Here is a 118,736-nt window from a genome sequence, read left to right as displayed (position 1 = left end):
GTGGGCGGAGTCAGATTGCCACTTGTATTGCTCATTCAGTCTGGTATGTGAAGTTATCATTGCCATTGTTAGTTTATTAATGTGGCTGATCCAAACAACAACTTATCTAAAACTAGCAATATTTTATAAGAGAGCTACTACGGTAATAGCTTATTTTCTATTTGGGAAATTCACTAAAATAAATCTTAAGTGATGTTGTTGATTACTATATATTTGTTTTTGATCGTTTGTTAAGATATTGATATATTGCTCAAAATACCCCCGCTGCAGCAAACCTGCAGACTAAGCGAATTTCCATTTGCCTGATTGGATTTACACTAAAATGGCTCCTTAAAAATATCACATTTATTCCCTATTTAAATAGAATCAGTTTAACACATACTTAGGTTTGCTGCAACAGGGAGGGTAAAAGTGTTTTTTTATGTAAAATGTTAATAGTTAGTAAGAAATAAAAACATTTTCCAAATTTGGGCAAAATATGTTAATAAACAAGCAAACTACAACAGTTTACTTATTCTCCATTAGAATAACACGGGAATTTTAAATTAACAATTTTTTGGAATTTTCTCCGTAACCATTAGGCGCATTATAACTCTTCAATATACTAAATTATTTGTTTTTTTAAGCTCTACAAAATAGTTTGGAAAGAAATTGCAAAATTTTATGTTTTTTGGGTCAAAAATTGGAAAAACCCATTTTTACCCCATAAAAGCCCCCATAAACCCCCGTTCCCATGGTCCGATCATGCTGGTTCGCGAACTCGTTCGAATAAACGTAGGTTTACACGTTTGTACCAAATTTAATCAAAATCGGATCATTTTAGCGTATTTCCCATATAGGGAATAAGCTATTACCGTAGTACTCATGGTAAGACCTGGACGCGGGACCGATTTTTTTGTTTGTTTTGAGGTCCCTAGAGGCCAAAAACACCATCTGTTCAAATTCATATATATATATTTATATATATATATATATATGTGTCCATCAGCACGATAACTCAAGCAAAAATGATCCGATTTTGATGAAATTTGGTACAAACGTGTAAACGTACGTTTATTCGAACGAGTTCGCGATCCAACATGATCGGACCATGGGAACGGGGGTTTACGGGGGGTTTTATGGGGTAAAAATAGGTTTTTCCCATTTTTGACCCAAAAAACATAAAATTTAGCAACTTCTTTCCAAACCATTTTGTAGAGCTTAAAAAAACAAATAATTTAGTATATTGAAGCGTTTTTATGCGCCTAATGGTTATGGAGAAAATTCCAAAAAATTGTAAATTTAAAATTCCCATGTTATTCTTATGGAGAATAAGTAAACTGTTGTAGTTTGCTTGTTTGTGAACATTTTTGATCAAATTTGGAAAATGTTTTGATTTCTTACTAACTATTCACATTTACAAAAAAAAAAAGTTTTACCCTCCCTGATGCAGCAAACCTAAGTACTTGTTAAACTAATTCTATTTAATTCTAGTTATTTTTGTCACTAAAAAAGCTGGTGACAACTTAAGCATGACGATGGAGTATCTAGATCTATCAAAAAGATCCTGGTAGTGGTCTGAAGGGGAAACTCCAAAAAGCACTGCTCCAAAACTCATTTTCGGACCAGTGCCTTTCGGAGTAACGCCTGGGCTCAAACATTGTTCGAGGGAGGAGCAAGGACCGAAGGTGGAGATCCGTTGTAGTGAAAGGAGGGATGTGTCAGTGGTGGGCGGAGTCAGATTGCCACTTGTATTGCTCATTCAGTCTGGTATGTGAAGTTATCATTGCCATTGTTAGTTTATTAATGTGGCTGATCCAAACAACAACTTATCTAAAACTAGCAATATTTTATAAGAGAGCTACTACGGTAATAGCTTATTTTCTATTTGGGAAATTCACTAAAATAAATCTTAAGTGATGTTGTTGATTACTATATATTTGTTTTTGATCGTTTGTTAAGATATTGATATATTGCTCAAAATACCCCTGCCGCAGCAAACCTGCAGACTAAGCGAATTTCCATTTGACTGATTGGATTTACACTGAAACGTCTACTTAAAAATATAACATTTATTCTTGATTTAAATAGAATTAGTTTAACAAGTACTTAGGTTTGCTGCATCAGGGAGGGTAAAACTGTTTTTTTTTTTGTAAATGTGAATAGTTAGTAAGAAATCAAAACATTTTCCAAATTTGATCAAAAATGTTCACAAACAAGCAAACTACAACAGTTTACTTATTCTCCATAAGAATAACATGGGAATTTTAAATTTACAATTTTTTGGAATTTTCTCCATAACTATTAGGCGCATAATAACGCTTCAATATACTAAATTATTTGTTTTTTTAAGCTCTACAAAATGGTTTGGAAAGAAATTGCTAAATTTTATGTGAAAAAAATGGGAAAAACCTATTTTTACCCCATAAAACCCCCGTTCCCATGGTCCGATCATGTTGGATCGCGAACTCGTTCGAATAAACGTACGTTTACACGTTTGTACTAAATTTCATCAAAATCGGATCATTTTTGCTCGAGTTATCGTGCTGACGGACACATATATATATATATAAATATATATATATATATATATATAAATATATATATATATGAATTTGAACGGATGGTGTTTTTGGGCTCTAGGGACCTCAAAACAAACAAAAAAATCGGTCCCGCGTCCAGGTCTTACCATGAGTACTACGGTAATAGCTTATTCCCTATATGGGAAATTCGCTAAAAGAACTTATAGTTACGTAATGGGAAGTAACTTTGCATTTTATTTATTCTCGAGGGAATTAGATTATACAAGACATAGACAATGGTATTTGACAATAAGTCATATTATTTTCACTTTGATGAAGAAGGCGCTGGCTCTCTCTCGCCTTCTTTGCTTTTTTGAAGACCATGGTAGTTCTTTTGAGTCTAGTCTAGACAAGAGTGGAAATCAAGATCTAAGAACCGGAAGTAACCTAACCTCTAGGAGCTAACCTTGCTGCGGCTGCACACCTCAAGCCTCACCACATTCCCTTTAACCGACCCAGAGATACATTAGACTTTTTAATAAATTTAAAACAGTGTGCTTTGCCCTTTTAATAGTATTTTAGAAGAAAATGTGTTGACATTAATTTAGGTAAACTGTACTTCTGATTAGGTTGTTCGAGTTGTATTTAAGCAGCCTATTGTGATCACGTAACTAGATGGTTATCAAAATTATTAATTAAAGAAACTTTGACTAAGTCAATTAAAACTGTGTATAGTTCAGAACAGACATGTATAAAACAAATTTTCTGGCACTTTTGATGAGAAAAATCATCTTGTTGACAAATATCACGTGATCAAATATCTTTTCATCCGATTAAATGCCTATACAATATGCATTTTAAATTGGATAATTTTATAATAAAACAGCAGTTTTGTCGATGTGAAAAGCCTGAAATAGAGATATGCGGCCGATTCGCACACTGATGATAAGTACAGTAGAGAGAGTATAGTCAATGATACCACCTTCCATCGTATACTACACTTACCGTACCTAACCTCCGTGGCCACTGAAATCTTAAGAGGTTTCTGCCCTCTCATTCCCTTCTATCACCTGCCTCTTCTATAATTATTATCACCACAATATAATTACTCATACTAAAACACAATTTCAAATAAGTCTAAATTAAAACGAAGAAAAAAACACTAAAAATAAAACGTTAATATCCACTTAAGTGAAAAGAACCCCATTTAAATAGGAGAAATACCTGAAATAAAAGTCTAGAGGTTTCCACTAAATATCATTGTTTAATTTATCATACTTTCAAAAGTAATTAACAATTGTTTAGAGCAAATAAAAATGAACCACTTTTGTTGGAAAAGCCTAAAAGAATGTCTCTTTGTTTATTTATCCTCTTAGTAACCAAATTAAATCAAATTCATTAAGGGTGTGTTTATGTCGGAGCTGCGACTAGCGATAAGAGCAGCGATGCGAGCAGCGATGCAAGCTGTGATTATTTCTCTGCTCTCATACTGTGTTTATGTTGGAGCTGAGATAGTAGCGTTGTGTCAAGTGGTTGAAGATGAGTGACTCTGAAGAAGAAAATTGAGTTTTTTCTTCTTTTTCCATATAGGCCCTACTTTGTATAGAGGGAGAAAGTAATAGACCTTAGACGTTATTGGCTTTTACAATTCAAGGATTAACCAATCATTTTTGTTATAATTTTTCAAAAACCACATTTTATAATGGGTTTTGAATATTGATATGGTCTTATTTGTTAAGTTCTTTCATCTAATATTTTTTCTTTAGCCTTTTTAGAATTAATTGGAACAGCTGATGATTTTAAAATGATTCATATTGTACAAATAAAACATTCCTTTCTGTTCTTCTTGTAAACATGGTTTACTATTTTTTTCTCTCTAGGTGAAAAAAACGAACCTCTATCACAACGAACCTGTTGTGATGGTTTTTGTCCGATTTCGTAAATATTTCCGCCACTAAACTTTCAATATCCATCTTTGCACGACCAACGACACTAGCTGAGAAAAAGGACTGAAGCATTGTCACAGCTACTATCGCTGGTCGGGACCCAAGAGAGATTTAAAGCGCAGCTCCAAAGTAAACAGACCCATTGAAATACACGCACTAATTGTCTAGGCTCTAATGGCATCGCTGCTCTTATCGCTAGTCGCAGCTCCGACATAAACGCACCCTAACAAACATCTGTCAGCTGATAGATCTGTCAGCTCACTACACCACTATGTTAAAATAAGACATGTAATAGTAGTTTACGCAACGATCGTGTAAAGATAGTGTTAACGACACAAGTAGAAAATTTAAGTTGTGAGCCTTGGCGAGTGCCTTTAAAAGTTCTACGAGTGTCGTTAACACTATTCTATTTACGCGAGTTGCTCAATCTACTTTACCTACGACAGAGTTTTTATTAACTAAAAATCACTACTCATAACTTCTAAGAGGGGTTATGTTTTGATATTGACAGGCTATGTTTCGTTGACAGTGATGCTGATTTTGGGGAAATTTGAAATTCTAAAAAAAGTATTCTTGACATTTTTTCATAGAATTAAAATATTAAAATGGCCACCATTATGTTAATTTTTTATCGGAACAACTTTATTATTTTGTACAAAAAACAAAAATGGCGAATAACTGGGAAAATATGCATTTTCAGACATACCTATATATACACTTTTTTCTTCCTTTTAGTATGAGGATTCATTTCCCAAAGTCCTGAAACGTTTTTTATGGACACCTGTATATATATATATATATATATATATATATATATATATATATATATATGAATTTGAACGGAGGATATTTTTGGTCTCTGGGGACTTCAAAATGAAAAATTAAATCGGTCTCGGGTTTAGGTCTTACCATGAGACATACAGTAATAGCTTATTCCCTATATGGGAAATTCGCTAACAATAACAGATAGGTAGTTTGTTTTGAAACAGCTGTATAGTTAAAATAACATCTTATATTTTAAAAAATTGGATTTTCTTTTTTGAGTTCGTTTGGCTCTTATACCCGACCAATTTTCATGATTGAGGTCTCAAATTGAAGGTATACACGCACAGATTTCACATATATTTATCTACAACCCCACTTGGCTTATACCTAAACGAAGTTTACTACCCATGTATTTCATATGGGAGTTAAATTTGGGTCTTCTTTTCCGAGTTCGTTTGTTTTTTCTACCGGGGCGATTTTCATTATTGTGGTCTTAAATTGAAGGTATGCACGCAAAGATTTTGCATCAATCATTGGTAAATATTTATCTACGGTATTACTTGAACATAAAGCATAAATTTTATATATTTTCAAATTCTTACTTCAACTTAAGACGTATTTCACCAGTTATAATTATATAATCCTATATATTTTGGTCTAAGAACCTTTTCAGTGAAATACCCGCTTTCATTTAAGCTGTTTAAGCTATTTTAGTTATTCAAATCAGACAAGTTTTAAGCAAACACAATGTGAACAACCAACATAAAAATGATTTTTTTAATAAGATTTTTCTATGAATAAAAATCAATAGCTCCAGTATTGTTTATGTTTTTTATATGTTTTAGTAAATTATAGGCATTATTAATTTGAGCTATTTATCATTTCAATCGGTTAAGTTAAAGATACAGTATTCAATCAAAAATCATAAATTTAATTATTTCTCGGATATGATAGTAATTTTAACGCTGCAACGCAGCATGGGTCCTCTAGTTAATTTGAAAAAATAGCTTGTCGCCTGTAGAAGGAATTTAAAAGGTAAACATGCTAGTAAGCTAGTGACGTAATTTGTCTTATGTTTGTTATCTACATAAAAAAAGATTAAATGTAGAAAAAGGCTAAGCTTTGCCCCCATTTTACAGCTAAAAATCGTAATATTTCAGCTATTTCTTATTTGATCTTTTTGTACTTGATATCTTTGATAGGGAATTAAAAATTCAAAATAAAAGTGTAAAAGTGCCATCTTTAAGTAATTCAAGTTAAAAAAATTAAAATGACCGTCATTTTGAAATTTTATGTTTTAGATAAACTTTTAAAAATTTTAATTTTAATCATATTGAAAAAATATTCATCTCGATTCATCAAAAAAATAACTTTAACATACTTACCAAGTTTCATAATGATTGGTTGAAAAACGTTTAAAGATAAAAATGTTCATGAGAAAAAAAAACGAAATGGTGAATATTTTCTCTTTATTATGACCTATAAAACCATTTGCCGGAGTTATAAAACTGATAATTAGATGTAGATTCAAGGTATCACATCTTAAGCGACAATTTATTTACTTATTTACATATTGATTAAACATTGTCATAGATGTGCTATAAGGAGATGCCTCTTTGCTGCAGCTTATTGTTGATCCAGGAGACAAAGTATGGCACATTTACGTAGACCCCAGGAGTGCCAGTGCCACAGTTGATGCCCCATGCCACAATGCCAGCCTGTACATACACCTGGGGGTCACTCTTGCTGGGGCACGCCAGTGGACCACCTCCATCACCCTGCGAAGTGGCAATCGTATTGTAATTCCTTTCAATAAAATGGTTTATTGGGTTCAATTGTTAAACAATATCGTAAACAGACATTTTATAATTTAAACTATTTCCCCTATATCAAGTAATCTTCAGTGTAATCATTGCTCAATAGTTACAACTGGTATTTTTCCCTTTGTACTGTATTTTGTAATTTGTTATTATACTGTGGATGGCTGTTGTAAACACATGTGACTAATCTTTTGTTTACTTTTTCCTTGTTATTTTGTTCAACAAACATGGTTACTTGGCAACCCATAAGGCCAATTTTAAAATTTAAAATTTTCAAATGAGATGTGTAGCAAAATACAAATTTTCCTGTGGTAGTGGCTGTCACCAATCACGTTGTTAGAGCTATAAGCTCTAATTCCAAAATTTAGTCAAAATCCTTCCGTTGGATTTTGAGATATATATTACAGAGAGACAGACAGACAAACAGACATAGCTCGTATTAGATAATAGGATCCATATATAAATCCCAAAGTACCCATGAACTTTTGAGAAAACTACAAGTCACACCCCCATAAACCATATACTTAAAATGTTCATCATGACGAGAAACCTTGCACAAAACTATCCATTATTTCATAAATTGCCCTTTATGGTAATTCCTTTTTAAAGGGAACTTTCCATATACCTAATGTTAAAAATACCTCAGCTGTATTTATTTGTTAGTTATTCTTTGACTTGATACCTTATTAAAATCAGATGTGATAATTTGTTTACCTAACCCGCCATGTTAAACTTCCCTATCCCAAGCGTGATGTCTACAACTTCTTTACTTCTCGAGTGATGTAAAGTTGAAAAAAACTCATTCGGTGAGGTAATGAAACCCATTTAAATAACATTGAGTGCTTAACTTAAAAAAATATACCTCTATGGAGCCAACGACGTTCAACGCTAGAAATCAGCTGTGCTCTTGAATTTTATTGTTATGTTTTGAAGAATTTTCCTAACCTAGCTTTTGTTTGTAAATGAACGTTACTGTTAGAAGATGAGTGAAATGGATAATGAAAAATATTGTTCGTAGCCTCCTGTATATTGTCGGGTCAGGTAAAATCTTGTACGTTACACGTTACGCAAGAGCGTGTTTACATCACTTAGGTAAATTATGCAACTCGCTTCCGCTCGTTGCACAACATTCACCTGCGTGATGTAAAAACGCTCTTACTACACTTGTAAGGTAAATAGCTATTACCTAACCCGCCATGTTAAACTTCCCTATCCCAAGCGTGATGTATATAACTTCTTTATTTCTCGAGTGATGTAAAGTTGAAAAAACTCACTCGGTGAGGTAATGAAACCCATTTAAATAACATTGAGTGCTTAACTAAATAAATATACCTCTATGGAGCCAACGACGTTCAACTGGTTCAACGCTATAAATCAGCTGTGCGCTTGAATGTTATTGTTACGCTTTAAAGTATTTTCCTAACCTAGCTTTTGTTTGTAGAAGAACATAACTGTTAGAAGATGAGTGAAATGGATAATGAAAAATATTGTACGTAACCCCCTGTATATTGTCGGGTCAGGTAAAATCTTGTACGTTACACGTTACGCAAGAGCTTGTTTACATCACTTAGGTGAATTATGCAACTCGCTTCCGCTCGTTGCACAACATTCAGCTGCGTGATGTAAAAACGCTCTTACTACACTTGTAATGTAAATAGCTACTGTATTCTGGTTTGTTTATTTCAGCTTAACTTAACCAATCAATAGTTTTATTAATACGTATGAAGTCAAACGGGGTGAAGCCTGTGGGTAACAGCTAGTTAATTAATCAAATAAATTCAATAAAACAACACAACATGTTGACTTGATGACTTGATTTTTGACAACAAAAGAGCTCAGATTTTTAATAGTGACAAAGAAGTAATCGCCACAACTTTAAAGGTCAACAACTTGTTTAACCCTTTTACCGCCACGGGCCGATCAGATCGGCTCTGCGATATGTTGTAAAGACCGCCAAGAGCCGATCTCATCGGCCTCCAGCCATTATGTAAAGTCCGCCACGGGCCGATGTAATCGGCAGTTCAGATACGGCTGAAAAACGCCTCGCACCGATCTAATCGGCTTTGCGTAATTTCTTGATTGTGCTGTTGTTATAACGTATATAATCGTAAACTACATATTTATATCAAGGTTGAGAACCATTGTAAATGGTTTTAACGAACAAAGTTACACTTTAACTACAAAACAAACATTGATCAAGTAATCAAATCAAATCAAATCAAATCAAATATGCTTTATTCATAAAGTACAGTGTTGTACATTGAATGGTGTCAACTAAATCTATCTTAAATTAATAATTTACAGATTTGCATATCTTGGATCATTATCTAAATAAAAAACCAAGAATCAGGAAATGGAAATAATCAAAACTGAATCAATTATGTACTAACGCTAAGAGGGGAGGTGGAAAAATACTCTTCCAGGGATTAGAATGCTTTCTCTACTAAATATAGTTTTAGCTTTCTCATGAAATTCTTCCTGCTTTGTTCATTTCTGATTTCATTAGGAAGATGCTTAAAAAATTTTAATCCTATATAGGATGGTTTTTTTTCATAGAATTTTAATTTATGTTTACTTGAAATAAGGAATTTTTTATGCCGAGTGTTGTATGGGTGATAATTTGTCTCAGAGGTGCTCAAGCAGTTTTTTACTAGAATAATTGTGTCGTAAATATATTGGCCATATACCGTTAAAATTTTCAGTTCTTTGAATTTGTTTTTGGTTGTTTCATTGTGTTCTAATTTCAAAATTATTCTTATTGCTATTTTTTGAAGTTTAAGTATTCTATCCAAATTTGCTATTGTAGTTGAACCATAAAGGCACAAACCATAGGATAAATGCGAATGGACATTAGCATAATATATGTTTTTTAATGTTTTATGGTTACAAAAATAAGACATTCTAGAGAGTGAATATAGTCCTGAACATAATTTTGAAAGGAGTTTATCAACATGTTCATCCCAGTTTAAATTTTGGTCCACAGTTAGACCTAGAAACTGTGTACTGTGTTTATGTTCAATTTCTTCTGCATTATACATGATATTTGGTTTAATTAACTTTTTATTTTGATTTGTTTTAAAAGTTAAAAAATTAGTTTTTTTAGGATTAAGCTTCAATTTATTTTGCTCTAGAAAGTTTCCAATGTTTGCCAATTCAACAAAACTTAAAATTTCAACTTGTTGCACTGACTCAGCCGATACTTTGAGATTTGTATCGTCTGCATAAAAACAAAGATTGTTCTGAGGTAAACATGAGAGTGCACCACCAGCATCATTTATATAACATAAAAACAACAGGGGGCCAAGGATTGACCCCTGGGGTACACCACATTTAACCCTTTCAGTTTCAGAAGAAAATGCTGTAATTCTGTTATCATGATTATGTGTGATTTCTACAAACTGACAACGATTATTTAGGTATGACTGAAACCATTTTATTGATTTTTTTGTAACCCCTAAAATGAGTAATTTATCTATCAGTTGGGTGTGGTTGACACTATCAAATGCCTTAGTTAGGTCCATGAAAATTCCAATTGTGAACTCCCCTTTATCAACCGATTCAATTATAGATTCTATGAATGACACTGCTGCTGTAATTACAGATTTTCCAGGCCTAAATCCATGCTGAGTATTGTTTAATAGTTTAAATTCTTCTAAATAATTTAATAACTGACAATTAACAATTTTTTCATAAATTTTTGATATTACTGGTAGGAGAGAAATATGACGGTAATTTGACACAGTTTCTAGGTCGTCTTTCTTATAAATTGGTATTATTTTAGATTTTTTTAATTGATTTAAGTAAGCCGTGGCAAGGTTCGCCGCCACGCTGTCTGGACGCGCCAACGATTGGCGCCAAGCTGTCTGTGTTGCAACATTCGTTGTTTACATTCGTAATTCGTTGTGAATTCGCTTGGACTTGTTAAAATAGTGGTGAAAAGTGTAAGTTGTTTTTACTTTGTGCGATGGTTAAAAATTAGTAAGAGAAAGTGTCAATCACCTCTAAGCGAAAATACTCTTGTAAATGAAATAATTGCAAGTGGTTATGAAGTGATTCATAATGATGACGTCGATGCCGACGACGAAAATTCTCTTCAGGATGATTTGTCCTCTTCTTCGTCTTCTGAAGACTTTGTCGATGACACGGATGAAGATCCCACCTATGACCCCGATCCACAACCGCATATTCGATTTCGGTTTCTCTCAGGACTAAATCAAAGGTTAGTATTTGACAGAGATGTTCCTGGTCCCTCAAACGCCATAGATGATCCACAATATGACAGTGACAATGAGGACTATCCCGACAATACCCCCACTCCCCCTAATGTGCCCATTGATGAGGACGGCCCTAATCGGCCACAAACACAAAGACTCACTGAAATGCCTGGTTCTGATGATCGTGTTGAAATGGAGCCTATTCGAGAAGGAGGTCGTGGTTGCGGAAGAAGAGGATGAGGTTGTGGTCGTGGGAGAGGAGGTATGCAGGGTAGGAGCAATAATACCAGAGAAGAGTCTGACAGCAGTGAATGGGATGAAGTAGACGACGAAAATGACCCTGGATTCCCTGCACATTTTCTTTTTTTAGAGATTTCTGGTCCAAAACATTGTCCCCCTAGGAATTCCAGTCCTATTTATTTATTTATTGAGTTACATGTCAGTACATAATATTCAGGGGTGCCCACAAGTCATTGAAATTCTTGGGGGGGGGGGTTTCAAAATTTCAAATGGGGGGGGTGGCTAAAGTTAATTGCAACAGAGTTCAACGTGATGACAGTCAAAAATATATTACGAAGTCACCAGATAGAAACTCGATTAATTATAATGACAATAGTTTTATTATTGAATTAAATTAGTTAAAATAGGATTTTAGGATTCATGTAGGAAGTTATTATTCAACATTAGCAAGACGTGAGATCTAGAGGGAGGGCACGGAATGGCTCAACTGCTGTGATAGATAAAGATAACGCGTGGTACAGACACGTCCAGCTACACCGCGACTTAGCACAGAACGCTTTGTTGACATAAAACTCGTTATGATACAAACAAGTAGCATAGGCTACAATACTTTACACTATTGCTTAGATACTCGATTACCTGGGTTAATAGGGGGGGTAATGAAAAATACGGTTAATCGAATATAGTATAAAAACAGATGACAAACCCATTAAAACGCAGTAAACAGCCATTATCGTCACGATTTGCATTTTTATCAACGAAATTCAATATTTCACAATCATTATTATTGTGCAATAATATGACATTTCAAATAATTTATTTTGGTTCAGTTGTACAAACGGCAAGGTTTAAAATTATAGCTAACTCAAACTCAACTAAAATAACTAGCCAAACACTGCATTGCTATAAATAACGTAAATATTAAACCTTAGAAAGTGGTATAAGCTATAAGCTACTGCTCATGATAGACAGATAGGCTACTCGTAGGTGCTGTATCACAACATAGGAATTGATAGTAAGTCATAAAAAAGTGTAAAATTATATTTAGAGATAATAAAAACACTCTTAAAAAAGAATGTAACGAGAACAATCTTGCTATTCTTTTTCTTTGTTCTTCTGTCCTTTATTAGGTTTCTCTTCAATTCATACACTTAATTCAACAAGTCGCCATATTTAGGCCTACTCATTGCCCAATCACAGCCTTAATAAAGTTACCATGGTTACTAATCACTCAATCACAGTTTTTATCGTCATCATTCCCCAGCTGTTGGATCTGAAATCTGTTGCAGTATATAGCGCACAGCAGACAGAAGTGTAAAACGGAGCAGATGATAGTTGGCGCAAGCGTTGAAGTTTTTTTTCCATTTCATTTTCATCAAAGGAGCTGTGATGTTTCCAAAACGATTATGTGGGAGGGAGAGGGGGTCGTTATATCAAGATAAAGACGCTGACAAATGGTTAAGTAGAGGCTACAAACGCTATGTAGATATTCTGGCAATAAAAAAAAATTCTTGAATTGAGGTGACTTATAAAACTCTAATTTTATATACTGTATAGAAAGATAAGTTTTCCAGTCCTGTATAAACACTGATACACACAGAATCTCCGGTTCCCGATCTGGATGATGGCTAGTTATTTAATTTAATTTACAGTTACATATTAGTACCCGTGATAAATCAAACCCGTTATGTAAGCCACACGGTTATTAATCTCTCTTGGTTTGGATTTGCTTACAAACGTGATCAGAAATGGTTAGAGCCTACACAGTATTAGTAAACAACATTTATGTAAACATGTCAGTGACAGCTAGAAAAGGGAATCTTTATCAACACAGCTGTTCATAATTTCATATATGACGTGTTCTCTTAACAGATTTAGATTATTAGTATTTAATAAATGACTAATAGTAAACATGGAGAAAAAAACTTGAAAAAATCACACAAAATATGGTTTTTGATCGTCTGTTAGTTTTATTTCCAAAATAGTGAGGCCATATTTTAATGACTAAGGACACCCTCGCCAATCCTGTGAATACAATTAAACCATTAGAATCATAATCGGTACTTTCGTTTCCTTTAGAGTGAACTGCGTAAAATGCCTTCTGGGCCGTGACACACGGACATAAATTAAGATAAGACATGTTTCTACTTCTTTAATGTATAAAGCTTAAAAATAACCCAAAATGTGTATAATTCTGAGCAACGTACAGACAAAACTATAACTTTATTTATATAGATTAACTGGGTTTGAATTTTCAATACCTAAAAAATTTATAAAACTTCTTTAGTTTTACAAATAATGCTGGGCGGGGGAATAATGTTTCTCATTTATGGTGGGGGGGGGGGGCTGGTGCTCAATTGGGGAGGGGGGGGGTGCGTCATGAGTCTAGGGGGGGGATGGGCACCCCTGTAGGACATATTTTGTCAATGGTTAAATAAAGACTTAAAACTAATAGATAAAACTAATACATCTGTATTTACACAAAATCAACTGAATCTCCCCAAAATACGAGGGTTGTTTTTTTTCAACCTCTGATAGGCTATGAACAAAAGACAAGTTCATATAAAACATTAAATTTATTACCAAAAGTTTGGTCCATTTATGGTTACTTTTTGACATAATCACCAAAGAGATTGAGACATTTGCTATATCTGTGCACCAGCTTTTTAATACCCTCTTCAAGAAAAGTGGCCGCCAGTACATTCAAAAACAAAAAATTCAAAAAAAAAAATGTCAAAAAAATAAAAAAATCAATAAAAAATAAAAAAAGGACTTTAAAATTTCTAGAAATTCAGTAAACAAAGCAATAATGGTGAATCTGTGGTTTATTTAACCATCCTGTCAAACTGTTGAACCAAGTCATCTGAAACGACAGTAATGAGCTGGTTCAACAAGTTGGCAGAATGGTTAAATAAACCACAGATTCACCATTATTGATTTGTTTACTTAATTTCTAGACTTTTCAAAGTCCTTTTTTTATTTTTTCTTGATTTTTTAAATTTTTTTGACATTTTTTTGTTTTTTGAATTTTTTTTTTTTTTTGGAATGTACTGGCGGCCACTTTTCTTGAAGAGGGTATTAAAAAGCTGGTGCACAGATATAGCAAATGTCTCAATCTCTTTGGTGATTATGTCAAAAAGTAACCATAAATGGACCAAACTTTTGGTAATAAATTTAATGTTTTATATGAACTTGTCTTTTTTTCATAGCCTATCGGAGGTTGAAAAAAAAAAACAACCCTCGTACAACATTGTTACATGACAAAAAATTGAACTAGAAGGAGTGGGAAGGTTTATTTATACCTAATTCCAGCAGTCCTTAAAAATAATCTGCCAATGAAAAAAAAGATGTAGTCTTGAGCCATTCTTTTAAAGAAAGTCTAAACTTGTAGGGATTTTCTAGAGTAATTAAACTTGTTGGTAAGTTAATTCAGATTTTTGGACCAATGTATTGTGGTGATGACTCGAATATTTGTAAATTATGAGCTACAGGTTTGATAATATTCTTTTTTCTTGTATTGTAATTATGTTGAGTTTGGGTCTCCATAACAGTGGAGAGGTTTCTATGGATCCAGCATGCTATTTCCAAAATATAGTGATCATAAAAAGTAAGAACTTTAAACTTTTGAAACAGTTTTTTACTAGGGGTTCTAGGGGGAACTTTGCCAATAATTCGTATTACTTTTATTTGTAATTTAAAAATATTTTTGAATAAGGAGAGTTACCCCAGATCAAGATACCATATGTCATTAATGATGAGAAATATGCATGATATATTATTAGCTGGGTTTCTGGATTCGTTACTTGTGAGATTGATTATAAATTAAAAGTCATAGTTTGGTATTAACTATCTTTATAAAACCAAAAGTAAATATTTACAAAAACAACATAAACAAATGAATACTAAACATATGTTATTTGTCATCTTCCCCTTGAGCTTGGAGTCCTAATCTTTTTTTTATAAATCTATTATTTCTTCTCCTTATACCCTTGTCTTTAATAGAAACTAAATAAGATCTGGGTTGTTGAAGTTTCTTCTCTATTACTCCTTCATCCCATGTTTTATTGAATACATCTTAAACCCATACTTCCTGCCCTTCAGTAAAGCTATCTTCACGGTTTAAAGACTTTCTATCATAATGTGACTTTTGTGCTTTCTGAGTTTCTATCATTTTTTCATAGATGCTGTCCTCAACAAGTTTGGGTTTTAATAGTTCTTCTCTCATTGGAATTTTACTTCTTAAGTGTCTGCTGTTAAGAAGCTGAGCTGGAGAAACTTCAAGGTTAGATATTGGGCTGTTTCTGTAGTTTAATAAGTATAACTGCAGATCTTGTTTTGTTTCTTGACATTTTTTTAACATTTCTTTCACTATTCCGACAGATTTTTCCACTAATCCATTTGATGGGGGATAGTATGGACTTGTTGTTATGATTGTTACATTCCATTCCTGAGAAAACTGCTTAAACTCGATACTGTTGAAAGGCATATTATCAGCAATCAGTGTTCTAGGTATCCCAAATCTAGAAAATACTTCTTTAAGCTTAGAAATAATAACTGAACTACTTTTTGAACTTATCTTCAGAGCCTCAATCCACCGAGATTAATAGTCCACAATTACTAGATAATAACTTCGTTGAAATTCTGCAATATCAACTGCAATTTTGCTGAATGGAATGTTTGGAATATCATGATTCATCATTGGACTTCTGGTTTTTGATTTCCCAAATTTTTGACAAATTTTACATGTTGACACTACATTTATTACATCAGAAGTCATACCTGGCCAGTAAAACAATTGTTTCATTTTTTCAATTTACTAGGCAAGTTTAGATTTCTTAAATAGCGAAATGGCAATACATTGACATCTGCCCCACTGTCAAGTTTGAATTTTATTTCTTTGCCTTCTACCAGAAGAGTCTTATACCAAGCGTTTTTATTTTTTATGCTATCAACCACACAAAGGCTATTAATGTCTGATTCATGATTGTCTTCAACTGACATGCTGTTATCACAAACATTTTGCAAATTATTACATTGTTTTGAACCAAGGAATTTATTATTATTTCGGCAAACACTAGCAAAGTGGTTTGGCTTACCACATTTTTTACAGATTCTTCCTATTGCAGGACACATTCCATGATGGATACCACCACATCTATAACAATTATTAGTTTTGCCTACCTGTCTGTTGTAACCTCCTTGTGACGTGTTATACCCCTGCTGCTGCTGCTGATTAAAACGTCGTATTGCACTCATGCCCTGTCCATCTGTAAATTTAGAATTCACGACCGTGTCAACTTCAAAATTGTTTTGATCTGTTTTACCTTTATTATTGACAAGTCGCACATTTTTCTCTGCAAGTTCAGATGCTTTACAGAAGTTGATTACTCTATCAAAACTTGTATCTTCTCTTAGTAGTTTTTCCTGCAACTCTTTATTATTCACTCCTAGAATTATAAGTGCTCTCAATATTTTTTCTTCCTGTTCTTCAAACTTGCAACATCTTATTAGATTTCTGAGGTCTGCGTAAAACGAGTCAAAATTTTCATGAGGTAGTTGTTTCCTTGAAAATAAAAGATGAATGCTCATGGTCATATTTTGTTTTGGTACACAGTGTTTTTCCAATGTCTTTATCACGTTTTCAACAGTTTCAACCACAGACTCATCTTTTATTGAGTTGTACAATTTCAAACCATCTGTCCCCAGTAGATTTTTCAGTCTGGCTAATTGAATTTCCTTACATTCTTTCGTTGTTTTTGTTGCAATAAAGTAAATGTCGATTTCTTCCTTAAACTGTTTAAATTTGTCTGAAATGTTTCCCTCCGATAGGTTTAGTGGATCTGGTTTGTTGAACTCCATAATATTTAAACTTTACTTTGTCTTCTTCTATTTAAACTTTACGACTGCGCCATGATTATAAATTAAAAGTCATAGTTTGGTATTAACTATCTTTATAAAACCAAAAGTAAATATTTACAAAAACAACATAAACAAATGAATACTAAACATATGTTATTTGTCAGAGATTATTCTTATTGAGAAAATGAAAGGGTCTAATTTTTTACTTAAATTTTCAATTTGAGATGCCCAGTTAAGATTTTTATTCAAAATTAATCCGAGGAATTTTACATTTTGTTGTGGAGATAATTGATTATTTGAAAGGATAATGTGATTTGAATCATCTTCCCTGTAGTTAGCTGAAAAGTTTATAATTTGTGTTTTTTCCACATTTAGGGCCAGACCATTTGCCCGGAACCAGTTACCCAGAGCAGAGAATTCTTTGTCTATGCTAGTCTGCATGACGTCAATAGTGGGTCCTCTACACAAAAGCATTGTGTCATCTGCATATTGAAAAAGTTTCATCTTTGTTATATTTGGCAGATCATTTACATAGATTAAAAACAAAGAGGGACCCATATATTGACCCCTGTGGCACACCACATTGCACTTTATCCCAAGATGAATTTACTTGTTGACCATTTTTGCTGATTTTAGTTCTCTGATATCTATTAGTTAAATAGGAAGAAAACCACAGTTGCTCTTTTCCTATAACTCCAATTTTGCCTAGCTTTTCAATTATTGCCTATTTACATCTATTTTTCACAACAACTTTACTGAATACATTTGTAACTGAAACAAATAAATATGCCAGGAAATACTTAGGTTCCCTTGAAGGCAATTTGTCTCCTAAAAGCCGTCTACGCGATCCTGGACGAATACAAGCGTCGATGAGATGGAAGGTTTCTTAACAGTCATTTTAAATATGGGAATAAACAAAAAGCCTAGCATAGAAAGCTATTGGTCGTCTGCATCATCACAAAATCAACCCTGGTTCAGCAAAGTTTTCAGTCGAAACAGATTTGAACTATTACTCAAATTCTTTCATATAGTAGATTCGGACACACTTCCTAAACAAAATCAGCCTAATTATGACCCATGTGGTCGTTTTCAACCACTAATCGGCCACTGTAATAGATTATTTCGACAGTATTTTACTCCATCAGAGAAACTTTCAGTGGTTAGTCAGTACAAAGAAAAGAGTTGCACTAACACAATATCTACCCAAAAAGAAACACCATTGTTTGGGAATTAAGTTGTGGGTATTGTGCGATGCAGAAACAAAGTACTGCTCTCAGTTTTATTGCTAGAAAGGATTAAAATATGAAACCGACCGTGACAGAATTGACAAATATGGTTTGGGCCCTACAGTGGTAGTGAAACTCCTGGGGATGGCAAACCTCTTGAACAAGGGGTATCACATTTTTCTCGACAATTTCTTTCTCACTAAGAAGTTGGCCAGGTATTTGCTCTCAAAAGCAGCTTACCTAACTGGAACAGTTAGATTGGGACAGAAAGGTATTCCACGGCAGTTGAAAGGAAACTATGAGGTGGGGAAAAAGGTGTATGTAAGGAAGGGGGCCATTTTACGAATGGCATTTAGAGAAAAAGCCACTAACCGAACCCAATCTATCATGATGTCAACCAAGGCAAAAACTGGCAATGTAAGATACACTATAAGGAGAAGTGGGAGGATTGTGATAAAAAAACAAACCTAAAATTGTAGACCAATACAATCGTGGAATGGGTGGAATTGATGGAACTGACCAGATGTTATACACATATCTAGACGAAAGACGATGCATGAAACATTGGAAGAAGGTCATCTTCAACATCTTTGGCCGAATGGTCCTCAATTCCTATGTTAATTATAAGTTGAACACCGATAAACCTATTTCCCGACTCGATTTTCAGGTTTCAGCTATAGAGGCATTGGCAAATGAATGGCTGGCAGTGATAAATGCTGCAGATGGGGTTGGTAATGGTGGTGGTGATGGCCCTGTTAGAAAAAAAAAATGGAGTTGAGAAGCTGGAAGGAAATAAAGAAAAGAATTGTGCCATCTGCAGTGGGAAGAATGACCCGGAAGGTAAAAGGAGGCGAAGTAGAACCGTGTGTGTTTCCTGCAAGGTCGGGTGTCACTTGGACTGCCTCCCGCGTCACAAGTGCAAGTAATTAAACCCAGCAAATGAATATTTGTAAATATATGTAAATAAGTGTAAATATGACTCAAAACTGTGCTGTTAATTTTTTTAAGTTATAACATTACTTTCTCGAATCGCTCGAAACTGTCAGCCTGTGCTTCACAATTCACTGGACTAACAAAAACAAAGGTATGTCGTAACTAACATTTTATATCTATATATATAAAATCCAATGTATGTTTGTTTGTATGTATGTATGTTTGTTTGTTTGTCCTTTATGGACTCCGAAACCGCTCGACAGATTGTAATGAATCTTTCAGGCATTATTAAGCATTATTTAAGGATGGTTTGTGTGAAGTTTGGTGCAGATCCGTCAAAAGGGCTCCGCCCCAGTGGCTCTGAAGTTTCCCATGTTAACCTTATGAGTACTCATATTTAAATGTAATTTAAGAATCTTAACAGCTGGTTCAACTAATCAATTTGATTCTGTGATGTTCAATAGTATTAAAAAGTTAATAGGTTTACCAACAGGGTGCAGCACTATTATTTTTTTATATTTATGACAACAGCTAATTTGCAACCAAAAGGTGAGTAAGCGTAGCGAACAAACTTCAACCTGGAGGCGAGTTAGTGAGCGAACGAGCTAAGCTGTAGGCAAGTGAGCACAGCGAACGAGCTCCAACCTAGGTGAGTGAGCGTTACGAACGAACTTCAACCAGGACGTGATTGACCCATGCGAATGAGCTCATCTTGAAAATGAACGAGCTTTTGACATAAAACCACATTAGGACAGGACGACGTCTGTCGGGCCAGCTAGTATTATATATATATACCAGCTAGTATTATATATATATATATATATCCATGGTTACAATTTCTATTGTTTTTTTATTTTTTTTAGAAACAGTATTTTAAAGTCTAAGAAGTATTAGCCTATAATTACATAAAAATTATGTTATTAATGCAACTGTAATAAATTAGGTACAGTAGAGAGTTGAAAATCCGAACGTCAAAAATCTGAAACGTCAAAATTCCGAACCGTTCCTTAGGGTTTTAAAATATTGAATTAGCACAGAGACAACAGATGTTTTACAATTTCGCGGGCCAAACAGTTGGCGCCTTGCAGGGAAATGAGTGAACTCGCCGAGCCAGTCTGTGTTTTGTTAGTTTCCAATGTAACTAATCTACATATTTTTTCAAGAAACGAATACAGTATAATGTAACAAAAATACCTAAGTACAAAAACTTTGTTTTCATTTCATTCAATGTATCCTAGAATTGTATTTTTAATACTGTAGGCATAATTATGTGTCTATTAGGCATTACTTGGCTATGTTTGAAAATCCTAACAAATCGGTAATCTGAACTATCTACGGTCCCAATTGGTTCGGATTTTTGACTCCCTACAAAGTATTTTGCAAAAATAGATTTTTTGTAAAAATTACACATTTTAGAATTTTTCACTCTCATGAAATTATTTATAGATATTTTGACCTAAAATTATTACTACATGCTCATAAGATAATAGGGATTACGGAAATATATAGTTTATCCATTACAATAATTTACAAAAATACATTTTAGAACATTAAAATACAAAACTTTTAAAAATATTTCATAAATTTGTATTTTTTTCAATAGTAATAATATTTAAAAACTAGTACAACTTTTTTAATTATACTTTACGTTGTAGATAAACTAAAGACGTACAAAACAAAACAAAAAGTAAAGATCTAGCTATAACCTAAGCCGAGTTATGATCGTTTGAACATAAGACACCAAATTAGTGGATTTTGTTGTGGCGCTTCTCAAACAATGAACCAGCCGGCGGGTCAGCGACCTTCAGTCAGTCAGCTGACTAGGTGCTCAGTGGACACCACGTGCCATCTCGCATGCGTCAGTGGCCGTAAAAGGGTTAAATTAGATGTTCAATTCTCTTCAGCACAGTCATGGCTGCAAAATGCAATGATCAAGTACTCTGGCATAAACGTATGGCTCATTTCAACTATGACGATTTAACAAAATTGTCAAATGGCTTGTTGCATGGAATCAATCTTTCTGATAAAAAGCCTGATATTCCTTGTAAATCATGTACGTACTTGGCAAAAGTCACCGACTACCTTTCCAACCAAGTAGTAGTAATAGTTGCTAGAATAGGTACACTCTGAATTGGTTGGACCGATGGATGTAAATTCTCTTGCTGGTTCTAAGTATGTTCTTACGTTCCTATTATTGACTTTTTGTACACCCATTGAAAAGTTAGGATCACACCAACAAAGAAATATTTGGATGAACAATTTTCACCCTAAATTCATAATGTGTGGTTTAATATGTTTTATTTATTGCTATTCATTCCACAGCTAAGAAATCATACATTAATGAACAGAACATAATGTCAGCTTATAGTGTGATTGTTGACGGAAAGCGGCTGGCTGAAGGGTCGACCCTACTCACACACACGCAGGCCTCACACACACAGGCGCAAGGGATTAGGACGGACGTGGGACGGACCATTGACCTGTCGCGCGAGTCATCGCTGGCTCCTGGAAATTGAACTATCAATTTTTTTAATTTTACGTTTGCTATAAAATCTGGTAACGCTTTTGACTTCAGCTCAAAATTCTTAGTGAAATGATACCAAACAATATATATTTTGCTTAAAAGGGGAAAAGCTACGAATACTTTAACACGTTTTTATTAGCTAGCTACTTGTCATAATCATTTCGCGTTTGGACTCATTTTTCATTGAATTAAACAACAAATGTATTAACACTAACCATTTTACTGTATATCTAACATCAAATGAATTGCAATTTTGAGGTATCATACAACAGATGTTATATTTCTTTAGTGAATAGGGGATCGGGGCTTTCAGGCAATTAGGACGGTGGTGAGTGTGCGTGCGTGAGTCGGGTCCCTCGCAGGTAGGGCTGAGCTCCAGCCGCACTCCGGTAAAAATCAGACTATAGTAACCTTACTATGTCAGAATGTAACCTTACTTATCATCTCTTATTTCATACAACCAAAAACCTTTTGTTGTATTTATTCTAATGATCGCTTCATAAAAGAAATTTATTTAACAACAGTGTTACACTATTGAAACCTTACCTTGCATGTGTCCTCTCCAGGTTTGCCACCAGCACAGATGAAGCTTTCATCCAGTTTAAAGTGTTTACCTAGTCTGGTCTGACGTAAAGCTTCTAAGCAAGCACTTCTTGGAACAATTGGAAGTTCCACGCTCTTCAAGATTACTTGGTAGTTTCCCTCCTTACCTAAAAAATAATTCAACATTTAATAAAGTGGAAGAATTTGTTAAATGTTAATGAATTTTATTGAATGGTAAATGCTTTATAGCGTATTTATACACCTTTACTGATTTTGAGTACGCATGAAACATATCAGGTTTTAAAAAGTGGTAAGAATGCTACAACAACACATTCCATGACCAGCGAACCCTATTGTGTGAATTTTAGACTGTTACAGAGTTTTGATTCTCTGATTTTCGGTTAAACGACCCTGTGCCTTGTCCAACCCTCCCTGCAGACGATCAAATACCACAAAATCACACGCTATTTTCATCTACAATAGCCATTAACTACACTCAACAAGTTTACTCATCTATGGTATGACTGTACACCACAGCAGGTTTATTGAGACAACTTCTTTGCTACCCTGTCTGTAGTCAGCAGATACACCCTAAGCTTCAGCCACCTGCACTTAACGGTACTTTCTAATTTTCAGTATTTTTAGCGAATTTTCCATTTAGGGAATAAGGCTTAATAACCATATTTATAAATATATAAATATTTAATAACCATAGGAAAACAATTTCAAAGGTAGTCAAACTCAGTTATATAAAACAGTCAAATATTTATAAGAAATTGTGTGTTACAAAGAAAAGGTGTTATTATGATAAATTTATATTTGATTTAAGTCATAAAATATGACAGTAAATCATTTTGGCGGTCCATAAACACATTACAAACATTGCCACAAATGAATTGAGAACCTCCTCCTTTTGTTGGTAGTGGGGAAGTCGGTTAAAGAAGAAAGGTAGTAATGTGGGAGAAATATCTCCTGAAAATGGATAACACATTTTGAATCCCCCCATCAAGGCAGGTGCGATTAGCTATGCGGAACCGCTCATAGATAACTGTGTTGTTATTCATATGTGTTTGAGAACATATGGTATTAGAATATTACTAGTTAACCACCCGTGCTCCGCCACGGGAATATTGTCAGCAATAAAAGAAATAATAATTAACAAATACTGTTTATCTTTGTATTTTATTTAGGGGTTGTTTAATTTTTTACATGAAATAGAACTGATAGTTTGCCTGTATAAACTATTTTATGTTAATCAAACCGATATATTATTTTAACCAAATGAATGTTTTATATTAATTCGAGTTTCATTTGAAAAATAAATAGTATACGAACTGGGCAATGCTGATAACCTAATAAGCAGCTATTTATGCTATTTAGATAATTTGCTCAAGTATATTCCTATATTCGTCGTTTTTTTCATTACATTTGTTGTATGGAATAAAGATAGTCACTTAGCCTACATGTAAATCAGCATCAGCAGTTGGTCGCATTTCACGAATCTTTGACCCATACTGTGAGTAAAAACTGTGTTTACGTCGTATATATAAAGTTGGGCATACTTTGTTCAATGTTAGAGGCTATTAACGGTCCAATTTGATGGAAAAGGAGTCGTGGATTTTAAAACTATGTAGACTACCACTACCAGAAAGATGTTGATTCAAGTGAGACTTAGAACTGGCCATTTCAAATGCAGATTTGTATTATATTTTGCTCAAATAGTTTTGTTGTCTCTTTTGACCCTTAATACTTTTTTATAGTGGCTGTGTTGATAAGATTTTCCATAAACTCAAAATGTTGATAATGAGTTCATTTTACCTTCCCCTTGTGACAACATAAGGAAAAAATATTTGTGCCTCAGTTAGTCTGTTCTGACTAAAAATTCATAGATTTGCAGTACTGACAAATCCAATCTAACGACCCCAATTTAAAAAAATGGTATTTTTTAGAAGGGGCTTCCAGAGCACATTTAACACCATCACTGCTCTTTACCTTTTTAGTTCAATGGTTCCCTACATGTTTTTTTTTTTTCGTTCTGTATGTCTCTTTACGTCCGGTTAATGATTACCTTTTCTTTTTCTTTTTGTACTTTTCACATCCTGGGGTAATGATAAAGTTTTATAACGCTATAATGACCCGAGTCAACATTGCCATCAAACATCAAGTCAGATACCGGTACTTCTTCGCCAGAACCGAAATCGTAAGTCACAGTTTCTCAAGCAACTTCCCTGTGTAGGCCTACTCGAAAAAATATAGTTAGGGTATAGTTCACTGATAAATTGTAGTTCCAAATATCCCAGCGTACTCGCCATCTCGAGAAGGTAAAATTTGGACGTCGAACACTGATCTTGAGTAAGATTAATCACTTACGATAAAATGTTTGTATGTTTACCAATCATTAGCAATTATCTGTACAACTTGCAAGGATTACCCTATGATTGTTCTGGTGGCTATAGAGAATAAATTGAATAAATTATATTGATCAAAACGATAAGTTTCCGTCCCCTACTATGGGTATTATTTCACATTACATACTCAAACTTAAACTCAATTACCACTTTCCTTCAGATCACTTTGCAGGAAAACAAAAACATTTTTGTGTCCCAGTTAGTCTGTTCTGACTCGAAATTCATAGATTTGAAGTAGTGACAAATCCAATCTAACGACCTCAATTCAAAAGAGTTGGTATTTTTTTGTAGGGACTTCAAAAAGCTCTTAATCTCAGACTATTATTCCAGGTTTATGGAGATTGCTAGACTAAATGACTTAAAAATGGGCACTATTGTGACATATACAAAGTCCATCTTCGCACGTCATGGTGTACCTGAGACAGTGAGAGCAGACTGTGGTTCTCAATTTGACTGCTGTCAATTCAAACAACTTGGTCGTGATTATGGATTTAAATTGATTACATCAAGCCCAAAATTTCCACAAAGCAACGGCTTCATCGAAGCGCAAGTAAAAAACTTTAAGTACCACTTAGAAAAAAGTGATGATCCCTACAAAATGCTACTTATGTTAAGAGCAACCCCTCTAGAAAATGGGAAAAGTCCAGCGGAATTACTTTTCAGGAGGAGGATCCGCACTTATGTTCCAATAATGTCTGATCAACTAAGACCCTATCTGGTAGACGCTGAAAAATTAAGGGAAAAGTAAGAAGCAAGAATTGATCGTCAAAAGATTTATTTTGACAAAAGACATAGAGCCACAGAATTGCCTACTCTACCTGTTGGAGCTCAAGTCCATATAAAGGACAGGAATCAAGAAGGAACTATATTAAACAAACATCCTGCACCTCGATCCTATATCATTCAAACGCAAGATGGTTGTTTGCGGAGGAACAGAAGATCACTGCAAAGATTTAGCACTACTATGCCTCTGATCACTCTCAACCAGCACTGCAGACATGTCCTTCCGAAAACCTCAGAAGATCAGAACCTTTCGATCATCCTGCATTGGCATCACAGCCAAATCCTTTAGCAAATCTAAGAAGATCAACAAGACAATTCAAACCTACCCGGAGGTTCGATCTTTGAAGGGGAGATGTGTTGTTATTCATATGTGTTTGAGAACATATGGTATTAGAATATTATTTGTTTAGTTTTTGTTGGTAAACATTCTGAATCTTGATTTATTGTAAAAGCTACCTAATAAAGTATTTGTCTTATTAAAACTATATTTTAATTTAACTTACGATAACACTACAATAACTGCTGATTAGATAGTGACTTCACTCTTGCTGAGCTGAAGAATGCTTTGAAAACATTTAAGTGTGATGAGGCCCCGGGGCCAGATAGAATTCCTTGTGAATTTTTCAAAAAATCACCCGAAAGTTGTTTGTGTATTTTAATAATAATTTAGGCCTACAACAAAATTTTAAACAGTGAAACTGTTCCAAAAACTTTCAAAACCTCAATTATTTTCCCTCTACACAAAAAAGGAGACCTCAATTTAGTTGAAAACTACCGTGGATTATCTTTTATTGATAGCGTGGCCACAATTTTTACAAGTCTCATAAACAATAGAATACAAACGTGGATTCAAGAAAATGAAATAGTAACGGAATTTCAAGCGGGTTTTAGGAAAGGTTACTCCACTATTAATAAATTTTTTTAATCTGGCTTGTATGGTTAAGTTACGTCTATCACAAAAAGGAGGAAAGTTATGCGTTTTTTGTTGACTTTAGCGCGGCTTTTTACAATTGATCGAAAATCAATGTTTTTTAAACTCTCAAGTTTGGGATTATCGACGTGAGTGCTGAATGTATTAAAAAACTACTACAACAGCACCAGTTCGAGTGTGTGGTGTGAAGGAGGTGTATCTGACAGTTTCGAAACTAACACAGGTCTGAGGCAATATTGAATAATATTTAAAAGAGAGAGGCAAGGCTGCAAATTGAAGGCAAGCGACAAATGGTGGTATATGGGTAAAATGATCGAGGTGGTAAATGAGTACAAATATTTAGGAATCACTTTTATAAGTTCCCTTTTTTGGAGTAATCATTTTAAAGAAAAAGCCAGAAATGGTAAATTTGATGTTGATTCAGTCTGGAGTGCTTAATGTAAAAACCCAAAAGTACCGCTAAGTTCCAAAATATGTTGTTTCGAAGCGGTAGTGCGAGCTACAATCTGTTACGGAGCTCAGGTGTGGGGATGTATAGAAAGCGAAAAATAGAATCTGTTCAAAAAATATTTCTAAAAAAATTATTTACTTTACCTTTTAACACACCAAATTATGCATTATATTTGGAAACATGTTGTGAAAAGTTATATTTTTATACTTTGAATGTAAATCTAAATTATTTATGGAAATGTTTAATGTTGCCAGCGGGGAGATTGCACAAAATTTTAGCTAAACAAATTATTTCAAGGAATGTATTTTGGAGTAAATAATGGGAGCTTCTGGGACAACAATTAAATATAAATATTAATTTTCAAAATGATGATTTAGCAGAGCTTAGCGAGCAGTTGAGTTCGGTAGCGGAAGGGCTACGTTGTAGGTGGAGGGGGGAGTGTGTTGGCCGTGAGCGCACCTCCGTGCACCACAGCCATTTACTGACGCTCGACCTTAAACTTGGAGATAAGAGTCCCCTTTCCATTTCGTGGATTTTTAAAGCAAGATTATAGCTTATCAACCTGAATTACAAGCCTTTTGGCTTGATCAAAATTACAGATGTTCCTTATGTAACCTGAATGAAATGAAACAGTCTATCATTTTATTGCAATTTGTCCAATTTTAAAACACATAAGACATTTCTGGCTGGGAAAACATTTTTTAAATTAAATAGAATATCACCAATTAAATGGTAGGAATTGGCGGGCTTTAGCGAGCTATCTGGAAAACGCTTGGAAGTATAGATGGAAGATAGTGACTGAATTTAACTTTTGAACATAAATTAACTGCTATATGAAACTCGTCTATAGATAAGCTAGGACCAGTTTGTTTTTGATTTTTCACTTATTTAATTTTATTCTGTAATAAAGCACTCTCTCTCTTATATTTATTGATCTATACTTTAGTATACCGTCCGACCGTAAGCCCGATTACAACAAAGGTTTTTGTTGTAAGAAATACTTAGTAAACCAAAAGTATGGCTTTTATTCATTCAAAATTACAACCATGTTTTAGTTAAGAACAAATACAATATTTACAAACAAATCAAACAATAAATATGATCAGGTGATAATGTTCACATCACCACATTCTCCCCCACTATTTTTCAAGGTAGGTATAGCATATGTAATCCTTTAGATATGACGGAGGCTTGACATTCCTCTTTGGACGTAGTTCCCCCACAGCCGTCTCTGAAGTTGGGGTCTCAGATACAGTTTGTTGAGTTTCATTAGAGGTTTTAAATCCAATATAAATTACGAATCAGTAATAAAAATAGGTGAATCACAACCAAAACAATAGTCAACTCGTGATAAGGAAGGAGGAGGGGGAGGAAACACTTCGATATAATGCATCAGTCTAGACGTGCCCTCAGTGCGTACCGTGTGTAATTAAATGTGTGACATCAATGAATTTTAATCTCAACGACTTCCTCTGGAACAAAATTTGATGTCCTTGACAGCCTGATGAAGTTCCCATCGGGAACGAAACTGCAGTAGCCTATATAGACTGCAAAGGATCACTTTGACAGTATAAGGTATTTAAACCATTATTTATTATAATATATATCATGTGTTGTGTCCTCGGGACCACATAAGTTTGCAGTTGGTGGCAGCCAATCACAAGACAAGGCTAGTGCAACATTGGCACATCACCAATGACAACACAAATTAAAATATACAAAGCAATATTTTCAAAACAGCTGGTATAATTCGTTTTGGCAACACCGCGCCGTTCTCATTGGTTCATTCAAAACCATATGGTAAATAGGCTCCTCCCTAAACTGCAAACTTATGTGGTCCTGACAATAGATCAAAAATCATCTATTTAAAAAAAGTTTGGTACAAACATGTAAACTTATATCTATTCAAACAAGTTTGTGAACCAGAATCATCGGATAATGCGATCTGGTTTCATGGGGTTTTATGGTGTAACAATTTATTTTTTCTATTTTCACCCCTCAAATTATAGTTTTGCAATAAAACTATAATTTGAGGGGTGAAAATAGAAAAAATAAATTTTTACACCATAAAAACCCATGAAACCAGATCGCATTTTCCGATGATTCTGGTTTCTTTCTTTTTGCTTCTTTCTGAACCATTTTGTACATCTTAAAAAAAAAACCTTTTTGAACCCTAAAGTTTTGTGCGCATAATGGTTAAAACTGCAAAAATAAAAAAATAACTGTAAATTTAAAAATTCTAAGTTTTTTTTTACACTTTAATATAATCAATTTTTACATGGAAAAATAATAAAACATTTGCTATTTAAATTAATAAATAACTGGTACTCCAGCCCCATCTTCAAACTCTCTAAGGGTCCTCCACTTCTTCCTTGTCCTCCTTAGACACATGCTGCTGGCCCTTAACGTCGCACAGATGGTTTTTACCCTTATCCAGTTCATCACTAAACTGTAAGGCTTCTTCCATTGTTCTGTTAGGCGTTCTGCCATTGCTCTGAGCAAGGTCTGAAACTCTTTGCCCAGCATTCCGTCCACAGACGTGACTAGTGGGGTAAAAGATGCATTTCTGGTTTCTGTTATTGTTAAATATTTCCTCTTCTTCGACAAGTACATCGAATAATGCTTCCGTCTGAACCTCCCATACACCCCTACAAGCCAAGTCTGCTTTGAGTGCTGCAGTATCAAATGACCCTTGCTCAGAGATCATTGGTTCTCGAACACAGTTTCCCCATGCTAGCTCCATCAAGCGTCCAAGGGTATCCCTTACCTCATTATGTCTTCTTATTATCAAACCACCTGTGCGACAGTTAAGGGCATGTTCCATATTGAAGTTTTTGCCACAGCCATCACATGAAGAGGGGAGGTGTATAGGAGTTTTCCCATATCTTAATGCAAGAGCATCTCTGAACTACACTGGAGAAAGATCTAAGTTAAGTTTTTTCAGAGGAATGCATGACAGCCATCCACTGTGTTTCGCTTTAGTATTTGCTCCTCGCAAGATAATTTTTTGTTGTTTTAGAGGATGATTTTGAATAGTCGATTTCAAAATGTTTTCTTCTAATCTTCTCTCCTCTTTCAAGTCCTTTTTTGTGATAATCAAATGTTCTTCATGTTCTTGTATACTTATTTTCCTCTTAGTTTTTAGGGAGTATATGATGGATTTACAACATCTCTTTGAAGCTCGGAACAACGCTTTTCCCTGAGCGGTAGGATCAACTAAACCAATTCCTCAATTTTTTACTTGCAGATGTAATATTTTTTGTTCATCTTGGTTCAGGTGAGAGCCAAATAAAGCAGGAAATACGTTTTGTTCTATTGAGTTTTTTTTATTGGATGAAAATTAATGTCTTCACTTTCAACAACTCTTTGAAAAAAATTCCATTTAGCTTGTATGGATTTTGTGGCAACAGTGTGTGCAGATTGTGGGTATTTTTCAGCTACATTCGCCAGACTTACCAAATGACTATTCCACTTTTCTACCTTCTTTTTAATGAAGACATCTTTTTCAGTTTTGTCACATCCAATAAATCCTCCTAAATAACTACTCCCAGTAACAATCTCTAATCCTGATATGTTGGATAGGTCTAATGTTGATGGTTCAGATCCAACAATCAAACGGGTTTTGTGAGCTTGTGGGTAGTAACCATATTTAGTCCCAATTTCTTGTAATTTATCCCCCCCCCCCCATTTCATCACATTATCAAGTTTTCCTTGAAATGATGAGTCATCCGCATACCATACTTGGTTTGTATCTGTGATGGTTTTCAATTCATTAATTAACGGCAAAGTGGCTAATCCATATAATATCATGGATAATGGGTCTCCCTTGAGTAATGCCTTCTCTGCTATACAGTTGTTTTTTACTTCCTGGCATAATTAGTGCAGCCTTACTCTAGTATGTGTTGAAAATGAATTGTGCAGCCCTTGGCCATTTAATTCTTGCCTGCCATAACGCATGAACTCTGTTTATCCTGTTGAAGGCATTGTCAGCATCAACCATTATCATACAGCTGTCTTCTTCAGCTTGACGTTTTTCTTCATATTGGTCTCTCATGAAATGTATTGCACCTTCAATTCCTGCTTTTAATCCTACACAGAGTTGATCAGTGCCACATATTTCAATAACTTCATCACCAGCTGCAAGAATTATGCATTTTGCTAAGATATGGCGGAGCACTTCTCCTATACCCACCGGTCTAACACCAGGGCATTTGTCAATTGCAACCAACCGATTAGCCATAAGAGCTTGAATTTTTGACCAAGCTATGATTTCCTCATTTAACTTCATTGCTAATTCAGCAATTGACGCTCTTAAAAAAGCACTTTTTCTACCATGCCTTAGTAAAAAATCTGTCCATTGTTCAGAAGTACTCCTGCCTGGCCCTCCACTTCCATGCAATTTTCTTGCAGCTTTTTCTACATGTTCAGCTGTGATTTCAACTGACTCTAATCTAGGCATTTCTTTCATGTGGCTGGGTAGTCTTAACAATTCCAGATGAGGCATTGTGCCATTTGGATGTTTTTCTTTCAATATATCAAATACTGTGCGTCTATCACCATCTATTATAGTATAAGGACTTAATATGCCTCCTTTATTGTCTTGACTAATAATCCGAGATGCTTCTTTTATTTTTAGCGAATTTCCCATATAGGGAATAAGCTATTACCGTAGGTCTCATTGTAAGACCTGGACCCGGGACCGATTTACTTTTTCGTTTTGAGGTCCCCAGAGGCCAAAAACACCATCCGTTCAAATTCATATATATATATATATATATTTATATATTTTTATATATATATAGATATTTATATATATATCTAATATATAAAATTCTCGTGTCACAGTGTTTGTCTGCAAACTCCTCCGGAACGACTTCACCGATCGTTATGAAATTTGGTGTGTAAATTCTGTAGGTATGCGAATCGGACGTAAACTATTTCCCGTTTCGAAATTCTTAAAAGGGCTCCGCCCCAGTGGCTCTGGAGTTTCCCATGTTAACCTTATGAGAAATGGAATTAATGAATCTTAACAGCTGTTTCAATTAAACAAGTTGGTTCTGTTCTATGATGTTCAATAGCATTAAAGTTACAAGGATTACCAACAGGGTGCAGCACTATTATTTCTTTTACATTTATGACAACAGCTAATTTGCAACCAAAAGGTGAGTGAGCGTAGCGAACGAACTTCAACCTGGAGGCGAGTTAGCGTAGCGAACGAGCTAACCTGAAGGCAAGTGAGCGCAGCGAACGAGCTCCAACCTAAAGGTGAGTGAGCGTAGCGAACGAGCTCCAACCCAAAGGTGAGTGAGCGTAGCGAACGAACTTCAACCAGGACGTGATTGAGCGATGCGAACGAGATCATCTTGAAAATTAAACGTAACGGTACTTTCTTTCCATCGGTCTGTCTTAGGGGAAACCTATAACTTAGGCGATACGAAGTTCGCCGGGTCAGCTAGTATATTTATATATTTATATATCTATACTTATAAAAGGCAAAGCCCTCACTGACACACTCACTCACTCACTCACTCATCACTAATTCTCCCACTTCCCATTTACCTAGGAAGCTGAAATTTGGCACACCGATTCTTTAGGTATTAAATAGGAAAACTAAGTTGTTTTTATTCTGATCGGACCCTCGGGCTCCGCCCCAGTGGCTCTGGAGTTTCCCATGTTAACCTTATGATTTTTCATATTTAAAAGGAATTAATGAATCTTATCAGCTGTTTCAATTAAACAAGTTGGTTCTATTCTATGATGTTCAATAGCATTAAAGTTACAAGGATTACCAACAGGGTGCAGCACTATTATTTTTTTTTATTTATGACAACAGCTAATTTGCAACCAAAAGGTGAGTGAGCGTAGCGAACGAACTTCAACCTGGAGGCGAGTTAGCGTAGCGAACGAGCTAACCTGAAGGCAAGTGAGCGCAGCGAACTAGCCCCAACCTAAAGGTCAGTGAGCGTAGCGAACAAACTTCAACCAGGACATAATTGAGCCATGAGCCATGCGAACGAGCTCATCTTGAAAATTAAGAAGTTAAACGGGGCAAAGCCCGCGGGTACAGCTAGTATATATATATATATGTGTGTCCGTTAGCACAATAACTCGAACAAAAAATATCTGATTTTGATGAAATTTGGTATAAACGTTTAAACCTACATTTATTCAAACGAGTTCGCAAACCAGCATGATCGGACCATGGGAACGGGGGTTTATGGGGGGTTTTATGGGGTAAAAATGGGGTTTTCCCATTTTTGACCCTTTTTTTTTTTTGAAGGGAGAGGAGGGAAAATACTTTTACGCACACAGGTAGCCAGCCTGTAGTGTGAGACTCCTGAATCTATCGCAGACTACTCACTAAAAAACCCCCTCTACTCTGTTAGACACAGACCTGGAATTGTTTTTCACATTACTTCAAGTCAGGCCAACATGTTACCTAAGCCCTCAGGGCTCTCACCGTTTATGGCATTTGGATACTTTATGACCTACACCGCATCCCGGTCAAGGTCGAGCTTCTTGGCGCGGAGAATACCCTGGATGTAATGTGACACACAGGTCCAATTGTCCTCACCCTCCGTCATCATCGGTATGACCGTGTCCACCGACAGCAGTCCTACTAACTGTTGAGCCTCCAGGCGGGGCCTTTCCCAACGCTGGCAGTGGAAAAAGGTATGTTCCACGTCATCGGGAATGCCTGGGCAGTATATGCAATCGGGTGACACGGCTTTGCCCATCCTGAACAGGTACGACCGGAAAAAGACGTGACCCGTCAGAAATTGGGTGAGGTAGAAGTCCACCTCTCCGCACCGCCGATTAACCCAAGGTTGGACTTGCTTTATCAGTCGCCTGGTCCAGCGTCCCCGAGTCTCCCGTTCCCAGCTCTCTTGCCACAGCTGGTAGGTGCGGGTGCGTTCCTCTGTTGGTGCCTGGTCCTCCCCACGGCGCTGATAAATTGCTTTTCTCTCCGCCGCCAAAAGTTTGACGGGGATGACTCCAGCAACCACCAGGACGGCGGGTTCGGACACTGTTCGGTAGGCGGATGCAACTCTTAGTGCTGCCTGACGCTGCACTCGGGCAAGCCGCATCCTATATACCTCCTTATTTAGAGCGTCTGCCCACACCTCAGCACCGTACAAGAGTACGGACTGGACAGAAGACATTAACAGCCTTCTACGACTGGACCGAGGCCCTCCGACATTGGCCATCAACCGGCTAAGAGAGGAGACCACCCTAGCGGCCTTGTCCGCCGTACGGAAAATCTGATCCCGCCAGCTAAGCTTGCTGTCCACCATTATCCCAAGGTACTTGGCAGAACGAACGGTCTGGACTTCAACGGCCCCTACTCTCAACGGCACGATGGTGTCAATACGTTTTTTTGTTAATATCACGATCTCAGTTTTGCTCAAAGCAAGCGAGAGACCGTGGTCTGTCATCCATGCGTTTATAGTACGCATAACTCGGTTCAGCTTTAGCTGAGCCAGCTCAACGCTACGTGCAGCTATCAAAACTGCAACGTCGTCCGCGTACCCAACCAAAACAGTTTCCTCAGGCATTTCAGACCTCAGGAGGCTGTCATACGCGACATTCCAGAGGTCTGGGCCGAGTATGGAACCTTGGGTAGCACCGGAAGTGACACTCATCGTCCGTGGGCCCTCTGTAGTGTCATACAAGAGGAGGCGGAACCCGAGATAATCCTCTATGATACGCATGAGGTATGCCGGGACGTGGAAGGTGTTCTCCAGAGCATCCAGCATATCGCACCACCTCGCCGAATTAAATGCGTTTCGCACATCGAGAGTGACGAGCAGCACAACCCTTCGAGAGTAGTGGTTAAAATCCTCAGCTCTCATCACGGCTTGCTTCACCTCTTCAACAGCGTCAACCGTAGATCGCCCCATCCTGAATCCATACTGCCGAGGGGACAAGTCCCCCGCAGCGACCACGGCTGAATTCAGTCGGGAACGTATCAACTTCTCGAGGACTTTTCCAGCCGTATCCAACATACACAGAGGTCTGTAAGAGGATGGCAGGTCTGGGTCTCCCTTCCCCTTCCCAACAAGCACAAGCCTAGCTGTTTTCCAGCACGAAGGGAAAACTCCTTCGACCAGGCAGGCATTGTACATGCGCAAAAGGATCAAGGGGTTAATAGTCAAAACCTTTTTGAGAACTTCGCCGGGTACCCCATCGGGTCCAGGAGCCTTATTGTTCTTCAGGGATAGGACGGCCGCCTCCACCTCTCCAAGACTGAAAAGTGGTACGTCATCCACCCTTCCGAAATCCCGCAGTGGGCGCAACGTGTGAGCCGGGAGAAGGGACTCGACTATCCTCTCCATAGTGGCCCCATCCATGACGGAAGGAGGAGAGCGGGTGCCAAGTTTCTTGGTTACCAGTTTGTAACCCAAGCCCCACGGATTGGAATCGATATCGTCCCTTAATGTCTCCCAGCAACTACGTTTACTCCGGTTGATGGCTCGACGAAGAGACCTCCTAGCCACTCTGTAAGCATCCGACTTACGACGTCTGTCTACAGGTTCTCTGGCCCTGGTAGCAAGTCTTCTGGCTCTCAATGCTGACCGACGCAATTCCGCAATCTCGGCAGTCCACCAGTATACAGGTCGCTTATTGAACCGGGATCTTCCGCGAGGCATAGACTCATCGCAAGCGGAGACGATTAGTCCCATCATGGATGTAACTAACACCTCTGCATGAGCCACGCTAGTTGCGGGGGGAACCACCGGTGTTCCTCGTAAGATGGCTTCATTGAATTTTGCCACGTCCAATTTTTTAATATTCCATCGAACGGGCACTTGACGAAACGCGGCTACTTGTCTCTGATGACCATCCAGGACATCAAAAATAATGTACTGGTGGTCACTGCCCGTGTAATCCTCCAGAACTCTCCAGGCTCTGATCCTTGGCAAAAGGGACTCAGATGCAAGGGTTATGTCTGGGATCGTTCCCCGCATCCCAGGGCGCCGGAAAGTTGGCGTGTTTCCCTCGTTGACGACAACGAGTCCGGCTCTGGCAGCAAAGTCCAGAATGTACTTGCCCCGGGAATTGGTGAGGGTCATTCCCCACTCGACAGCCCTAGCATTAAAATCCCCACCCACGACGACGTGTCCTGTGGTATTGCGCACGCTCTCTTCCAGGCGGTCTATCTTCTCACGAAATTCACGGATGGCCTCGTTGGGAGTGAGGTAGACACTAAAGTAAGTGACATCCCGGCACCGAACCCAAACGAAACCTCGGCCCTTCGCGTGACCCCGTACTTGTACTTTCGCTGCATTACGCGCCCAGAATGCAGCAGTACCAAGACTATCAGGGAACCAAAAAGATGGGTCCCTATCACGGTACTGGTACTGTTCGCTGACTAAGAGCGCGTCGACATCGTGTTCTAGGGCAAGCTGACATAGAAGTGCGTCAGCCGACCTGGATCGCTCAAGATTGCACTGAAGGATTCTTTTCTTCGTGAAAGGACTTTCGCTTGCTGTAGTGCAGATTTGAATACACTACACTGTCCAGACCCAGCTATATGCTTCAAATGTTTGTCAGCGAGCCCATTTTCTTTGCAAAGGAAACAGGACTCGACTTGGCAGTCCTTACGGACGTGACCGACCTCCCCGCACCGAAGGCAGTTCTTGCTTCGGTCGGGTCCCTTGCAGTTTCGGGAGGAATGGCCGAAACAGAGGCATTTAAAACACCTCTTCACTTCCACTCTCCGTCTGAGCCTGCAGTTGACCCAGCCGACTCTCAGATGCTGGAGTCCCAGCACCTTCGTGGCATGTGCGTCTGCCATTTCGGCGACCGCCATCCGCTGCTGACTCCTGTTCGGTTTTGAAGGCCAGGGCACCGTCCGTGCTCTTGAACCAAAGACATCAGTCGAGGTTCGAGACATTGATTGTGTGTCGACGGAGGTTGATGTAGTTGAGGTCCTGAAGAAAGCTGTCCCCGAGCTTGGCGGGCAAACGGCTTTCCTTAAGGACAACCTTAAGGATTGTCGACACACAATCAATGTCTCGAAAGTCGACTGATGTCTTTGGTTCAAGAGCACGGACGGTGCCCTGGCCTTCAACAGCTGCCTTCAGTTCGGCAGTAAAGGCTGCTTTGTCTTTTGACTTACCCAGTTCAAGGAGAACGTCCCCGTCCCGGGTTCGTCTAATCGACCGTACAAACGTATCGGTCTGCTCTGGCTTAGCCTTGGCCTTAATTGCACCCAAGACCTCGGCGAAAGATCTCCCCCCTGAGGGCTTGACCAGGATTGCCTTTGTCCTGGGCTTTTTTGGCCGGGACTTTTTCGGAGCAGAGACCGAGCCGGGCCCAGTTTGGGCCACGCCGGTCGGCTGTGCCTTCACTGCCACATTCTTTATAGAGGCGACCTCCGCCTGCCTCAACTGCCTCTTCTCCTTTCGGGAACGACGTTTTTCCCACGCAGCCCCAGGTGTCTCTACGACTGACCCCTTTCGGGAACTTCCCTGAAGGGGGGTCGTAGGTAGCTGTGGTTGTTGGCTCTTTGCAGGAGCTGCAGCTATGTCCGAAAAGGATCTGGGCACAGCAGACAATAGGTCAGTCTGAGTCGCCTTGGCCTTTACCGTTGTCCTTTTGGTTTGGACGCCTTCTTCTCTTTTTTGAGGACTGTCCGATGTGGAAGGCCTTTTACGTTTCTTAGAAGGCAGTGTTCTTTCGTCAGACAGAGACACAACCTTCTCGGCAATCTTCTCCATGGCTGCCTTACTCACCACCCGGCAGGCAAAAACGAAGCCAAGGTCATCCTCCAGTTTGGCCATGCTGTTTTTGACCACTTGATTTACGGCTTTCTGGGTCCGGAAGGTGTCCAGCATAGCCTTGATCGTAGCTTCCATGTCTAGGAGCCGGGTTTCAATGTCACTCTCTGCGTCAAGATATTCCTGACGCAGAAGCACCATCTCAGAGCCTTCCGACCTCAGCGGTGCTTTGAATGGCTCCTCCGGCATCCCTACAGCAGAACTGGCAGAGTCGGGGAGAGTTGCTGGCAACACCAGCTCAACACCTACATCTCCGACGTTTTCCGCACCGTTCCCAGCTCCACTTGCCGAAGGAGCTCCTAAATGGGGGAACTCCTTAGTGCATTTGAAGGTGGCAGGTGGGGGAGATGTCCTCACGTTTTTCGGTGGTGGCGACCGCTGCACCTTGGAGCTACGGACAAAAGCGTTCCGCTCCACTTCCAACGTCTTTTCTGGCTCATTTGAGCTCTTAATCAAAAATGTGTTCTATGATGTTCAATAGCATTAAAGTTACAAGGATTACCAACAGGGTGCAGCACTATTATTTTTTTTTATTTATGACAACAGCTAATTTCCAACCAAAAGGTGAGTGAGCGTAGCGAACGAACTTCAACCTGGAGGCGAGTTAGCGTAGCGAACGAGCTAACCTGAAGGCAAGTAAGCGCAGCGAACTAGCCCCAACCTAAAGGTGAGTGAGCGTAGCGAACAAACTTCAACCAGGACGTAATTGAGCCATGAGCCATGCGAACGAGCTCATCTTGAAAATTAAGAAGTTAAACGGGGCAAAGCCCGCGGGTACAGCTAGTATATATATATATATATGTGTGTGTCCGTTAGCACAATAACTCGAACAAAAAATATCTGATTTTGATGAAATTTGGTATAAACGTTTAAACCTACATTTATTCAAACGAGTTCGCAAACCAGCATGATCGGACCATGGGAACGGGGGTTTATGGGGGGTTTTATGGGGTAAAAATGGGGTTTTCCCATTTTTGACCCTAATAACATAAAATTTCTAATTTCTTTTGCAACCATTTTATAGAGCTTAAAAAAAATTAATTTAGTATATTGAAGCACTGTTGTATTTCTAACGGCGTGGATAAAATTAAAAAAAAGTGTAATTTTAAATTCCCATGTTATTCTTATGGAGAAAATGAAAACTGATGTAGTTTACTTGTTTATAGATATATGTTGATAAAATTTGGAAAATTTATTTATTTCATCCTATACTATTGACATATCGTCAAAAAACACGTTTTAACCTTACCCGTAGCAGCAAACCTAAGCACTCGTTAAATCTAATGTTATTTAAATTGTTAATAAATATGTATTATTTATGGAAATATTTTAGTAAAAATGTCTGAAGTAGAAAATCGCTTAGTCTGCAGGTTTGCTGCGGCGGGGGTATTCCTCTTTGAACCTATCTATTGAATTTAGTTTTAATGAACTCTTCATTATCATTATTTTCGGCTTTATTCTTTGAATCAAATTGCTTCATCTATTAATTCATCATAGCATCTATTAGTCCACTTATCAAGTCTTCTTTCAATTAATTTTCTAATATCTTTCGCCTGTCTTACCATCTTTTCTTTTTGTAATATAACAGCAATGAAACATATGAATCACTCGAAACATTCTTGACCATTTGCTAAAAGTAAAATTTCTTCAGCTAACATTTTCACAAATCTGTCACCTATAGAGCCACATGGTAGGTCGTATTGCAATCTATTGAGATGTATGATTTTTTCCCAACGGGACTTCCAATCTGAGGTAATTTGGTGTTCTTCTATAGAATTATTAATGTTGAAAGATTCTACTTTACTTTTAGGGGGAAAAAATAAACTGTTGTAGTTTGTTTGTATATGCTTCTTTAGATTGATCAAATTTTGGTTTACGTGCATAAAGTCAAATTCTGGCAGGTTTAATGAGGCAGGGGTATTTTATTGGTCGTTGGTTGTAAGTATCTCCTCCAAATTTTCTGTTATATCCACCCTTTCTGCGACCGGTATAAGTCCAGTAATCAAGACTGTACAGCCAAAGTGGTGAAACAACTATATGCAGGGGTGCCCATCCCCCCCTAGACTCATGACGCACCCCCCCCCCAATTGAGCAACAGCCCCCCCCCCCCCCCAATAAATGAGGTACACAACAAATGAGAAACATTATTCCCCGCCAAGCACTATTTGTAAAACTAAAATAAGTTTTATACATTTTTTTTATATTAAAAATTCAAACCTAGTTAATTTATATAAATAGTTTTGTCTATACATTGCTCAGAATTATACATGTTTTGGTTTATTTTTACGTTTTATACATTTAAGAAGTTGAAACATGTCTTATATCAATTTATGTCCGTCTGTCACGGCCCAGAATGCGTTTTACGCAGCCTACTCTAAAGAAAACTAGAGTACCGATTATGATTCTAATGGTTTAATTGTATTCACAGGAGTGTCATCCTTAGCCATTAAAACATGGCCTCACTATTTTGGAAATAAAATAACGGACGATTAAAAACCCAATTTTGTGTCATTTTTCTAGTTTTTTTCTCCATGTTAGTAAACATACGTTAACACACGTCATTTATGAAATATTAATAATCTGTTAAGAGAACACGTCATATATGAAATTACGAACAGCTATTTTGATAACGATTCATTTTTCTAGCTGTCACTGATATGTTTACAAAAATAAACGTTGTTTACGAATTTACGAATAATACTGTTTAGGCCCTAACCATTTCCGATCACGTTTGTAACCATTTCCGATCACGTTTGTAAGCAAATCCAAAACCAAGTGAGATAATTAACCGTGTGGCTTTAGTTTAAATAACGGGTTTGATTTATCACGGGTACTAATATGTAACTGTAAATTAAAAAAATAAATAACTAGCCATCATCCAGGTCGGGAACCGGAGATTCTGTGTATATCAAGTTGTACTTGAATTTTGATTAGGTACCGGGAAAAGACCGTACGTGAATCAGTGTTGTACAGACTGGAAAACTTATCTTTCTATATAAATATAATTAGAGTATTATAAATCAGCTCAATTTAAGGAATTTTTTATTGCCAGAATAGCTATATAGCGTTCGTAACCTCTGCTTAACGATTTGTCAGCGTCTTTTTCTTGATATAACGAAACCCTCTCCCTTTCTTTGGAAACATCACAGCTCCTTCGATGAAAATTAAATGGAAACAACGCTTGCGCCAACAATCGTCTGCTCCGTTATACACTTCTGTCTGCTGTGCGTATGTTACAACAGATTTCAGATACAACAGCTGGGGAATGATGACGATATAATGCTTAGTAAACTGTGATTAGTAACCATGGTAACTTTAGTTAGGCTCAGTGCCGGATTTACCACTAGGCCGATTAGGCCGCGGCCTAGGGCCGCAAGCAAGAGGGGGCCGCAGAGGATTGGGAAAAACATTTTTTAGATAAAATTAATAACAAATAATATTTATTTTAAACCACCAGTTTGCCGCGATCACAGGTGACCATAATGATGTCTCCACGGACCGAGGGAGATGTTCACGATTTTGCCGCGGCCTCGGGTGCCTGTGATGATGTCCCGTGATTGCGGCCCGCGGGAGACGTTCACGATTTAGCCGCGGCCGTGGGTGACGGGGATGTCTCTTTATGATCACAGCCCGCAGGAGACGTTCACGAATTAGATGCTTTATCGAGTTGTCAATGATGATGTCCCCGTGATTGCGGCCCGTGTGCGGGAGATGTTCACGATTTCGCCGCGGTCACAAGTGTCGATGATAATGTCCCCGTGATTGCGGTCCGCGGCAGATGTTCATGATTTCACCGTGGCTGTGAGTGTTGATGATGCATCCCCGTGATTGCGGCCCACGGGAGATGTTTTTTTTCATTCTTTATTTTGCAATTTCATTAAGAATAATACAATGGCGTCATGTTAACGATTTCGCCGCGGCTGGGGGTGTCAATTTGGATGTCCCCGTGGTGGCTTACCGAGGAGGATGTTTACGATTTCGGCACGGCCGTGGGTGACAATGATGAAGTCCTCATGATCGCAGTCCACGGGAGATGTTTTTAACACGAATTTGCCGCGATCGCAAGTGTCGATGATGATGTCCCCGTGATTGCGGCCCGCGGGAGATGTTCACGATTTTACTGCGGTCCCGGATAACTATGATGGCTTTGACTTGGTTTAGGAGAGATGTCCACGATTTCATCCAGGATCACGGGTGTCGATGATGATGTCCCCTTGATGTATAGGAGATAGTCACTATTACTTCCGCGATCGCAAGGAATTTTCACCACAGGGGGAGGGCCGCTCAAGTAATTTGGCCTAGGGCCGCAAGTACCCTAAATCCGGCACTGGTTAGGCTGTGATTGGGCAATGAGTAGGCCTAAATATGGAGACTTGTTGAATTTGTGTATGAATTGAAGAAAAAAACTTATAAAGAACAGAAGAACAAAGAAAAAGAATAACAAGATTGTTCTCGTTACATTCTTTTTTAAGAGTGTTTTTATTATCTCTAAATATAATTTTACACCTTTTTATTACTTATCTATCAACTCCTATGCTGTGATACAGCACCTACCGGTAGGCTATCTGTCTATCATGAGCAGTAGCTTTTATAACACTTTCTAAAGGTTCCTTTAATATTTACGTTATTTATAGCAATGCAGTGTTTGGCTAGTTATTAGTTGTGTTTGAGCACAGAAAACGTTTGAGTTAGCTATAATTTTAAGCGATGCCGTTTGTACAACCGAACCAAGATAAATGATTTGAAATGTAAGTTACAATAATAATCATTGTGCAATATTGAATTTCGTTTATAAAAATGCAAATCGTGACGTTAATGGCTGCTTACCGCGTTTTAATGGGTTTGTCATCTATTTTTATATTATATTGGATTAACCGTATTTTTCATTACTCACTACCCCCCTCCCTATTAACTCAGGTAATCGAGTACTGTATCTAAACAATAGTGTAAAGTATTGTAGCCTATGCTACTTGATTGTATTTTAACTAGCTTTATGTCAACAAAGCGTTCTGGGCTAAGTCGCGGTGTAGCTGGACGTGGGTGTGCCAATCTTTTATCTATCACAGCAGTAGTGATGGGATAACCGAATGGTTTCCATGACCGAATAATCAATCAGTTATTTTTTGCGTCAATCGGTTATTTTTAGTTGAATGAATCACCGAATCAATTTTAGTCATTATTAACTGTCACAAACCACAACTAATTTTTATCCTATGGGATACTGAATGGCATTTAGTCTTTCAGCGTCAATCAGTGATTTTTAGTCGAACGAATCGCCGAATAAATTTTAGTTACCTGATAATGTGACAAACTAAATCAACTAAATAACTAAATCACCGAATCGCACGGTAAGACTAATTTAACCGAACCAGGATAAAATAACCGAATTAGTCTATTCAGCATCAATAACCGATTGATTCGGTTATTTTCATTCGGTGATTCCCACCACTACACAGCAGTTGAGCCATTCCGTGCCTTCCCTCATAGATCTCACGTCTTACTAATCTTGAATAATAACTTCCTACACGAATCCTAAACTATCAGTAAATCCTATTTTTACTAATTGAATGAAATAATATAACTATTGTCATTAATTAATCGACTTTCTATCTGGCGACTTCGTAGTGTATTTTTTATTTTCGTCACGTTGAACACTGTTGAAATTAACTATAGCCCCCCCATTTTAATTTTTTGAACCCCCCCCAAGAATTTCAATGACGCAGTCTGCGTCACAGCCCCCCCTTGTGGGCACCCCTGACTATATGTGTCTATTTATTAACAAATAAGATTGAAGAGCCTATGTATTTCATATTATTGTAGCTTACATTGTAAGCTGATTGTATTGTGAAATGGTTATAGTTTTAAGAAATCACTATTCAACAACATTGACAATCGACAAGACGTGGAAAAAAAATACTGATTTACTTAAGGACTTTATCGGAGTCCCTTAAGTATTAAAATTAATGTTAGAGGAATTCTACTTTCATTGTTTATGAGTCCATACCACATAATATTCATGGCCTCTGAATCGCTAAAAGATAAATTATCTGTTGAAGCTTTGAAAACTAAAATTAAACAAGTTTGTATAAGATTTACCAAATTTATCTTTGCCCCAGCCGCTGGCAACACAGTCTCTGCCGTCCATGATCTCATTCTGCTGAGGCAGACATAGAAGTCCCACATTGTCAACGTTCATGTCTACGGGACTGCCAAGGATCAGCAGTGCAGGGTCATTGGCTAAGCTGTTGTTGTTGAACTGCTCATGTATTATCACTTCCTGCACCAGTCTGTCCTGGGTTGGGAACAGTTCATTCATGGTCTGAGTATCCCACTCTCCCATTCGGGCCACCAGGTTCTCATTGCTGCAAACCCAAAAAAGGTTTTTTAAGAGGGTGGTGGCATCTTTTACCTTGAATTTGCCCGTCCTCATGGGCTACAGAGGCCTGTGGTTGAAAAAGGTATGCAGCAAAACAAGGGGTCAACTTAACTGATAAAAAGTAGTGGCAGGTACCAGGATCTAAACCCACAACATCCCTGCCTTGGGCCTGAAGTCCGTGGCGCTATCCACTGAGCCACCGACTCAACAAAGTTTAATCTTAAACTTTTATTTATTTATTGATTGATTAATATATTATCTGGATAGCCGAGTGGTTGTAAAGCTTGCTTTAAAAGCTGAAGGTCGCTAGTTTTACTCCAAGCAAGATTACACCCAGATGTCATATGTCATTGGGCTATCAACAGTGGCGGCGATAAGAACCCGCGGGCCCCCCCGCAAGTTTGTTCGCCAGGCCCCCCTCACCCAATTATCTTTAAAAACATTTTCCCATGTATTACCGCCTAAACTTGCAATTTTGGAATAGACTTGACAAGGCATCTCCCGAGAGGCGTCATTATCGTCTTCCATGATCGCGGAAAAACCGTAAAAACCGTAAATACATCCCGTAGTCATAAGTCATGGAAGAAACATTATCATAGTTTACCGTGATTGCAAATGCAACCAAACCTATGACATCATTAGATAGCGGCATCATCGTCTCCCGCGTTCACGGCTCAATCTAATATCACGGCCTAATATCTCCCCGCGACCCGTCGGTGGTGGCAGGTAAATAATTTTTCCGTAATCGCGGCTAAATCCTAGATATATCTCTCGCTAAAAAAAGAAACGTCATTATCGTCTTCCGCAATCGCGGTAAAATATTGAACATCTGCGGCCGCGGAGACATCGTCATTGTCACCCACGGGGAAATGTTCTCGTATATCGGCAAAAGCGTAGGCCTAATCTTTCAATTTTGTGAGCGTGATCCTCACGGATATAAAAGCTTTTACTTTTAATTGTGCATTATTGTATTGAATACTGAGAAAATCGGCTCGAGCTTGATTTTCTGACTTTGTGCTTGATCTCTCAAGCTTGTAATCCAGGCTCTGCTCGGCTCGAAATTTGACAATATTGGCCTATTATAAAAATCAACCGTTTCCAAAACAACCCGATTTTGAACCGATCTGGCCTGAGGCCCTTAGTAACATTTTTAGTGCGTTCAAAAAACGTAGCCTATTTTAATTCTCATAAAAATATTGTTATGATAGGGGACCCGTGTGGCTGAGCCTGTCACACTATCGTGGGCACATGTGCCGGTAAAATTTACCGAAAATCCCGGTCAAGGCTCACGGGCCCCCCAAGCTCGCGGGCCGCTATCGCCGCCACTGGCTATCAATTAATGATGATATCTAACAAAAGATCAACGTTAGATAGTTACAAGACTAGGGTTTGGACCGTTCTCTTAAAAAAATACCAATGGCATAAATAGCAAAAAAATCTATTTGATAAATGGGCCTATATTACTCATTTTCCCCATCATAAATACATGCATTACATACGTGTTCCTAAACAAAATGTATAGGATGAGATAAAATATATGTGACACAAGTATATTCTGCTGGGATGTGATGTAACTCACCCTCTGACACAATGTGCTCCGGTGAGAACCACTTGAGGGTGAATGAGAGATCCTCCACACTGGTAAATGTTGACAGGTTTGCCATCTTGTACACGAGTAGGGTGAGGCTGTACCACAGCCACCATCCATGGAAACTCTCCGTACTGAGATTCATTGTCCTCAGCTCCAGTGATGCGGACTCCTACCCCATCCGTGTACCGGGTTCCACATTTTTTGGCTGGAACTTTGCTAGGACTTGGTACCCCTGACGGCCTGATATACATCTTTGGACAGCACTTTTGGTCATATGCACCACACTCGTCTTTGGTTCTAAAAGATGCAACCAATTTTATTTGAAATAGGCCTACAGAATATCCTTTTCCTTTTTTGAGAATATATTTTCTACACATTCATAGCAAATGTATATACAAATTTCCCTTTTTTCTAAATGCTAAAATCTCATACAAATTGCAGTTTTCAATGTTACACAGCGTAAATTTTTATTTTTAAAGAAAGACCTTACTAAAAAATAAGTAGGTAGCTTTAACGAACACTTGCTAATTCCACTGTCTACAGTATGGGTTCTAGATTCCTTTTAATTTTAGTCCCTACCTTTTACTCTTCTTAATATGTATGTTATATGATCTATTGTTAGTCAATGTTAAAGTTTATATCTCCAAATTACCTTAAATCCAGCAGTCCCACTCCGTCTTCAGCCATAGTGTCATTGTCACCGCACAAGAAAAATGGAACACACTCACAGTGCTTGGCATTTGAACTATTGTATTTGGAGGAAGTGCTTTCACTTTGTCCTACCATGGGAGGTTTGGAACCACCATTGTTGTAATCATTGTTAGAGGATGGAGTGCTCAGGTCATTATTGTGATTTCCAGGGGAAATGTTATAGCCATCACCATTACTGTGCGAGTTAGTGGGATGTTTAGTATTTTGAGAGCTGTTTTTACTTTGAGATTGATTGTAACCTTGATAAAAATTCTCATTTTCAAGGGATGTACCATAGTTTTCATCATTGTTATTTTTGGGTGGAGAGTATTTACCACCGTTTTGACTGTATCCTGGTTGGGGATTGTAGTTATTACTACTATTGTTTGTGTTGGGAGGAATGTTTCCACCACTGTTTGGATTGTACTCTGAGTTGGAGTTTGAATTTCCACAGTTGGAGGTTCTGCAGCTACCTCTATAAATAGAACACTATAATTAACATTTTTAGAGAAAGCACAATCCTTAAATATTTTTAAATTTCCAAAAATGTAAAAAAACATGCTTATGATATCCTGAAGCTGTATCAGCTGGATTTTCAGTCCAGGATAGAGAGAGTGAACTGTCTGAAAAAGTGGTGAAACAACTGTCTTGCTTGAAACGTAAATATAGGCTACAGTTGACTCCCGATTATCCTTGATAATGAGTGGCTGAGTGCATCACTAGCCTAAAATGCCTGGAAAACAACATTATGATACATGTGTATTTACAAAACAAATAAGATTGAAGAGCCTATGTATGGGCCTAGTAAAAATAAAAATTAAAACTCACAAAATGTAATTGATCAAATCGTTGGTTTAATCGGTGACTCATCAGTGTGGTCAGTGATGTTAACAACAGCAACATCTGACTGGGAGATGAGATAGTTTCTTTATTCTAAACAAACATATTGATCGTTGCTGTATAAGGTACATTCAACCCATTTGCATCGTCTTATTTATTTACCAAATCCCAGTATCACTGAAACATTAAAAAGAAATATATTATTTTATATGTATATTTATATGTATTTAGGATATGTTTACACTATTTCTCATACTTGTAATTATCAAATCATTGGAATAATATTTTGTTGAACAAATTTAAATATTAGCCTTAGCCCACGATTACTAGAAAAATACCGGTATGGATCATAAATATAAACAAAGTGACGTTTTTGGCCCGAAATAAACATTATTTAACATTGCTTAAATGGAACTGCCAAAACATATGTTCAATGCTATTAGTATAGGATTCGGGCCAACAACGTCCATTTGTTTATGTTTATGATCCATACCGGTATTTTTCTAGTAATCGTGCCTTAGCCTATATTTAAAACCAATTATGTATTTAACCAATGGTGTGTTGCCAAGACGTGCCAGTACATTAGCCGTGGTCCGTGACACTGTACATCACGGACTTTACGTCGATACGGTACAGCATTCGATGCAAATGGGTTAACTTACATAATTCTTCTTTTTTTTTGCTATCGTGGTAATCTGCAGTGTGGTTAAACCACTTGTGGATAATCACTGATCAGGAGTCTACTATATCTGTAGGAACAGCTTTGATCCTATATACGTTGTTGATTACCCCTTCAGGTTGACAGACCCACTAGCACTTTGGGTGTGCTAAATCCAGTGTGTACTGCTCAGAGTAATATGTATTTCTCAGTTCAAAATTTAATCTATTGGGTAATTTTAGACATTAAAAAGAATCACTAGTATAAGGTTTCTGCAATAAAATGTTTCTTTTGTAAAAACTTTATGAGACATGTTGATAATTATTGTGACCTCTTTATTTATAAATATTTTAACTGAGCTAGTATGCGTATTAAAATTTAATTAATATGAATTTCTAACAAAACACATTATTTTCTGTTTCTTTTCAAAATAAAACACCTGCCCCGTAGCAAAATTTGTTTAAAAATGAATCGGTAATCGGTCCCAAGTCCAAATTAAATCACTTGTTTCACGCTTGAAGGGAAACCCCTGCCAGTATGAGCTATATTACTGGCTGTGAATATTAGACAATACTTTACTACATTTGCAGGGAGTCCACATTATGTAGAGGTTTTTGAAATATTTTGAAGTAAAAATATTAATAAATAATATAGATAATCATAAAAATCATTGATTTCAATGAAAGCTTAAATAATAGTTAGTTGTATATGGCATTAGCCTTTGTTTTACTAATATTTTCACCACACTATGATGTTTCTAGCTGTTTTACATACGTTAACTTAATTCGTGGTTGAAAGTTACTTTTTGCTGGCCATGCCAGCTGTCTTCATCATTTTGGGGACCAAGCAGGTTTTTACATCCCTAGGGCCGCAAAATCAACTGTTCGCTTATTTACTTAAAACAATAATCCTACTAATATTATAAATGAGAAAGTTTGGATGTATGGATGTAGGCTATGTATGTTTGTGACAAGTAACTACAAAAAATACTGGTCGGATTGGGCTAAAATTTGGTGTGATGATAGCTCACAATCCCGATTAAGATATAGACGCAATCTTATCTCAAAAGTCCTTTCGGGATCCGCCCCAGTGACTCTGGAGTTTCCCATGTTAACCTTATGAGTATTCATATTTAAAAGGAATAAAAGCATTTTGTCAGCGATTTAAGTTGGTTCTATGATATTAAATAGCATTAAGTTATAAGGTTTACCAACAGGGTGCAGTACTATTAAATTTAATATAAAACTTCATTATAGAATATTTTATTTTTTATTTATATCAATGGATACTAAAGTGCAGACAAATTTTGTTTCTAAAAGGGTTAAATAATGTGTAACTTTTTTATACAACAAATGTAAAGATCAAAATGTTTCTATTTTGTGTCCTCTTCCCGTTGCAAAGCACGGGTACAGCAGCTAGTCCATATATAAATCCCATAGTACCCATGAACTTTTGAGAAAACTACAAGTCACACCCCCATAAACCATATAGGTACTTAAAATGTTCGTCCTAACGAGAAACCTTGCGCAAAACTATCCATTATTTCATAAATTGCCCTTTAAGGTCGTAATTTCTTTCTAAAGGGAACTTTCCATACACCTAATATTAAAAATACCCCAGCTGTAGGCTACTTATTTGTTTGTTATTCTTTTAATTGATTACCTTATTTAAAATCTAATCAGTTAAATTGGCTCATCGGAAGAAAATCAAAACTTAGTCTAGAAAATAAATTATTACTGTATAAAGCCATAGACAAATAGAATAAATATAGATTGTCAAAGAAAGGTTCCGGCGCCCACCGCCAGGGTTTGCCGTGTAGTTACGGCGCACACCGCTGCAGGCGGGGAGCGCAGGAGCCGTATGCGACCAGCAGACGCTGCAGCGGTGTGCACAGTAACTACACAGCAAACCTAGCGGTGGACGCCAAAATTTCTGCTAACCGCAGCACAGCTGACGGTCTATATTTATTCTATATGTCTATGATAAAACTATATTGAAACCTATATGGACATATGGAGTGCAACTATGGGGCTCGGCGAGTACTTCTAATATATAAATTATCCAAAGATACCAATCGACAACGCTGAGGAAGATAACAAATGCACCTTGGTATGTCACCAATAGAACACTACATCAAGACCTTAAGATGCCTACAGTTAAGGACGAAATCATGACCTTACGTGAACGATATATTACAAAAATTGGAATCTCATCAAAATCATTTAGCATTAAACTTATTAAGCAACGAGGATACAATTTACAGACTTAAGAGGCCATCAATTCTGGACCTGCCCTTCAGATTTTTGTAAAGTGTTTTATCGAAAAATTTGTTGTTGACAGTGCTTAACAGCTATTTTTAATGCTCAAAAGTTAATTTGTTGTATTACATAGCATTTACTTATTGTTCAATCTATACTATTATATAATAATCTAATGGTGTCTGTCTGTATGTGTGTTAATAATAGGTGCAAAAACTACTGAACCAACTAGGATTAAATTTTACAAAAAAATAACTACCATACCAATTACCATTATAGGACTATTCACATTTCGATACTGACCGTAGGCTTTGTCGCTTTGGCTTTAAAAGTTCTGAGATGAGGATTTTAAAAGTAAATATTGATTGGTCTCCATGGCTGCGATTAGAACACTAATAATGTTTGCTTACATTTGCTTTGACATTTCAATGTAAACAAGAAGAACTGCTAAATTGTATATTTCACAATTTCAAACAGCTGATACCAAGAGGTTAAATATAATATTTTCCATAACTATGAGGTAGGTTTGTTTTAATCTAACGTTTTATCATGGATTATTTATTCTAAAACTGTCAATGATTATAAAAATAAGATTCTATAACCGTTGCTTTATCAACTCCGGCTCTGCTTTGGATTTTTTTAAAGCGTCAAAGTTATGAAAATAATGTTATTGATATGTTTTCATGGAAACAGTGTGAAATTACAATGTATAGATGTTTTGTATGAATTTGGAGGATATTTTAAATAAATTTGAACTGCTTAACATGTGTTAGATTAACTTAACATAACTTGCATATCACATTGTTTTTTATATGTATATTTAGGTAAATTTACTTATTGTGTTTTGCTAAACCTATGCTTAAATTAGATTAAAGAATATCATCAATAACTAAATTGTACATCATTGATTTTTGTGTTCTAAAATCTGTTGTATATGTGTAACTATGTTTAATTATCAAATGGTAATACAAAGTACTCTTATTTTATCTTAACATAGCTTTCAGTTCACATTTACTTTATTTGATAAATTTATTATTTGTGTTTTGCCACACCACTGATTAAATTAAACCAAGGAAAATATCATAAAACTAAGCAGTTCACAGTGTTCTTTTGTTTCTAAAATCAATAAAATATCTGTTACTATGTTTACTTAATGGTAAGTGTAAAGTGTGAAAATTTTAAGGCAACGGACGATGGAACTGATTAAAAGAACTGGTTTGTACATTATGTTCGCTGATATTTCTGTAGAGTAGAATCAGAGATGCAATGAAACATATACTGGATTTGCTATTACATTTTTTAGTCCTCGATGCTTTGATAATCATATTAGTTCTGTCTGCTGTCTTTAATGCTAAATTATTTGTTAACAATTTTTATAGTATTATATAGTTTCTTTAATATTTCAAAAGACTGTATTGATAAGGCACAACATATCTAAAGTTTATAACAGGTGACTTAGTTTTGCTAATGATTTATTGTGAGTGAAGAAACTGAAGATGGAAGGATTTGTAATCTATATATATAAAAGGCAAAGCCCTCACTGACTGACTGACTCCATCACTAATTCTCCCACTTCCCACTTACATAGGAGGCTGAAATTTGGTACACTGATTCTTTAGGCATTAAATAGGAAAACTAAGTGGTTTTTATTCTGATCGGACTCTCGGGCTCCACCCCAGTGGCTCTGGAGTTTCCCATGTTAACCTTATGAGTACTCATATTTAAATGGAATTAATGAATCTTAACAGCTGTTTCAATTCAACAAGTTGGTTATGTTCTATGATGTTCAATAGCATTAAAGTTACAAGGATTACCAACAGAGTGCAGCACTATTATTTTTTTTAAATATTTGACAACAGCTAATTTGAAACCAAAAGGTGAGTGAGCGTAGCGAACGAACTTCAACCCGGAGGCGAGGTAGCGTAGCGAGCGAGCTAACCTGAAGGCAAGTGAGCGCAGCGAACGAGCTTCAACCGTAAAGGTGAGTGAGCGTAGCAAACTAATTTCAACCAGGACGTGTGAGCGCAGCGAACGAGCTCCAACCTAAAGGTGAGTGAGCGTAGCGAACGAACTTCAACCAGGACGTGATCGAGCCATGCAAACGAGCTCACATATGAAGTTAAACGGGGCAAAGCCCGCGGGTACAGCTAGTTTAATATGAAGAAGAGTGAAACTTAAAAAAATATCCATTTAAATTTAATAATTTGTATTTTTGCAACTTCAAAATTGAAATTTAAAATGTCAATTATAAATAAAAAGATATGTAACTAAGGGAGATGAAGGTAAATCGTATGTGTAAGTTTTATTCAAGATTTGGTCAGTTTTTCTCATATCAGCCTACACAAGATTTAAAATTAATCAAAACCAAAATGGTGGTATCCACTACTTACCAGATTTAAAAGTCTTAACTTAAACGTTTCTATTAAGGCCATAAAAGTTGAATTTTGTTTCTAAACGCGTTGGCGGATGTGTAACTATTATATGCAACAGATGTAAAGATTAAAATGTTTCTATTTTGTGTCCTCTTCCTGTTGCAAAGCACGGGTACAACAGCTAGTATATTATAGAACAGATTGTAAAGTAAACAAATAAAAAAAAAATGTACTAAGGTGTGATTATTTGTTCGTATTACTGTATTCTGTTTTGTTTATTCCAGCGTAATTAACTTAACCAATCAATGATTTTATTAATACTTAGGAAGTCAAACGGGGTGAAGCCCGTGGGTAACAGCTAGTGTATATTAAATACACAAGCTGTATCCATAGCATTGCAATAGACTTGTTTTTTTGTCACCGCTGCCTAGCAACAGTTTTGCTAATTCCTCAAATTATTTCTTCATATAACCTTACAGTTGTAATTGTGTTGACTGTTAGTGTACATTATTATTGTGGTGAATAAAGGTGATGGGGTATATTGTGGTGAATAAAGGTGATAGGGTATATTGTAGTGAAAAATAGTGTTCGTGTGCCATAGACCGAAATGGTTATGAAGCTCTCGATCATTTTAACTTCGAGACAAAGTCTCGAACTTAAAAACTATCTCGAGCCGGCAAAACCTCATTTTTGACCATAGGTAAGAAATAATTACATTTTAATACCTGCACTATGCAATCCAGTATGATTGCAATAAAACTATAACCATAAGCAGACTCTCAAAATTAGTCATGTTCGTCTGTAAAAGTACTAACTCTCTTCAGTTCGATGATATGCAATAGGCTTCATGAATAGAACAGGTCTCTTGAAGGGACTAAAACATTCTCATTGACATGTGACATGTGTACATTATTGATTATCTCTGGTACTAAAGAGCACATAGATCTTCAAACAAAGGATAAGTAGGCTAGTACTTGCAGAAAACAGTTTATTTTTTTTCTACAGTTACCTGACAAAGCGGGCTTTGTTGCACTGATTATAGCACGCAAGTATAGCTAATTGCTGCATTTACTTACTTTTACTTACACTCATTTTACTTTGCCGCACTCCTGTATTCCAACCAAACAACACAAAATAGTGTGCTTTTATTAGGCACAATTAAAGTATATGTATGGACGCTTGAAAATAAGTTGGCAACACTTAAAGTTACTACGACTACGATCAGCTGTTGCAGCGTTTCCCAGCATTTGACTATTGATATTACGACTTAAACTGTTGTTTCGTGTTAAAATTCTATTTTCGTTCTAAAACATGTTGTTAAGTGTTTGAAAGACTAATTATTTATATGGTTTATAGTAATTTTAAGAAAAATATAATGTGTGGTAAAGTGAGCGGAATTAAAGTGCCTTTGCTGCACTTGAGAAAAAAGCTTTAACATTGTTATGTCCAGCATTAAAATACACAAATGTTGTGTCCTTTCTGTATACAGTACTGTCAATTAATTTGTAACTGGAGAAATCAGTCAATAGGCAACATGACAAATAATGTCTCAGGGTGCAGAATCAAACCCTCAAACTTCAAGATTTTATCCTAACAAATATCTAACGACCCTATCAGGAAAGTGCTCTACCTTTATATCATGTTATCCATGTTAAACTCACAGTGGAGTATAATTTAAGACTAAGATGGACTTAACATAAGAACAAACAGATGGGTGCGGTTTTGAACATTCAAAAAGTCTGATATCCAGTCATTTTGTTCAACTATGATGTTTATCATTCAATTTAGACATGATCACTATGCTGAATATTTTATAGGTACTGATGAATATGAGTGGATAATAGTAAAATAGGTTCCTTGTGTAGCTTTGATTTTAGGGTTGTTTTTTTTTCAACCTCCGATCGCTCCGTGCAGACGCTACGCGGGAGGCAGAAGGCGGGCATGCGCCGTAGGCGATTGCGCAACTCTTCCACTACACCTGTCGCCATTGTTGACATTGGCGCGTCAGTTGGCGTTGTGCTACAGCAGACTAACAACAACTAAACATGGCTGCCACCATTGATGCTCCCGCCAAGTGTGAATTGCGAAGTGTTATTCGTTTTCTACAGGCCATAGTGATGCAGAAACCCATCGGAGAATGAGTTGTGTGTATGGGAAAACTTTATGAGTGATGGTGTTGTGCGTGAATGGTGTCGAAAGTTTAAAGACGGCCGTAAATGATGTGCACGATGAAGGGGGACAAGGACGCAAATCTGTCATTTCAGATGACCTGGTTCAACGTGTTGACAGAATGGTGAAAGGAAACCGCAGATTCACCATTACTGCTTTGTCTTTGGAATTTCCCGATGTTTCAAGGTCTGTTTTGTACTCTATTGTTACTGAACGGTTAGGCTACAGAAAACTTTGTGCACGTTATGTCCCAAAAATGTTGACGGATGGACACAAAACTCGACGAATGGCGTCAGCTTTGGAGTTCCTTGAGCGTTGCTGTTCAGTAAAAGGCCAGCTGACCATATGAGCATATTAAAATAATCCCCACATGTCAACAACAATACAATAATAAAATTTTGAAAATGTAAACATTCTGGTTCAAAAAGTGCAATTTTTCTCTCTCGTAATATCGTTTCTTTGTGTAACATCATTCATTTCTCTCTCCTTTTATTTTGACTTGTTTCATTTACCTTTTCCTTTTGTGTGCATTTAATAAACCCTTTTTAATTTGACTCTAAATTCTGTGTACTGTGAGAACATTTGGACATTCATGAAACATATCTTCTCAACTAGAGACAACATTCGACCAGATCTTCTTTCAAGACCTTAATAACGTCAAAGTGGTAACATAACTATAGTTCAGTGTTAAAAATTCAACCAAAAGTCCATAATTATTTTCTGTTGTCAAAATTAAATTAATAACCCATATACAGTCCACTTTATTATTTCTACAATAACCTTTTGATTACGCTACATCTTTGGTCCGTTCGCGTCGGATTGTTGATTAACCAATTGATTGAACTAATTATGTGGACTTTTGGTGAAGATTTAAAGACGGACATAACCTCATAAACTCTCAATATTGTCGTTCACGTATATTTTGTACTCCCCCTCTACCTCTATCTCTCTCACTCTCTCGATCACATTAGCCTAATAGGCCTACTCCAATGATTGAAAGACTCTGTGACATTATAGTCATTTTGTAAACATTATACCAATCCTTCAGTGTTTATATTTTTTGTTGATTGGTTCCGAGTTAAGGCCCACAAACTGTTTAATTGAACTAGCCTAATTCATTTTGTTTTATGTAACGAAGTGAAATAACTTTTGTGTCTTGTGTATTTTGACTGTATTTGTGTTCAATGATGGCTCCTGTTAACCTAGGCCTGATTAAGGTTTCTACTTATAAAAGACTAACTAAACAATTCAAAGTTAGACTTGAAAAAATTCAAGAAAATATAAATTTTATTAATGAAAGTGCTAAAGCAAACAACCTATCCTCTGTGCAAATAAAATCACTTCATAACTATTTAGATGAAATCAGGAAAAAGCGAGACGACTTTGAACTAAATTTCAGGCGCGTTTTAGAACATTGTTCTGACGAAGAACTCGATGACATTATTCTAAATGATGATGAAAACACTGTCGATGAATTATGTATCCATCATTGTAGTACTATAGAGTCACTAATCCCTGTTGACGAACCTCAATCTCCCCCTCAAGAAATGGTGAATAATTCCAACTGTAATGCTTTCATGCAACCTGTCCGCCTACCGCAAATTGACTTGAAAACCTTCTCGGGAAACTCAGCCGAGTGGATTAATTTCATCAATCTTTTTGATAACGCTGTACACCTCAACACATCTCTGTCTCCAGTATCAAAATTTCAATACCTACTAAGCTGTCTAACTGAAGAACCTCTAAATTTAATTAAAAACTTAAACATCAGTGCATCTAACTACGAAATCGCATACAATTTGTTGCGCGATCGATACCACAATCACAGACGCTTAACTGCTTTACATTTAAATGCCATATTGGATCTTCCCATTGCCACATCTGAAAATACAGAATCAATACCTACGTGAATTTCTAAATCATTTTCTAGAACGTACACAATCACTTATTGCTTTAAAAAAAACATCACTACAAATGACAATCCTTTGCTGTCAGCTCATTTGCTCCGTAGACTTGATAGAAATTTACAGCAAAAACTTGAACATTACCGCTCATTTAAATCATGTGAAACTCATTCGTTACCATCTGTGGACGAAATCATTAAATTTCTCAATGAAGAATGCTCAAACAGTGACGATGCCAACCTACACTCTTCAACTTTTTGTCACAAGGCTAATTCAAAGTCTGCCCTCACATCTAGTAAAAATTACTCCAAACCAAGCACCCGCTATACTGCACTTGTAAGCTCAGATGATCACTCCACTACTGTAAAGACAATTCCATCATGCTTTGCCTGTCAGCAAACCGATCACAAAATCTACATGTGTAAGGTTTTTGCTAAGAAATCTCCAAACGAGCGTAACAAACTTGTAAAGGAGCAAAATAAATGTATTTCATGTCTTGGCAATCACACACTCAAAGATTGTCGCTCAACAGGCACATGTCTTAAATGTAAACAAAAACACCACACCTTGTTACATTTCGAAAATGTTGTTGTGATAGAAAATATTCCCAGCTGTTGTTGGACATTGTTATTTATTTGTTTATGTTGAATGTTTGTAATCATTATTTCATTCTCTAGATTTAACTCTTACTTATGAATTCCATTACTTGAATTGTGTTAAATAAAGCCTACTCATTAAAGGCAAACAATCTTTATTCTTCAAAAATTTATTTAACACAATATCTGCAATCATGGAAAAACATTTTGCTCCAGCAAAACTTTCAATAGATCCAAACTCTTCAACAGCAGCAATGGAATGGAATCACTGGCTCAGGACATTTACAAATTTTATTGAAGTGACAGAAGCAAATGAATCTGAGAAATTGAAACTTCTAATCAACTATGTGGTGCCTTCAGTATATACTTATATCAGTGAATGTTTGAATTTTAAAGATGCAATTGGTAATCTTCAAAATCTATATTGTAAGCCAGTGAACGAAGTATTTGCTCGCCATAAGTTGATCTACTCGTCAGCAACAACCAGGAGAATCAGTTGACCAATATCTAGAAGCTTTAAAGATACTCAGCAAAGACTGCAATTTTAAAGCTACTTCTGCAGAAGAAAATAGAGATGACTGCATTAGAGATGCATTTGTAAATGGTCTGATTGCTCCACACATTCGCCAGAGACTGCTAGAGAACTTTAAGCTGCCTCTTCAAAATGCTTATGAACAGGCCCGTTGTTTGGAAAGTGCACAACAACAAGCCCTCCTATATCAACCCAGCTCAAATCTCAATTCAGTTTTAAAACAAGAAAACTCAATCGTTCAAGACGATGATACAAATAATCCAACCATAGCCGCTACTTCTGGGAGTAATAATAGATGTTTCTTCTGTGGATTCAATAGACATCCAAGAAATGACTGTCCCGCAAGAAATTCTTACTGTAAAGGTTGTGGTAAAAAGGGTCACTTTGTTAAGGTATGTAAGTCTTCCTCTCAAATAAATAAATCAAGTTTTGGTCAAAACTCAAAAATTAAACATACAACTTCATCTGTCATAAGCCACATAAGTTGTTCTTCAAGTTATCCCCTAGGTCTTTCAAAAGCTATTGTCCCAGTTAATGTAAATGGTAAAGCAGCTCAAGCCCTAATTGACACTGGTAGTACCACTAGTTTCCTGAGTAGTGACTTAGTAAATCAGCTGAAAATAAAAACCTATCCTTCTAAAATCAGTCAAGTATCAATGGCGGCTTCTGAGTTAACTTCTAAAACTAAAGGTGAATGCAAAGTTAATTTGAAGATTCTTGGTAACTCATACAATAATGTGATTTTGTGCATTTTACCCAACCTCTGTTGTGATTTGATAATAGGTCATGATTTACTCAGTCACCATTCTAAATTAGAACTCACATTAGGCGGACCCGAATCTCCTCTTGCTATAGTATCTGTAGCTGCTGCAAATGTACCACAACCTTCACTATTTGAGCATATTTCACATGATTGTCACCCTATTTCTGTGAAATCTCGCCGTCATACAGTAACAGATTATCAGTTTATTTCAGAAGAAATTTGCTCACTATTGCATGAAGGGGTAATAGAACCAAGTATATCTCCATGGAGAGCTCAAGCTTTTGTTACCAGCCCCGAAAACCATAAGAAGCGTATGGTAATAGACTACTCTAACACTATAAACAGATTTACAAGTCTCGATGCTTATCCAATCCCAAATCTTGAAGAAATTGTCTATAAAGTTGCTAACTATGAAGTGTTTAGTGCCATTGATTTAAAAAGCGCTTACCATCAAATACCGATCAAGGCTGAAGATAAGCCTTTTACAGCTTTTGAAGCATGTGGTCAGCTGTATCAATTTACCAGAATTCCTTTTGGGGTGACAAATGGAGTTGCTGCATTCCAGAGAGTTATTGATGGCATAATCAAGGCAGAAAAACTTAATGACACATTTGCTTATTTAGATGACATAACAGTATGTGGTAAAACACAAGAGGAGCATGATAGGAACCTAAACAGGCTGATGAACGCTGCTAGCAAGTATAACTTGACTATTAATGAAAATAAATGTTCTTTTTAAATGAAATCTATTAGTCTCCTTGGATATACAATAAGCGACAAAACCATTAAGCCAGATTCTGATCGGCTTTTACCTCTAAAGAATTTCCCCTTGCCCACAAACGCATCATCCCTAAGAAGGGCAGTAGGAATGTTTTCCCATTTCTCAAGATATGTCCCACGATTTTCTGAAAAGATTAAAGTTCTGACAACCAGCTCTTTCCCTTTATCCGCAAGGGCTATAAAGGCATTTAATGAACTGAAACAAGAGATTGAAAATGCCTCAATGAGTCCCATAAATCCTGATCTACCCTTCACTGTTGAGACTGATGCATCTGACACTGTAATAGCAGCAACACTGACCCAGGAAGGAAAACCTGTAGCCTTTTTCTCAAGAGGTCTGTCTCATAGTGAACTAAAGCACAGTTCGGTTGAAAAGGAAGCATATGCAATCGTGGAGTCAGTACGAAAATGGAGACACTATTTGCTAGGCAGACATTTCAAACTAATAACAGACCAGAAGTCTGTCTCTTTCATGTTCAACTCTAAGATATCGGGGAAAATTAAGAATGACAAAATCATGAGGTGGAGACTAGAACTATCAAGCTATAGTTATGATATTGTTTATATACCTGGTAAACTGAATGTAGCTGCTGACTCTCTATCATGAGTGTGCTCGATGAGCGACAAAATGAACAGACTTCATCAATATCATGAAAGAATGTGTCATCCTGGTGAAACTCGTATGTATCATTGGATCAGAAGCAAAAATTTACCATACTCCCTTGATGAGGTAAGAAGAATGACTGCTTCCTGTAAGATATGTTCTGAAGTAAAACCAAGATTCTTCAAACATGATGGAAAATTAATAAAAGCAACATCACCATTTGAACGTCTTAGCCTGGATTTTAAGGGTCCACTTCCCTCTTCTACAAGAAATCGGTATATGCTAACAATCATTGATGAGTACTCACGATTTCCATTTGCGTACCCCTGTCCTGATATGTCCTCTTCGACTGTTATTTGCAAACTGAAACAGTTATTTTCATTGTTCGGTACTCCTAGCTACATTCACTCCGATCAGGGATCTTCTTTTCTTTCAAAAGAACTAAAGGAGTTTCTCGCTTTAAACGACATTGCTTCTAGTCGGACTACTGCTTACAACCCTCAGTGTAATGGCCAGGTTGAGAGATATAATGGTATAATCTGGAGAACAGTAGAACTTGCCCTTAAGAACTATCAACTTGACGTGACAAAGAGGGAATTAGTTCTGGATGAAGCTCTTCACTCTATCCGATCCTTGCTTTGTACTACCACGAATTGTACGCCACATGAACGAATGTTTGGACATCCCAGAAGATCACAAAATGGTGTTTCCACACCAAACTGGTTGATGACTCCTGGAAAAGTGTTGATCAGACGTCCTATCAGAAACTCTAAGTATGAACCAATAGTGCAAGAGGTGACATTGCTGGAAGGAAACTCTGATTACGCTCATGTACGATTGCCAGATGGGCGTGAGACAACAGTGTCTACACGCAACTTAGCTCCTTGTGGAAAACAAGCTGAGAGAACAGATTTTGATGATGAATCAACACCGGAGAACCACACAATGGAACTTAATAGCGATGTAAACTTAGTAGACGAGACCCAGGATGTGTCTCATCCCGATGCAGAGGTGATAGAAGAATCTGCAACTCAAGAGCCTCTACAAACCTTAAGGACTGATGAAACACAATCACAGAGACGAAGCTCAAGACAGAAGAAACTACCTTCTCACCTTAAAGACTTTAAATTATATTAGCGGGGAAGAATGTGATAGAAAATATTCCCAGCTGTTGTTGGACATTGTTATTTATTTGTTTATGTTGAATGTTTGTAATCATTATTTCATTCTCTAGATTTAACTCTTACTTATGAATTCCATTACTTGAATTGTGTTAAATAAAGCCTACTCATTAAAGGCAAACAATCTTTATTCTTCAACAGTTGTAAAGTCGGTGCAGCCTCCTCCTGTAGCCAAACCCTCAAAACCTTCAACTGCTACACCTTCTGTAGTCGCTTCTGCTCAACCAGAAATGTTGCTCTCGATTTCTCAGCCTGCAACTACGGTACTTCTAGGCACCGCTCTCATTAAAATTACCGCTACTAATGGAATCTCTCATGTCTTTCGATGTCTGCTCGACAGTGGAAGTCAACTCAACTTCATGACAGAGAGGGCAGCACAGCTATTAAACGTCTCTCGTCACCGCTCTACTCACACAATCGTGGGAATCTCTGCATCGCAATCCTCGACAAAGGGACATGCACTCCTAGAACTATCCACACTAGGCAGTGAAGTAATTGCTTCAAATCAACCTTTCCATATTCTAGATAGAATTTCCGCTCCTTTGCCTCGTACTCAACTCTCTTTTGAGGTTTATGAACTGGTAAAACCTTTTGTCCTCGCAGATCCGATTTTTCATATTCCTCAGAATATTGACATTCTCATAGGAGGTGCTTTGTTTCCAGAACTTCTTACTCATCAATCCTACCCATTGGGCTCAAACTTTCCATTCGTTATTGGAACCCGATTGGGATTTGTGTTAATGGGCAATGCACCAACTTTGTCTAACTCTTCTCCCACCTCATGCCATTCATCTCTACTCTCCACTACGGACGAGCTACATAATACTCTACTTCGCTTTTGGCAACAAGAAGAGGTACCGCAGTGCAATCTTATCTCTGAAGACGATCGCATCGCTGAAGATCACTTCAAATCAACTCACTCCCACTCTCCAGATGGAACATATGTGGTTCGACTCCCTTTCAAGGACCAACATCAACCACTGGGCACTTCAAAATCTGCTGCTGAACATAGACTTCACTCAATCGAACGAAAGTTTGAATCCAACTCTAATTTCAAGGAATTGTATACACAGTTTATGACTGAATATGAAAATCTCGGACACATGGTCAAAGCATCCCCTTCCGATCTTTCGCAACCACACTACTATCTGCCTCATCACGGTGTACTGAAGGAAACCAGTAGTACAACCAAACTTCGTACAGTTTTTGATGGTAGTTGCAAAACCAGTACCGGTGTCGCACTAAATGATATTCTTTTAACCGGTCGCAAACTTCAAATTGACATTTGTGACATTTTGTTGAATTTTCGTTCACATAATTATGTGTTCAGTTGCGATATAAGGAAAATGTATCGTTGCATTCAAGTTCATCCTGACGACCAGAAGTATCAGTTAATTCTATGGCGTGATCCAAAGACTCAAGAAATCTCCACATACAAATTAACGACAGTTACATACGGTCTAAGCAGTTCACCTTTCCATGCCATCAGAACGTTACATCAACTTGCTGACGACGAAGAAGGGTCGTTCCCAGCAGCAGCCAAAGTTTTACGGGATCATACGTATGTGGATGACGTCATCTGTGGAGCTCATACACTCAACGAAGCTAAGCAACTACGAGATCAGCTGATTGAACTTCTTGCACGTGGTGGTTGAGCTAAGAAAATGGACATCCAATTGCCCAGAAATGCTCCAAGATTTGCCTCAAGATCATCTAGAAACACCAGTCTTTTTGGAAGCCACTAATCACCCTCATTTTGCCATTCTTGGACTACATTGGTCACCCATTTCAGATTGTTTCACTTACAACTTAAGTCTCCCTGATGGTCCTCCTACAAAACGATCAGTGCTGAGCATTATAGCACGCATTTTTGACCCTACCGGTTTTTTGTCACCCGTGACCATGTGGGCAAAAACCCTCATGCAAATACTCTGGTCAAAGGGTATCCAATGGGATGACACTCTTCCAAATGAACTCACCGAAAAATGGCACATTTTCGTTGATGAAACCTCTCTACTTTCAAGTATTAAGATCCCTCGCTCGTTCCATTTCAATACCACATGTTTCTTACAACTCCATGGATTTTCAGATGCCTCCGAAGTAGGATACTCAGCAGTCTTATACTTCCGCTGTGAGTTTTCAACTGGAGAAATCATCACTCGTCAGATCTCGCAAAAGCACGTGTAGCTCCTTTGAAACGTGTTACTCTACCCCGCTTGGAACTATGTGGTGCACACTTCACAACCTACTGTTGTACAATTTTCAAAGAAAAGATTGACCTTTCTCAAACTACATTGTGGTATGATTCATCAGTAACCCTCACTTGGTTACACACCCCATCATATCGACTAAAAACGTATGTTGCCAACTAACAGAGTTGCTCAAGTCCAAGAATTGATCCCCTCTCACTCCTGGCGCTACGTTCCCTCAACGGACAACCCCTGATTGTGCGTCACGTGGTTTGCTTCCCGCTCAACTCATTGATCATCCTCTATGGTGGAATGGCCCTCCATGGTTAACTCTTTCAAATGATCATTGGCCAACTAATCGTTTCGCTCCCATCAACTTGCAAGACACTCAAGAATGTAAAACAACTCCTCTAAATGTCCTAGTATCAACCCAACCTCCAGAATGGGATCTTCTCTCCAAGTACTCATCGTGGTCCAAACTACTTAGAACCTTCTGGTGGAAACCACAAGCTATGTCTTGCGGTTTATCCACAATACACGTAGCTCTGACCGAAGACATGGGCATCTCACCGTCTCTGAACTTAAGAACTCAGAGCGTACCATCATCAAGTGTGTACAAGCTACATGTTTTACGAATGAATTGACTCTACTTCACAAAAACAAACCCAGTACCTCTAATCTTCAACGTTAAAACCCTTTTCTGGATGCTTCCGGCATAATTTGTGTGGGAGGCCGGCTTAAGAAGCTATCGCTGAAATTCAACGTCAAACACCCAATAGTACTTCCAAAGAAGCACCATATCGTTGATCTTCTCATAGACTTTGTCCACACTACTCACTTACATTCCGGACCACCACTGACCCAAGCAATCCTTTGCCAAAACTATTGGATTCTTTCGGCTTGTCGAGTCATACGGACACGTATTCATAAATGTGTAAAATGTTTCAAAGTGAAACCAAAGAACATCACTCTACTCATGGGAGATCTTCCTACCGCAAGAGTAACTCCAGCTCGACCATTCACTACCAGTGACGTTGACTATTGTGGCCCTTTTGACATGAAAGTTGTCAATCTCCGCGGAATGCGTCATATCAAAACCTACATCTGTGTTTTTATTTGTTTTGTGACAAAGGCAGTGCACTTAGAAGTTGTAGAAGATTTAACAACTGAGGGATTCATCGCGGCACTCACACGATTCATCTCCCGAAGAGGATTCTGTAAAGATATCTATTCCGACTGTGGCACGAACTTCGTAGGCGCTGATTCTGCACTGCGTCGAACAATCAAAAACACCCTGCGCACCAAAGAATCTGAAGAACACCTATTGCATTTCACTTCATCCAGGAAAATAAATTTTCACTTCAATCCTCCTGCTTCGCCCCATCAAGGTGGTCTTTGGGAAGCAGCAGTGAAAAGTGTCAAATACCATCTGCGCCGTGTCATGGGTGACAACATTCTTACTCTCCTAGAATTCATGACTCTGACTACACAAATAGAGGCAATCCTCAATTCCCGTCCTTTGACACCATTATCTAACGACCCTAATGACTGTTCAGCACTCACTCCAGGACATTTCCTCATAGGATCTCCGCTGGCATCAATTCCAGAAGAAGACCATGCTGATATTCCACTAACTCGGCTCAAAAGATGGCATCTAGTACAAGCTCTCCACCAAAGGATTTGGAAGCGCTGGCAACTAGAGTACCTTCATACACTCCAGCAACGATCCAAATGGACAAAACAGAAAACATAAAAGTTGGAGATCTAGTCTTGATTCACTCTTCATCGCCTCCTTTGTCCTGGCCCTTAGCCTGTGTCACACAGTTGCATCCTGGCACAGATGGACAAGTCAGGGTTGTTGATCTGAAGACTCAACACGGTTACCTTACTAGACCAGTTGTTAAAGTGTTCCCTCTCCCTCAAAACTAAGCCATAAAACTTAAAGACCTGTAAATAGTTGTAAAAATATCCAAAATATTCTTCAGTGCTCCGTTTTTGCACAATTTGGTGTTCATTGTTATAAAACTATCGTTTTATGGAGGCCGGTATGTTCAGTAAAAGGCCAGCTGACCATATGACCATATTAAAATAATCCCCACATGTCAACAACAATACAATAATAAAATTTTGAAAATGTAAACATTCTGGTTCAAAAAGTGAAATTTTTCTCTCTCGTAATATCGTTTCTTTGTGTAACATCATTCATTTCTCTCTCCTTTTATTTTGACTTGTTTCATTTACCTTTTCCTTTTGTGTGCATTTAATAAACCCTTTTTAATTTGACTCTAAATTCTGTGTACTGTGAGAACATTTGGACATTCATGAAACATATCTTCTCAACTAGAGACAACAACCAAAAGTCCATAATTATTTTCTGTTGTCAAAATTAAATTAATAACCCATATACAGTCCACTTTATTATTTCTACAATAACCTTTTGATTACGCTACAGTTACCATGATGACGGAGACGACTTTTTTAGCTCAATCGTGACTGGGGATGAAACTTGGATTCAGTACGACACACCGGAAACAAAACGACAATCACAACAATGGATGCATTAAAATTCACCAAACAAACCAAAGAAATTCAAACAAACCTTTAATTACAGAAAGGCCATGGCTACTGTGTTTTGGGACCAAAAAGGTGTGTTGCTTGTGGAATTCATGGAACCTGGAACCACAATCACTGCAGCTGTTTATTGTGAAACTTTACGACGTTTGCATAGAGCCATTCAGAACCAACGAAGAGGAATGCTGACTTCTGGAGTTGTTTTGATCCATGACAATGCCCGTCCACACACTGCTGGAGCAACTCAACAGCTTCTCGACCAATTTGGATGGGACATTTTCGATCATCCGCCATACAGTCCTGACCTTGCACCCAGCGACTTTCACCTTTTTCCTAATCTGAAGACGTGGCTTGGTGGGAAGCGTTTTCAAAACAATGCGGAGCTCCAAACCAACGTCAAAAACTACCTAAATGCGGTGGCGGCAACCTTCTATGAGGAGGGCATACAAAAGCTTGTCCACAGATACGACAAATGTCTGAATCTCTATGGCGATTATGTCGAAAAGTAGCCGTAAGTACCTTTATTTTGTTAATAAATGTATTATTTTATATGGACTTGTCTTTTATTTATAGCCAATCGGAGGTTGAAAAAAAACAGCCCTCGTATACGTTTTGAACTGCTTAAACTTTACTTGAATTAATAATAGACACACTATATACAGTTTTAATGGACTACTCGATTCCCATTCGTAGGACGGGCCAAACAGCTTGTTTTCATAAATAGTAAAATGGTGTTTGCAATCTAACTGACGTCAGCATCTGAGGGGAATAGCCCACCTATGTATTTTCCTTCCACCACAAACTATACAGTATAGTATTATTTTACAAATAATAGTATTACCATGTAATTTTTAACTTTGAAAAAAGCTGAGAGTTTGAATAGTTGTATTAAAAAACCTCATCCTGCCTTTATCACATTTAGGCCCTACTGCCAGAAACAGCTGGTAAGGAACGTTTTTATAACTAAAATCATAGACAAATAGAACAAATATAGACCGTCAGCTGTGCTGCGGTTAGCAGAAGTTTTGGCGTCCACCGCTAGGTTTGCCGTGTAGTTACGGCGCACACCGCTGCAGCGTCTGCTGGTCGCATACGGCTCCTGCGCTCCCACCCTGCAGCAGTGTGCGCCGTAACTACACGGCAAACCCTAGTGGTGGGCGCCGGAACCTTCCTTTGACAGTCTATATTTATTCTATTTGTCTATGCTAAAATACACATTCACTACTGGTACCGGATCTCACAACACCAAATTTACTAAAGTGTATCAGGTGGTAGGGAAGTTTTAATGGTATTGCCATTCATGGTTCAAAACTATAGTTAAATACCCCCGCCTCAGCAAACCTGCAGGCTAACCGAATTTCCATTTGCCTGATTTGACTTTCACTAAAATATCTTTTTTAAATAGGACTGTGGATTAAATTAATTACATTTATTAATTAATTTAACAATTAATTTATTATATTAATTTAATAAATTAAATTAATCTGGTGATTAATTCCCTATTCAAATAACATTAGACTTAACAAGTAGGCCTACATAGGTTTGCTGCTACAAGGATGGTAATATAGTAGTTTACGCAACGATTGCGTAAAGTTAGTGTTAACGACGCGAGTAGAAAATTTAAGGTACGAGCCTTGGCGAGTGCCTTAAAAACTTCTACGAGTGTCGTTAACACTATTTACGCGAGTTGCGTACACTATTTTACCTACGACGGTGTTTTAATTACTAAAAATCACTAGGCCTACTCATAAATTCTAAGAGAGGTTATGTTTTTGTTTATAACCTCTAATTGCCACTGACATTGATGCAACGAAACGTTGTATCAATTACTAATTGCACCAATCAACAATTAAATTGGCCTGAACAGCTGATTAGTTGAATTTTGAATCATTACAATTTTGCTTCTCCTCTCTCAATCCTTGAACCTCATTGGTCCGTTACCCGTGTTGTTATGAGTAAAACTATGCTGTTATGAATGTAAACAATGCTGTTATGAGATACTTTTCAATTCTAAGAACTGTACTGAAACGGCTACTTTAAAAAACGGTCGTAGGTAAAAATGTTTTTATATTTTAAGTGAAAGGATAATAGCTAGGTATAAAATAAATAGATTTGCCAAATTTTGTAAAAATAATATACCCAAAAACAAGCAAATTGCAGCAATTAATTTACTCTCCAGAAGATATAATTTTGAGTTTAGGTAACAGTATTAGGAGTTTTCTCTACAACCAATAGGCTAGGCATGCAACAGCGCTTCAATGTGCTAAATAATTTTTCAAGCTCTACAAAACGGTTTAGAAAGAAGTTTTAAAAAGTTATATTTTAAGGGCCAAAATGAGAAAATTCTATTTTTACCCATATTTTTCCCATGGTCCGATCATGCAGGTTTGCAAACTCACTAGAATAAAAGTAGGTTCACAAGTTTGTACCAAATTTAATCAAAATCTGATGGACTTTGCTCGAGTTATCAGACACAAACACAAACGCACATATGAATTTGAACAGATCATGCTTTTGGCCTCTGGGGACATCAAAAGGAGAAAGTCAATCGGTCCCGAGTCTAGGTCTTACCATAAGAACTGCGGTAATAGCTTATGCCCTGTACAGTAGAACCTCTTCAATCCAAACCCCTGTAATCCAAACGTCCACTAATCCGAATGCCTCATTGCTATAGTCTATAGACAGTACAGTAGTTCTTTTATTGTATACTGTATTTATTGATATACGCACCATAATTGTTTCTATACTGTTCATTCACTCTGTTTACAACCGTATTAAATAAACATTGTATTTTACTTAAGCAATTATAAAGCAATTATTATAAAGCATTTTTCACTTTTTCAGTAACAATTATGCTCCATTTTAGCCATGTTTTAGCTATTGTTACCTATGGAAAAACAACAAATGTTCTGTAATCCGACCTATTCAATAGTCTGAACTACCCCCGGTACCTATTAGTTTCGATTAAAGAGGTTCTACTGTATAGGACTTTGCCAAAGTTACATTGTAATCAAACAAAACGTTTATAACAAAGTTTGAGTATTTTACAGGTTGAAGAACAGTAGTGGGAGATGCGTCCAATGAAAGGTTTTTCTCCAGAATTGGGCAAACTTAACACATCGCTAAAAATAAGTATCATAACAATTCCAATACACTTCTTTACCTCACGTACACAGTTACAGGTACTGTTAACTGCCAGTGGTTGCTAGTATTGTATGGATTAGGCATACTCAACAGATTGGTACAAGGACGGTTTTAGAAATGTCAGATTTTGCGAATATTTATACTGGTATTAAAGTAGCTACGTTATCTTGATACAGAGCTTAAATTAAGATAGCATTTGTTGTGTCTTTTTTTGTTGCTACATATGAGCAATGTATGCCATATTTTTTACTTTTACCATAGGAGTTTATCGTTTATGTTATTTCAATATTACTATTCTAATTTGGACACAATCTTTCAGGTTGCTACTTAAATGATTTTCTCCCTTTTTTATTTCCAACTGTTGTTATATTTCAAAAACATTTGTATTCCTTGTAGGTATGGCTACCAAACAACCAGATTAATTATAAAAACCATATGTATTTAGGTATAAAATTATCTGTTTCGTAAAACACAATTTCTTTAACTGCCTTAATATTTTTATATTATTTACTCTAAGTAGATGCCTCTTTGCTGCAGCTTGTTGTTGATCCAGGAGACAAAGTATGGCACATTGACATAGACCCCAGGAGTGCCAGTGCCACATTCGATGCCCCACGCCACAATACCAGCCTGTACGTACACCTGGGGGTCACTCTTGCTGGGGCATGCTAGCGGACCGCCTCCGTCACCCTGCAAATTCATTGGATAGGTAACCTCAAACACTGTTATTACCTTAATGATTTGTACAGGGAGCGGCAGAAATATCTGACGGTTTTCAAGCGAGTACAGTCCGGCAGCCAAGTGGAGGAGGGTGGTGGGGAGCGGCTCATTCTCAAGGCCAAGTGACCCCATTTCAGTCGCCATAGAGCAGTGGACCGGTATACATCGCGCGTTTGTCGTTGAGGCGTATTTTAAAAATGGCGATTCTGTTGTTGATACGCAACGTAAGTTTCGTAGGCATTTTAATGTGGCTCGTGGGGAACCTATCCCATCCCGAAACACCATCAAATTGTGGGTGGATACCTTTAGATCCACAGGATCAACTGCAAAACGTAGGCCTACAGGCCGTCCAAGGTCAGTGAGGACGCCGGAGAACATGGAGCGAGTGCTACAAACTGTGCTAACGAGCCCGCATCGCCCGGCGCGTGGACAAGCTGCTGCTCATGGCATGTCTGAGCTCTCTATTCGACAAATTTTGCACTCAGACCTTCACTTTCACCCATATAAAATAGCAATCGTCCAAAAACTTCAGCAAAATTCGTCATGAGCCAAGCCATGAGCAGCAGCTTGTCCACGCGCCGGGCGATGCGGGCTCGTTAGCACAGTTTGTAGCACTCGCTCCACGTTCTCCGGCGTCCTCACTGACCTTGGACGGCCTGTAGGCCTACGTTTTGCAGTTGATCCTGTGGATCTAAAGGTATCCACCCACAATTTGATGGTGTTTCGGGATGGGATAGGTTCCCCACGAGCCACATTAAAATGCCTACGAAACTTACGTTGCGTATCAACAACAGAATCGCCATTTTTAAAATACGCCTCAACGACAAACGCGCGATGTATACCGGTCCACTGCTCTATGGCGACTGAAATGGGGTCACTTGGCCTTGAGAATGAGCCGCTCCCCACCACCCTCCTCCACTTGGCTGCCGGACTGTACTCGCTTGAAAACCGTCAGATATTTCTGCCGCTCCCTGTATTTGGTATATTGTGCAGTTTTTAAACAAAACAAATATTACTAAACTGTAATATTTTTATTTGTGTATTTTAAATAAATTGTTCATCACACATAAAAATATGATTTTTTCTTCAAAACTTCAAATGTAAACCTACTAATAATTTTGCACTAGGCTATTTCTTATAGGTCTACTACTAGCCCCGAAAGTGACACATTTTGGGGAAAGATAGTGGTTTTCTAGCGAGCCGAAATCTACCCCTAAAATAGAACTTTTGTGATGCATAATGAACAATACTTTTCTTCAATCATGCAAATAATCACACACAAAGCTACCTACTTGGTTTTGATTAATAAAATAATCTAACACACCCAACGCTATTCCATTATCTAGTAATCCTCTGTCAAACTTCCATATAGTTTACAATTTATTTAAAAGTCAGCTGCCAGATATGTTCTGTAATAAAATAATACATACACCAGCACTCCTTTTGAACTGAACGGAAACTTGATTTTTTTGGGAAAGGAAAAAGTTTGTTTGGGACAGTAAATATAATGAAAGCAAAATCATAATGTTTTGGTAGAATGGAAAACAATGATTTCCTTAAAACTCAGCTGTATGGATATATGAGCTATTTTCATATACACAAAAGTGCGTAAAGTGACTCTTTTCGACCTGAGCTCAAGTTTCACGACCGAGGCGAAGCCGGGGGTTGAAAAGAACTTTTCGCCTGTGTGATGAACTAAATTTGCAACATCATTTAACAAACTAAAGCCTAGTCCACACATGCAGACTTAGTCGGCTCGGACGGCGGATAGTCGACAGACAGTCGGCCGATCATCTGCCGACAGTCTGTCTACACAGATTTGCATACAAGTTTCCGATGTGTTTTGCGTCCACACTAGCCAGCCAGTGTTTCTGTGTTTGTTGGTATGGCAACCGAGGAGGACGTAATTATATCCCGTGTTCATATTTCTGAACCATGGGGCATAGGATGAAAATCTAATTAATTTCAAAATATCATTACAAAACGAGTCCTGGTTTGAAGTTTTTAATGCAAACTGTGAACAAAAATACAAAACATTTTATAAAATTTTCAAATCACATTTTATCACAGCATTTCCAAAACAAGTAATAAAGAAACAAACTAACAGTAAAGAGTGGTATACTTATTCATTAAAGGAGGAATTCAACGAAATCGTGGAATCATCAAAATTAGCTAGATTAATAAAAGACAAAAACTTGTCTAACCTCTGTAAAACAAAAATGAAGACTTTTAAAAAATCGGCAAACAAAACTAAAAGATTACACTACGATGAAAAAATAAATAACTCGGGTAATGTTATAAAAACAACCTGGAAAATTATAAATAAAGAAGTAGGTAACAAAGAAAATAACTTAGTGAATGACATGACCATTGCGTACAATGGAACAACTATTGCAGATCCCAGGGCAATATCTAATGTACTAAATGACTACTTTCTAAGTTTATCTGGAAAGAATGGTTCTGTAAACTGTAATAAGTTGTTAGATAATCACCAGCCAGTACTAGCAAATTGTGTCAAATCTAAAACATTATTTCGATGTGAACCTGTTTCATGTGAGGAAGTAGAAAAACTGATAAACTCTTTAAGTAACAAACCTTCACGTGGGCATGACGAAATTCCCGTTAAAGTAATAAAATATACAAAACAAGAACTAGTTCCAATTTTTACTCATTTAATTAATTCATCTTTTATATCCGGTCATTTTCCAAAATTATTAAAAGTTGCTAAGGTTGTGCCTATTTTCAAAAAGGGGGACCCTCAGTGCGTAGAAAACTATCGACCAATATCACTTTTGCCAGTTATTTCAAAATTATTTGAAAAGGCAATGAAAATTAGGCTAGTGTCTTTTATAGAAAATAACAACCTTCTATTTAGTGGCCAACATGGTTTTCGCTCAGGCAGATCAACAATTACAGCTGCTTCAAGTTTTTTTGAAAGTATAATAAATTCAATTGATAGCCACGAAAATGTTATAGGAATATCAGTGGACCTTACGAAGGCTTTTGATAGGGTATGTCACCAAACTCTAATACTCAAACTAAAAGATATGGGAGTAAGAGGTCACATTTTGGCGTGGTTCAAATCATATTTATCGGATAGAAAGCAATACGTGAAATCATCCTACTAATATTATAAATGAGAAAGTTTGGATGTATGGATGTATGGATGGATGTATGGATGTATGTTTGTGACAAGTGAACGCAAAAAATACTGGTCGGATTGGGCTGAAATTTGGCATGATGATAGCTCACATTCCCGATTAACATATAGGCATATTCTTATTTCAAAAATCCTTTCGGGCTCCGCCCCAGTGGCTCTGGAGTTTCCCATGTTAACCTTATGAGAAATGGAATTATTGAATCTTAACAGCTGTTTCAATTAAACAAGTTGGTTTTGTTCTATGATGTTCAATATCATTAAAGTTACAAGGATTACCAACAGGGTGCAGCACTATTATTTCTTTTACATTTATGACAACAGCTAATTTGCAACCAAAAGGTGAGTGAGCGTAGCGAACGAACTCCAACCTGGAGGCGAGTTAGCGTAGCGAACGAGCTAACCTGAAGGCAAGTGAGCGCAGCGAACGAGCTCCAACCTAAAGGTGAGTGAGCGTAGCGAACGAGCTCCAACCTAAAGGTGAGTGAGCGTAGCGAACAAACTTCAACCAGGACGTGATTGAGCCATGCGAACGAGATAATCTTGAAAATTAAGAAGTTAAACGGGGCAAAGCCCGCGGGTTACAGCTAGTGTCTAATAAAAATAATTGGCTGGTAAAAAACAGATCAGAAATAAAACTTAATCACTTTGGTGTCCCTCAGGGTTCAATACTAGGCCCTGTTTTATTCCTTTGCTACATTGATAAGATTCCAAATGTACTGTCGTGTGTACCTTGTGGAAATATGTGTTTATATGCTGATGACATTAACTTAAAAATCACAGGAAAAACAGTAGAACACATCGAAATAGATACCTTTATAGAACTTGCAAATATTAAAAATTACTTACTATCCAACAATCTCAAAATAAACAAAAGTAAAACTAATTTTATATCATTTTCAACTAAGCAATGTAAAAACAAAATAGAACCGTTGATTATTTTGTATCCCAATGAAATCAAACAAGTTGAAAAAATAGATTTTTTAGGTTTAAAAGTTGATAAACATCTATCCTGGCAGGACCACGTCGATCATGTTTGCTCAAAGATAAATTCAGGGATATTTGCTTTGAAAAAGATGTCATATCTATGTAATATCAATACTTTGAAAACAATATATCATTCTCTTGTCCATAGCCACATTTCATACGGTATATCTTTATATGGAGCTACAACTAAGAAAAATCTTAATCGAATCTTAAAATTACAGCAAAGGGCATTAAGAACAATGATGGGACAAAAAAATGATGAATGTGTTAAAAATCATTTCAAAAATTTTTAAATATTAACTGTGTTTGCCCAATACATTTTTGAAACTGCTCTCATAGCAAAAGAAAGTATATCAGATAACGCACAATTATGCTACAATACAAGAGGAAAAGCCCTAAGAGAAAATAGTCGCAACCATCTTTTATTTTCAAATAAAAAGCCCACCTGTGCCGGAAGAAGATTTTTACGGTTTCTTCCAAATAATTTAAAACCCATTGGCAACTCAATCAAATTTTAAAACAAATTAAAAAATTATCTCATAGAAATCGCTCCTTACTCCATTAAAGAGGTGTTTCCCCAATTAACCTGATTTTATTGGTAGTTTCTTAGTATTATATAAATTGTAATTTTAGCTTATAACTTTATTTACTAGGTTAGGAATCTGACACTATTCAATGTACAATGTACAATTATTGAATAAAGATATTGAAATGAAATGAACCTAGGAATAGACCCAAAATTTTCTAGATCAAGGTTCGTACTGTCGTCACAATCTTCTATCAGACCTTATAAGCTAGGTGAAGGATTTAGGAACTTCACGAGATTGACTTCTAAAGATTTTGAGGTTTTGCTAGGCTTTGTCGGGCCTAAGATTTCAAACTTGAAGAGGAACAATTCAATAAAATGTCATATAATAATATAAATTATTGAAAACTAATTCCAAAACTTTAAAGAAACTCAATTCCAGTTCTTTTAATACCGCCCAAAAATCTTAATATTACCGATTTGCAGTCCAACTAAATAGGTTGAATGTTGAACACCTTCGGCTTGTATCCAGTCTTCTGTCTCCAGACACGTCCACACATGCAGACTTGAGACAAAAGTTTTGTATCTTGTCTCCGTGTTTCCCATTCAAATGGGAAACACAAAACAACACAGTATTTTGTCTCCAGAAACACCGAAATTTGTCTGCTGACAGGTGGCAGACAGTTGGCCGACTAACTGGAGACATCGCTGAATACAAATAGCACTACGGAGACAGTCGGCCGACAATGTTTCCGTAGACAAATAGCCATGTGTGGACGAGGCTTAAGTTAGAAAACAAAAATACTTTTCATGTAAAGATAGCCTCTCAAAACCACTTATTTTCAACATTGTTAAAGCAAATAATACAATAATTTTGCTTATTATGATTGTGTTAGTTTACATTATACTATCGATATGTCGAACTTTTGACAACAATGCAACATATTAAACTACAATCCATGTAGGTAATTTATCGATAAATAATTTTGATACATGCGATTGCTTACAATTGAAGTTTACAACAGCTGACTTTTACTCCCTAAGGACTAAAAAGGCTTTTTACTCCCTAGGGAGTAAAATAACAACTTTAGACCCGCAACATGTGTATTAAAAACGGTTGTTTTTGCTGCTACAAAATTTTTTTCAAAATCATTCAGGCCATTTTCAAAAAATCTAGTTTTTCCGTTATTTTATGGGTTTTTTTAGGAAAATCACCTTTAAAAATCAAAATTTCAAAAAAATTTTAAAAACGCCTGTAGATACTATGGATTAGTACCTACATACCAAATGTCATCAAAATCGGACCACAGGTGTAGTCTGTAGCTCTGTACACATCCAAAATACAGACACACACAGACTTCGAAAACCACTTTTATGGGTCCAGAGGAATCCAAAACGGATGTATCCACTCAAAAATCAAACTCAAAAATTTTGATGAAAACAATACTTTCTCCATATACTAAGTATGTGTAGGGGGAGAAAGTAAAAATAGTTTACATCATACTACACAGAAACAGGTACTTTTCCATTCCTTTTTGATAGGCTGGAAAGTTGCCCTTTACCGTTCCTAAACACGGAAAAGTAACGTTATGTACTTTTACCGTGCACTTAGTCAGCTGATCAAATAAACAGCTCACTGCAACGGCATATTTTATTTTCTATAACTTAAAAATATTATAATTTATGTTATGTCCTAAATAAATTGTGTTATGCATTAAAAATGTACTAATTATTCTGTGTATTATGATGTAAAGTATCGTACCTTAGTCGTTACTCGCCCGGTAAGCTTTAACGTACTCGCACAAAAATTCTGCACTAGGCTACGCCTCACGCGGGGACTGTCATGATTGTATGGTAAAACACCACTTACCGGGCTAGTAACGTAATATACTATTTCATCACTCCGTACCGAAAGTAACTATTTTCAATAACAACTGATATTAAAGAAAGTAGTTGCTCTTATGTAGAGCGAGGGAAAACCAATCAGTTGATGTTCCCTCCCTCTAAATTTACTTTCCCTCACTCTCGATTAGCTCATCATTTATCCACTACGCCCGCTAGTGTTTTGTTAAGGTTTATTTTAATGATTAAAAGCAACTGTCTTCATTGCTGCACAATCTAAATGTATACCTAGAAATAGGCATTCGTTTGTTTTGCTGTGTTTTAGCATAGTCCGTGTTTGAAATCGCTCAAAATATGTCTAACATTTCCTGATGATTAGAAAAACATAGAAACCTCTGAAAACAGCTTCAGAGGTAACTAAACTAATCACTTTCCACCATAGAGAAGTCACGGGAAAGATATGAAGAAAGTTTACCAACTGGTGGAAATTACGTTAAGTCAATTCAAGCAAGCGACTGTTGAAGAATAAAGATTGTTTGCCTTGAATGAGTAGGCTTTATTTAACACAATTCAAGTAATGGAATTCATAAGTAAGAGTTAAATCTAGAGAATGAAATAATGATTACAAACATTCAACATAAACAAATAGAATAACAATGTCCAACAACAGCTGGGGATATTTTATATCACATTCTTCCCCGCTAATATAATTTGAAGTCTTTAAGATGGGAAGGTAGTCTCTTCTGTCTTGAGCTTCGTCTCTGCAATTGGGTTTCATCAGTCCCTAAGGTTGGTAGAGGCTCTTGAGTTGTAGATTCTTCTAAAACTTCTGCATTGGGATGAGAATATACATCTTGGGTTTCGTCTACTAAGTTTCCATTGTTACTCAGTTCTATTGTGTGGTTCTCTGGTGTTGAATTATCATCAAAATCTGTTATCTCAGCTAGTTTTCCACAATGAGCTAAGTTACGTGTACAGACACTGTTGTCTACATCAGCGTAATCAGAGTTTCCTTCCAGCAACGTCACCTCCTGCACTATTGGTTCATACTTAGAGTTTCTGATAGGACGTCTCATCAACACTTTTCCAGGAATCATCAACCAGAATGGTGTGGAAACACCATTTTATGATCTTCTGGGATGTCCAAACATTAATCGTTCATGTGGCGTACACTTTGTGGCAGTACAAAGCAAGGATCGGATAGAGTAAAGAGCTTCATCCAGAACTAATTCCCACTTTGTCACGTCAAGTTGATAGTTCTTAAGGGCAAGTTCTACTGTTCTCCAGATTATTGAGCGAAGCTCTTATACGTCGACTCTTATGCATTTCGTAATACGCAAACTCCTCCTAGACGGCTGAATCAATCGTTTTCAAATTTTGCATGGTGATAAAGACCATATCAGTGAGTGCCAACATCTAATCTATATGGCGTTAAAAAAATCTCTCAGGAATCCGCCCCACTGGGTCTCAAAGTATCAATGTAATCCTTATGGAAGCAGTATTTGACACATAAACAAAAACATATGATCAGCCGTTGAATTTGAATGCAGTAGATAAAGAAATAGCTGATAGCATTAATCCACAGATATTAGAACAGAAACGGTATGGATCATCATAAATATAATCAAATGACGTCACTAGCTTGAGGTCCGTGACGTAGGAAGTGGTGAAGGAAGTAAAGGTGAGCAGTCTGGTATTTGCAATCCTAAAATGCTATGGAAAGGGAGGGAAACAGGTCCGTGACGTAGGAAGTGGTAAAGGAAATAGTAAAGTCGAGTTGTCCGGAGTGTGGGAACTGTTTATGACAATTAGATTAAGGTATCTACAATATTAAAATTCTATGGAAAGAGAGGGAAACAGGTCCGCGATGTAAGAAGAGGTGAAGGAAGTAGTCAAGGTGAGCTGTCCGGAGTGTGGGAACTGTTTATAACGATTAGATTAAGGTATCTGCAATCCTATGATGCTGTGGGAAGGGAGGGAAACAGGTCCGCGATGTAGGAAGTGGTGAGGGAAGTAGTCAAGGCGAGCAGTCTGGAGTGTGGGAACTTTTTATGACGATTAGATTAACGTATCTGCAATCCTAAAATGCTATGGGAAAGGAGGGAAACTGGTCCGTGACGTTGGAAGTGGTGAAGTAAGTAGTAAAGGCGAGCAGTCCGGAGTGTGAGAACATTTTGTGACGATTAGATTAAGGTATCTGCAATCCTAAAATGTTATGGGAAAGGACAACAGCAGATTTTTACTCCATAGCGACTAAAAATTATTTTTACTCCCTAAAGAGTAAAAATGCTACTATAGACCCGCAACGCATGCATTAAAAATTACGGTCTTTACTGCAGTATGACAAAAACAATATAATATGAACCCTTGATGACTCCGCTCAATTTTGTGGATGCCTCTGCAAACGCCACCTAGTACCATTATACCTCTCAACCTGGCCATTACACTGAGGGTTGTAAGCAGTAGTCCGGCTAGAAGCAATGTCGTTTAGAGTAAGAAACTCTTTTAGCTCTTTTAATAGAAAAGAAGATCCCTGATCGGAGTGAATGTAACTAGGAGTACCGAACAATGAAAATAACTGTTTCAGTTTGCAAATAACAGTTGAAGAGGACATATCAGGACAGGGGTACGCAAATGGAAATCGTGAGTAATCATCAATGATATTGTTAGAATATACCGATTTCTTGTAGAAGAGGGAAGAGGACCCTTAAAATCCAGGCTAAGACGCTCAAACGGTGATGTTTTAATTTTCCATCATGTTTGAAGAATCTTGGTTTTACTTCAGAACATACCATACAGGAAGCAGTCATTCTTCTCAAACCTCATCAAGGGTGTATGGTAAATTTTTGCTTCTGATCCAATGATACATACGAGTTTCACCAGGATGACACATTCTTGCATTGAGAGTCAGCAGCTACATTCAGTTTACCAGGTCTATAAACAATATCATAACTATAGCTCGATAGTTCTAGTCTCCACCTCATGATTTTGTCATTCAAAATTTTCCCCGATATCTTAGAGTTGAACATGAAAGAGACAGACTTCTGGTCTGTTATTAGTTTGAAATGTCTGCCTAGCAAACAGTGTCTCCATTTTCGTACTGACTCCACGATTGCATATGCTTCCTTTTCAACCGAACTGTGCTTTAGTTCCCTATGAGACAGAGCTCTTGAGAAAAAGGCTACAGGTTTTCCTTCCTGGGTCAGTGTTGCTGCTATTACAGTGTCAGATGCATCGGTCTCAACGGTGAAGGGTAGATCAGGAGTTATGGGGGAAGGTATGGGGGTTTAGTGAGTGGGAGAAAATTTCGCGCCGTTCCGGCCAAACCTCGCATGCGGGGTTGGTTCGGCAGATTGGCCACAACCTAAACCCCAACTCTCACTTGTTAGCTGCGGAGAGCTACCTTCTGCCACTGGGTGTTGGTCCACCTACAGAACCAAGTGAGGGGGGGGAAACTCTGATTACGCTCATGTAGACAACAGTGTCTACACGTAACTTAGCTCCTTGTGGAAAACTAGCTGAGATAACAGATTTTGATGATAATTCAACACCAGAGAACCACACAATAGAACTGAGTAACAATGGAAACTTAGTAGACGAAACCCAAGATGTATATTCTCATCCCGATGCAGAAGTTTTAGAAGAATCTACAACTCAAGAGCCTCTACCAACCTTAGGGACTGATGAAACCCAATTGCAGAGACGAAGCTCAAGACAGAAGAGACTACCTTCTCATCTTAAAGACTTTAAATTGTATTAGCGGGGAAGAATGTGATATAAAATATCCCCAGCTGTTGTTGGACATTGTTATTCTATTTGTTTATGTTGAATGTTTGTAATCATTATTTCATTCTCTAGATTTAACTCTTACTTATGAATTCCATTACTTGAATTGTGTTAAATAAAGCCTACTCATTCAAGGCAAACAATCTTTATTCTTCAACAGTCGCTTGCTTGAATTGACTTAACGTAATTTCCACCAGTTGGTAAACTTTCTTCATATCTTTCCCGTGACTTCTCTATGGTGGAAAGTGATTAGTTTAGTTACCTCTGAAGCTGTTTTCAGAGGTTTCTATGTTTTTCTAATCATCAGGAAATGTTAGACATATTTTGAGCAATTTCAAACACGGACTATGCTAAAACACAGCAAAACAAACGAATGCCTATTTCTAGGTATACATTTAGATTGTGCAGCAATGAAGACAGTTGCTTTTAATCATTAAAATAAACCTTAACAAAACACTAGCGGGCGTAGTGGATAAATGATGAGCTAATCGAGAGCGAGGGAAAGTAAATTTAGAGGGAGGGAACATCAACTGATCGGTTTTCCCTCGCTCTACATAAGAGCAACTACTTTCTTTAATATCAGTTGTTATTGAAAATAGTTACTTTCGGTACGGAGTGATGAAATAGTATATTACGTAACTAGCCCGGTAAGTGATGTTTTACCATGCAATCATGACAGTCCCCGCGTGAGGCGTAGCCTAGTGCAGAATTTTTGTGCGAGTACGTTAAAGCTTACCGGGCGAGTAACGACTAAGGTACGATATTTTACATCATAATACACAGAATAATTAGTACATTTTTAATGCATAACACAATTTATGTAAAATGAAATATTGACAGTAAAATATTGCAGTTACACAAAAAGCTCCTTCAAGCCATCTTTACAGCGTAATCCTCACTTGATTGAAACACGTTATGGACTTAGTAAAGGTTGTATACAGCACTTTAAAGCAGCAATTGATTGCAGTTGTATTTAAGTTTCATATTTTTTTCAAAACCTTCAAAACCAAAGGTTTGATTCAGAATGAACTTACCCTCCCTTGAAACAGTTTAGGCAGTGAACCTATAGTAGCTAAACATGAGAATACAGCAAATGTTACACTAAATTAAGGAATAAGATAAGTCCAATCACCTTGCATGTGTCCTTCCCCGGTTGGCCACCAGCACAAATGAAACTCTCATGCAGCTTGAAGTGCATACCCAATCTAGTCTTACGTAGAGCATCCAAACAGGGGTTTCTTGAAACAATGGGCATTTCCACTTTCTTCAATATTACTTGGTAGTTACCCTTCTTACCTGAAACATTGCATAACTTTGCAAATACCTGTCATTTAACATTAAGTTCACAACTTTGTTAATTTTGTCTTTCTTTTTTCTTGCTTACTTTATGTATGTAAAACGTAATAGTTATAGTAAAAAATGTAAACATTTGTACTAAGAAGCAAATTTAATGGAATAAAACATTCAATTATTCATAGTAAAGAATTTTTTCTTTGGCATTTTAATGAGCTTCTTGGTTAACTAAAGTATCTCTTGATTTACTTTTAATACATCTAAACAAGTGTGTATCAGAATAAAGTTATTTTATCCTAGCTGTCCTGAAGCCCACTTTGCTGTGGTATGTATCTAAGAAATGTTAGGTTAAACAGGTAAAAAATATCTATGTACAAACTTCCGATGATGGTGCATCATGCATGAACCTAAAATTGCCATTGGCTCAACGCCAATGGTTTTCAGGTTGAAGTAATACCTTTTAGGCCCAGCGCACAAGGTGTGACTGTTTTTTTTTTCTCTTTTAGAAAGTATTCCGGGTTACAATATTTTTAGTTCAAGCAACAACCTAAATCAAAGCGATGGTGTAGTTGTATATCTAGATAGCTCTTTATCTGCAACCTGTAATCAGCTGTTGATCGGCGGTGTGGCCACTGCCTTATCTCTGACCTTCGACTGGGACGGACAACCTTGTGAATTACTAGCCGTTTACAGGAGCCCTAATTCTAACCTTCAATTGTTTCTTGATGGTGTTTATAACTATTATAATTCCACTTCCCTTCCAGAGTATGTTCGTATTTTCTCTGGTGATATAAATTGCAATATTTTGAACCCATCACTTAACTCAGCTGAAGAAAAATATGTTGACATCCTTAGTGATTTTGATTTAATACAATGCATTGACAAAGTAACTCGCCCTGAAAGTAACGCATGTCTTGACCACTTCTTTTTGAAATTAAAATCATTTCATTCAGCATATCCGGCGGTTATTGAAACTAATATAACGGACCACTATCCTATTGTTCTAGAAATTTCTAAACCTAGTAAACGACATCCAATCTCAAAAGATTCATTTAAAATAAAAATTTATGAAAAACTCAAAGAATCTGATTGGCAGAATATTACCAATTGTAGAGAAATTAATACTTGTACTTCTAATCTAATTGAAACTATCCAAACTATTATTCATGATGCATCCAAGAAAGTCAATGTAAACGCAAAAAGTAGAAAACTTAAACCTTGGATTACGGCAGGATTGCTGACATCAATAAGGAAACAGGATATACTCTTTAATACAGTAAAAAAGAATCCATACAACAGGCAATTAAAAAATAGATATAACCAATATCGCAACATGCTGCATTCACTAATTAAAAGCACCAAATTCAATTATTACAAGAATAAAATCAAGGAAGCAGCCGGAGATGCTAGGAAATTTTGGACAACTATCAAAGAGGTGTCAGGTAGACCACACATTCCCGCACCTTTCCCGGTGGAGGCCTTCTGTGACGGAGGCACTGCTACTCCTGACATAAAAAATATCAGCCAACAATTCAATGACTACTTTGCTAATGTAGGCTACAACCTAGCTAGCGCTATTAATCCAGTGATCCTCCACCCCGAGGTGGAGGATCATCACCATGCCTTTCATTCTGTATTTGAGCTGAAGCCAATGAAGATCAACTAATAAATATAATTAATAGTATAAAAGGATGCTCTGCTCCAGGATGGGATAACATCCCTGCAAAACTTGTTAAGACCTTCTCAAATTATCTTGTTCAACCCCTATTACATCTGATAAACCTAAGTATCCGTTCAGGAGAGTTTCCTGACCTATTCAAAATTGCAAAAGTCATCCCTATCTACAAATCTGGTGCCAAAGCTGAAATGAGTAATTTTAGACCAATGAGCCGTATTAATAAAAAGAAGGATATGCTTAAAAGGAAAAGGTATGAAGCAAAAGCATTTGCTTCTAGTAAAAGGTAAAAGTAAAAGCATATCCTTCAAACCGTATTAATAATGATTACCTTTTACTTCCAAGCAAATCCTTCTGCTCGGAAGTAAATGGTTCTTTAGGAACATCACATGTTACACGTCTGATCCTGTCTATTTTTGTCTACTGATATCCCTCGAAGGCTTAACTGTGTGTATGTAGTGTTATAAAATCTAGAGTGTGTGGGCCGGAATTTCACCCCCAGAATCTTAACCCCTTTCTAGACATATAATTTGGTTGATGATAATAGTTAGTTGGGTACATAATAATTTTTTTTATAGAAATCATCATATATGCTTTGTAGATAGCATGCAGTACTGTAACCACAGAAACCCTCGCCGCAGCTGCAGACTAAATAAATTTCCTTTTCTGGCTGTATTTCTTCTAAAATATTCCCTGACAATTGTCAGATTTATTTCCTATTTAAATAATATTAATTTTAATGAGTACCTAGGTTTGCTGATTCAAGGAAGGTGTTGAGGTGTGTTTTTATTGATATTTTGATAGCTTAGTAGGAGGTAAACAAAATACTCCCGCCACAGCAAACCTGCAGACTAAGTAAATTTCCATTTGCTTGATTGGATGTACACTAAAATGTCTCCAATATCATATTAATTCCCTATTTATGTAGCTTTAGTTTAACTGAGTACTTAGGTTTACTGCTACAGGGAGGGTAAAAAGGTGTTTTTTTTTTTTTATGTAATAGTTTAGTATGAAATGAATGCAAATTTGATCAAAAAAGGCTCACAAACAAGAAAACTACAACAGTTTAAAAATTTCTCCATAAAAATAACATGGAAATTTTAAATTTACAGTTTTTTTTTATTTTCTCCGTAGCCATTAGGCGCATAATATCGCTTCGATATACTAAATTAATAGTTTTTTTTAACTCTACAAAATGGCTTGGAAAGAAGTTGCTAAATTCTATGTTTTTAGGGTAAAAATGTTAAAATCCAATTACCCCATAAAACCACCCATAAACCCCCGTTTCCATACCCTATTATGCTGATTCGCGAATCCCTTAGAATAAACAATCAAAATCGGATCACCTTTGCTCGAGTTATCTTGCTAACGGGCAAACATATATATGAATTTGAACGGAGGAGGTTTTTGGCCTCTGGGGACCTGAAAACGGAAAAGTAAATGGGTCATAGGTCTAGGTCTTACCACGAGACCTACGGAATAGCTTTTTCCCTATTTAGGAAATTCGCTAAAATTTAGCACCACACTGTAAAACCACCACACACCTTTTACTTAAACGTAAAGGGTGTCCCAGTAAGAACGCCGGATTTGAGGATCGTCTTATCCTTATCTGTATTTCAATACAAATTCCCAAATTATCAGCTATGTTATCAGTATTAGGTCCCATTTGTAGTCATGAATCGCTACACGACGGATCAACGCGTGGTCATAGATAAAGTGCACTACAAGCACGGAAGCTGCGCGCTATTTACGGCCGGGACAATGCACCAAATGAGCCATATGTCCGAAGATTGATTTCTAAGTTCGAATAAATTGGCTCAGTTCTATTCTGGGGATATTTAAAGTCGCTTGTTTTCGCCAATAACCCTCAAACAATCCAAGACTTGAAGGAGGAAATGATTCGTGCCATTGATGGAATTCAACAGGAAGTGTGTGAAAAAGTGATGGAAAACTTTGTCAAGAGATGTCAAGCTTGTCAGTATTCAGCAGGTTGGCACTTACAAGACATAATACTCAATTACTAATCGGAGATACTAAGCTTTAAGATTCATGTTTCATATTGTAAATTTAGCATGAAAATATATGGTTTGTTAACATTTCAAATCCGGCGTTCTTATTGGGACACCCTTTATAATCTGCTACTGATCAGATGCATCATTTTTGAAGGATTTACTTCAAAGAAAAAGTAAATGGTCAGTTTTATTAATAACCATTTACTTAAGTCATGAGCAAAACCTCAACTTTCTATGGATTACCTTTTCCTTATAAAGTAAAAGGTTTTGCTTGAGTTTTTATTAATACAGATAGAAGGATTTCCTCGAATTTTCGCAAGTAAAAGGTTTACCTCTTCTTTATTAATACGGCTCAATATCTTTACTAACCACCATAGATAAAATTCTAGAAAAATGTGTAAAGATCCAATTAACTAATTATCTTGAAACAAATAAAATTTTATCTGAATCACAATATGGATTTAGGAAAGGGAAAAATACTTCCTATGTTTTATTTGACTTAACCAAATTAGTAAATGATAAAATCAATGGAAAAAATAAAATCATTTTAACTTTCCTAGACTTAGCAAAAGCATTTGATTCTGTAAATAGATCCAAATTATTACAAAAACTTGAATTAATAGGTGCAAAAAATAACACACTAAATTGGTTTTCTTCCTATTTCAAAAATCGTATACAATATGTTTGTATTAAGGGAATAAATTGTGACCCAACGATTGTTGACTATGGCGTGGTTCAAGGAAGTACACTTGGACCTCTGCTTTTTCTGGTATACATTAACAACATATCCAAATTAAATATAAATGGAAGCATATTTCTGTTTGCTGACGACACGGCTTTGGTATCATACGGAAGCACCTGGGATGAGGTTTACAATAAAGCATCCTCTGACCTCATAAAATAAAAAAACTGGTTTGATCACAATCTACTTTCTGTTAACGTACAAAAAACTAAAAGTTTGCCAATTATCCTTAGAGATAATTATGGTCCAGGACAGAGGATCCTAAAAATGCACTCTTGTGGCGATCCGGAGTCCGTCAACTGTGGATGTGAACTCATTGAAAAGGTACTAACTTATAAATATCTAGGTGTAGTAATAGATCAAAAATTATCATGGGTACCACACAAACAAAAATTAAGAAAAATGATATATGCTTTTGGGCAGTTGAGCCATGTGCTCACTCCGGATCACTGCAGGAGTGTGTACCTCGCCTATGTGCAATCCGTAATGCAATACGGGGTTCTGGCGTGGGGTGGTGCCTCCTCCGCCGTGCTGGAGCCACTGGGGGTGACACAGCGCTCTATAATAAAAACCATTCTAAAAAAAGGACAAAGATATTCTACTGATCTGCTATTCCACGATTTTCCTATGCTCAATATTAGACAATTATTTATTAAAACCCTTCTAATCTACATTAAAGACAACAAACACAAAATTTTCACACAGCCAACTCACACATATATAACAAGAAACCGATTAAACATTGGATACACAATACCCAGATTAGGTTACAGAATAGAGCTTTCTAATCCATTTTATATTGCACATCAATTATACCGAAATCTTCCTAATAATATCATTCAGGCAGAGAGTAGCAGTGCAGCCGTTTTCGGGAGAATAGTTGGAGAGTGGCTGTTACACGTCGGCCCCACGGCTGCTGAAAATTTAATTCATTCACCGTACGTTTGAATTAAAAATAATAATAAAAAATCTATTAAATCTCCAACTTATCAGCCAACCCATGCCTATGTCAAAATTTTTAGACCGGATTGATTTTTGTTTTTAAATTGTAAGAATTATTATATTTTATTTTGAGGGGTATTTTTAATTTTTAATTTGCTTTAACTTAACAAGTGTTTAGAACTTATATTCTGATGGTTCTATGTTGTCCAGGACTAAGATATTTTATTTTATTTTTAATTTTAATGAATAAGTTATATTATTGTTAACTAGAAAAGTTGTTTTATGTAAGTGTATATATTTTTTAAGAGTGACCAGTGAGTGCCATGGACTCTTCCTCACACACAGACGTGTAGTCTTGTGAGGAATATTTTTTCCTTTTATAAACTATGTCACTTTTTATTTATTGTACATTATTGGAAAATAAACAATCTTGAATCTTGAATCTTGAATCTTGTTTTACAACTTTCGTTGCAAACCAGAAGCTTTGTTTCAGTTGCAAACTGGTTACAGACGCAACTGGTTTGCAACAGTTGTTGTAAAACCACCGTGTGCGCTTGGCCTTAGAGAATTTCCCATAGGAATTACTGTAAGCTATTACCGTAGGCATTGACTATTGGATACAGAAGTAGACATTCCATCTATATGGACCAGCTGTCGCTAATTTCTTAATAGAAAAATAATGAAGTTGTGTGAGCCAGTCACAGAATGCCCTAGTGTCTAAAATTCTGTTTTCTGCCTTATTTTTTTATGCTGACATGGTTGATGGGTCACAACAGTTGCTATAGCTCATATTAAGTCGTTCCATCAGTTTTGACATGGTAAAAAACCAATTTAGAGTGTATGTTCCTTTTGTGTGACTTGTCGGTAGAAAAATAAATTTCAGTTGTAATTACTATAAATTAAGAATTAAAAATTGTTCTTCTAGTTAAGCGTTCTTTCAAGGTCTAATGGACCTTGGTCAATAGAATAAAGATAATCTTTTGGCATAATATCAATGATTATAATTTAATTCTGAGTGTATCTTCGATGAAAAATTTATTGTTATTTTACCACCAGAACATGAAAAGTTTCCTTTCAAGACTTGTTTGGTGTTCTTACTGAGTTAATCAAAAACTTTTCTCAGTACCCATCCATAACCTGGAAGGAAGCCGTGGTTCAAATATCATCACACTTCATACAGCTAAGACAGTAATGCAATTTCATTGAATAAAGCATTAATTAATGTTTGATCAGTCATTCAGTCATCAAGCCATCATATTCATTGTGTCAATTGTCATTGCTATTCATTAAATAGTTTCTCAAGGGATTCAGGGAACTACCAGATTAGATGAATTGGAAACTTTATCTTAGTTATTGAGTTGGAAACATGAGATTTAGTCAGATTCATTGTCATTCCCTGATCCTGTTAGCACATTCAGCACACAATAATAATTCCAAAACGCTAGAAACAAGCGTACACTTAATTGTTTCTAGCGTTCTTAAAAAAAAAATGCTAAACCCTTACCACCTTAAAATTGACATAAATATTATAGGTTTATCATAAATCAAATAGTTACAATCATCGTATGAACATTAAGTCTCATATGCATCGTAAAAATATGAAATTTACCAAATTTATCTTTGCCCCAGCCGCTGGCAACACAGTCTCTGCCGTCCATGATCTCATTCTGCTGAGGCAGACATAGAAGTCCCACATTGTCAACGTTCATGTCTACGGGACTGCCAAGGATCAGCAGTGCAGGGTCATTGGCTAAGCTGTTGTTGTTGAACTGCTCATGTATTATCACTTCCTGCACCAGTCTGTCCTGGGTTGGGAACAGTTCATTCATGGTCTGAGTATCCCACTCTCCCATTCGGGCCACCAGGTTGTTCTTTCTGAAAAGTGAACAACTATTTATACCCAAAAGAATGCTATAAAAATAAGTTTTATCTAAAGACATTTATCTGTGGACTTTGTGTTTAGGAATTAATTTGAACTATAAAAATTAAATTGACAGAATAGATAGATTTGTGAGTTTATCTCAAATCAGGCATTTTACTACTTTTTGCCTATTTCTACTTCTACTATGTGTGTAGAAAACATTTTAACTTTTTAAAAACTGTTTAAACCATTTAATTTGTTCTAATATGAAAAACATGATAATACCCCCCCCCCCCCCGCAGCAAACCTGCAGACAAAGCGAATTTCCATTTGCCTGATTGGGTTTTCAATAACATTAGGTTTAACAAGTACCTAGGTTTGCTGCTACAGGGAGGGTAGCGGTAGTAAAGTGAATTTAGTAAAAGGTTAATATAGTTTCAAAGTATAAAATAAATCAATTTGCATGATTGATTAAAATATATCCATAAACAAGCAAACTAAAAAAATTTACTTAATCTCCATAAAATTAACATGGGATAGTAAATTTTGCATTTTTTGAATTTTCTCCGTAACTAATAACCATACAAAAACACTTCAATATACTCAATTATTTGGTTTTTTAAGCTCTTATGTTTCGGGGTCAAAAGTGAGAAAACCCAATTTTTACCCAGTAAAACCCCCCATAAAACCCTGTTCCGATAGTCCGATCTTGCTGGTTCGCGAAATCATCCAAGTTTATCCCGCCCTACACCTTCAAGCCAAATTCCATCAAAATCAGATAAAAATTACTCAAGTTATTTTGTTCATGGACGTATACAGGGTGAATAAAAAGTCAAGACCCCCCCATCTAATATTTTTCCAAGTAAATATACAGAGATATCCTTTTGAGGGCCGGGCAATCTTAGCAGGAAGTTTCATTTTATGATTTTGAAATTTTTTAGTCTTCCCCAAAAAGAGGGGATTTGGGGGGTAACTCAAATATTTTAAATGTAAACCCCCTTCAAGTAACACTTCATTTTAAAGTGTTTACAAAAACTTAAAGAATGGTGAAAACTAGAGGTCGCTATCTCTTCTCTGTCCAAAATGGTAGCCCGTCAAAGGTTTTGGAAAATCAATGGTAAAATTGGTTCGTAATTGTAATATTGGCTACCATTTTGGATAGAGAAGAGATAGCGAACTCTGATTTTCACCATTCTTTAAGTTTTTGTAAACACTTCAAAATGAGGTGTCACTTGATGGGGTTTTACATTAAAAAGTTTTTAGTTGCCCACCCAATCCCCCCTTTTGGGGGGACACTCAAAAGTTTTATACGTTAACCCCCATTTAGTGACACCTCATTTTGAAGTGTTTACATAAACTTAATGAATGGTGAAAACCAGAGTTCGCTATCTCTTCTCCATCCAAAATGGTAGCCAATATTACAATTACGAACCAATTTTACCATTGATTTTCCACAACATTTGACGGGCTACCATTTCGGTCAGAGAAGAGATAGCGACCTCTAGTTTTCACCATTCTTTAAGTTTTTGTAAACACTTTAAAATGAGGTGTCACTTGAAGGGGGTTTACATTTAAAATATTTGAGTTACCCCCCAAATCTCCCCTTTTGGGGGGACACTCAAAAATTTCAAAATCATAAAAAGAAACTTCCTGCTAAGATTGCACGACCCCCAAAAGGATATCTCTGTATATTTACTTGGAAAAATATTAGATGGGGGGGTCTTGACTTTTTATTCACCCTGTATATATTATACATATAGAAAAATTTGAACGAATAGTGTTTTTTTCTTCCAGAGACATCAAAATGAAAAAGTATATTGGTTCCAGCTCTAGGTCTTACCGTGCCACCTACATTAATAGCCCTATAAGGTAATTCGCTAAAACAGGATCACCGAATAATCCATTGTGTTCAAAGGGTTGATTGATGGTAAAAGAATGAGCCTCAACTATATGAATAACTGCTTTACGATACTACAAACGCCATCTTATTACATTGCAGAAGAACTTGAAATATTTTAATTCCTTTTGAGATAACTTTTAAACTAAATACAACAAACTGTAATAATGCAATTCAACAGTTACATTTTAATAAATTACTGTCGCTCTATAATTTTATAGAGACATAAATTATTACATAATAATTATTATTAATCTTTCTATAAATTAAATATAGGTAGTTATAGAATTTCAATTTCTAGTACATCATGGTATAATAATACCATTCACTTTTTAAAACACTCAAATATGTGACACAAGTATATTCTGCTGGGATGTGATGTAACTCACCCTCTGACACAATGTGCTCCGGTGAGAACCACTTGAGGGTGAATGAGAGATCCTCCACACTGGTAAATGTTGACAGGTTTGCCATCTTGTACACGAGTAGGGTGAGGCTGTACCACAGCCACCATCCATGGAAACTCTCCGTACTGAGATTCATTGTCCTCAGCTCCAGTGATGCGGACTCCTACACCGTCCAAATGCCGAACGCCACACTTGTTAAGGGTTGGCTGGGGTTTCACCTCAACCACTGGTCCGTTTGCAATATGGGTGCTTCCACAACACTTTAAATCATAGGATCCACACTCGTCTTTCAACCTAAACAATTGCTTAGTTAGTTTCTCAGTAAAAAGTTTGATTTACACACTTTGCTTGCTGACAAATGATAAAGAAATAAAAATGGTCAAATTTTAAAAATAAAAGAGAATAGAAAAATCTGTTACCTTATGTCAATGACTCCAGCTCCATCTTCAATAATGGTGTTGTTGTCGCTGCACAAGTAGAATGGCACACATTGTCCACCCTCACAATCTTGGTATGTGTTGGGGGAATTTGGTTGGTACCCGTCTCCATTGTTCCTTGGAGGAGGCTCAGAGATAGGTTGGTAACCCCCATTACTATCTCCATTACCATTACCTCCGGTTTTAGGTGGTACCTGAGGAGTAGGGCTGGGGTTGTTGTTGTTACAGTCTCCACCACCCCCAGTACCAAACACATCACCGATGATACTGTCCAAGTTACAATCAGATATCTCAGGGACTGGAGAGGTACTTGGTCGCTCCAGGCCGACCCTGTCATCTGGCCCTTGAGGCATCGCTACCACCAGACTCCATGACACAATGAAAATGACAAGAACCTGAGGATCACATACTTTGGTTAAACTTACACTTTTTTCATTTCTGATCAATGGAAATTTATCAATGATCTCGCAAAAATACAAATTATTGACGAACCTGACAATAGTGCGGTTGGTAATCTTTGGTTAAAAACCTAGAACTTGAGCTTGAGCTTGGTTCATTGAAATTGAACAAATTTTATTCATCATATCTGATTGAAGCCTGAGTTGACTTTAAATATCGAGTTAAAATTGTAGTCTACCAGCTGGTGTTTTATTGTCACATGTTTTTATACTAAATTATTTGTTGATATTTTTTTGAGTTCAGTTTATTGTTTACCGTACACAGTCAATTAATAGTATATTACGTTACTAGTCCTGAAAATAGGTGTTTACCGGACGAGTGTGGGATTCCGAGTCTTACCGGTACATTTTGGACGAGTTAGGTACGATATTTTACGCCATACTGCTCTAAGCTAACTTAACAATAAAAAGTCTGTACAAATCCTTAAATATTCCCACCGACTAAAGAACTAAACATTCACCTATGTTTTTGTTTATAACCACTCATTGCCAAATATAATCATCTGGTTGGTGTCCGGTAAAAACCCATTACAGTACAGTAGTACATAATGAAACCCCATTTGATTAAGCTGGCGGCAAACAGCTGTTTTCTGATTTAAATCCTTGCGTGGGAAGTTCGTTAAAACGGTTAAGTGTGGCGTAAAAGAAATATTTTCATCAATTGTGGGTTTGTGGCATTGTGTTTACTAATGGACACCTTTAATTTGATAGCAAACTCGACCTATGCTGCTATTTAAGAATTTTGTTTGACTCCTCATGGTCCCTCCTCCTTGAGGTATAAATAAGGAATAATATAGCTTAAACGAGTAGACATCTATGACTATATTTGATTTACTAAGTTTCATTTCTGTATCTATAATAGTATAAAAAATACATGACACCGTTCCGGGACTTTTCAATCACGCTGTATATACTATACTGTATACGAAAGTAAATTGGTGCGGAGTCTAGTTTTTACCATGAGACCTACATTTACTAGCTTATGGGAAATTTTCTTAAACTCCCTTAAGAAAATTTCCCATAAGCTAGTAAATGTAGGTCTAAACAAATTACAATTTTAAAAACCAATACTTATGTAATAAGATTTCTTTGAATGGTGTTTTAATATTTGAATAGCCTGTGTGTTCACAACAACTTAAATAACATAATTAAAGTTGTATGATCTGGTTGAAATCATTAACTAAATTAAAAACATATACCTCGTCTTGCAGTTCAAATAGTGTTTTTAGCGAATTTCCCATATAGGGAATATTAGCGAATTTCCCATATAGGGATTAAGCTATTACCGTAGTACTCATGGTAAGACCTGGACCCGGGACCGATTTACATTTTCGTTTTGAGGTCCCTAGAGGCCAAAAACACCATCCGGTCAAATTCATATATTATATTTATATATATATTTATATATATATTTATATATATATTTATATATATATTTATATATATATTTATATATATATTTATATATATATTTATATATTTATTTATATAATTATTTATATATGTGTATATATGTGTCCGTTAGCACGATAACTCAAGCAAAAATGATCCGATTTTGATGAAATTTGGAATAAACCTACATTTATTCGAACGAGTTCGCTAACCAGCATGATCGGACTTTGGGAACGGGGGTTTATGGGGGGTTTTATAGGGTAAAAATAGGGTTTTCCCATTTTTGACCCTAAAACACAAAATTTTACAATTTCTTTCCAAACCATTTTGTAAAGCTTAAAAAAATAAATAATTTAGTATATTGAAGCGTTATTGTGCGCCTAATGATTACGGAGAAAATTCCAAAAAATTGTAAATTTAAAATTCCCATGTTATTCTTATGGAGAACTAGCTGGCCCGACAGACGTTGTCCTGTCCTAATGTGGTTTTATGTCAAATGCTCATTCATTTTCAAGATGAGGTCGTTCGCATGGCTCAATCACGTCCTGGTTGAAGTTCGTTCGCTACAAGGGCGGTCCCAGGGGAGGGGGGGTCAGGGGGGTCATGACCCCCCCCCCAAATATTTTTTAAATAGATTAACAATTATACCAGGGGAACCTTAATAATTTGTATTGCAAATCGTTCTACCAAATTCATTGTAGTCTTTACACTTGTGGAGAACAAAAGGACTAATTACAAACTCTAACCTAAAACTTGAGATCGTTTGAGTCTGACTATTTATTGTTTATAGGCCCTACGTTATGAAAAGTAGGGAAGATCGGCAGACAACGCACGCTTTCAGCCATACGGCAACGGCAGTGTTCGATGCTGGCGTTCGACGCTCGGCCACATTCTTTTCTTTTTTTTTTTTGCATTTAAATGTTATCATTCATTTTAACCTAGATGATTGAAAACTTGATTTGGGTATTGGATAAAGAAAATAAGATGTATCAATAGTCAAAGCTTGAAGAATAGTAGAATATTCATTTATCTGAGTTCAGCGTTAGGAATTTATTTATTTATTACAAATTCATACAAAGATGGCAAGACCCTATACAAACCAAACAATCTCAAATAACAAAACTCTAAGCTCGAATTTCTGGAATTTGTAACTACAGGAATGTAATTCAATGATTACTGTAGACAAATTTAAAACTTTCAATATTAAATTGTATTTTATATTTAGAGCACCTGATATCATATTTAAGAATAAAACATAATACAACCCAATTGGTATTTTGATAGCCACGAAACAACAGCAAAATGGTAAGATGCGGAAGGGACAGATTTAATTACCGGCACAACTACAAAAACGTTATTCTTGCGTTGACCCCTTGTAAAATGCCACAGGCGTAGAAAAAAATGAGAACACTGAGAACCTCTCTGGTCTTCAGGTGGTAGCAGTGACGGCAACGGGCAACGTTAGTTGGGTAGTGTACTTTGTGTAGGTTAACTGTTGCTTACTGGACAGGTATAATGGAGTCGTGTTGGGTGCAAGTTCTTAAACACTTCTTAGATAAAATAAGTTCTCTGGTTCGAAATCTTGGTCTGATTTTGGACATTTTCTTTTTAGCTTGCAAATCGGCACCAGTTAAAAGGGTATTTTCGTAAATCAATAATGCTTGAATGTGTTGTAACGTTGCGGTATTTCTTTGTTATTAAAACCACAAGTCTCAATAATGAAAAAAACATTAGATTATACAAGTTAATTTTTAAAAATTCATTTGGCCTTTAAATAAACTGGAAGCTTGAACACATTAATCTTGGTCCTGAAAAATAGCTTAGAAACCACTCATTTTAGCACGATATTTCCAAATTTTTCTCCTTTGCTGGGGGGTATCCCAGGCCCCCCGGTGACCCCCCCCCCCAAAATATATGTTTAGGACCGCCCTTGGTTCGCTACGCTCAATCACCTCCAGGTTGATCCCTCCCTGTTGCAGAAAACCTAAGTACTTGTTAAACTAATTCTATTTAAATAGGGAATAAATGTGATATTTTTCAGGAGGCATTTAAGTGTAAATCCAATCAGGCAAATGGAAATTCGCTTAGTCTGCAGGTTTGCTGGGGCGGGGGTATTTTTCTTATTCCACTGACTACATGTTTCGCCATGTTGGCATTTTCAAGTGGTACACAGAAACTGTATGAAAACTTATCTATGAAAATGCCAACATGGCAAAACATGTAGTGGATGAAAAAAATACCCCCGCAGCAGCAAACCTGCAGACTAAGCAAATTTCCATTTACCTGGCTGGATTTCTACTAAAATATACCCTGAAAATTGTAAGATTTATTTCCTATTTAAATAACATTATTTTAATGAGTACCTAGGTTTGCTACTACAGGGAAGGTGTTGAGGTGTGTTTTATATTGAAATGTTGATAGCTTAGTATAAAATAAACAAAATTGCCAATTTGATTAAGCAAACTACAACAGTTTATTTATTCTCCATAAGAATAACATGGGAATTTTAAATTTAAAGTTTTTATAATTATCTCGGTAACCGTTAGGCATACAGCAACGCTTCAACATACAAAATTATTTCTTTTTATAAGCTCTACAAAATGGTCTGGAAAGAAATTTCAAAATTTTATGTTTTTAGACTCAAAAGTGGAAAACCAATTTTTACCCCATAAAACGTCCCATAAACCCCCGTTCCCATAGTCCGATCATGCTGGTTCGCAAACTCGTTAGAATAAACGTAGGTTTAAACGTTTCTACCAAATTTCATCAAAGTCGGATCATTTCTGCTCAAGTTATCGCGCTAACGGACACACACATATTATGAAATATGTGTACAATGTTTGATGTGTGATTGTGTGTGATTGATGTGTGATTGATGTGTGATTGTGTACAATGTTGTTGTTGTGTACAATATGTTTGAGATACAGGGTGGAACGAAGCTAGTGTTAAAAAATTTGATGTGTTTAACAACTAAGTATTGGTGACAAAATGACGCCAATTTAAGTTTCCATACCCTCACAGGGAGGGGGTAACAGACAATTTAAGATTTTTTCCAAATATTTGTATTTGCTTACTTAAAATGGCCATAAGTGCACTAAACATTGTTTTTATTCCAAATTCATTGTCCTTTTTAGAATCCTCGTTAAATTTCCAATGTTAATAGTACAAATTCATTGATATGTAACATCTGCATAAGCCCTAATTTGGCAATAGAAGTTTGAATTTGTGATTAAAAAAAAAAAAAAAGTAATACACTTTTCCAATATTTTTCTATACTACACTGGACTGTAGAGAGTGTAAAATATTACTATAAACTTCTGCAGTTAATAATAACCTTTAAAATTATGTATAAACATCTACTGTTTGTTTGATTTGTCGTTCTCAAATTTAAGAGTTTCTCTTGAAAAACACGGAATGGCAAAAATCGCCTCCCTTTAAAATAACAAGTATTTGCTTAAATAATATGGCAATAGCTGCAATAACAATTATATTTGATTAGGCCTTATTGTAATTTTTAGAATCCTTGTGAGATTTATTGTAAGAATATTACAAATCTATTAGGATTAACATCCATATAAACGTATGTTTTGTGAAAACATGTTAAACTAGTTTTATTTTAATTTTTTGAATACATTGAATATTGTTTAAAGATACACATCTATTATATTATTAAAGTGATACAATCAAATTTTATGTAAACGGTTAAGGTAATATACCAAATAAAAATATAGGCATATAGCACATCAAAATGAAGCTTAGAGTGTATAGATTTGCCGAAAAGTATTGATATGGACGAATATCCTAAGGGCTCTGCCCCACAGGCTGATTTCCAAAGGGCTCCACCTGGCATGCTTCCGAAGTTTAAATGATTTAATTTAATTTAGTTCATGAAACAGCTGGTTAGTACAATGAACTGGTGTGTTTGTTTATTTACTCAAAAAATATGTTTGTGACGCTTTATGTAAATTGAGGAGGGTTATGTTTGATTTAAAAGAAAGGTTGTATACGTTTTGTAAAGTATTGCTGAAAGTTTTATTTTGTAATTTATATAGTAAGCTACGTGTAAAGAGGCTTGACTAAAATTGAAGAGTTATAGTAAAACATTTAATTCATGAAGCATCAATATGAAGCAATTGATGCTATTGCTACACTAAGGTATGTTGTCATATTCTTTTGGAACTATTAACATTAAAAGTAGGGGTTTGAAAGTAAGTAGGTTTACAATTTTAAATTAGTTTATATGTTCAAACTAAATCATAGAGTTGCTGTATTTTAAAACACACATCAGCACCACTTTAATAATAGCTTTTTAAGACACATTTTCTTCCCGTTGCAAAGCACGGGTATAGCAGCTTGTGGTACATTTAACTTAAGATTTCTTTTAGCATAAGTAAATACTTCCAATAGAGTAACCTCTAAAACTATGAAGATACTTGTTATTTTATCTATTAATTAAACTATTTTAATTAAATAATCATTTCTAAACAAGATGTGTTTATTCTCCAAATTCATAACATAACATAAAAATCAACAACTAGAGATCAGCTGGTTATAGCAATACCAACATCTCCCTCTTTAACTTTTAAATGGACGAATGAATCTTCTATTGCGTCTAAATAGTCTTCCTTCAATTGCTACACAATTTCAACTGCTATACTTTTAGAAAGGTGGAAATTCTGAGGATTCATTTTCATATATATATATATATATAAAATAGTATTGAGCGACTATTATGTAGCGAGAAATATAGTTTGTAAAAGAAGAGAGTTCAAAATATATTTTGGTGGTGGATCGTTTCCATCACTATCTGAAACTGCAATAAATTCCCTACAATTTATATATCTCCGAATCTGAGGTTGGTTATAACAATTTTATGTAGTTTTGAAAAGGTCATAAAAATTATGTTTTCGTAAAAAAATGTTAACATTTCACATTCTGACGTAAATTACTCAGGAAATTTCGATTTCAACTACATTTAACTATATATTTTTAGAAAGAGCTTTTATTCTTAAATTATGCAGTGTAACCAGTGTAAGCTAGGAATACAATGGAAACTCCATGTACAGTATCTAAACTTAAATTTATTTCTTTACAATACAAAATTGATGGTAAAAGAAAAGAAACTAAGGGTTCACAATAAAAGTTTACAAAGGGTGGCAAATGAATTTACTAATTTAAGCTTTAGGGTAGGTCTATTACAATAGTTCAAATTTAGGTTGAGGGGTTATATTGCATGGATCTTTATCTCAGGTGGGGTGATCGAGCGGCGTTTGAATTTAATCTTGTGATTATATATAGCCTAATTAAATTTTGTTTTTAAATATAAATTATGTTCGAATTATTTTCTGATAGGTTGAATTAATGTTCAGAATAAGCTTCTATTAGTTTCTTGACTTTTAAATTCTGGTACAAAAGTTCAAAAGTTAGGCTTAAAAATGTTCTAATGGCTTCGATCCAAGGAAAGAAAATGTCTACTGGAGTGATCTCACCAAAATTGATGTCTTCTTCACAGTTAAATTTCTTGATGTTGTATAGGCCGGTTGTGTACTACCGGAATCTCTTGCATTAATGTTTGTAACAAGGACGGATCTTCTTTAATCAAATTTCACTAATTTATTCCAAATATATGCACTTTTTCATAAATTTTTATATTAAAATATGCAGTTTACAATTTATATCTTCATACTAGCTCAGCACTCGAAGTGAGGAAGGTTTGATGCATTGTTGCATTCACATATGTCAACTTTATCACGGAAAGTTTTAGGCCACTGTTCACACACATATATTATAACCATTTTCATTTGCTACAGAGCTAAATTTGAATTTTGACAAGTTATTAAAGTCTAATTATAATGAATTTGAAGCAATTTTGTTGCAAAAAGTTATAGGCTATTATATATTTACATGAAATAAGGTTATTTGAAAATGTTCTATATTATATTGTATTGAATCAATTACACAAGGTTTGATAAAAGGAGATGGATTGACATATTGATAAAAATTAAAACATATGGTAAAAATTAAATTATTCTATTGAAAATTTTTGTGAAAATACTGAATTGTTACAGCAGTATAATATTTATTTACTGTTGATGCAATATATTTATTTCTTATACAACAATTAAATAAAATTTGGTAATTAAACTAGTTTTGTAGTTTTTTTTAAATTTTATTTTATGCGTATTTAAAAAAAAACATGCTATTTCTACCTAAGAATCATATTTTACACAACCATTTGGATAATATGGATTATTTTTATGATTTTTGCGGGTTGATTTAGACATTTCTAATTTGCATAATCCAAAAATTTGCCAACCTCTTGCTACTACGCCTAAAAGTATTGCTGAAAAATATATATTTTTATTATATTCTACATTTATCACTAAAACATAATATATAATAGATATCTACTTATATGGGCATGTAACTGTTCTCTGGTGAATTATATGGTACCACTACAAAAGGGCCAAAATATAACCACCACTGGTACCCAGATAGGGTTAAGGATTGAGAGAGAAGAAGTAAAATTATAATGCTTCGAACTTCAACTAATCTGCTGTTCAGGCCAATAATTTAATTGTTAACGATTGGTGCGATGATTCGTTGCATTACTGTCAGAGACAATGAGGGGTAAAGAAAAAATAACCTCTCTTTTTAAGTTATGAGTAGTGGTTTTTGGTAATTAAAATACTGTCGCAGGTTAATTAGTGCACACAACTCGCGTAAATAGTGTTAACGACACTCGTAGAAGTTTTTAAGGCACTCGCCAAGGCTTGTATTTAACATTTTCTACTCGTATCGTTTACACTACCTTTACGCGATCGCCGAAACAGCTGTTGCACCAATTGTGCAGCCTGGTCAGGTAATGGAAACGTTCAACCACCAAAATGTATTTTGAACTCTCTTCTTTTACAAACTATATTTCTCGCTACATAATAGTCACTCAATACTATTATATATATATATGAAAATGAATCCTCGGAATCTCCGTCTTTCTAAAAGTATAATATAAGTCTCAGCTTGAACTGTGCTCGCCATTAATAGTTACGTTTCCCCCATGTTATTAACCAGAAATGCGACAACATCGATTTTCTTCATCTACTAGGTACCCATAGCAACAATCAAAAGTTATATTTCGTTACACTTTTATGTATGCTCAAACCCCCTCAGCGCCTCGACTAATAATACCCATTTAAACATGATTTTTAAAGCAGCTGCTGCCATATCATTGAAGCCAATACATGTTTTTTACAGGAAATTAAACGTTAGCCGTTCCGTGTTTTTCAAGAGAAACTCTTAAATTTAAGAACAACAAATCAAAGAAACAACAGGTTTGTATACATCATTTTAAAGGTTATTAACTGCAGAAGTTTTTAGTAATATTTGACACTCTCTACAGTCCAGTGTAGTATAGAAAAATATTGGAAAAATGTATTACTTTTTTCTAAAAAATCACAAATTCAAACTTCCATTGCCGAATAAGGGCTTATGCAGATGTTTCATCTCAATGAATTTGTACTATTACTATTGTAAATTTAACGAGGATTCTGAAAATGACAATGAATTTGGAATAAAAACAATGTTCAGTGCCCTTATGGCCATTTTAATAAGCAAATACAAATATTTTGAAAAAATCTTAAATTGTCTGTTATTCCCAACCTGTGAGGGTATGGAAACTTAAATTAGTGCCATTTTGTCACCAAGTAGTTTAACACATTAAATTTTTTAACACTAACATCGTTCCACCCTGTATATATAAATATCTATATATTAAAAAATCTATATACTAAAAAATATCGGTTTTTCTTTTCCGAGTCCGTCCGCCTCTTCTACCCGACCGAGTTTCATGATTTTGGTCTTAATTTAAGGTATGCACGCTTAGATTTGCCATCAAGCATCAGCATTCATTTATCTACAGCATTACTTGACCAAAAAACATAAATTAGAATTTTTTTAAATTGTTACTTCAATTGAAGATATATTTCCTCAGTTATAATTACGTAATCCTATATGTTTTAATCCTTCAGTGAAATAGCAGCTTTCATTTGAGCCCTTGATTATTAAGATCGGACGTACCTGAAGCGCGCTGCTGAATTCCAAACAATAAAAAATGTAATTATTTTGGGATTTACCGACGACCAGTGAGTTCGTTTGGCTCTTCTACCCGACCGATTTTAATGATTGAGGTCTCAAATTGAAGGAATGCACGCACAGATTTGCCATCAAGCATCGACATATATTTATCTATAATCCCACTCTGCTTATACATAAACGAAATTTGCTCCCCGTGTATTTCTTATGGGAGTTAAATTTGGTTTTTCTTTGCCGAGTTCGTTTGGCGCTTCTACCCGACCTATTTTCTTGATAGAGGTCTCAAATTGAAGGTATGCACACACAGATTTGCCATCAAGCATCAGCATATATTTAACTATAATCCCACTCTGCTTATACGTAAACAAAATTTGTTCCCCATGTATTTCTTATGGGAGTTAAATTTGTCTTTTCTTTGCCGAGTTCGATTGGCTCTTCTACCCGACCAATTTTCATGATTTGGGTCTCAAATTGAAGGTATGCACGCACAGATTTCACATCAAGCATCGGCATATATTTATATATAATCCCAGTCGGCTTATACGTAACCAAAATTTGCTCGCCATGCATTTATTATGGGATTTAAATTTGGTTTTTCTTTTCCGAGTTCGTTTGGCTTTTTCTACCCGACCGATTTTCATGATTTAGGTCTTAAATTGAAGTCATGCACGTAAAGATTTCACATCAAACATCAACATATATTAACCTTACTGTATTATTTGACCAAAAACATAATTCCTTCAGTGAAATAACTGATTTCATTTAAGCTATTAGTTATTCAAATTGGACGAGTTTCAAGCAAACGTAAGAAGAACAACCAATATAAAAATTATGGTTACCTCCCGCTATCTCCGCGTCCCGCCACCTCCGAATTTCAGAGTGACCCCTATAATCCTCGGTTATTACCTGCGTTAAGACTTTCCGTCCTAACCTAACCTAACCTAACCTAACCCAACCTAACCTAACCTAACCCAACCTAACCCACGGGTTAAATTTTCATTAAATCTCCCATCCACGGGGCTTCGCAGGCCGTGGATGCAATGACGGCTACCAACGCAGGCAGTGACGGGATTATAAGGGTCACTCAAGAATTCTGAGGTGGCGGGACAGATTTGGGTTCGGAGGTGACGCAACGCGGAGATAGGGGGAGCACACAAAAAATTATTACCGTAAGGTTTTTCTATGACAAAAAATCAATATCTCCAGTATAGTTCATGTTTTTTTTTTTAATATGTTTTAGACTTAAAATAATCAGTAAATTGTAAGCTTTGATTTGAGCTTTAGATTGTGTGTGAATCAGTATCAAGATACTGTATTACTCAATCAAAAATCTTAAATTTTATTCTTTCTCGAATACTATATTTATTTTAACGCTGTGGAGCAGCATGGGTCCTCTAGTATATATGAATTTGAACGGATGGTATTTTTGGCCTCTGGGGACCTCAAAACAAAAAAGTAAATCGGTCCCGGGTCTTACCATGAGACCTACAGTAATAACTTATTCCCTATGGGAAATTCGCTAAAAAAATATTTAGGTTTATACTAAATTCTTTGACATTGCTTTTGAAAAATATATAACTTGTTTTTCATTTTGAAATACCTATAAAAAAATTGTATTATTATTTTTTTACTTGAAACATGTTTATTACAATAGGAAATTTAATCGGGGGTATTTACAAACAACTTTTATCTATTTAAGTTAAAAAGCAAATTTTTTTAAAATTTTTACTGAAACACTGCAAATTAGCAATTTTTTAATGGATTCTAAAGGCTATGCACACAAAACCAAGTCTCCAATGGGTTTTAAAATTATTATAGAATTTCTAACTACACTTCCTCACAAACAGTTGGTAATTTTTTATGAATTTTTTAAAAATATAGTTTCATATGATGAGATAGTTCGAAAGCTAGAGAATATTGACCTATTGCAAGAAACAGAAAAACCCCAATTTGCATTTTGTTTCAATACTCAATAAAAGAGATTTTTAAACATTATTTTCTGAACAATTCTGGAATAAATGGTTAACAAGCTATAGAGTACCGGTATAACAAAGAAAAAGACTCATTTGTTGTTTTGTGTAAAATTTAGGTCATTATTATCACTGTGATTATAAAAAACGTTATCATTTCAATAACACAATATTATTTTCCAATTAAAGTGTATCATAGCATTTTGAAGTTAGAAAAGCTTTAATCACATAGAAACTTCTGCCTTACTTGCAAATAATTTCAATGAATTTGTTTAGAATAAAATAATCAAACATGAATTACAAAATTAAAACTAGCTTCCTAAAAATGCATATATTTTCCTTGTTTACGAGGTCTCAATAAAAACAGCTAAATCACAAACGGGAGAACAAGTTCCGAGCTGAAATACAAGTTTATATAGTTTATAATTATTATTTTCTAATTTATTTCCAATTTTGTTCTTCTAAATACTATGTAACACATTTAGAACCATGATCATATATTAAACGAAGATTTAATTTAGCCACACCGTACTGGATTTATTAGTTCTTTTTTCTGCACTGTTTATACATAAGGTAATCTAATCCAATAAATTGTTCAACTTATTTTTTTGTCACAATATTGTATTTACAATATGTTTAGCTAATTTAACATTCAGCAAATACCATGGTAGAAGGAAATACCCCCGCCGCAGCAAACCTGCAGACTAAGCAAATTTCCATTTGACTGATTGGATTTACACTGAAATGTCTACTTAAAAATATAACATTTATTCCCTATTTAAATATAATTATTTTAACAAGTACTTAGGTTTGTACTTAGGTTTGCTGCATCAGGGAGGGTAAAACTGTTTTTTTTTTGTAAAATTTTAATAGTTAGTAAGAAATAAAAACATTTTCCAAATTTGATCAAAATATGTTCATAAACAAGCAAACTACAACAGTTTACTTATTCTCCATAAGAATAACATGGGAATTTTAAATTTACTATTTTTTGGAATTTTCTCCGTAACCATTAGGCGCATAATAACGCTTCAATATACTAAATTATTTGTTTTTTTAAGCTCTACAAAATGGTTTGGAAAGAAATTGCTAAATTTTATGTTTTTTGGGTCAAAAATGGGAAAAACCTATTTTTACCCCATAAAACCCCCCGTAAACCCCCGTTCTCATGGTCCGATCATGCTGGATCGCGAACTCGTTCGAATAAACGTAGGTTTACACGTTTGTACCAAATTTCATCAAAATCGGATCATTTTTGCTCGAGTTATCGTGCTGACGGACACATATATATATATATATATATGAATTTGAACGGATGGTGTTTTTGGCCTCTAGGGACCTCAAAACTAAAAAAAAAATCGGTCCCGCGTCCAGGTCTTACCATGAGTACTACGGTAATAGCTTATTCCCTATATGGGAAATTCGCTAAAAACCACAAATACTAGAAAAGGCTAGTATTTGTGTAAAAAAAACATAGGGTATAATATTCTAGCTTTGACTAATGATTCTAGTCATATGCTGATGTTACTCAGATTGTAAACACCATTTCACTATGGGAAAAATAATAATACCCCCGCCGCAGCAAACCTGCCGACTAAGCAAATTTCCATTTCTCTGAATGATTTTCAATTGAATCTATTTAGGTTTAACGAGTACCTAGGTTTGCTGCCACAAGGAAACTGAAACTAATAAAGTGTGTTTTAGTAAAATATAAATTAAAAAATTATTTAAAAAAATATTAAAAGAATTAAAAAATTTACTATGTAGCTTCGTATAAAATAAATTAATTTGCCTAGTTTGATCAAAATATATCCATAAACAAACAAACTACAACATTTTCAATATTCTCTATAAGAATAACATGGGGATTTTTAATTTACAATATTTTGAATTTTCTCCGTTACTAATAACCGTACAAAAACACTTCGATATACTAAATTATTTGTTTTTTTTAAGCTCTTTAATATGGTCTAGAGATGAATTGGGAAATTTTGTGTTTTGGGGGTCAAAAATTAGAAAAACCAATTTTTACCCCATAAAACCCACCGGGAAACCCCGTTCCCATGGTCTGTAAATGGTGGTTCGCGAACTCATTCAAGTTTATCTCGAGCGCCTTACACCTTTAAACCAAATGTCATCAAAATCGGACAAAAATTACTTAAGTTATTGCGTTCACGGACACATATACAGGGTGCGGCAAAAGTCAGTATACCGAAAAAGCAGTTAAACTGTAGCTAGCATTAAACATAACTATAAAAGTATAATTTTAATGTACCTGTTAGAGAAGCTGCTCAAAGTGACCACCATCATTGTCTATACACTTGTAGCACCTTTTCAACACTGACTTACAGATTTTGTTGCATAGTTGTGGTGTGAATAAAACATCAAAATGTTTTGTTATTAATTCTTTTAAATGTTCTAAACTTTGAGGTTTCTCCGAAAACACGTGTTCTTTTAACAAACCCCACATTCTGTAATCGCACGGAGTTAGGTCTGGGGACCTAGCAGGCCACTCAATAGTTCCTTTACGTCCTATCCATTCATCGAAGTTATCATTTAAAAATGCTCGAACATTTAGGCCATAGTGTGCAGGTGCTCCGTCTTGCAGCCAAATAATCGAACGTGGCATACTAAGGTGGCATACTATCAGTGGCATACTATCAGTGGCATACTAACAAAACAAACATTCATCGATGAAAAATAAACAAAGAAAAAATCAACCACGACTAGACGTCAGATTAGATAAGGAATAACACTGAGATGATAATAGCGCGAGAGATAAACAATACGCTCAACGGCCTGCAGCGGTATACTGACTTTTGCCGCACCCGGTATATACTAGGTGGTGTTCGCAGAGGCATCCACAAAATTGAGCGGAGTCATCAAGGGTTCATATTATATTGTTTTTGTCATACTGCAGTAAAAACCATGGTGTATATATTTTCCTTCCACCATGAGTAAAAAAAGTAGTTTTTAATGCATGCGTTGCGGGTCTGGGTCTAAAGTAGCATTTTTAATATTTAGGGAGTAAACATCGTTTTTAGCCCCTATGGAATAAAAATCAGCTGTTGTCAACTCAGTTGTAAATTTAGATTGTTGTAAATTTTCATGTATCAAAAATATGTATCGATTCGTGCTTCGTAATCATTTTACCATACAGTCTACAGTCTTTTCCCGTAGCATTTTACCATTGCAGATACATTAATCCATTCCCAAACTCAACACTGCTCACCTTTACTATTTCCTTCACCACTTCCTACCTCAGGGACCTGTTTTCCTCCCTACCCATAGCATTTTAGGATTACAGATACCTTAATCTAATCATCATAAACAGTTTCCACACTCCAGACTGCTCACCTTTACTACTTCCTTCGCCACTTCCTACGTCGCGGACCTGTTTTCCTCCCTTCCCATGGACATTTAGGAATGCAGATATCTTAATCTAATCGCCATAAACAGTTTCCACACTCCAGACTGCTCGCCTTTACTACTTCCTTCACCACTTCCTACGTCGCGGACCTATTTTCCTCCCTTCCCATAGAATTTTAGGAATGCAGATACCTTCATCTAATCGTCATAAACAGTTCCCACACTCCAGACAGCTCGCCTTGACTGCTTCCTTCACCACTTCCTACGTCGCGGACCGTTTTCCTCCCTTCCCATAGAATTTTAGGAATGCAGATACCTTCATCTAATCGTCATAAGCAGTTTCCACACTCCAGACTGCTCGCCTTTACTACTTCCTTCACCACTTCCTACGTCGCGGACCTGTTTTCCTCCCTTTCCATAGACATTTAGGAATGCAGATATCTTAATCTAATCGCCATAAACAGTTTCCACACTCCAGACTGCTCGCCTTTACTACTTCCTTCACCACTTTCTACGTCGCGGACCTGGTTTCCTCCCTTCCCATAGAATTTTAGGAATGCAGATTCCTTAATCTAATTGTCATAAACAGTTTCCACACTCCAGACTGCTCACCTTTACTACTTCCTTCACCACTTCATATGTCACGGACCTCAAGCTAGTGTCGTCATTTGATTATATTTATGATCGATGCCGTTTTTGTTCTAATATCTTTGGAATAATGCTATCAGCTATTTATTTATCTACTGCATTCAAAAGTCAACAGCTGATCATATGTCTTTGTTTATGTGTCAAATACTGCTTCCATAAGGATTACATTGGAACTTTGAGACCCAGTGGGGCGGATTCTTGAGAGACATTTTTAACGCCATATAGATGTTGGCACTCACCGATATGGTCTTTATCCCCATGCAAAATTTGAAAATGATTGATTCAGCCGTCTAGGAGGAGTTTGCGTATTACGAAATGCATAAGAGTCGATGTATAAGAGCTTCGCTCGCTCCGCTCAATAAATCTATCTATCTATATATATATATATATATATATAGGTGTAACTGTCCTATAAGTATTCATTTCTTTTGATTTTATACTATACATATATACAAATTTGAACGAATGGTGTTTTTGGCCTCTGGGGACATAAAAATGAAAAAGTAAATCGGTCCCGGGCCTAGGTTTTACCGTGCCACCTATGGTAATAGCTACTTCCCTATAGGGAAATTCGCTAATAAAAATCATAAGAATAAAATCAAAAGAAATGAATACTTATAGGACAGTTACAATCAGGTGATTTTCTATTTGCAATCTGGGTGACATCAGCCAAAGTTATGACGGGAATATTACACCTATGTTTTTTTCCTTCCACCATGAGCAAACATAGCCTAATTAAAACATAGCAAACATATTTTAACAAAGCATTCTTTAGCCTATATCCATCGACAGCTATGATATAACTTTAAAATATTTTAATGAGGAAAGTAAAAAATACCAGATTTAACTACTTAAAAAACGTATATTAGTTAAAATAATGACAAGTAAAATTAAAAACTAATCACGGCTGATCACTTTATCTGAAATTGTTCTAATATAACGAATTGTGAGCAAACATGTTATTTAGTGATTAAACATGCATGTTTGGAGTCATAGTCAATGGTTCCATCCAGTACTGATAAATACAGTACCAAAAATACATGTACAGACAGGTACTTTGTTTGAAATCATTTTAATAAGTATTTCTATATCATTAACATTTTATCTCACTTTGTAAATGACAATATCGTGTTAAGACCTAAAATATTTTTCCAAAAAAGAAACACTCGAGTTTTTACATTTAAATATTTACAACACACGTTTTGTGTTTTAAAAGAGTTATTTAAAAAAATACTTTATGAAGGTATAATATAGATTGTGATTCAAGAATATGATCCACTGGACAATAACAATGAAATGCAGTTTTGCTAACTATCTACATAAAGTTTTGGCCAATTAAGAAACATTGTTTTATTTTTAGATCTTTCCCAACGAGGAAAACACAGTGGTGTAACTCGACCTTCTCACCGCAGTATTTCACCTTCCATTTTTTTGAACTTTTGGAACAGTTACACGGAACTGTTTGGAACAGATTGGTTAAAACCGTTACATTACAAACAAAGAATAAAGAGTTCCATTCCCATTTCCTTTGAAGGTGTTCATTTTGTTTTTCGTGGATCTCTCTCTGTCCCTGTCGTCTTCACAACTTTCATTTTGTCTAGTGCATGTGCTCGCTGGTCTAGTGATTGCCGATTGGACACTTTCTCTTATATCGATGCCATGGTGTAATTTTAAGAGTTCTGGATCAGTATGTCTGATATAAATGTAAAAAATTTTGAATGTTCAATTTGTGATAAACAATTTGCCAGTAAATTTACTTTAACGCGCCATATACGTAATGTGCATAGTTGTAGGACACCTAGTGAACAGTCTCACTGTTCAAACAACCCGAAAACGAAAAGGCTTATTTGCCCAGAGGGTGATTGCTCTCATCAATTTTCGCGGTATGAAAACTTGATCCAGCATCTGGAAGAAGCCCATGCCATTGACATAATAGTTGAGGAGCTGAATTTCGAAACAGAAGAAGGTAAGTTAAATTTATTAAGTATAATTAACTTATGAACCTCACAATACAGTATCCATTAATATAAAAAGAGATACCTAGGCCTAGGTAGAACAAAATATTTTGGAATTTAATTAAGAGGACGGAGTTCATGCCTGCCGAGGTCTACAAGACGACTAGAGTAGGTAAAAACAAGGTTTCTAAACTTTGACCAACTGACTTAGGCTAATTCATTTACCACATCAACTTAGCCTACAGTTTACTTAGCTTAGCAATGAATGTAGGCCAAGTGGAAACTTATGTAAGCTATATAATATACTGGAGGTCATGACCCCCCCCCCATCCTGTACATTAATGCCAGCCTACCACTTAAGTCATTAGGCCTACTGTCCAGCTTTATTTGGCGTAGATAATCAGTTAGTAGAATAATTCAAAGAGGTTATGAACCTCAGTCTACAACCTCAGTTAATTAATCCACCTTACCGGTTCGTTAGTCCTGGACTGTCATAGTTTTGGATACACAATAACGGCTGCACTTTACTTGACGTCCTACACTCATTCGAATGAAAATATCGATCGATATATCGATTAATCGATTGCTTCATTCGATATATCGTTTGGTTAGTTAGGTAAGGATAACCTAACCTAACTAACCAAACGATATATTGAATGAAACAATCGAATGAAAATATCGAATAGAAAAAACAATCGAATGAGTGTAGGACGTCAAGTAAAGTGCAGCCACAATAACTTAGACCTAACTTACTTAATTTAGGCCCAATGCCCAATACCTATTGTCAAGTCAAGATTAAAACTTAATATCACGATTCAACTGTAAGCTTGGATAATACCGGTAAGGTATATTTTAAGTTTTTCAACTAGAGCCTTAACACGTTCACTGCGCTACAAGATCCCCAGGTCTCGTATCGTACCTAGACCGTAGTGCGGGACCCATAGTTTGGCTTCTTTCCAAAAGTTACGACATCGATATTTCGGCGTACAGTAATCGCAAAGAAATGAAACTTGTACATATACAATGCATTTTTCTTGATGTATCAACTACGGTAGTAAACATGAAATGAACGAGATAAATAGATCTCGTAACGCACTGAAGTAATAAACCTTTACTTTATTACGATACGAGACCTCTGGGTCTCGTATCAAAAATAGTTTTTCCAAGCACCACATGAGGCTGGATTATTAACTATGGCAACCTTTGTTGAATGTTTGGATGAAAGAAGGAAACCTTAGAAATAATTCAAGAACAAAGAGAAAGAATAATGGCGTTTTTATCCTGTTATCTTTATGAGTTATCTAATGTTTTATAGGTTTATAATATATTAATCGTTTTCAACTACGGGAACATAAGTCTTTTTTAACTATCGACGTGTTTCTCTTCTAAAACAGCACTAACGGATGCGTATTAAAGGTCAGGTCACTGGTAAATGACCTAAAATATCAAGATTGTTCAATGTTGTATTTTGATGTAAAAAAGCAAATCATTACATTAATTTATTTATCTATTCATTCCAACGGATACACCATTTACAAAATAATATATTTAGCACATGAGTATAATGGAAAGATAAAAATTGCATTTGAAATAACAAGAGAAGCTGCATATAGGCTACCATTGAACAAAACATCATTGCAACAAAAAGTAATTAATTATCAATTATCAATTATTTAAGATGGGGACGCCACTATGTGCGTATTTTAACCCAAATATGAGTGAAGGATGAGTGTAGGATGAGTGGCGCGATCTTGTAGTCTTGTTAGTGACTAAGGCCGACATGTTCCTTAGACACAGCTGTTAATTAATAGCCCATACAGCTAATGGCAACTAAGGGACCTACAGTTTATAGTGGAATCCGAACCACATTTTTCCTTGTAATTTACGAATTGGTCTAATTATCAGGATAGTACTGCGGATAGTCGTAGTACTCACTAGTGCGGACGTTAATCCACACCAGTGAGCATCGCATCCACAGTGCATCCCTATAAATATCCACAATTCGTGACCTCCTAGTAGCTGGATTACAGGACGACGCCACCCGTCCCAGTCGTAAATAAATACAACAACATAACAACGTAACAACAATAACAGATAATAACATTAACAAAGTAAAATAACAACAAACAGACAACATGACAGATAACAGATAATAACAAAAAAATATTTAATATTAATTCAAATATTTCTCCTGCATGGTCCCTACTAAATCATACAAAAATCAATGCCAAATAATTGTCAAACCGGACAAGGAATTTCCGATAAACAACTTTTGTATCATTGGTTTTTGTTTTGCGATTGGAATACCCTTTCCCAGCCCTTTAGGGAAGTGGTGCAAGTCTAAATATAGCTTCAAGGTTGCACCCATCCCTTCCCCCCGCCCACTCGACTCACTGTGGCACGCACTTATTTCGAGGTCATTGCCCAACCCCAAAATTATAACAAAATAAATACAGTAATTTGTAAACATATTTCATTTGTATTTTATTTAGCCTGAAATTAGCCGTAAGGAAACGCATTAATATAAAAAGTGATAATAGATTTATGCTGGAAAAGTGTTTATACCTACCATATTTTGTGTGATAAATAGGAACAGCTAATAATAACTGGTTTGTAGTTTCACCAGCAAACCTAGTGTGTCAGAAGACAGATCACTGCTGTCTATCAGTTGAGTCTCTCACTTCACTTGCCTTACTATACTTTTATTTTATACATTGTGTTTTGTATCTCCACATACTTTTGTGATAGCTAGGCTTACTAATGTGAGAGCCAATAAAATTTTTTTTTTTCAGTCATGTACATAACTCCCCATAAAATTTGAGGATTTTTAAATTCAAAGTCGGTTTTTCAAATCCAATTAGAGGAAATTAGCCTTAAATTAATTGTACCACCTCATTAATTAGGCCTACCTACCTATATAATTTTTCTAGCAGCAGAGTGTCAAGCGTTTAACAGATGAATATTTAAACGGCTTTTCAAATTGAGAAATTCACATCAAATCACCATAACATTATATTAAGCCTTTATTACAGATGATTGGTTAACTGTGTTAACTGCTTACATATTTGTTATTGGCCCTTCACATTAGTAAGTCTAGCTTTCACAGAAGTACATGGAGATACAAACACAACGTGTGCGGTAAAATAAAAGTAGGTATATAGTGAAGTGAGCAACTCAACTGATAGACACCAGTGATGTGAGTCTTCTGACCATAAGTCTTTATTTATCTTCTTTAAATTAAGCCTACTAGGCTGCACTTTACTTTAGGTCCTACACTCATTCGAATGAAAATATCGATTGTTTCATTCGATATATCGTTTGGTTAGTTAGGTAAGGTTAACCTAACCTGACTAACCAAACGATATATCGAATGAAAAAATCGAATAATCGATATTTTCATTCGAATGAGTGTAGGACCTAAAGTAAAGTGCAGCCGCCTTACTAATTGAGATGATGGAGTAAGCTTCTTTGAGTTAACTGCAGGACTTACATTTGTAGTGTAGCCAATTTTATTTTGGATTGCATCTATTATATTAATTTTAATGACCTTTGACTGTTAAATAACTATTTTGCTCCCCTTACTTTTGATGACCACAAATATGAAGCTTTGTTTTTAACAAACCTTGTAATTTAATTCCTCATAGGCAGCAAGCCTACCTGCTCAGGTCTGTGGTGTTTGGAATCTTAGGCTATTGTAGTAAAACTAAATTTGATTGATTGTTGTATTTTTCAGATTTCCTGAATTGGAAATATTTGCTGCAGCAAACTACAGCATCGGAATATGTCAAAGATACTGCAACAAAAACTTTAAAATGCGGCATTAGAAAAGATTTCTTAATTTGCCACCGATCATACAAGCGTATTCTACAAGAAAGCCGGAAAAGAGCCATCAAATCCCAGGGGTCCAACAAAATTGGCAAATGCTGTCCCTCAAGAATAGAAGTTTTTTTCAAAAAAGACCACTCTGTGAGCGTAAAACACTGGAAGACACACTGTGGACACAACAAAGATCTTGGTCATCTGTCTCTAGACAAAGCAACAAAGGACCACCTTGCTGGTAAGTTTATCATGTAGAATCAACCTAGGTATTGTAAAAGGCTGTTAAGAATATTTGTTGTTTATTTAATTTTTCCACACATCTGCCATCATAGATTATCTAATTAAATGTCTGCAAAAATTGAATAAACAACATGAACTGCCCATAACAGTGAATTTCAAACAAACAAAAATATTTGTTGGATAGAGGGAATTTGAGTTTCCAGTAATATCTGATCTTGTCTGTTTGTCTTATCATGAGTTCTTTCCTGTGTAGATTGCTGTTTAGATCAATTGCACCATAACCTTAATAATCCGATCTAATTGAGACCGAACCTGGTTCAGATTACCGAAATGTTTGGATTAACCAGGTAATAAGTTTTGCCAGAAAGTAATTTATAAATAAAAAAACTTTTTTCAAACAAAACGTTTTTAAACGCACTAAAAAGTAGAACATAATTTATAAATATGTGGAGAGTATAAATACTTGAAAGATTTAAAACGAAAAACGTGGGGTGCATGCAATAGATAATTTACAATTACCTTCACCTATTGAACTAATGTATAATTACCAATTGCATGCACCCCACGTTTTTCGTTTTAAATCTTTCAAGTATTTATACTCTCCACTTATTTATAAATTATTTTCTACTTTTTAGTGCGTTTAAAAACGTTTTGTTTAAAAAAAACTTTTTATTTATAAATTATTTTCTACTTTTTAGTTTTTAATGTGTGTGGATGTTAAATCTATTTCAAGCATCTATATCAGATTAAGGCAGAGGCATGTGGGAAATCTAAGGTTTATTTGAGTTTCTTTTCATATAATTATGTATTAGATTGAATGTAAGGCCTACTTACTAACTATAAATATATCAATCTATTTCAATTATTGTTTACTTTATAGAATACTAAATAAATAACAAAATTGGCATTATTAACAAACACCTTCATATCTGCAATCAGATTGTTTATCTTTATTTTGAAATGTTTGTTTGTATAAAGAATCCCTTGGGAGCATAACCTGTACCTCTTAACGTCTGCTCTTCGAACTGTCAAATTTAAGTATTTACAGCTGACTTAAATTAATTGATATATTTACATTCTTTCAAAATGTAAACATAGAAAATTTAGAAGCCAGTGGGGCGTAGCCCAAGGGAAATATGAAAATTAAATGATATAATATTGCATTGTCATCCACTTGTGAGCTATGTTTCAAATTTCAAGTCTCTAGCTCATCGGTAAGTTAGTATAAAATTGATTGCAAAATTTGTACCGGACAAGAAAGCGAGCTAATAAAAACGTTTTAAAATAACCCATTGTATACCAGCAAAATACGAAAATCGTCTTTGCGTCGCTGATACCGAAAATCAACATTGTTTTACGACAAACCAACATCGTCATTTCACCACAACAATTACACATTGTCATTGCATTGAGGCAAACAACTCGACGTAGTCAACTTGTTTCTTATAGTTTTTACAAACAAGTTCAGAATATCCAGGATATCGATAAACCGAGGTTCGGATTAACAATGTCCTGGTGTAAGGGGGCTAAGAAATAAAAAGTTAAGGGTGGAAAAATGTTTAAACTTTAACCAATTCTCTCAAAAATTTTATTTACAAGAAATATAACTGCCTAGGCATAGGCTACTTAAAAATTAAAACTGAATCTTAACACAAAATTTCATCGAAATCGTTAGAGCCGTTTTTGAGATTCTTGTTATCTATTTACAAACATTGCTTCTTTAAGGTAATAGGGTTTTAAATTTTATAAAAGTTTTTTTTTCCAGGGAAGTTGCGAGAGGGTGTAACTTTTAACCATATCCTGGATGAAGTCAGGAGTGGAAAAGATCTTCCTCCGAGATTGATGCTTTTGGAAAGGAAAGACCTTCACAATATTGTGAGAGATCACAATGTTGCCTATTCAACAAAGCGACATTCTGAAGATGCCATGAGTGTCAAGCTGTGGGTGGACGAGATGCAGCATCTGGGTGAGGACTCTCCTGTGCTTTTTTTCAAAGGACAAGGGGAAGACCATCCTTTTCTTCAAAAAGAGGATTTTTTGCTAGTCATAATGACCTCGTTCCAAGCCTCCCAGATTCTCAAGTTTGGCCATGACAAAATCTGTGTGGACAGTACTCACGGTACCAATGGGTACGACATTGAACTAATTACACTCATGACTGTTGATGAGTTTGGTGCTGGATGTCCAGTGGCCTATTGTCTTAGCTCTAAATGTGACGAGGGACACTTGTCTCTGTTTTTTTCAAAAATAAAAGAAAAGGTCGGAGTTATAAATGCCACTTCATTTATGTCAGATGATGCTCCAGCTTTCTACAATGCCTGGTGCTCAGTAATGAGTGCCCCTAAACACAAATTACTGTGCACCTGGCATGTAGACAGATGCTGGAGGAAAAATCTTTCTAAAGTGAAAGGAGGCAATGAGAAAAAATCAATAGTTTATAAAACAGTGAAATCATTGCTTCAGGATTTATCAGGAAAGGAGGTTTTCTGTCATTTACTTAATCAAACGATAACAAACCTTTTGAGTGACCCTGACACCCTAGATTATGGGGAGTATTTTCTTAGATGCTATGGAAGGCGTCCTGAACAATGGGCATATTGCTACAGACAGGGCTTAGGCATTAACACTAACATGTATCTTGAATCATTCCACAAGAACTTAAAGCACATATATTTAGAAGGAAAGAAAGTCAAGCGTTTGGACAAAACTATCAATGCTGTTATGAAAATGGCTCGGGATAGTTTGTTCAAACGCTTGATTAAGCTTTCTAAACAGACTCCTTCAGAGCGAGTTTTCAAAATTAACAAGTCCCACCAAGCCAGTGTTGCAATATGCCCATCTGATTTTGCAGTTGTAACAGATGGAGAGGAATGGGTTGTTGACTCCTCTGAAGGTGACAACAAGTATTCTATCACTAAAGTTCAGGACGTCTGTGAAGAACTCTGTACAAAGTGTTCATTTTGTAACATTTGTATCCATTCTTTCAAGTGTTCATGCCATGACAGTGTTATTAAAATGAACATATGTAAGCATATACATGCTCTTTGTAGGGTTTTTGGTCTCGGTGACAAATCTAATGTTGTTACAACAGAGAAAAATGTTTTCAATGAAATTGATAGTATATTTGAAAAAGTCAAGTCAGAACCAGTGAAAATACATGTCAACTCAACCCTATCTAATAAAGCAAATGCTATTGTAAATTTGCTAGGTAAAACTGAGCTCAAAGGTGAGAATTTTCAGGTTATTGAAAAGAAACTTGATAGTGTGTTAAGTTTGCTCAACAATGCATCTTCTGGCTCTATCAAATGTACAAAGAAGATTAATGTAAATAAAAAGATTGAGCCCCAAGTACGATTGTTTTCCATAAAGAAAAAAACTAAATGTTTAAAAAGGTTAAGTAAACCAACAAACAGGGAATCTGCAAATATTATTGCAGGTTTAAAAAGCAAAACTCAAGAAATTATTAATGTTCACACTGGTGATGACCATACATACAATGTTAGCTATTAAGGGTGTTTGGCTTTATTCTGTTAGGCTTTATTCTAAAGTACAACCATTGTGTACAAATAATAAGCTTGGCGGAGCCTGCAGTTCATGAGGATTTCAAATATTTGTGAAGCAGAAAGGAAAAAGGACCTCTTGAACCTCTTCCATTACAAATGAGATAGCTATGCATCACTTTAAAAACTACATTCTCATGAATTCTAGTTATTCTTGTCATTCCATTATTGTATGTATTAATTTTAATTTGCTGACTTGCTAAAAAATAAAGGGTGTTTAAATCATATTTTTTTATGTGAATAATTGTACTCTCTATGGTTTGCAGTAAAAACTTTTGATTTTAATTTGTGCGCTTTTTCATTATGACTCCTCCATCAACAATACCTTATACCTTATAACCTTACTCATTGTTAGCAAATTTAACAAAACTGCAATTTCTTTGAATAGTTTTCATTAGCAGGCTACTATCATTATCTTTTAAGAATAAGCCGGTTTTTGTGATGTAATGTAAGAATAATTAAATACCCCCGCCACAGCAAACATACCAAATAAGCGAAATTCCATTTCCTCGAATTGATTTTCAATTAAATATATTTCATTAACATTAGGTTTTATGAGTACCTAGGCTTGCTGCTACAGGGAGGGTAAAAAGTGTGTTTTTAGAAAAATATTATTAACTTAGTATAAAATAAATAAATTTACAAGTTTGATCAAAATATATCCATAAACAAGCAAACAACAACATTTTACAATATTCTCCATAAGAATAACATGGGAATTTTAATAACAATTTTTTGAATTTTCTCCATAACCACCAATTAAGGCTCTACGTTTTTCTAGTGGGGCCTTGAACCAATAATTGTACTAAAACACTTTGATAAATACTAAATTATTTGTTTTTTAAGCTCTTTTCACGGACACATATACTTATATATATATATTATATATATATATATTTGAACGAATAGTGTTTTTGGCCTCTGGGGACATCAAAATGAAAAAGTAGATCGGTCCCGGGCCTAGGTCTTACCATGCCACCTACGGTAATAGCTACTTCCCTATAGGGAAATTCGCTAATAAACGAAACCAGTTAACTTACAGGTTATGTCTATAAAAGACTTGATATTATTATGAGGAGGAGCAAAAAAGGTATATCATAATAATTAAATTTTTTGGAGGAAAAATAATCAAGTTAAGAAGGAACGGATCTATTTGTAATATAACGGTTACGCCAAACCTATTCTATACTTTTTGTCACAGTTGCATTGAACATGTTCCAAACAGTTCCGTGTAACTGTTCCAAATGTCCAAAAAAAGGAAGGTGAAATACTGCGGTGAGAAGGTCGTGTTGTAACTTGCCTGTTTGCACATCTTGTCCTCGGCGTCGGCTGGTCACTAATGCCGGACCGGACTCTAAGCTAAGACAAAGACAGAGACAGAGCCAGAACAGCCATGATATGACGTCAACACGGGGGAACCCGACCACAGCACAGGGCCTCGGGGCAACACTAGCGTCATTGCTAATGCTTATACGTTTCAATGTAAACAGTAAACATAGACTCTATTGAGAGTTTACATTATGTGCTCACTTTCTTCACAACGAAAGAAGGAAATATAAAAGCTTGCGTAGGTCCAGAAGGAGGAAGAAGCCATTAAAAGTCAGTTCCTATGTGGTTCTACATTCTCGGAATTCTAACCTGATTTAACAAATATAAATACTATAGTTCGGCCGCTTAGAAAACTACCTGCGCGCTAATGCTAAACCAATGCTGGAGGAGGTCGCTTTCTAAGCGGCCGAACTATAGCTGTTACCACAGATAATAAACCCCTACTAGTAGGGGTTATATTATCTGTGCTGTTACC

At 36.2% G+C, this 118,736-nt stretch overlaps 1 protein-coding gene across 1 annotated transcript; it reads right to left on the bottom strand.

Annotated features, from left to right (window-relative positions):
* Nucleotides 1–6,664: 6,664 nt before the first annotated feature.
* Nucleotides 6,665–118,342, bottom strand: LOC128982442 (uncharacterized). Its single transcript, XM_054401432.1, has 11 exons — nucleotides 118,233–118,342; nucleotides 91,413–91,825; nucleotides 90,976–91,287; nucleotides 88,438–88,703; nucleotides 81,297–81,460; nucleotides 69,658–69,836; nucleotides 46,548–47,060; nucleotides 45,884–46,192; nucleotides 44,025–44,290; nucleotides 22,575–22,738; nucleotides 6,665–6,990 (listed from the first exon to the last, which is right to left on the bottom strand). Exons 1-11 carry the CDS (start codon nucleotides 118,242–118,244, stop codon nucleotides 6,811–6,813), a joined length of 2,778 nt encoding a protein of 925 aa, XP_054257407.1. The 5' UTR covers nucleotides 118,245–118,342; the 3' UTR covers nucleotides 6,665–6,810.
* Nucleotides 118,343–118,736: the final 394 nt, after the last annotated feature.

Source organism: Macrosteles quadrilineatus, unplaced genomic scaffold, assembly GCF_028750875.1.
Source record: "Macrosteles quadrilineatus isolate MER2022 unplaced genomic scaffold, UCM_ALF_1.0 Scaffold_1__1_contigs__length_201487025, whole genome shotgun sequence".
NCBI classification, from domain to species: Eukaryota; Metazoa; Arthropoda; class Insecta; order Hemiptera; family Cicadellidae; genus Macrosteles; species Macrosteles quadrilineatus.
This window is presented reverse-complemented; position numbering and strand designations above follow the sequence as displayed.

Coding starts and splice junctions, on each gene's coding strand:
- LOC128982442 (XM_054401432.1), bottom strand. Junction 47,061..69,657: donor CAAAGAGGCATCTACTTAGA/GTAAATAATATA, acceptor TTCTATTTATAG/AGGTAGCTGCAGAACCTCCA. Junction 22,739..44,024: donor CTGGGGCAAAGATAAATTTG/GTAAATCTTATA, acceptor ATTATTTTTTAG/GTAAGGAGGGAAACTACCAA.